Genomic DNA, 144,179 nt, shown 5'->3' with positions numbered 1-144,179 from the left:
CCTGGGATCACGCACTGAATAATGGTAATGGCCGCGCGCCTTCAGCGGCCCTGTCCAGTAAAGTCTACTTTATGCAATAGCCATGATCGACCCTCTTTAACGGCGGGCCACCTTTGGTGGCCCACTAGAATAAAGTGGACTTTACGTAATGGCCCATGACCCTCTTAACCGGAGGGCTGCCTTTGGCGAACCACTCCGATAAAGTTTACTTTATACAATGTCCATGGACATGAGTTGTCTATGGAAATGAAGTTAAAAATTGCCTTACAGTCCTCCTAATTAACAGACGTTTCAATGGATGTGGCTGAGAAGTTTGTGCACTGGCATCGAATAAAGTGCGCCGCGTACCGGAGTTCAAATCCAAACCATGCGGGTAAATTTGACATATGGGTTTTGGTTATATTTCAGGGGGGGGGGGTCATCAATTTTTTTCGTCTGACAAAGGGGGGGTCATCTTTTTTTCACAAAAAATGCAGGGGGGGGTCTATATTTTTTTGAACACCGGCGACAAGATTTTGCCGGCCCCCCCCCCAGGCCGTAAAAACTGAACGCTCCCTAAGTGTTCACAGTTATTCCAAATAAATGTAGGGGGAGCATACGTTGACAAGTTAGCCTCAGTGAGCCTAACTCGCGAATTTAATGAAAGGACTGTATAATATGACCATGCAATGCAAAATACGTGTACACAGTTTTGCATATAAATGAAATGTGAAAAATTATGAACAATATTCCTGTGCTGAAGTACCTAAAGTTCCCATCTCAATAGTATCACAAACCCCCGTTGAGGGCGTTGTTAGAGGTAGCTCGGAATCTTTCTATCCAGCCTGACTGGGCGTCCCATCCTGCCGTTCAATAACATCCCTTCCTCTTTCTTTACAAAATTTAGTCTATACATTAAAAAGTGTGAAAACCTGGATTTGTGGTCATAGTTATGTATTTACCATTGCATAAAAGCATCCCCTATCTGATCACTGGTTCACTTTTCATCAGTGTAAAATACCAAACAAACAGCAACATCTGACTGTTGACGCTTCGATACGCTGTTCTCCCTAAAGAATTTCTAGCGTTGATTACTTTTCAAATGATGAGAATGAACACCTTGACATTTATTGCAAGACTGCATGCCAAGAAAATCCAGTATTGTGAGAGTAAAAATCAACGTGAACATTGTTAGAATGGAAATTTGTCAACAAGGTGGTATGGGGGAATTTTGCATGCCTATTATATTCGAAATTATTTTCTCTTTGTTTTTGGAAAGCAGATAAAAAGTACATCAAATCATTGTATACATGTTGAGTTGCTTTATCGGGTTTGTTGGCAAAGTTGTTTTCAGTCACAGTGTTTTCCATACAATGACGAAAAGTTACGGGAGTGAAAGGATTGGGTAGCCTATTAAATGTTGTCAAATTCATAGTCATGTGTTTTCTGAAAATCCGCTTAGGCTGCGCCTACGTACCCCATAGACGTGTGTATATGCGCCTGAGAAGAACCTTCTCCTCAGGCATATGTACACACGTCTATGGGGTACGTAGGCGCAGAGCGGATTAATAGAAAACACGTGACTGTTGTCAATATGTTAGCCGAGTTGCGGTTACAGTCAACAAGTCGGTTTTCGGAACTTCGATAAGAGGTTGATATGGCAACCATATCATTAAATAATTGACAAGCAAATTGGTCATAGCATTTTGGCTCATGCTTCCAGGAGAATCGGGGAAGATAAAATTAAGGAATTAATGATTTCTAGAGTTTCTGTATCTTTGTGGAGATCTTTGCATTTATTTGCCTGCGCCTAATATCATGGCAAAGTTTCAATCATGTCTGAACACAGGGGCCTCGGGTGTATTACAAAATGAACAGAAAAAAAAACATAAAAGAGACAATCATCAAACGAACAAGTGAGCAAACAAACAAGTATACTGACTGGTTTATATGACAAATATGTATAGTAGATCAGTTGTAATCAACAGGTAATCAACAGGTAATCAACGTACGTAAGCATCCTGCAACGATCTCCTTACTCTGACTAAACCAGAGAGGGCGACCAAGAATTGCGATGCTGATATTCATTCTGCGTATTTTTAGACACGAATCGATTAATCATTAATTTCATTTCAATATTGCTCTTCATAAAGCAATGAGCTGGTGGATTATGGCACACCCCTTCAGCATCCCTTCAACATTTCAGCGAAATTTCCAAGAGAAGTAAATCAGTGTCTCAAGTTTCATTACGTGATCACAAATCGTACCAGTTGAAGGTGTTTTAATAAAAAACATTTTAAAGTTTGTTTCTTTTTTTTCTTCAATTTGTTATAATGTTAAAAAGGTAGATGCACATCTCTAATGGACGATGACACGCCGGGTATGATTACGTCATTGAATGTATCTGATTTAAATGGACTCTAACACTGATAGACTTCTTTTACCAATACCATAATATCTGAATTAGTAATAATACAACATACTACACATAAATAAATGAGATACCTTGTCCGTTTCATCTAATCCATCCATCATTAGCATACTCAGTTGTGTGAACCAAATGTTATTTACCATTCGAGAAGCCTTACATACAGCTTTAAGATCAATGACCAATATTTCTACAATCGAACGATGTTGGAAGTTTGTTACTTTGCTTTTGCCAATTTGTAGTGATCATGCAATGCTAAAAATGTCTTCTCGACAATCACCTTTCTTATGCATATCTCTCAATAATTTGGAAACCAACTCACTATCGGCAAATCTCGCCTTGTTGCTTTTTATGATGAAAACAAGAGATATCCTTGCACACCTTCTTATCATGGAGGCTTTGGCTTCGCTTTTGCCGGGTGATTTGAAGTGTTGTGATCTATTCTATTCTACCGTGTTTGGAACTTGAATTTCACACACCTTTGACTCTTAAACAATGGTCAATTGGCATTTCAAGGAGTAGCAGGTATATTTTAACCAGGCATGTACCGCATCTAGTAGTGTAATAAGAAAAACATTTTGCAGAGTGAAAGACGCACTTCTCTTCTTCAGATTTAGGGATTGTCAGTTTCTTCAGCCGGGGATGTGTTATTTTTTGCCGACCTCAAAAAGTGGCTGACCCTATTCCAACTTGAGAAAAAAGGGTGACCCCTGTTTCAAATTTTGAAAAAAGGGTGACCCCCTGCGCGCGACAAATGTAAAACAAAAATATTAAACGAAAAATATTAAACATACAGATATCTCTGATATATACATGGCCGATATATCACAGTCACCCGCCCGAAGGGGGCGCTGAAAATGTGTCTGATCATTAAAGTTACGTACCCGAAGGGCGCGCCGAAAAACGCAACTGAATGAGGAGATTCGTGGCAGGCACAATACGTTTTGGTTTAGTATGAGCCCGTGTCGAAATTCAAAAACACACTGACACCCCTCCCCCAATTGGGCCCTGTTTTGGAAGTATTCGTTCCTTTTTCTAAACAGTCACAAACGCTTCACTGCTGACTTTGCCAATTTATGCGGCCTCCCGTAAGCTAAGCTAGGGACTCCCCTGATCGATGCAAATATAGACTAACATTTATCTATATCCCATTCACCGCCTTCTGGTTCATGTTACCAATTAAAGCGCGCATGCTCGAGCCTCCAGTTGTTAGACCATACCCATCTCCGTGAGAACGACAACTATAATAAACCTTTCTACTGTTTAGAAAAATTAAAGGCTCAACATTTCACATTGGGTAATCCTCGTATATATATTTCAACAATGATTTATCTGTTATGAATACTTGCTCTTAAGTCACCTGTCAATTCAAAAGGAGAAAAAACAGGACGGAGATTTCAACGCCCGATGAAGATTTCCTTTAACTCACATTCCAATTTAGCAAATTTACACTTTATTAAGGGAGCGGCCGGGGGGTGGAAGAGAAAACATTTCATCGACTTTTTTTAGAGCTCCCCCCCCCCCCCCCACGATGTTAGCCAACATTTTCAGAGGCTCCGTCTGTTGTCAAGGAAATTATGGTGCTCCCTCCCGCCAATATAAAAGTGCGGGACCCACCGAAACCAATGTATCTCAAAAGTTCCGATTGTCATATTTTGTGTATGTCATGGTGTGTGTATATCTTAATCTTTCTATGAACATATATATGTAGAGAGAGAGAGAGAGAGAGAGAGAGAGAGGAGAGAGAGAGAGAGAGAGAGAGAGAGAGAGAGAGATGGATGGATGGATGGATGGATGGATGGATGTACTACACAGATACACATCTACTTACTAGAATATAGTGATTGAAAGCAATTATGTTCAAGAAATTGGTTTTTGAATTTCTCATTACCATACTTTGACAGTCAGCATTACAGTGTTCACAAGCACAAACTCCAAATGATCATCATTCATTGAAACACAGCTTTTTCATTGGATAACCGCAGAAAACTGGTTTGTGAAAGATTTGTTTTTCTCCCTGTACAGAGTGATTTATCGGCACACAGTCCATGTAGCCGACAATTAGATGCAAATAATATGCAGTTAAGGTCTCCTCAACTAACTTTCAGCTGGTTGTTCACTTTCTACTATTTTTATAGTATTTTATACAAAGACACAGACTTATTCTACCTGCAACTTAAAACTGATAGTGATTTTGTAGCTCATTTTTTACCATTTTTCATAGTTTTCGGTAGCCGGTAACAGACACTTCGTGTTCGTGTCGGCTACATGGACGATCTGCCGATTTATCGGTATGATTTGCATTGATTGAAAAGTTGGAGCCCCTTAAGGTACTCTGGGATTTTAAAGACCCCCTTGAACTCCCTGTTTTTTGTACTCCCCTCATTTTCTCTTCCGCCCCTCCTCTGCAGTTAACATAATGCTTGTTCCTTGTTCTGTCAGCACTACACTTTGAAAAGGGAATCGCCACGACGTAACGAACAGCTATAGCAACATACATGGTGTCGGTGGTTACTTTTGAATAAGCAATACGCAGCCCTTTCATTACGTCATAGTATCGATATTTTATAATATTTCCAAAATAAGCAATAACTGTCTACATTTCGAGAATTTTATCTAAAAGCTAATTATGCCACAACATTTCTGTCATGTTTTGAGCGTATTTCAATGCAAACATTGTAATCTTACGATCGTGAAGATTTCAATATGTTCAGACTTATACTTATGTTGAAAATGTTTCTAGTAACATCAACGTTTATTTATCGTGTACGATAACGGTATGTCTGCCCTATCATACAGTTCAACATTGACATGCGATTTCATGGGCGTCCGCTACTTAATACAGGCCTACCCCCTTATTTCTTCATAAAGCATTCCCAATCAACCACGAAAAGATTTTCCTCACAAAACACTCTGAATTGAATAAACCACGAGAAGAAATATTGAATGGCTTATGCTTTGCTCTATCAGAGCATGTCAGCTGAAATGTAACTCTTAACAGTTTTTTCAATATTCTATTCAGTTTAATTATTGTCAACCACAGTACACTTCCTTGTTTTCTCCCCACAGCATACTGAGTATTCGCACTGTTAACACATACCACATGTCCGTTAGATACACATTCTTTGTTGACCAAGTTGAAATTTTGTCCGTGTTTTAGTTCAGTTATAAACATGAACTGTGAACTCCACAGATATGCATTGTGTTGACAATTATAGCTCTCGGTGTCTCGACGATAATTTATGGTGTTCTCCATGAACATGTAATTGATTCAAGAAATAAATTTCATTTGTCAATGTTACTCGGACTTTCAGCCCAATCAAGCAATACTTCGATGTACTTAACCAAACATGGAGACATTTTCGAATTCTTTTGCATATTTCGTCACAGGGTCATTGGTTAAACTGAAACTCAACATGCTCCGCACTATATAAATACCATAACCTGAATAACATATCTTATTTGTTTATCACATTGTAAATGATGAAACCAAATATTGAAATCGCTACGGTGTGGTCTTGGTTTTATTTTGATGGTAACAGACGATTCCAGTTGGCTGCCTTGGTTCCTGAATGTACATTATATATCTGATACACTTACTCAGTATTGAATTTGTATTTGTTGTCAAAAGTCATGCTTGTCCGTTAAGCATTGAAATATTGTACAGGCATAAATTTTTAACTCTATGTTTACGTTTCCGTATGTTTTAAAGAACACGGAACAGGTGTTTCGGCTTTGAGTATTGTACAATAATTATTGCTGGTAGTCTTTATCTTCCGTAATCCTAAACTCTGTAATGACACATCAGACATTAGATCTTGATCGAAGCTTATCAGGATATTACCGCTTAGGTTCCAGGGTAAGTTATGCTGTTTTTCTATTATCCTGCTGTGTTTGTGTCCAACTCGAAAACAATAGATGCATTCATTTAACTCTGGTGTAATTTTGAAAGCAACTATTCCGTCTAAACTTTACACTTTCAAAATTAAAGCCGGTAGTCTATAGCGTTCGTATTTCCATATAGTCGACATGTAGGTAGCTTATGTTTGTTCATGGTCAGACTTTGTAAGCTAGATCATTGCATTTATATAGTATATTGCTAGGCCATTAGTATAGTGCATTGCCGTTTTAAGGCATTACAATATCAAATAATTTCATGACACACAAGTGATATTTTCCATGAACGCATTGATTTATTCTCATATGTATCACTGTAGTGATGCATATTGTTGTAAAAAGAAAGAGGAGGGGGAGACATCTGTCTTGAGGCGTCTTCAGGGAAATTTTACTCACTTGGCTACGCCCGAGGTACGTGGAAACGTGGGCTGGATTATCTTGGGAAGAGGTAATCCAACGGACACAATATATACGGTTGCCATGGACTTTAATTATAATGGTGAGACACGTGGAAGTCTGTAACTATACTAGGAACTAGAAAACTAATGAACTACTCTAACTGCCGAAGCTATTCTCGATCTCCACGCCAGCATGGTGTCCCTCGGAATGACTGTATTTTGCCTAAATTCTCTCCTTTTTTACCAGTGTGTGAATGTTTTAGCAAGGAGATGGGACAGTAATTTGAATTGCGATCATTGGCTTCTGGTCGAGGGAATGCATCATATCGGGGCGTCAGTCCCTCATCAGCCTCATGCTGGTATCATGTTAGCGGGTTAGGTGTCGATATGATGTTAATAGTATGCCTCTCAAAAGAGAAAGACTTAAACTTTTGCTCAAACTTTCCTGAATGAAACTTTCAACTATTCTCTTACCACATCAACAATAAAAATCGGGTGTCACCCTGCAAAGTTTGGGAATAGCGAAACAAATTACCCAACATTTTGCGATACTTGAAATTCAAAATGGCCGCCATCCGTGTGTTAACTCTATGGGGGAAAATTAGATTTGGGATTTTCGAAAAAATTAGCGGGTGAAAGTTATTCTTTCTCCAAGAGCTTTAAAATGAGGCCCACAAGTGGTAGATAAGGAAATAATCGTAGTAATTTGAGAGTCCGACTATCTGTCCCCGAGGCGCTTTCTACGTTAAGTAAGGGAAATGCGTGACTTTTAAAGTTTGTAGATTTTTCGGTATGTCGAAATAGGAGAAAAATGAAAATGGATTCATACCGGCCATCAACATATACTTCAGTGATACCACAATGATTCGTTCCGATAATAGTAGCTACCCTTTTGATGGACGTATCAATTTTTAAACCAACACAACTGAAAATGAAAGATATTTAATACCTCCGCTCTGTAGGGGTAATTACGCCTAACAGTTCACGAAACTGATACGTTCATGGTGTGTATCTAAGCGATGCAAAAACCGTGAAACAGACAAGCAATTATACAAATATTTCATGTATCATTGATATGGGTCACTCTTTTACTTTTCATAAATGAAAGACGTGCAGCTGCTTGCTAGTAAAGAACCAAATACTCGTCATATTCGACTTACATAAACAGGACAAACATGATGGGAGCGCGACATTCAATATATTAATTTTTGGACATCCTATGTAAACTGAGTAGAAACGACTGACGACGAGTACATCACCCAATGCAGAAATTAATATAATATTTGCCGGTACCATTAGCAGCATACACTATGACTGCCAGGTTTCTCTGAGTTCTATCAATTTAATCCAGTACTGTGTCAGTATGTACTTCACTTGAACTTCACCAGGAAAGTAACGGTATACAAATACCTGCTGTATTTTTGGTCTGTATGTAAAGGCCTGTAGTATGTAGTTTAAGGTACATAGCATTTGTGATATGTGACCGCAACGTCGAGGCAAAACTTTGTTCTGAAAAATTATCACATTTAAGTTGCCCTATGGACTATTTGAGTTGCCCTGTAGACTATAATAATATTCCAGTCGCCCAAAAGAACAGTATATAGCCAGTGTATGAAGGTGCAAAGAGAGATTCTCAATTATATATGTATTTTGTTAGTATTGGTTTTTAGGGAGCGTTCACGTATTACTGCCAGGGATGGTCTAGCAAAACTAGGGGAGGGTTTCACGTTGTTTTTTCACACAGTAGAAAGGGGATACTTGATTTTCAAAAATGTCAACTTAGTCCAAAAACCTTCCAACATTTACAAGTATTCTAGTGAAATAAACGTGATTTTCTGATATTTTGTTCCCCGAATGTGGACTGAATTCAGGATTTATGTGTCTTATTTACATAGAGTTTGCCAACAAAGCGCAGACGTAGGGTTACTGTTAGGCTTGGACGGGGAGAGGCGTCCTGGTAGCTTTTGGCTGAGGGGAGGGTCCCTGTTAGGCTTTGGCTGGAGGAGAGTTCCTGTTAGGCTTTGGCTGAGGGGAGGGTTCATGGTTGACTTTGGCAGAGGGGATCCGGAGGGTTTCTGGTGTGTAGAAGGACTGTGCTTGTATGTAGGTTTTGGCTGAGGTACTGCAAGACGGAGGGAGTAAGGTAAATGTTTAGAATACTTGGCCTTTGTCTGAAGATGTGTGCAATTACACGCAGCTGTACTCTTGATATCGAAACGTTTTTACAAATGATGCTCAAAATTATCTCAGGTAATGTAAAAGGAAAGTGAATGTGAATGAAAAGTATCTTTGATCGTCAATTCGCCAATTCTTTAGTGCTAACATCTGTAACATTGGAATAAGATGAGTAAAAATATGTGCAGTTCATATGCACTGCACGTCTTTATACCTTATCTCTTTAAAATAGATTTTAAAATACATAAATATATTGTAAAATGTATTTTATGTCGTATAACAGTGCAGCAATTTAAGTGTGGGCTCACTGAAGGTGGTTGATACGTGGACATTTTAACAACATTGTGTTCCGGAGCAAAGAACAAAGAGCAAAGAAAATGCAAATTTTTGCATGAACATGAAAATTCAGTACAGAATTCAATTAACACACAAGGAACCTGCCGACCAAAGGAAAAGTGAGGAAAAAATAAAGCAATTACATGTGATGTACTCAAAAAAAGAAAAGTTTGGAAACAGAGAAAAACGTTTACATCCTTTCGAAAGTGTCACAATCAATGACCATTACAAATTCGAGTCGGAGACACCCTGCATGATGAAGATCATGATGTTATCGTGATACATGAAATTGATATACGAACGCAAGAAATGAAGACTTAACGTTTTTGACATTCTGAGACACAGTGCGCTGTATATTATAGATCGGGAAGACTGCAGGGTCTTCGTTTTATTTTTCTAATTACGTTATTATCAACATAAATTATTTAAATGTACCGGTAATGGCTATTGTTGAAATATTTAAACTGCCGCTCAAAATTTCCTCCATGAAACCCTCAAACAGGTGTCACCGTTCAAAGTCATGTGCTAGAAAAAAAATTACCTAACATTTACCGACACTTGAAATTCGAATTTGATGGGGAAAAAAAATTTTAATATCTATCCCCGAGGCGCAATCTCTCTCTCTCTCTCTCTCTCTCTCTCTCTCTCTCTCTCTCTCTCTCTCTCTCTCTCTCACACACACACACAGAGCAAATTATATAGATGTCCTCGTGGGAAATTACAGTGTCAGATGCTTAGAGCAGAGCGTTTAATAATAATACATGTCAAATTACGTCAAGTATGGAGTAATAATACCTGCTACTTGAGTTTCACTCATCTCTAAGATGCATGGAACTTAAGTAACAGAAATGATTACTTTTTGTTTGAAGTAATTATATATATATATATATATATATATTATATATATATATATATATATATATATATATATATATATATATATATATATATATATATATATACACACACAGAACGGTGATAGTAACCTTAATACTGCTTGCTGCGATACAATTGTGAGTAACATCTGAAAACGATTGCAAATCACCAAAATTTACTCTTGCAATGGACTTGCTGGGAGAGGGTATTCCATCATGAAATAGCTATCATCGTCTAACGGGTCATCATTTTTCAGTAAGTTAGGGCGGTACACTAATTTTGACAGAGATGGGAGACGAATCGGCCTGTCTAACTCCTATCCTGTTCACGCACCCTTACACCACCATCGGGGTGCGCACACACTTACAGACACAGATATTTCAACATTTCGTGAGTGCTTCACGAACTCTACAACGTGTGGAGCGGTCTCAGTCAGAAAAAAATGTAACAACTTAGCCGGCTATTGAACCACTCTTTTTTGGGAGTGGAGATTTAGCCGAGCGGTTCTCTCTGTGGCCTCTCCGCTAGGCGACTGATGCCGTATGTTGTGGGCTCGAACCCGATTGAAAACTAGCCGTATTGTCAGGTCAATGCACTTTTGTAACACTTGGTGCGAGCATATACTGGCAGTTTTGTGAACAAACCGTGGTTGGACAATAAATGATTTTTTTAGATCCACCGGCAGCGTGTTTTCTATGTTTCTTCATCACTTTAATCAACTACCTTTGATAAAAGCATGCTATAGATAAAAATTATACATGTCAAAACTGTCAATGAAATAAAATACAAAATATTAAAGTAGGAAAGTTTTTTTTCATATTTCGTTTTCAGTCAAAAATTTTGACATTTCCAATATTGAAATGTTATTCAAAACACGCGCATGACAACAACACATTGAGCTTGACCTCAAAGCCCCTTCCCCTCAGGCAAACGAATATGCGAAGATCCGACGGCGATGAAATTATGATCGAAACTTCCTCCAAACACACGATACGTTACTTTGTTAAAATAGGTATTTGTGATTTGAAGTGCTGACAGGTTCTTCAATGACAATCTAGATGGTGTTTGAGTACCATAGCATACGGATACAGTGTCTATGAGGAAACCTTGGTATGCAGTGCGAATTTGCGCTCGATAATTGAAACAGTGTTGACCCCCTCTCTGAACTAGACGAGTTTCGCTTTTGATTATTCATGGTTCTCTGCCGGAATCAGGAGATCGAGATGCACCTTGGATAACCATATTCAACCAATCTGATTGAAATCACATCTAGAGATGGCAACGTTTCCACTTTGCTTGTCCCGTTCTCGTCACCTGGTAGTCGCAGGGAGGCGAATATTAGTCGACGAGACCAGCAAAGGACAAGCAAAGTGGAAACGCCGCTATCTCTGCATTTGATTTCAGTCAGATTGAAGATTTTCCAAGCTAGATTGCTTAGCAATAATTCAATAAGTGTATTCTTCATTCTATACGTAAAGTACAATATGTTCATCTAAGGAAAGTTAGTTACTCGGCCGCGCTCATCTTACACTGATTTCTTTTCTCGACAGAAACGATGATTAGGAGGAGAACAAAGACACTGGTATTCATATCAGTGTCTGTGGTTGTCCTTAATTCGCTGTACTTTTTATGGACACACAAGTTGATCAGCTTTACAAAGACCTTTGAAGAAAGAAATGTGATTGTAAGTCCTCCAACAGGAGTACAGGCAGATGGAATTGATGGTAACGATAATCACCCACTGCGGAAATCAACAGAGTCTCCAGCACATCACAATGGAAAACCAATGAACGACGCATCGAATAAAGGCGAGAAAGAATCCCGTATTTTACTCTTTGCAGACTATCGGACCGGTTCTACCTTTGTTGGACAGCTTCTCAATCAAAACAAAGACGTCTTTTATTTTTTCGAGCCACTGAGACCAGTTTCTGATATGATAAAACGAAATACCATTTCCTTGGATCACAGCAACTCTACAAAATTGGAAATTTTGAAAGATTTGTATAATTGTCGTTTTCCAACTTATTACTTATATCATATCCAGCACTGGGGTTTAGCGCCGAGTGGAAGCAAAGCGCTGAGGGCGTTGTGCCGTGCACACGGTGGTTGTAATAACGTCACGGTTAACCATCTAGTCGATCATTGTAAAGGCTACCGCCATATCGGAATGAAGGTCATTCGTCTGGAATCACTTGATCAGTTAGAATCTTTGGTGACCGAGGACAAACTTGATCTTAAAATTTTACATCTGATTCGTGATCCAAGAGGGGTCGCTAGCTCCAGGAAATTCATCTCGCAAAAATTCTTAATTTCGAGAAAGAACAAGACGATATCTAAAGTCGGATTGACTCCAAGAATGCAGTATTACTGCAAACGTTCAAGTGAGACGATTTTGTACAGCAAACGTTTGCCGTTTTGGTTGAAAGACCGATATAAAATCATCAGATACGAAGATATAGCGATGGACCCCTTTGGTCTTGTGCAAGAGATGTACAATTACTCCGGACTTGTCAGTTCTGAGGATGTGTCTAAGTGGATTACAGTGAACACACAGAGTAAAAAGAACGGAGTCAGTAATATGAGTACACGCAAAAACTCTTCAGAAGTTGTACAGTCGTGGAGGAACAAACTACTGTTTGAAGATGTCACAATAATACAGTCTTTTTGTGCAGAATTAATGAGCCTCATGAATTACACCATGTTAATGACGGAAAATCAAATGAAAGATATGAATTACAAAACATTTTAAAATCACGGTGACATCGTCATGTAAAGTTTCTAAACACTGTGACGTAAAGATTCAGGACAGCTACCGAGTCCACGAAACGTTCGAAAACGTCTCTTTAATTCTTGTACAGCAGCATATAATCAAACGCATTATTCTCTAAATCTTGATTTGTAAAGCAGTTCCATGGTTCCAGGGTGATTTTCATTTATTTAAAGATTCATTGTGCTCGATCTAAAGATTAAGTTATGTTGCCATAATTCCTTGATATGGGGAATAACCTCATGCTTCCACGACAACGGTATGTGTGTGTGGGGGGGGGGGAGGGGGGGGGGTGAAATAATTGTTTGCCATCCTTTGCAATGAGACAGAAGTGAGGTATATCTGATCTATTTTACTGTAGAATTTGTATAGCCCATGGTATCTTCTTAGGCACTTGTCAAGCGGTTTTCAGGGAAACTAGCCTAGCACAACATGTTATTTCCTTTAAATTACGTGTTGTGTCCAGAACGCTGTTAACATATTGAAGCTACGTTCGCTGTAAAGGTTAATGCATTTTCAAAAATATTCCAGAATATATGCTTTTGCTTGTCGAAAGGTTTCTTACCCTACTTATAAAACCATGCTTAGTTTTCAACTTGTCACAGCGTTTTACATGTACAATGTCCAATTATTATTCAGTCACTGTGTCGCCTAGCATCCATTTGTTAGCAGGAACATTACACATTGTACACAGTCTACCAGAATATCCTGTACTTGTAATTTTTTAACCCTGTTTTTAAAAATGATACGATATGTAATTGGCAAGACTGAAGGATGCAGAGCCTATGCTTAGCTTTAGTATAATTTAATATGTTAGTATTCAACCAACTTGAAAGGGTCTTGCTCTCATACAAGGAGTGATACCATTTATCATGAAAGGTAATCTGGTACAGGCACTGATACTTTTTACTTAGTGCTATAGCTGAATGATAGAATTGTGCAACTAGTGCTAACTCTGTGTAATTAGACCAGAATACAGTCATATCTTGCTGAGAACATCGTGGTAGACTGTTGATTCCTCGGTGACGTATGTTCAGCAATAGTCACTTGTTGAAGTATCCAGAGTGCTGTAAGTGGTTGAGCTTCAATAGAGGGGGCTGTTGCTCTGATCGTTATGGGTCCATGTCATCTGCAAAAGCGACTTTGCAATGTCTCCGGTGTCATGCCCAACCCTGAACAACCCTCGGCTTATAGTGTCGATGGGAAGTGGAGACTAGAGTCAATAGAACCCCCTTGAAAACAAGACAATGAAGATTCAGCAGTCCAGTCGTGAAGTCAAGCTTAGTTTTCATTTGAATGTACAAATATTTAGTGTTAGTAAAGAAACATGTCTCAAAATTTCTTTGATGTACTTACTTGTCACGAACATTTGATTTATTAGATACTTCTGTCGTCGTTGAAATGTACTTGTCAAGTGAAACTATATAGGTGAGTCTTACTTGACAGTTTTTTCGACTAAAAATGCGGAGTTATTTGTGTTCATATTCAGTCCTCGGGTGTTTGGTTTGTAACAAAGTTTGTCTCACATCCAAATGCCAGGAATTTACATTTCTATCGTTGAATGTTAATGTAATCTGGTTTCCTCAGTTTCTGCAAATGTCGATGGAATCGGATAGGAACGATAGAATATAATTGTAATGTTTGGCTACGATTTCTCCTCCCCGTCAGTTAACATAAAAACACTGATATATGAAGGTCTGCAAGTCCTTTAAGTAAGAAGGTGATCTTTCTGTATACATCCCTGTGAGACAGAGAAAATGCCAATATGACATTTTCTTTTCACTTTGAAAGATACACTTACAACTGTTTACAATTGAATTCCACAAATTCAAAAAATCTCAGCGGAAATGGTATGTAGGCTTTTCATTTGACTGTCCCTGGTCGTTTGGCTTTTCTCGGACGCACGGTGCAGTTACTATTGACTAGTGAAGTTGCGTTCACCTCAAGATCTACGCGACAATCTGCCAGAGTGTAGTGCATTAATTGACTGTTTTGATATTTATATACCCAGAAAGTTAGGGCTAGTCTAGCTTTCCATGTTCTTGGATGGCTTATAGAATGTTTGTTTACAATACAATATCCTCTTATAACAATACAACTTGATGTCCCAAGTTTCGAGGAGAAGTGATCCAACGATCGAAAATTGACTAAGACGAACTCGGCGTCTGTCTTTTCAGACTCAATTTTCACGAGATAACTGATTCACAGCGTACTTATTTTATGTAAAAGTAACTTTTCAAGAACCCTGCTGTCATAATGCATACTTATTTCTTTGAAAAAGGTGTAGGTTAATTATGATATCATGCCAGAATTACATGTTTCTTTTCAACTGCTCTACACTTATTTGGGTATATGACAGCTGATAGTGGGACAGTGTCGAACTTTGACCTCTCTGATTTGAGAGCTTGGTGTTGCCTGCTTGATAAATTCAGCACATCCATTGTTTTGCCAATTGTTGTAATTTCAATGGAGAATGGGCTCTGTATGACGTGTATGTAATTAACTCATGTTTAAATGTATTTCATATACACAAACATATTGAGTCGCAGGTCGTGCTTGCTTTTCAAAATAAAAAGAAATGTCAGAATTTATTAGGAACCCTAATATACAAATATTTCTTATACTTTGATTCCAAGGGCTACGGTTCCTCGCCAAAAATAAATATTATTGTGCGCAATATCGTTCTAAAAATGATGTCAATAATATTAATGTCCATTTATCAATATCAATGGAAGTAAAATGTGATATAATTTGTGTAGGTGAAACCGTTTTGAAAAAGTAAAATGTCATGTACACTCACTCCCTGTAGAGTGAAAAATAAATGTGAATCCAAAAGACTTTATAGCCTTGCAACAAAATGACGATGAGATCAACATTTCATTTCCTGGTGCTTCATATAATTTATTACAATGTAAGACAACTATTATTTCACCAAAATTACTTGCAACGGTTCTGAGATGAAACACGACCAAATGTCCAAAATATGCCTTTTATGTATACAACCCCCGCCAAGACTATTCGTTTTTTGTATTGACAAGATATCATCAAGATGGTCCAATTTATGAATATCTATCATTCACAATATCAAAAACAACTGTGTTTGGGCATGGTCCTAGTCTGACCGTTTCATTTAATCTTCTTGTACCCGCCGTAAGAGTATCTTTCTCATTGTTTATAAGATTAATCGAAGCAAAGTGATGTTAGCATGTAAACAATTTACTATTTATACGAGCAATTCTCACATAGAATCCCATGGAATTTTTCTCTGTTTGACGTCGTCCCGTCACCGTATACAAGTGTTTTTCGCGGAGCCGCACAACTTCGAATCAAAGACGAGAAATTTATAAACACGAGTATACGATGACGTCAAACAATGAAAAAGTCAGTGCACGTGGGATTATATATTTATCACATGAACAGTCTTCTTACTTTTCGTTTGACGTGGATTGATCAACATTATTGTTAAAGACTGCAAAAATGATGTCGCGGTATTTTCTGTTCAGAAACGACAAAGTTGGCTTGTGCATATGATAAAGCCATTTATATAGACAACTACAGCCGTGGTTTCTAAACTGTTCACGTTAATTTAAAGCAAACTACATCCTTGGTAAGACAGGCTAGGCTAAATAAAAATATAAGGTGAGAGCTGATATACAGTAAATATTCAGGGGAAACGAGAGACTAATCTACTGCACTACAAAATAATTGTGCCTGAATTTATACATTTCGGAAATGGACCTGTGGAGTAACCGAAAGAGAAAATATCCCGAGGGTATAGTAGAGATCATGTCTCTTCTACTTGTTTAAGAATGTTGTCGAACTTTGACCTGTCTGGTTTGAGAGCTGCTATGACACATGTTTGAGAAATTAACATATCCATTGTTTTGGGTACGAATGAATTAACTCATGTACATTTCATTTACACAAACAAGTTGAGTCGCAGGTAATGCTTGCTTTACAAATGAGTTTGAAGATTCTGAGAATTTATTGAGGAAACCAAATACACATATATTTCTTATAACTTTGATTCCAAGGGCTAAGATTAGAAACTGAAAAACAAATATCATTTCAAAAATTATCAAATAATTATATCAATATTATCTATATCCATATAGCCTAAATGGAAAAAACCGTGATAGCACGTGTGAAGTGAAGACCGTTTCGAGAAAAATGAAAATGTCTTTGCATCCGTAGTCAGTCTTTCCAAGTGGAGAGCTTTGAATTGAAGCTGGAAAGATACCCCCTCTCAACCGTTGATGACTTTCCCTTAAAAGTGACCTGTTCAAACTTTCTCTCCAAAACCCCTTTCACTGGTCAAATCGACGTCAATTTTGACCGTTGGAGCAAAAGAGGCTTGGATACAGGTTTTCTTCTCCTTGCACTGAATTTAAAGCCCTTATAAAGGCAGATACACCACAAGTGCCTTCAACTTAATTTAATTTATGACCCTGATGACTTTGGAATGATCTTTATTGGTCTTGTGACGAGAAATTGGTGAAAATTGGTGATAATTTTCAAAATATTGACGCGTAACTGTTGGGGTTGGTGGCGCCCTTTCGGCTGCCGGGCGATAAGGCACTGAACAGTGTTTCAATACGGGAGGGTGTCTGAAAGAAAATGCAAAAGTGTGCTATAAACGTGTGGTTTTGCGGTCTTGATGAGCTATCAAAGTTGTTGGATGAGAAAATAAAATTTACCCACCCTTCTTTAAATTTTCCCTATAAATGTGACATGCGTCCTTTCGTTGTTTTTATAATTGTATTTGATTTGATAATGTTCATTTTACTTTGTGTCGCTTCTCATTCAACAATGCTTCAAGTCATACCAACGCCAGTGCAGTTGTATCGATAATAATGTCCGATGTCTTTCATTGTTGTGATTTTTACTTTTTACAGAAGAGAGTTTGTTTCGTCGTTTATGTTATTGTTTAGTATGGAATTTCATTCAGAAGACTGTGCGTTGATGCTCTGGAGTATCAGTCACAGCAGTTCTGGTCACTTATTAAAAAAATCCTTGGCATCATATCGTTGTTAAAGTTTCAATTGAGTTTGATTTAGCTATCGCAATACGGTATCTCATTGTATACTATTCCCGAAGGAAGACTTCGATCTGGAAGCAAATTTCGAAGTATTTATATCAACAGGTTTCGAAAAGTTCATCAAAATTCTACAGTGTAACGAAATTTTGAATCACTATCCTGATATCGTTTAAAGAAATAATAAAGTTCTATACAGCCCGTGGTTTCTAAACTGTTCTCGTTAATTTATAGCAAGCCACATCCTTGGTAAGACAGGCTAGGCTATATAAAAATATAAGGTGAGAGCTGATATACGGTAAATATTCAGGGAAACGAGAGACTTATCTGCTGCACTACAAAATAATTGTGCCTGAATTTATACATTTCGGAAATGGACTTTTTGGAGTAACCGAAAGAGAAAATATCCTGAAGGTATAGTAGAGATCTTGTCTCGTCTACTTGTTTAGGGACATTGTCGAACTTTGACCTGTCTGGTTTGAGAGCTGCTATGACACATGTTTGAGAAATTAACATATCCATTGTTTTGGGTACGAATTAATTAACTCATGTACATTTCATTTGCACAAACAAGTTAAGTCGCAGGTAATGCTTGCTTGAAAAATGAGTTTGAAGATTCTGAGAATTTATTGGGGCAACCAAATACATATATATTTCTTATAACTTTGATTCCAAGGGCTAAGATTGTTGGCTGAAAATAAATATCATTTCAAAAATTATCAAATAATTATATCAATAATATCTATATCCATACATCGATATAAATGGAAATAAAACCGTGATAGCATGTGTGAAGTGAAGACCGTTTCGAAAAGTGAAAATGTCTTTGCATCCGTAGTCAGTCTTTCCAAGTGGAGAGCTTTGAATTGAAGCTGGAAAGATACCCCCTCTCAACCGTTGATGACTTTCCCTTAAAAGTGACCTGTTCAAACTTTCTCTCCAAAACCCCTTTCACTGGTCAAATCGACGTCAATTTTGACCGTTGGAGCAAAAGAGGCTTGGATACAGGTTTTCTTCTCCTTGCACTGAATTTAAAGCCCTTATAAAGGCCGATACACCACAAGTGCCTTTACTAAATTTAATTTATAACCCTGATGACTTTGGAATGATTCTGTTGGTCTTGTGACGAAAAATTGGTGAAAATTGGTGATAATTTTCAAAATATTGACGCGTGACTGCTGGCGTTGGTGGCGCCCTTTCGGCTGCCGGGCGATAAGGCACTGAACAGTGTTTCAATAGGGAGGGTGTCTGAAAGAAAATGCAAAAGTGTGCTATAAACGTGTTGTTTTGCGGTCTTGATGAGCTATCAAAGTTGTTAAATGAGAAAATGAAGAAATTTACCCACCCGTTCTTTAAATTTTCCCTATAAATGTGACATGCGTCCTTTCGTTGTTTTATATTTGTAATTTGATTTGATAATGTTCATTTATCTTTGTGTTCCTTCTCATTCAAGAAGGCTTCAAGTTATACCAACGCCAGTGCAGTTGTTGCGATAATAATATCCGATGTCTTTCATTGTTGTGGTTTTTACTTTTTACAGAAGAGAGTTTGTTTCGTCGTTTATGTTATTGTTTAGTATGGAATTTCATTCAGAAGACTTTGCGTTGATGTTCTGGAGTCAAAGCAGTTCTGGTCACTTGTGAAAAAATTCCTTGGCACGTTGTTAAAGTTTTAATTGAGTTTGATTTAGCTATCGCCGTACGGTATCTTATTGTATACTATTCCCGAAGGAAGACTTCGATCTGGAAGCAAATTTCGAAGTATTTATATCAACTGGTTTCGAAAAAATCTTCAAAATTCTGCAATGTGACGAAATTTGAATCACTACCCTGATATCTTTGAAAGAAAGCACCTTTTTTACTACTCATATCAGTCTAGTCTCCTTTTGTTTTCCTTTAAATAAGAGATTTCCAACATTCAAAATAAGCGGCGATCATAAGCTCTCCGAGTACAGGAACCAACACAGTAGTAAGCGTACGACTGATGCTGACAACAACGACGGTTCAACAAATTAAAGAGGTCAGAACACTTGGTCGATGTCATTATCATAGTTCAATCTACCTATATTGTAAACGTAATTGTCATCTAGTCCGTGTAGAAATTTTTGTAAATTGCGATATATTTCCGTCATTTTCTCTCTTGTCGGTGAGAGATGAGATTTCCTTGGCAGACAATCTAGACTGTCGTCTAGATTATGTGCCAAACAGACAGACAGGGAAAGTAGAGCTGTTGGTAACTGCCCTCCTACTGGCATATGACGGAATATATGCCCTCTCATTCTGCGGTCCTTACACTTAATTTACAGGCCTCAGAAAGGCAGTACACCACAAATGCCTTGAATTTTATTCAATGTACAAACCTGGCTACTTTTGAGCGGCCTCAGGTGGGCTTGTGAGGAGATATTAGTAAAATTCGATGATAATATTAAAACATTTGACGCGTAATTGCTGACATTGTTGGCGCCATTTGGGCTGCTTGAGATAAGGCACTGACCAGTGATTCAATAAGGGAGGGCGCCTGAAAGTAAATGCGAAAGTAGGCCGCAAATGCACGATTTTGTGGTCTCCATTAGTTATCAAAATTAATAATCGAATCGGAAGATGAGAAATTGCTCGCCCGTTCTTTAAATTTTCCTCATAATATCAAGGCGAGAAGAAATATTGGCTCAACCTCCCAGGGCTCGAATGTAAGCACGCTTTATAACAAAAGCAATTTTATTACGGCCTCTGCTAAAATGTTATACATTTATTCATTAGTTACTTTTCAAGTGTGGAAGTGCTTGTTCGGACAATTAGATGACGCCTTGCATATTTCTTGAGGGTCTGTGTTTTAAAAAAGTTCTGTACAGCCCGTGGTTTCTAAACTGTTCTCGTTAATTTATAGCAAGCTATATCCTTGGTAAGACAGGCTAGGCTATATAAAAATATAAGGCGAGAGCTGATATACAGTAAATATTCAGGGGAAACGAGAGACTAATCTACTGCACTACAAAATAATTGTGCCTGAATTTATACATTTCGGAAATGGACCTGTGGAGTAACCGAAAGAGAAAATATCCCGAGGGTATAGTAGAGATCATGTCTCATCTACTTGTTAAGGGACGTTGTCGAACTTTGACCTGTCCAGTTTGAGCACTGCTTAGTCTGGTTCCCTGACCCATTTCCCGTTAGAGGGCGTGAGGAAATATAGGGTCAGGTACCGGCTAATGTAAACATGGACGCTATTGGGTTAAATTAAAACAAGCTGTGATTGGATGAAAGTAACAGTTGTAACTTTTTCTCATCTTTCTTTGGTTTCGCACTTTCAGGCTCACTTGACACCAACTTCTTGTTTGTACCACAAAGCCGTGGAGGTAGAAAGAAAGACTTTCTAACTCCATGATTTAGCCACTGTGATTTAGCACACCTCTTAATACTTTTAGAACGTCGACAGGATGCCTGGCATTTTTCACGAAATTTGGACACCATTCTATCCATCGAAATCAATCGTCGTTCACAGTTCCAACAAAGTTTGCTTTCAATTAGCTGTGATATCGCAGCAGTACTGTAGCGTGTATCGAACGTGCTCGGGTCATTGGGGTCACGCCACAGTCGGCGATGACCTCAGTGACCCTAGCGCGTTCGATACACACAGCAAGTACTGCTGCGATATCACCGCCAGCCTTCAATCACCTCTATTTCCCCGTACTTCTGGATTAATCCTTTCAGTTTATGTTTCCCGTCTCGTGTGCCAATGTTTTTTGTTCGGATACCAGTGTTCGAACATAATTCTGATCCAGTCGAATTTTGACCGGCGTTTTCATGGTAGCAGCCATATTTGTTGTAGCATGTTCTGTCAGGTGACTAACCTCCGCCATCTTGAACAAAATTCTGTTCAAGATGGCTACCCGGTACCTGACCCTATATTTCCCCACGCCCTCTACCGGGGAAATGGGTCAGGGAACCAGACTAGAGCACTGCTATGACACATGTTTGAGAAATTAACATATCCTTTCTTTGGGTACGAATTAATTAACGCATGTACATTTCATTTACACAAACAAGTTGAGTCGCAGGTAATGCTTGACAAATGAGTTTGAAGATTCTGAGAATTTATTGGCGAAACCAAATACACATATATTTCTTATAACTTTGATTCCCAGGGCTAAGATTGTTGGCTGAAAATAAATATCATTTCAAAAATTATCAAATAATTATATCAATAATATCTATAATCATATAAATGGAAATAAAATCGTGATAGCACGTGTGAAGTGAAGACCGTTTCGAAAAATGAAAATGTCTTTGCATCCGTAGTCAGTCTTTCCAAGTGAGAGCTTTGAATTGAAGCTGGAAAGATACCCCCTCTCAACCGTTGATGACTTTCCTTATAGGTGACCTGTTAAAACTTTCTCTCCAAAACCCCTTCACTGGTCAAATCGACGTCAATTTTGACCGTTGGAGCAAAAAAGGCTTGGATACAGGTTTTCTTATCCTTGCACTGAATGTAAAGCCCTTATAACGACAGATACACCACAAATGCCTTCAACAAAATTTAATTTATGACCCTGATGACTTTGCAATGATCTCTGTTGGTCTTGTGACGAGAAATTGGTGAAAATTGGTGATAATTTTCAAATATTGACGCGTAACTGCTGGCGTTGGTGGCGCCCTTTCAGCTGCCGGGCGATAAGGCACTGAACAGTGTTTCAATACGGGAGGGTGTCTGAAAGAAAATGCAAAAGTGTGCTATAAACGTGTTGTTTTACGGTCTTGATGAGCTATCAAAGTTGTTAGATGAGATAATGAAAAAAATTTACCCACCCGTTCTTTAAATTTTCCCTATAAATGTGGCATGCGTCCTTTCGTTGTTTTATATTTGTTATATGATTTGATAATGTTCATTATTTATCTTTGTGTCGCTTCTCATTCAAGAATGCTTCAAGTTATACCAAAGCCGGTGCAGTTGTATCGATAATAATGTGCGATGTCTTTCATTGTTGTGATTTTTACTTTTTACAGAAGAGTGCTTGTTTCCTCGTTTATGTTATTGTTTAGTAAGGAATTTCATTCAGAAGACTGTGCGTTGCTGTTCTAGAGTCACAGCAGTACTGGTCACTTGTAAAAAAACTTCCTTGGCACGTCGTTAAAGGTTTAATTGAGTTTGATTTAGCTATCGCCGTACGGTATCTTATTGTATACTATTCCCAAAGGAAGATTTCGATCTGGAAGCAAATTTCGAAGTATTTATATCAACAGGTATCGAAAAAAATCTTCAAAATTCTGCAATGTGTCGAAATTTTGAATCACTATCCTGATATCTTTGAAAGAAAGCGCCCTTTTTACTACTCATATCAGTCTCCTTTTGTTTTCCTTTAAATAAGAGATTTCCAACATTCAAAATAAGTGGGGATCATAAGCTCTCCGAGTACAAGAACCCACACAGTAGTAAGCGTACGTCTGATGCTGACAACAACGACGGTTCAGGAAATTAAGAGCCTCAGGACAGAACACTTGGTTGATGTCATTATCATAGTTCAATCTACCTATATTGTAAATGTCCAGCTGGCCGAGCTCGTAACTAGCCGAGTTCTCGGAATTAGTGTCGGCTACATGGACGATCTGCCTGGAATTATCCCTCTGGCCGACCTCTCTTCTATTCAAAAATTTGCTATTGCCCCAAACCGTTAATAGTTTACCAGCGATTCACGGTCGATCAGTTGTCCAGGAACAGGCCATATCTTGAAGATCGTATATAATGGCGTTATCTAATGAGTTATTCGGCCGAAGGTAGTCAGAAAAGGTAGCTTTTCGTGCGCGGTCCAAATCAGGACCGCGTACCGATGTCGCTGTGTATTCCTATGAGGGTCGGCAGGGCTGTAGAGGGAGGCCGTATTTTACGCCGGGAACACACAGCATCGTACGCAGGGCTGGTCTCAAAGTCTGTCCGCGTGATTTCCGTTTGCACAGTTATTAATGAAAGGCATGTTTCAACCACAGGTGTCCGGAGTTGAAGGTGTACATGCATAGAGAGAGATTGGAAGGTGTGACACGGTTTTGCCCTCCGGAATTAAAATGACAATAAAAATCCATGTATATCAACACATGCAGTCAAAAAACTACCTTCCTCCGACAGATAAATACCTTTGACGTTTAATGTCCAACCCTGAGACGTGTTAATCATTATTTAGTATCTCTTTTGGCCCTGAATTCCTGGTCACGTACATCTCAGGGTGTTACGTACGTCAGCCATTTTGAACGAGACAAATTACCCATGGTTCAGCGCGCAAAAGTGATGAACTCGTGACCTTTGCACGATCAAAACAAACGTGATCGCGGGGTCTATGCAGATGTGTCAAAATCTTGCGATGGAGACCAAAATACGCAATGCTGTCGACCAGTGCCACAACATTTTTTATTCTTGGCCAGGCAGGGACCGGCAAAACGCGCCTCATTAAATTTAGCGGTTGCAGGGTCACGGGTTCATGTGGAATGCAAATGAACCCGCACTGCATTATGGGAAAGAATGTAGTTATACAAATGGCTGCCGTACGTAATGTCAGCCTGATGAACGGGGCTACCAGAGAGTTTTTGGCCGATATCGAGACTAAATGCTAGTTTTCATTCTTGAAACTTGAGCGTTAAAGGCATGAGGTATTTCGATATCGGTGTAGACCTTTTATTTGACTGTAAACCTCGTATTTTATTGTCATTTTCATTCCGGAGGGCAAAACCGTGTCACACCTTCCAATCTCTCTCTATGCATGTACGCCGGCAACTCCGGACACCTGTGGTTTCAACATTAAAATTACAGACAGGCGATTTTCAAATTCGCCCGCGCCAGTGTTTACAACTGGGTGGATGGCTTGGTTACACATTTTGATTTTCGTGATATGCATGCCAGCGCTTGCGAGTCATACCTATTGTTTTCTGTAAGGCGCCTTCTGATAGGTCGGCTGTTCTGGCCAGAGCGCGAGATTTGAACGCGACCTTCTATGGGAGTTGGTCAGATGTAGTCAGTGTATTGACACAATAGATTACATCAATGAGTGTGAACGGCAACTCAGCGACACACAATACTATACAAAACTGCTAGCGGACGACACACCACGAACTATCGAACAAGTAACAGTCTGACAGCAGAAATGTATGATAAAAAACATATAGATTATCATACGTTCAAATATCTTGATCCGTCTAACTTCAAAATACGGACACCACGATGGTATCTATTACCTAAGATACATAAACCGTCGCCACCAAAGACGAAATTCGCAGGTCGCCCTATCATAAGCGGGTGCTCAAGCCCAACATTCCACATGTTAGAATTCGTCGATCATTTCCTTAAACAAGTCGTCGTAAAACAATCAACATTCATCGAAGACACCACTGAATTTATCCGGAAAATCGAAACTATCAAAATTCCGGATAATGCAATTTTAGTCACATAAGATGTGGTGTCTATGTACACCAACACACAACACGACGAAGCCACTCAACTTATAGGCGAAGCATTAGACGCAGAACGATCCCAAAACAGCAACCACGCAACAACATGAAAATACCACCAACAGAATACCTGTTAGCCATGCTAACACTTATTCTCAAAAACAACACATTCGAATTCGATAACGAATTCTATAAACAGATCCTGGGAGTAGCCATGGGTTCTCCGTCGTCACCGAATGTGGCTGATATCACATTTCATCAAACGGAAATGAAAATAATACGTGAATACAAATCGAAAATATTACTCTGGCTTAGATTCAGAGACGATGTTTTCATGATTTTCATAGGAACAGAACACGAACTGAACGAATTCACATCAGGCATCAACACAAATGCACCCTACTTTCAAATTTTCGTTTGAAAGCTCGACACATGAGATAACATACCTCGATCTTGTGGTATACAAAGGTCAACGACATAACAGTGAGAAAATACTGGACATAAGAACGCACACGAAAACCACAGATACGTTTCAATTCCTACATAGAACATCATGCCATCCAAAATCTACCTTTAAAGGCCTGATCAAAGGCGAAACACTAAGGTACATCAGAACTTGCAACAATGAGAATGACTTTAGTGCTAAAGTCAATTCATTCAATGCAAGATTAGTTGAACGTGGCTACAAACAGGATGAAATCTCTAGAATTACATCACAAACAAAGTTCGCCACCAGAATTACGCAATTACAACACCAGCGAACAAAAAAACAGAACGAAAAACACACTTGTGTTCACAACAAGATATAACCCATACATAAAGACACAAGCTATCAAACTAGCTCTGTGTGAAAACTGGGATCACACAGAAAAGGACGAAACATTAAGGAATTTATTTCCTAAACAACCGATCATCGCTTACAAAAGAAATACGAACATCAGCGACACACTGATTAAGACTAAAGTCCATTGCATTAGAAACAAATCAATGAACGAACGAACACATTGCGATCCAAACATAAGCATTCTGGCTTCACTGCTATAGAACTACAGGAGATCAACAATATCGACATGACATAAAACAAAAAAGATATACACATATCTTAGCGACAGAGGAAGAGACCGCGCTGGTTTCGAAACGTGGGGATAAAAAAAGAGTCACCGCTATCAAGGACACATCTGACTACGCCCACGTCTCGCCATGGCTATTTGAAAATAACGACTCGCTTGTTAATTCCACACTAACAGCCAAAATACAACTCAGACACTAACACACCAAAGCACATACAAGATGAGATGGCTGATGTGTGAAGCCACTTTCCCTTTATTACACTATAATTTTGTACATAAAATTGATGTCTTTCAACCTGGCGGTCATTTTGTACTGTATCATGATGAAAAATCATGTGGAGATGAACATCATAATACATTGGCTCAACAGTGCAAAGTTTGAACAAAATTGGCGGAAGCATGTGAGAGTTAGGGCTCCAAATCAATCTGATAAAAATCAGATATCAACATCAACTGTCAATAAGGAGTTATGTAATTCGTATGTGACACCATTAAGTTAAAGTACAGGTTAAAGTCCAATACCTATTGTTCTTTATCGGGTTCTCCTGATAAACATCAATCCTTTGGATTTAGCCATTGATACGTATTGTATTAACAGTAATACACAGTATTAAAGGTCTGGTGAAATGGTCCCGTTCATGTGACTGAATATCTTCCAGGGGGGCAATACTATTACACTCGCAACAGAATTGCAACCTAAAAGTACGCGCGAGTGTTAATTTTTTTGATATTTCTGTGCGCGGCTTTCATGGGGTCATTTTGCGACACTCAGGTCACGCCCGCAGCGGGGATCATGGTTGGCCGTCTGTGACGTCACAGGTGTGTTCATTTACATCGAATAGCGGTCCCACGCCGCCTTATCTCTGCCCGGTATCCGCTAACAAAACAGCCTCAGTGTTCGCGCTGCCCATTTGCCACGTTCGCCAATGCGAATCGAAATCCGAAGTGGCGAAAAAAATCGATCCTAATTCGCCACAGTGGCGAAACTGATTTTTGTTTAAAAAATATGGTAAAATAAAGAAAAAATAGCGTCAATGACACTGTAGCTCCCATCCTGGACTATTTAGTGTTTGTTCTCTGGTCAGATATTTGAACATGTGTGAAAGGGATAAAGTGCATGAAGTGAAAATACTTAAATGAAATGTACTGGAGACAGTGAAATATGTTTAATGTAATTATTCAGAATATAAAATGGAAAAAATACAGAATTAGATATATCGAATACTGTGATACAACCATTAAATCAACAAGTCATTTACAATGACATAGTCCCCACTTGTAATAGGAGTATTAGTCTTGATGGGGCAGGAAAATGTGGTCATTAAGAAGTATCACTGGAGTGTATATGTTGAGATCTATGGGCACATAGGTCTATGTCGTTGTTCCCAATTTGAAACACATGAGGCATGTCTAAGTTATGGTTCTAAATCGGGAAAAAAGATCAGACCTCTAGCAGTATTGGCCAGCCAAGAAATACATATGCGCATTATAAATGAGGTACAAGATGTGACATCTTAAGGTCTAATACCCTATCAAAATTGGAGGGTATAGAACTTGTGGTTACTGAGATATGCATATATATGTATAATCAAGGTCAAAGGTCATCGAGGTCACATGACATTTAAAAAAAAAATTATATTGCTAATTAATCCCTATATGCCAAAAAATCAGATCTCTAGCTCTATTCGCTTGCCCAGAATTAGATGTGTACATAATTAATGACGTAAAGCATGTGTTGTCATAAGGTCTCCCATCCTACTAAATACAAAGGACATAGCACTTGTGGTTACTTGTTTATTGACATAAACATATATTTTAGGTAAAAGGTCATCGAGGTCACATGACATTTGGTCAAAAAAATTTCTCTCCTATAGTTATCCCTATATACCAAAAATCAGACATCCAGCTCTATTGGCTTGCTCAGAATGAGATATGCACATAATTAATGAGGTACAATATGTGGCGTCATAAGGTGTCCCATCATACCATACATGAAGGGTGTAGCACTTGTGGTTACTGAGTTATGGACAAATATGTATATTTGAGGTCAAAGGTCACCGAGGTCACGTGACATTTTGTCAAAAAAATTGTATTGCTAAGTTATCCCTATATACCAAAAATCAGACCTCTAGCTCTATTGGCTCGCTCAAAATTAGATATGTGCATAATTAATGAGGTACAATATGTGACGTCATAAGGTGTCCCATCATACCATATATGAAGGGTGTACCACTTGTGGTTACTGAGTAATGGACAAATATGTATATTTCAGGTCAAAGGTCACTAAGGTCACGTGACATTTTGTCAAAATATCCGAGATATCTGCATGAACGGATGGACTCACGGATGGACGAACAGACGGACATGACCCAATCTATAAGCCCACTGGACTTCATCCACGGGGACTAAAAATTGTGTCACTACATCCTTTTTGCAATATGAGAAACTAAATTTTTATTTTTCGTGGCCTTATACATGGGAGTCTATGGAGATCCGCCTTATACATGGGAGTCTACGGACGTGTAAATTAAAAATACGCAAATTTCAACACGATTTGCCCAATTTGGGAAAGGTCACTCCTATGCACTTCCATACCAAGTTTCAAATCAATCAGACTTGTGGTTTCAGAGAAGAAGATTTTTTGACCAAAAATGGGAGAAAATTACAAAAAAATTCATGAAAAATAGCAAGTCCAAGATACTGACCCAAGATTTGCACAATCATTTCATGTCAGCCCAAAGTACTTACATGCTAATTTTTCATGTAATCTGCTCAGTGGTTATTGAGTTTTTTCAATTTTGACTATTTTTACATTTTTTCACTTAATTTGCATATTTTTGGCAATGACAACTTCATTTGAACAAAATCTCATCTACAGCCCATCATCCATGTACAAACCAAATATCAAGATGAAATGTACAGCGTTTTGGAGTTTTTGATGTTGACGGACAGACATACAGACATACAGACATACAGACATACAGACATACAGACATACAGACATTTCCCTAGCCTATAAGAATAGCTTCCATTGCCATATATACATATGGCTATGGGAGCTAAAAACGTGGGTTTTTTAGTCTTTTGTTGATCTGCGCTTCTCTCAGCGATTCGCAAAATCTGTATCTACTTCCGTATTATTGCGTTCTTTCCGTCGTACGCATTTGCAATCAAGCCAAGTCTCGCGAGAGACTTGACGTCATTTAGCCTGTGTACAGCAGGCGTAACTGGCTCTCGCGAGAATTGAAACTTAGGCACACGCAATCGAGCCCTCGCAATAAATTTGATGTCATTTTGTCCAGTGTACAGCGGGTATAGGAACTGGGTATAGGAACGCTCGCTCGCGAGAATTGAAACTTTTGCTATACATAGCAGACATAGGCATTTAAATCGAGTCCACAAGGTTCGGTGTTGCAGTTGATTTGCATTGCGGTCTAGATGCTTCCATGTTGCGGTCGATTTGCATGGCGGTCCTCGTGGTCAGGTATTCCCCGTTGTTCTTCATTTTAATCGCCGTCCCAACGACTCGTTCCGTGTTGCTGTCGATTAGTATCATGGAGGACTCAACCTCCATGATCTGCCGATTTGTATCGCGATCTCTACGTTCCGTATTGTTGTTCGTTTTAATGGTAGTCTCAACGTTCAGTGTTGGTGTTCATGCAGTGGTTTGCATCGCGGTCCCAACCAACCTTCTGTGTAGCGAGTAGCGAGGCACGCGCGCTCAGCCGATCGTTAGAACCAGAAGAGACAAGCATATCACGGTTCAAACACTCAAAACACTTGACGGGAACTTGAAAAGGTTTACAGTTGAGCCGTTCACGTTCTTGCCGCTGTCACAGCCACCAAAAGAACAACGTCTTCCCATAGTGAAGGAGGACACTATCCTGATCATTAAGCGGAAATCCTAGAAGTTACCCCACGCGGGGAGCTTACGGAGGTGTGAAATACTTTACTTCCCGTTATGAGATACAGCGTCGGGCAAACTTCGGAAAGCCGAAACGACTGGAGAGGCTCTGGGGACACGCCCACATTGCATTTTTCTTTTGCCATATTTCATAATCACGTGCGCTGAACGAAAAAAAGAAATGAAGTTGACTGTTTTATAGACCATTAACTGTATTTTTGTGAATTTGCAACATGGGCATTTCACCAGACCTTTAACAGATATAAACAGTAGATACAGTAGGTAACAGTAATTCACGGGTATATACATATTATATAACAGTAATTAACAGTATTAACAGTTATGAACAGTAGGTACAGTGGATAACAGTAATTCACGGGTATATACATATTATCACTGATGATAACAGTAATTGACAGTATTAACAGCTATGAACAGTAGATACAGTAGTAGCTGCAAAATTGTAGCTCTACGGTGAGGCGGTCGGTGAGTTTTGGTTTTTGCGACCTCGCTCACCAGTAGAGCTACAATGCCGAAGGCCCTGTAGCATACAAAATAAGCGCGCCGCACATGGCGCGGCATTTTGATGTAAAATCCCACATATTTACTGCATTTGGTCGTACTGATTTATCACTACTGAAGACTAAACACTATACTACACTAACCTTGTCGTTTATGGGGTTTGGTATTAGCACAGACACGTCGATCGCGTTCCATAAACATTGAACGTGTTTCTGGGAGCCGCCATTACCGGAAGTTGGTAATGGCGGCTCCAAGAAATGTTTTTGGAACGCGATCGACGTATTTGAACAAATACCAAACCCCATACACGACAAGGTTAGTGTAGTATAGTGTTTAATCTTCAGTAGTGATAAATTAGTATAACCAAATGCAGTAAATATATGGTATTTACATCAAAATGCCGTGCCATGTGCAGCGTGCTTATTTTGTATGCTTCAGGGCCTTCGGCATTGTAGCTCTACTGGTGAGCGAGGTCGCAAAAACCAAAACTCACCGACCGCCTCACCGTAGAGCTACAATTTTGCAGCTAATACAGTAGGTAACAGTAATTCACGGGTATATACATATTATCACTCATAATAACAGCAATTAACAGTATTAACAGCTATGAACAGTAGATACAGTAGGTAACAGTAATCTATGCGTATATACATATTATCACTCATAATAACAGTAATTAACAGTATTAACAGCTATGAACAGTAGATACAGTAGGTAACAGTAATTCACGGGTATATACATATTATCACTCATAATAACAGTAATTAACAGTATTAACAGCTATGAAAAGTAGATACAGTAGGTAACAGTGATTCTAGGGTATATACATATTATCACTCATAGTAACAGTAATTAACAGTATTAACAGCCATGAACAGTAGATACAGTAGGTAACAGTAATTCACGGGTATATACATATTATCACTCATAATAACAGTAATTAACAGTATTAACAGCTATGAAATGTAGATACAGTAGGTAACAGTTATTCATGGTTATACCACTCTTCGCCTCGTGCCCATTGTTCTAACCATGCTCTCTAATTTCCATAACCGAATATTTATATAATTACTACCTGGCTTTCTTTTGTTTAAAAAGTGTCCGATTTACAGTTCTTTTGTTTAAAAAGTGTCCGATTTACTAGTAAATCGGACAGTTCTTTTGTTAAAAACTGTCCGGTTTACTGGTAAATCGGACACTTTTAAACAAAAGAACTTGTAAAATGGACACTTTTTAAACAAAAGGAAGTCACGTGGCGACGAGTAAAAAAAAACAAATGCGAGACATTATACCAGAAGAAATTTATTTTACCATTAAGTACAGAGGAAAGACACTTTAAAAGAATCACCGGACTGAATTAATTTTGCACGACTGTACATCTCAAAATCAATTACAGGTCACCGTGAAATAACGGTATTGATTGCAAATATCACTTCTGTGTTAAGGTTATTGTTATCACGATCATTCGAAGCTGAAATTTAAGACTTCAAAGTCAGTTATCAACACTGAATGTAGAGGTTTCAGTCGCCTTAGGTAAAGTTAAATCTAGCTACAGGCAAACAGACATGCAGTACCACAGTCATTGTAGATCTAGACATATTGTTTTTTTGTACTTGCAGTTTCTGTTGCGCCTTTCTCTGACGTGTAGCATGGTCTTCCGATTGTGGCCGTTAGCACTGGCATGACAGGGGGACTTTTCTTTTCCATCTTTGGCTTTGGTAGTTGAAGTGCACCGGATACAGCTTCCATTTGTACTTCATCCGCCATATCGATATACGTAGAGCGACTCGGCAATTGCGTGTATGCTGCTCAAAGTTTTCGACCCAAATGAGCAAAACGTGACTCAAACGAACGTCGATCTGCAAACACCTTTTCACTTCATTCAACCAACCAATCAACCAGACATAATTCATACAATTCAAATCAAACCAGGTGCTCAACCACGTCATCGCACTACAATAGCAACACATGTCAACTTTGTTTTATCCAATCATGCGTTATTTTTTTTATACTTTCGTTCAACAAGGTGTCAAAACGCGTCAATGTTTTCCTGCAAAAGTTTCAACTTGCACTGCACTAAAATTACAAATAAAAACATACGGCGTGCAAACAAGGCTCTAAAACTCGGCAAATTCGTGGTATAACACGGTCAGCGAACTCGTAGTCGGCGGTTTACGGAATTTAACGGTACAGTTTGCCATAAAACTCCTCGGTCCTGCGGGCCTCGGAGTTTTACTGGCAAACTGTACCGTTAAATTCCGTAAACCGCCTCCTACTCGTCCGCTTACCTATAGGTATATAAATATTATCACTCATAATAACAGTTATTAACAGTATTAACAGCTATGAACAGAAGATACAGTAGATAACAGTAATTCACGGGTATATACATATTATCACTGATAATAACAGTAATTAACAGTATTAACAGCTATGAACAGTAAATACAGTGAGTAACAGTAATTCACGAGTATATACATATTATCACTGATAATAACAGTAATTAACAGTATTAACAGCTATGAACAGTAGATACACTAGGTAACAGTAATTCACGGGTATAGACATATTATCACTGACAATAACAGTAATTAACAGTATTAACAGCTATGAACAGTAAATACAGTGAGTAACAGTAATTCATGGGTATATACATATTATCACTGATAATAACAGTAATTAACAGTATTAACAGCTATGAACAGTAGATACACTAGGTAACAGTAATTCACGGGTATAGACATATTATCACTCATAATAACAGTTATTACCAGTATTAACAGCTATGAACAGTAGATACAGTAGGTAACAGTTATTCACGGGTATATACATATTATCACTGATAATAACAGAAATTAACAGCATAAACAGCTATGAACAGCAGATACACTAGGTAACAGTAATTCAAGGGTATATACATATCATCACTCATAATAACAGTAATTACCAGTATTAACAGCTATGAACAGTAGATACAGTAGGTAACAGTTATTCACGGGTATATACATATTATCACTCATAATAACAGTAATCAACAGTATTAACAGCTATGAACAGTCCAAACGGTAGGTAATAGTAATTCACGGTATAGACATATTATCACTGATAATAACAGTAATTAACAGTATTAACAGCTATGAACAGTAGATACAGTAGGTAACAGTATTCACGGGTATATACATATTATCACTGATAATAACAGTAATTAACAGCATAAACAGCTATGAACAGCAGATACAGTAGATAACAGTTATTCTCGGGTATATACATATTATCACTGATAATAACAGTAATTAACAGTATTAACACCTATGAACAGTAGATACACTAGGTAACAGTAATTCAAGGGTATATACATATCATCACTCATAATAACAGTAATTACCAGTATTAACAGCTATGAACAGTAGATACAGTAGGTAACAGTTATTCACGGGTATATACATATTATCACTCATAATAACAGTAATCAACAGTATTAACAGCTATGAACAGTCGATACAGTAGGTAATAGTAATTCACGGGTATATACATAATATCACTCATAATAACAGTAATTAACAGTATTAACAGCTATGAACAGTAGATACAGTAGGTAACAGTAATTCACGGGTATATACATATTATCACTCATAATAACAGTAATTAACAGTATTAACAGCTATGAACAGTAGATACAGTGAGTAACAGTAATTATTACATATGTACTGCAGATTATTCTATTGTGCCCCACCACATAAAGTTGGTATTGAATCTCAGTAATGTGCATATGAGAAAAGTAGTTTCTTTTCAAAATTCAGTTTTTGGCAGGATAAATTGCATATCATATTGACCACACAGTTGCTTCCTACACTTTATTAATTTTATCATAATAATACAAAATGTTAACAATAAACTCCTTGTCAAACAGCTATAAACGTACTTACAGATTGAGGGAGAATGTCGCAAGCCATCAAATAACTATGCAAATTAGTCACCTGCCCATTCAATAATTTTTCGGTATTTTCACGCTAAATTATGCAAATGAGTATCAAATTTGGCGGACTACTTTATACTTTCAAATTGGTAAAAATTGTCGTCTACTGTATATTGAAACCCGCTCGATGGAGGACCGGCATTACGACTGGCAAAATTGCGAATATGTTGATCATTTCGAAAGTGAATTTTATTACGGAGACACAATGTGACACTTGAGAAACAAGTATTTTCAAGGATAATGCGACGGTAGCGTCGTTGACAGTGCCGTCTGGGACTGCACAGGGAGATGTGCCCGTGTCAACACAGCTGACATGTCGAAAGTTGCATCGCAGAAAACCAAAACACGGGAATGAAAACAAGACGCGAAGCGGCACTTTTCAAGGAATGGCTTCACACCATGACAGAAGAAACTTGCGAAGTTCTGAACATTCCACCACCTGAGTTAGATCAATTGCTAGCCCGTTTTTTTTTCTGAGCGACGGGACTCACTGACAGCGCTCGTCTGGTAGAGCCTGCGTACAACGACTGCTCGATGCCGGCGTTCCACCAACTGTGGCTTCACAACTAAGCTAAGCGGGCACAAAAATCCAATATTACTCAACCGCTATTCTATGGCCAGTGTAGACCAGCAACGTCAGATGAGCAACATACTCGCCGGTATACAACCTGCATTTGATCCACAATCGACCGCGACCGGAAGTACAAGCCTGATGCCGGCCGAACATACACCGCGACCGGTGGCCGGTCCTTCGTATGCTATTCGAGGTCCCTTGTCGTCAATGCATCAAAATGCCCTCCATCAGTTTCCGCAACTACCAGGGATGTTCTCAAATGCACAAATCAGTGGTGGATCGTTCAACTTTACCTTCAACATCACCGGAAATAATTCCCTATCTCAACAGTCTTCGCCTGTATATCACGCGACGTCGTTGCATCGCCGACCTTCAGTGATCTACTCCGATTCCGACTCAGATTGAGTGATTCAACCGATAACATAATTAGACTTTCTCGTTTTGAAGTTTTACTCATTGTTCTTGTTCCAGTGTAGGCCTACATGAATTTCGATTATAATGACATAAAATACGAACGGTTTCACTTGAAAACATTTTGCAGTGTCATGTGTGTGTGAGTGACGTTGTTTTAGTGTACCAGCTGAGGGGCGAATAACTCTATAGGTTAAGTAATATCCATCCGCCGACCAAATAATTTACTTGCTCGACGAAGTTACTGGACCAACATGTGTAATTTGGGAATATATGTAATAATAACAGAACTCCATGACCTTGCCCTGACGTTTGTGTGGTACGGAAGTTATTTTCACGAGTGATGCGGTGTATCCTGCGGCCGTATTTTCACGAGCGAAGCGAGTGAAAATACAGCAAGGATAGCCTACACCCGCATCACGAGTTTTACGAGAAACTAACGTCGCCGCAGCATTCTGTAAAGACTGTAGTCGAGCAAGTTGTCCTCTAGGGATACCAAACAAAAGACTGTTACAATAGTCAAAGTGGGAAGTCACAAATGCATGGACTAGTTTTTCAGTTGTAGATCTGTCAGAAGTTTACGAATCTTACTTATTCTATGCAAAGAGAAAAAACCATTTCTGCACAACATTTTGATATGGTCAGACATGCTACCGTCCTGACTTAAAGTAATGCCAAGATTTCTGACTGAAATTGAAGGGATTATGTCGCATTGACCAATTCTCAGACTGTCTAGCTTCGTCACGTCAGATTTTAAACGTGATGAGAAGTGAATAACTTCAGTTTTGTTGTCGTTCAGTACAAGCATATTAGATTTCATCCAGCTGCGGACGTCGTCGACACAGAGTTCAATGTTATTACGAATATCGTCAGGTCTATTGCAGATGACATAAATTTGCGTATCGTCCGCGTATATCATGCAATCAATCCCATGGAGTACGAAGATGTCTTCAAGAGGTGCAGTGTAGAGTGTAAACAAGAGGAGGGCCGAGAACAGATCCTTGCGGAACACCGTATTTCATGCGAGAAAATGGGGATGATGCAGATCCAACCTTGACGCATTGCTGGCGATCAACGAGGTACGAACGAAACCAAGATAGACATTTGCCCGTTATACCGAAACGAAATTGTTGTCTCTGAAGCATAATTTCATGATCAATTGTGTCGAACGCTGCTGATAGATCTAACATAATGAGAATCACATCATGTTTGTTATGCAAGGCAAGCATGTCATTGTGAACACGGAGGAGAGCAGTTTCTGTGCTGTGGTTAGCCCGGTAAGCGCTTTGAAACTTTGTGAAAAGACTAAATTTAGTGAGGTGGTGGTTCAGTTGCTGAACAACAGCCCGCTCGAGGACTTTCGATAAGAAAGGGAGGTTTGAAACCGGCCTGTAGTTCTTCAGAATGTTCTGATCAAGATCTACTTTCTTTATTAATGGACGAATGATCGCAGTTGTAAATGACTCGGAACGATGCCAGTTGTGAACGAATTGTTGAATAGATCTGCAAGGAAAGGTGCCAAGATGTGTACACATTTCTTCAACACTCCATGTGGTAGAATGTCGAGTTCACAAGATTTCGGTGATGACTGTTTCACTAACGCAATTATATCCCCAGGTGACACCGGGTCAAATTCAGCTAAAGTATGGGTCGGCATTACATCATTAATCTCACAGCTGTGCGGTTGTGGACCAATCCTGTCAGGAAGTTGCGACACCTTGTTTTCAAAATAATTCATGAATGCTGATGGAATCTCTTTCATTGGGATGTTGTTTGCATGGTTTAATACGAACATTTGACGATCGATTTCTAACTGTGATTTGCGCCAATTTATTTCCAGTCGACGAACCTCTCTTCTCAGAGTCAGTAGATCCTCAGAGAACCATGGTGCACGCACTTTATTTAAGACCGATTTGCTTTTGACAGGGGCGACTGTATCGAGAGCATCGGTAACAACGTCATGGAAATAAAGATACAAATCCTCTGGGTTGGTATTGCATGGATGACCGATCATTTTGGATGAAATAATATCAATAATCTGTCAATGTTCATCGTACGAAAGTGACGTTGTGAGATTTTAACCTTGGTGTTGGTGATCGTTGAACATTCAGCCCAAAATATAATAAGCTATGATCAGAGTTAAGGGAGTCGTCAGATTTGATGGAGTGAAGCAATTGCTCTGATGATCGCGTTATAAGTAAATCCAATGTGTGGCCTTTGCTGTGTGTTGATATCTTGACATGCTGTTGTAGGCCGACTGAATGAAGAAGGTCGATTAGCTTACTTGTGTCGGAAGAATCTGTGTTCTCAAATGGAAAATTAAAATCTCCAGCAATTAAGAGATGGCCGAGGAAGGTACGGCTGTTTCCAAAAGAGTGGAAAACTGGGAGATAAAGCCACTTACTGTCGCCTTATTCTTCTTTGATTTTGGAGGACGGTAAACAGCGATAATACGTAGAAACTGACTTGCAGATTTAAATGTCACGTCTAACGATTCGAAGGACTGGAACATCTTTGATCTTTTTTTCCACAAGTCGTAGGTTAGAACGAGCCAAGACAGCTACCCTCCTCCTCTTCGCTGAGAGCGGGATTGATGGTAAAAGTTATACCCGCTAATTGCAGAATTAAGTTCAGCAATGACAGGATCAAATTGATTCTTTAGCCAGGTCTCGGTGATAATCATGATGTCCAATTTCCCTTTGAGCAAAGTAGATGCAATAGCACCGATTTTGCCGTTCAGAGAACGGGCGTTCCACAGAGCAGCGTTCAGATTGAGTTTGTTGAAGCAGGAAGACGTTCTTGGAATTTTGACAAGTGTGGAGGTTCGTTGTATCCAGGTGTTTGTGTATAGGTTTCAATTGCATGCTCGTTGAGTGCATTATTTTGTGAAGAGACAGGAATCAGACGAAGTACTCTTGTACGTGAATTTTTGTGTCTAATCTGTGGAGCACGGTGATTGGTTAATAATCGTTTGGATCCCATACCTTGGCTTTGGATGCTTGCATCCCGCCTTGCGTCCACGTGGTCGAAAAAATAACTTGGTAGGCATAGCTGAACAAAGGGGACATCTTCGTCGCCATATTGAAAGAATTTCTGCTTGCACCCAGGCACTGCCGTACATTGATATTTGAACGAATACTGCTTCCAAGTATGGTAGAGTTCGAGATTTTGTGACGAATCCAAGGCAGCAAATGTTTAAAAACCAGAAGGTATAAAAACTTCGCGGAAATTCACTGGTAAAAAGCGGTAAAACGTTAAAAACTTAGAGAGTGAAGAAAGGCTGCCGATCAACAGCGCCACCATACACCAAACCACATTATCCGCAACTTTCACAAGCAAAGAAGATGCAGTGGTATCCTACATTAAACACCTTGAATAGTTAAAACTGATAAAAGACAAGCGACAAAAACATATGCAACAGGTGGAAAAGTGTATATCAATTATCAAATGTACATAAATGCAAAGATATTGTCAGTTTTATATTGGAAAAAAATTGTGCATAGTTCTCTCATAGACTACCATGTACAGTAAATCAACTTTTCAGTGAAATTCCAAAATCAAATTTTTTGCACAACCATGGACTTATAACCACTCTAGTTTAATCAAAAACATTAATATAAATAATCAAGCGCACATAAATGCACAGATTTACCTAGTTTTGTATTGGAAAAAAATATTCATAGTTTCATCATAGACCGCCATGCATAGTGAATCAACATTTCGGTGAAATTCCAAAATCAAATTTCTTGCACAACCATGGACTTGTAACCACTCTAGTCTAATCAAGAACAATAATGTAAATAATCAAGCATACATTAATGTACAGATTTATCTAGTTTTGTACTGAAAAAAAAATTATTCATAGTTTCATCATAAACGCCATGCATAGTGAAGAGGCATTTCGGTGAAATTCCAAAAATCAAATTTCTTAGACAACCATAGACTTGTAATCACTCTAGTCAAATCAAGAACATTAATATCAATAATCAAGAGTACACAAATGCTAAAATTTACCTATTTTTGTATTGGAAAATTCATAGTTTCATCATAGACACCATGGATAGTGAACTAACTTTTTAGATGAAATTCATAAATCAATTCTTGTACACAAATGCACATTTTACTTCCAAATTCAAGCAAAGTACATTTAAATACATCATCAAACATATATAATATACAGATATAGCATTTGGGGGGATTGTCAATAATTTGCCTGATAGACTCCATGTATTATGATTTGATATAATTTTGGATGAGGTACTAAATCAGCCACATCTTGCCTTCTAATAGTTGCACAAAATATGGTGACCCTGCCTCAAATGTATGAAATACCATATCTCTTCAAAAATTCTTGCATGATAAATTGCGAATATCCCCCCAAAAACACCAGCCCTCCCCTCTGTAATTTGTGTCTAATTGATTCAATTGTTATGTAAATTAGCTGATACTGTTTCAGTTATTCCTGTGGAGAATACCACAGTGGTGGGGGGGGAGGGTCAAGTTTTAGAATGTCGGACAAGGGGGAGGGTCACATTTTAGACAGGAGGATAGGGGAGGGTCACATTTTACGGTACAGGTGTGCGCGAAATTCCCCGTGCCCACCCCCTGTAATTACTGAAGGCTCCCTAAGTTAAATCTCCAAAATTTTGGGAGTGCTTCTTTAAACAAACTGGTAGGTTCCAACATAGTTGTTCAGGATATAGAATGTAGAATATAGAATGTGTATATAGGTACAGATGATGCTAAAATTGCTTTGTAGCAAAAATGAAAGTGACAGGCACACATTACATTTATCTTTGACCAGAATGTCAATTTAAACTTTTCAAGACTTCCGCTATTGTAACTAATCCTTATTTTTCGTTTCAGGGCATGAGTCTAACTCTTTTAGAGCGTTTTTGAAACTTTGAACTTCTGGTGCCGATTTAAGCTTCTTAACTATATTTGAAAGATTCCTAAACAAATTGAAAGTGTACTTGTAATTGGCTGAGATAACATCACTTATCTTTTCCCTGACCATGTTCACATCTTTTTCTCGAGATACATCCCCATTCCCAACGTCTGGTAATACAAATTGTGAAAACTCATGGGTTATATTGTATACCCTAAGGAATTGTGCAAGTCCTGAGTCAGCTGGAATAAGTATGGGAATTCCCGCTGCTATTGCTTCAAAAGCCGTAAAACCAAATGACTCTGTCAGTGATGGTGGCAAGAAAAGATGACTTATTTCAACATCACTGATGATAGCCTTTCGTGACCTATATTTAGAAAGATAGGCAATCAAATATTTCCCATTCGCAGCTTTGATTTGCTGATCGAGATAGTCTTTCATGTCAGCATAACTTTTATCTGATACACTGTATATTCGCCAGAATATTGTTTCCTTAAATCTGCGATGGAAGGAGCAAGAAAAGTTGCCAAGTGCAGCAACGATTATGTCAAATCCATTGAGATCCTCCGTAGAGGAGAAGTGACCAACTGTTAAAATTTTAACTTGATCTTCTTCAGGAAATGGGCTACGATCAACGTCAAATAAGTCATCTTGCGGAAAAGGAACAAACTGTCTGTGATCAATACCGAGTCTTTGAAACAGAGTCTTTAGATATCTGAAAACCACAGGACCAACTGAAAAAATTATATCAGCCTTTGTGGATTGTTCTACGATCTCGTCCTGTGTATTGTCAGAATGTACAGCACTTCCGTATGTCCTCTTAGGAAAGTCATGCACAATCAGAAACACCTGCGATTTGGGGAACCTTTCTTCTCTAATGTCCACAGCACCCTTCCCTGTTGTTGGTGCATGCCCAAGAATAACACAAACGTCACGTGCCTCATTTTCCAAATCAGGGAAGTTTTCTCTGTGATATACATTTACACAGTCTAAATTATCGTCACATTTGTATTTCGGCGTGATAACGTTGAACCCGTTTCGCTTAGCACTGTGTACATCTTTATCCTCTGCTTTAGTTAGTAGCAAAAGTACGTTCCAGCCCATACTTTTAGCTTGTGAAGCCATGTTGTTAATTGTTGCAGATATCTCACTAGTTGGATTATCCCATTGATCGTTAATCACGACTAAGGATCTGAAAATAAAAATAAGATTCGAGTATTTTACTATGAGGTCAGATATATCGGATTCATTGCTTTGAGAATGGTAGCATTGTGTAAAGTGAAATTAAATGTGTGAGAAATATATGAAATAAACGTCGAATAACCATGCTGGTCTGCAACATGATTGTCATTAAAAGATTCCTTTGAAAATTAAATTTGGTTTACAAAACGAATTCAAGCAAGAACATCAATATGATAAATAAGATAACTTTACAATAGCTTCATATCTTTTGCGTAGCCTCGCTTACTCCATACCTCTGTTTTCCTGCTACCGACGCATGCATTTGATTCGGTCCAGTTGAACAAATCTTGTATTGAAAGGCAATTAAACCTGTAGACACAAGAGAATCCAGCAGATTATGTTGATGTTTTTGATTGAGAGGTTGATTCCAAGAGAGCTATTAGTCATAGAGTTCGCAAGAAACCAACCCCCCCCAATGGCGGCGCCCTATACTTCCTCGGGTTTTTACGGTCATGTGGGATTCTGAATGAGACTTCCGACGCGTCTGCACTGAGCTCTATAAACACGCATACGTTGTTGCGACGTCTGAATTTTGCAAATCACGACAAAACTGGGTTAATTTTTGGCTGAAATTTGTCAGTTTGTCAACGTTAGTACACCATGATGACTATTAATTTGATCGCCAGCATTCGACGTGATGGCCAACAGTTAGTTCGAAAGACACTGTTCAGTGTTATGTTGAGAAATTTAGTGTTGAATTCAATAACCAGTATCAGTGTATCTTGTCTGAGATATTTCGGGTTAGCCTAAAAGGGGAAAAGATTCTTTTGCCTTGTCTGCACCCCGACAAAAAGTCCGAGGGACCTTTGGCCTAAAAAAAAATTTAAAAAATATTTCGCTCGCTGCTCCTTAACTTTGTACAAAAATCCTATGAACAATATTTCCTCCTCTGGCCTAAATAGAAAATTGTGTACTTCCTCACTATATAAAATTTACTTACTTAGGTTATCCTAAGAGACCCGAAAGAAAAATATCAAACCTGTCTTATCAGCGATCTTGAAGATAAAAATAATTGACCAAAAATTACAAAAATACATACATACATACATACATACATACATACATACATACATACATACATACATGTACATACACAAACACACATTTACATACATACATACATACATACATACATACACACACACACACACACACATACATACATACATACATACATACATACATACATACATACGTACGTACGTACGTACGTACTAACATACATACATACATACATACATTCATACGCACGCACGCACGCACGCACACGCACACACACACACACACACACACACATACCGGTACATTCATTCAGACCTAGTCTGTGGGCTGGAGGGGCCTACCGCTCACCCCCATAAACCTACTACATTGGTATTTTTTGTTTTTTGGGGGGATCTGCTGAACTAGGAAAAAAGATGTTTACATTGGATATTTTGGAATGCACTACCTGTCTGCACTGGTTTTGATTTGCATGTACACGAAATATGGCGAAAAATGGTTGGGGTAGGGGGTACTATATCCTCCCCTACATTAAGTAACCTAGCATGAAATAGCACAAACCTTACATTTTTGGAAAGCTCAGATACAGCTCGTTCTAAGAAACACCAATTTAAGCACAATAAATTTGTGTACATAGAATATAATATTAGCCGCCTCTGATGACTACATTTTGTCGTCTGCCAGTGCTGAGAAACAGCCTGTCGACCGAAACTAGGTTCCGTTTGGTAAAAATGTTTCAAATTTGATATGCAAGAAAATGTACAGTTCAGATTTATATCACTGATATCATCTTCTTCCGAGTCAAGGTATTTTTGCCATATTCAGTTTCAAAATGTTGAAATCCTGTCAATGTCCATTGACACTGTATTGTATTGCATTGTCAACTCGAGTCGGCCATCCGTGCAGTACAGTGCGCTCTTAGCAAGGCAAAGATGTGTTGTACTTAGGTGTGCAGACCGCGATTATCCAGAGTGTTTCCGAGATCAAATAATGTTTTTTTTTAAAGTCAAATTTACACTAAAAATAGGGTTAATCTGTGTGCGACCAGAATTGTCACAGACGATCGATACATCGATTATCAATGGGTAAGAATGCCGAAGCACGCTCTCGATAGTTTTCCCAACGGCTATACTAGTCACCTATGCGAATTCTGGTGGAATCAGCAAACTTTCTTTTTCGTTTTTTGCCGGATCAGTAAGACTCGGCTTTCTCCCACGGTCCATAACCGATCACCGACGCGAGTGATACTATGGCGTACAGCAGCGTCAGCGTAGACTCGTACTCCCCAGCTCAGTTGACAATGGCCCTAGTGCCGAACGTTCGATGTTCGGAAGCTGAATTTAGGTGGTCCACCGGAATTCAAACTTTTACTTTTTTGAGGACATGTTTTTATCGATATCTCGCGATCCGCGAGCTGTCGCCACGTCAGTTATCGACCATTGGCATTAAAAAAATGTTTTAAAATGTTACCAAGTTGGAGTGCCACTTTAAAATGATATGTTGCAATATGTAATATCTTCTATAGTTTTCATGAAATTTGACCAAAACTTACCCTATACAAGAAGGTTTATGTCGCAAATTACCGTCAAAACTAATCTCAAATTCTACCAATTATTTTCCTAGACACATTACTAAAGGCAATGCTTTGTATAAAATCTATTTTATTTGCTACAGGACATGTCAAAAATATAAGTTAGACTTTTAACAGACAAAATATTTGGATTGAATGACTGTTAGGCCAAAAAAAAAAATGTGCTGTTCCGATTACATGGTTTTCAAATTTAGGGTAGGTAGGTAGGGAAATTTTTTTTTTTCAATTTTTTTTTATTTCTCAATGTGCATTTTGTACTCGTTCAAACAAACTACCAGTGAACAATTCCTCATGAAACGCACTCAAATTGAATACCAATATATTAAAATAAAATATTCATCAGTAGAATTGAAGTGTGTGGTTTATTAGACTGCCAAGGAAATTGATATGGCTGAATAACAATTCTTTGACAGGAAACTGAACTGTTTATCCACAGGTAAATCCTCAGCTTTTTGCAGTCACTCGCAAGAAAAACGCACATACTTTACGTTGAAGTTGTTTGTAGCCTCGCCAACCTGTATATTTGTCTGCTGTACTTCCAACCACGGCCCAGCAGCATCACTGGCACATTCAACTCGAATAGAGTACATTTTACATTCAGAAAAACCTGGATGGTGTTCCTCCAAAATTTCTTCGAATGTTCGGTTCTGTCTAACAGAAGACAAAATCGACCTTCTTCGCCATGATCGCATTTGCGAAACAAAATTGATTACACGTTATGTCAATCGCGAGTCACCATTTTGTTTGAGACGTGGCCTGCTATAAGTAGGGATACCAGGCCCTTTTTGTTCTTGGTTAAACTTACTTGAATTGTATGTTTTCTTAAAGATCTTGTCTCAGGATTCAAAAAACTGTTTGAATGATGGTTCTATCTTGTCTACTTCCAGGGTTATGATTTTTTAGCATTAAAATATGCTCGATTTTTTGACAAATGGTCAAAAAATTTCAACATATGGCTATTAAGAGTCATTTTGTGGGTATCCTATGAAAAAATATAGTTGTATAATAACATTAATTCTCTAACTAATCTGCTTTAAAATACTTTTTGTGCAATATATTGTAAGAGTACGGTATAAGGAGCTTTTGTTTTCTTTACACAGAGACTTGAAAATGCCAAAAATTTTGTGAGACAGAGTTGAAAATTGGACGGCACCGTGTATACTACCAGTCAAAAAGCTATTTTTCGCCATTTTCAAACTACTGTAACTTTCAGAGTTTTAAGCTAGTTCTGTCAAATTTGGACAGTTAAACTTGAGTAATAACAAAAAAGAATAAATAGATTTTAGATCTGTAAAATTTCTTAAATGTTACATTTGAGAAATTCTGATATTCAAAAAACCAAAAATCATAGGAATATGAATAAAATAAGTCATTGTTCATCTGATCAACTCACAGTACAGAATAATCCCTCTGAAGCTGTCCTTTTTTACACAAGAATATTACTCCCCCCTAAAAAGCTGTCATCTTGTTGTACTCAGTTTTCCTTTAGCATTGAAATCTAGAGTCAGGGTTATGATTTTTTCCTTTCCTTTCCTTAGATTTTTATTCTCTCTTCATTTGCCCGTCTTTCAACTTGTCTTGTTTATCAATTCCTGATTCCTGCACTACCCCTGTCTGTCATTTTCCCAAGTTTACGATAATGCTGTTTAAAAAATAAAGGTTGTTTACATACATTTATTATAATAATAACCATGGCATGCTGACTTTTTACCATACATCATTGAAAGAGTATTCATTTCTGTTGTCAAATATCATTTTGTAAATTTTGTGTAACATCAACAGATGACAAATGAACACAGTTTAATGTTCGCAAAACTACCAGGGTTAACGTTTGAAAACAGCTGATTGTAGCGTAGGCAGTTAGGGGCTGTTCAACGAAGTACGTACGTAGGGCAAAATTCACGGTAAATTCCGAACGCACAGATTTTGAAACTACTCAGAACTGACCTTAACACACAGTTTTTGATGTACGGGTTTAAATTTTAATGATAGAATGACTATAAAAAGTAAAATTGACCAAAATTTTGCTCGATTCACTATAACAAAACACTTCCGGGTTTTCACTTGGCCTGCATAATATGGCTGCACTGTGCATGGTGCGGTTTGGAAATGACAGCAAGAATGTAAATAAAAGATTACATCAAAAAACGGCCATGAAAATGCGTCAAACTTTCCACAAATTTAATAGTTGCTGTTTGGTATACTAACTCCGATCACTGAAAATTGTCCCTGCATTTTAGCGAAAACCTACCTACAAAACGCCGTTTAGGCACTGAACAACATACTGTAACGAGCCATTCCATTCTAACATAGGAAGTAGTGGCCTGAGAAATGTGCGTGCCGCGCGCAGTACGGCACGCTGTATTGGCGAAAAATAATGCTTGATTTTGAGCGCTAAAATGACACGATATTTTTTTCTTTATTTTCAAAAAAAAATCCCATGGTAGAATGAGCAGTTGAATTGGAATTTTTTTTATCGAAAATTTTATTGAATTAGACCTAATACTTTTTGAGATACAGCAGTTTGAAAACCGGAAACCGTTCAGTGTGCAACAACTGTCAGTGTCATGTCGCAAGTTTTCATGAGCGTCTGGCATCACTTCTATAAGAATGACGTATTAGTTCTCGCGTGATTCGCGCGATTTGTCATAGTTCTCGCGTGATTTCATGCGTTTCACGTTTTTTCATATCGTTATTTTTACTTCCGGGTTACGAGGCTCTAAAAAGTCTAGGGTCGGGGGGTTAAATTGGGGTAGGTCGGGTAATCGGAACAGCACATTTTTTTTTTTGGCCTTACTGGCATGTTTTGAAGGGTACCGTAGAGTCACAGTACTACCGACTCGCATATGTGTTAAATGTGTCGTTACCTGCTTAATGATACTAGCCCACTTGCCACGTTATGTTAAAAATAAGCTCAGCAGATGACTTACAAGAAGACAGGTTTAACAAAAACGAATGCGAGTCGGTAATACTGTGATTTTGCGGTACCCTTCAAAATATGACTGTTACAGCTACAGCATCCCAATATTTTTTCTGTCAAAAGTTTATTTCAAGTTTCTAACATGTACCTGTAGCAAATAAAACAAATTTAATACACAGCATTGCCCTTTGTATTATGTCTAGGTAAATAATTGGTAGAATTTAGATTAGTTTTGACAGTAATTTGCGACATAAAACTTTGGGGTATGGGGTAAATTTTGGTCCTATTTCATAAAACTATAGAAGATATTGCATATTGCAATATACCATTTTCAAGAAGAATAAATCACCTTTCTAATGATACCCCATAAGCTAGGTCATGTTAAACAGTAATCCTAGGGATCTCAAGGCTTCTGAAAAATACAGGTTTGTTATCCTGTGGGGTAGAGGGGAGGTGCACATAGATGCCCCTCTAGCCCACGGCCTAATAGATTGATAGTGATACTTGCTGTGTAAGTAAGACAAGGAGACATAGACAATTTTACAAATACGTCTTATCAAAATTATTTTAAAGAAAATATTTAAAAAGTAAAATATAAAAATAGGCAGTCATCAACAATTTATTTACTTTGAGGAGAAAATGGCAATATGACTATATGGGCACGTTTTAAAGTCTTCTTTTTAAAGCTATGTGCATTAGTTCATTGCATAAAATGCCCATTCACGATGTACCAATGTAGCAAAACTTGCAAGTTTAGTTACTAGAGACATTACTGCATGGAAAATACCCAATTTTGATATTTACTTTCTTCTCCAGCACATTGCAATTAGTACATAATATCCATTAATCTGTTTGATTTGCTTGATTGAAAGGAAACCATAGTTATCGTATTTTCTTCCGGTTAAAAATACTGAGTTACCAGAAGAAATCGATTTAACGTTATCCAATTCCATGACGTTATATTTTTTACTAAAACCTTGTGCATTTTAGAAATACCAGTATCTAAGCTTTCTAAAACTATAAGGTATATGGCATTTCAAGCCAATTTACTTCATCAATGGAAAGAATGTTGTACCCCACCCCAGCTTTTGCACACTCCATACAAAAATACACGCAATTCAAAATTGGCTCCAGAGAAGTAGTGTACATTTAAATATCTAATGTTGACACTTTTTCTTGTTTAATATGTTGGAGTAAATAACTTAAACACAAAAAGCTGTCAAAATTTTGGTTAATAAAACATTTCAAAATTGTCAAAAAAAATTTAAAGTCGTCCTATTCTATGTACACAAATTTATTTTGCTAAAATTGGTGTTTCTTATAGAACGAGCAGTATCTGAGCTTTCCAAAAATGTAAGGTTTGTGCTATTTCATGCTAGGTTACTTAATGTAGGGGAGGATACAGTACCCCTACCCATTTTTCGCCATTTTTCGCGATACATGCACAAAAACCAGTGCAGACAGGTAGTGTATCCCAAAATATCCAATGTTAACATCTTTTTCTAGTTCAGCAGATCTCAAAGAACAAAAAAATACCCATGTAGTAGGTTTATGGGGGGGTGCACAGTTTGCCCCTCCAGCCCACGGACTAACTGACAGACAGAGAGACAACGAACACCGGAGGGATACCCATCCAATAGCTTCTATGGACTGTAGTTTATGGTAGCTAACAAAAGTAAAACTAGGACATAACAACATTCCAAAATTTGCATTGATACACATTGCGTACGTGTGACGATGCATTACCTACACTAGTGCAGCGTTGTCGTGCGGGGCAGTTTTTTGATAAATCGCACTATCAGACAGACGGGTTTAGGTAGGTAGGCAAAAAGAGGTACAGCCATCTGTACTCAACTGTATCATATAGCTGAAAATAAATATGGCGTGCAGGACCTCTCTATCGTTTTCTTTATGTATACCTACCTAGAAGAAACGCTGCAGCTGCCAGAATGTAAATCAACCTTAATGGCGTGAGACCTTGCAAATGCCAAGTCTAGGTGTATAAACAAAGGAATGGTTGTCACCTTTGAAGAGTTAAGAATACATACATACATCCTCTCCCATCATATGTTATTATTCGGTACGGCTACACACTACGTACACTTTGATGTAAACGTCCGATAATCACCACAATATATGGCGTTTGAATTAAGGAAACTCCAGTTTTCAACTTGAAGTTAAGAGACACATGTTCATACAGCTCTCTACCATCAACAGATCTTTTAAGGCTGCGTTCACACACACACACACACACACATACACACAAACAGAGGGAAGGGGGGACTTGAAAGTTTTGTTCTGTCGATCGGGAGGACCTAAAATGTTTTGGTTCCGTTTATTTTTTATAATTCCAAAGTTTGGTGGGTAAATCAATGAAAATTTAATAACATTTTGATGTCATCGAATTGTTCTAATGTTATTGATAATTAAACAAGACCCAGAACCAATTTTTTGCATTTCATTTCTTTTGTCTCAAAAAAACACTGAATTTTCGTAAAAATACAAACAAAACAAGCCTAGTATCGGGGCAGAAGCTGCAACTGTTGATACTTTTTTCCAATATTTCATGCGTTATATCGAATACAGTTACTTTCTGTCTCTCTACAGTATGCTGAAACATACAATATTCAGTTTGTCGACACAAGCCTGCATATATGAATATTCGTATTAAAATGTTTCCCTGAAACTGCTTCTTGGTAGCATAATCCCTGCCACATTTTGTCCCTATGACCCGAAAATTTTTCTCTTCCTTTTTCGTTCATATTTTCACATAGGAGCGATGATTGATGCTCTAAAAGGACGTGATCACAATCTCTCATGACTTTTAAGTTGTGCAGACATCGGACAAAATGGGTGAGAGAAGTAGTGGCATCAACGACGGAGTCCTTTCAGGACAAACGAGCACCAAATGGTTTTTCTTGCAATGTACGGACAAAGACTCCATAAATTACATATTTACCGGTAGTTTATAATACTTTAAGGAGAAATCAAATTAAAGTGTTTCCAATAGACATAAATATTTCGAATAACGGAGGCAAATATCATTCCTTGAGAAATATTTGAAAATGAATAAGGTGAAAACAAACATTACATTATTAAAACGCCAGTCAATGATTTTGAGTCACGTAAATTTTCATTTTCAGATATTAATAAAATTTGAAAATCGATATTTACTGTGCGTCTCTTTTGATCCACGATAACTAGTGAAGTTTCTTTTGTGCAGTATATGCATTTCAGACTCCCAATATTATCTCGCTTGTAATGATTTTATCATACGGCTACTTACGTTCGCTCTTTCTCTAGTGGGTCTTTCACCCAGCGATATTGTCGCCGATTGATTTTTATCTTTTGTTTCTACATGGTTACGTTTCTGTGCGGAGTTTGGAGCTTCTATCCCAGTCTCTTTTTGTAATGGCTTCGTATTGTCTTTATCGTCAGCCTGCTCCTGTAATTTGTTCGTATTTTGTGGAAGTATCGTCAGATTTTACAATAAGAACAGTATTATACATCAATATTTTGCTTTTATTGTTTTATTTTAAGGCTACTTACATTCAATATTCCTTTGGTGAGTCCTTCATCCAGCGATATTTGGGCCGATTCATTTTTGTTACATCTCTGTGTGGAGTTGTGAGCTTGAGCCCCTCTTTTTTTCAAGGACTTCGTGTTGTCTTTATCGTAAGCCTGCTTCTGTGATGTGTTGGCACTTTGTGCAAGTATCGTCGTATCTTTGGCACGCTGTAAAGCATTTTGGCCAGCCTCTGGTCTTGGTGGTGTAAGTGATGATGATGGTTCGTCGTTAGTAATGAATGATTTATGTTGTGATGACTCAGCGTTCTGTGAAAATTGGAGCAAATGAATAATTATTTATTGCAGTTAATTGGTGCGACATGACACATGCTTTGTGAGGGAGGGATTGGGTTTCGAGAAACCACACCTTTCCTACTCAAACACGACGTTGCATGGTGGTAAGAAGACATTTAAGCCATTTATTTACCATGATTCTTATATTTGTTATTGCGGTAGTATGTATTTTAGTAACGGTCTACAGAAAGGTCAATAATATGGACTATGTAAAGAATACTAATGGTGTTAGCCATTTATCCGTTTCGAAAAAGCAAACTCTCGTGCTCTATTTACAATGCACTTGAAATAATACCAACTGAAGGACTGGTCCATTTCATCGGTAAGACCATAACAAAATATACATATTACCGCTAGGTTTCAATAGTTTGATAGTTATTACAATATTTGCACCTTTGAATAAATCACAAAATATAAATCAAAGACCACATCTATTTAGAATTTGGAAGCGAAATCCTGTACACTTATGATGATTTTGAAGAATTGTAAAATCTTATCAACAGTTCTATGTATCGACAAGTGACATTCAACTCATCATCCAGCATGCCAAAAGCTTCTCAATTACAGCTATACAAAAAACAAACACAAAGTTCAAAAGTTTTGTTCGAAATAAATGAGGGAGTTACCGTTAACCCTCAATTTATGCCTTCGAAGGTATTGGCTGACTTGATTTTTTTGCATATTCATCATTAACAACTATACACCAGGTCAGACCAGATCAGATCCGTGTGAAAGGATTTGTGTAAGATGATAAGCGTCAGAATAACATCCATGACGGTTCCTCAATAATTACAGTCAAATAAGGATTTGTTTCAGAAAATTCATTGTTTTGCCATAGTATTTTAACAGACCATGACTGACATGTTATGACAACTGTTACTTTCAATATAAAAAACCTCTTAACTCTCTGTTGTTCGCCTAAAACCATCCTGTCTGTTAAATTTGGATATTGCAGAAAGGCATTCTAAACATACTCTGTTTTGGTGTGAAACTACATTGATATGACTGACTTTTTGTGCATCTTTATCCAGAAAGTAAAAGATTCTAAAACTCGAGTTGATGCATTTTTTATATCTTCTTTTGATCACACGATCGTCCCATGACACCTAAAGAAAATATATTAAAGTCGTGAACTAAAGCGTCAATCGATTAGTTTAACAGCTGTTAGTCACAAAGGATACTGGTCCATAAGTCAATAATATATCAAATACAACTCTTCGTAATGACCAAAATATCGATGATCGAATATTCATTTATGATCACTATGTATAATTATCATTTCACTGGTGATCCGCTCCATTTCACCAGTCCATGATTCAGTAAATTTAACAACAACCTTAGAATAAATCCTCATTGTGTTTTTCTTCAGAACAGGCAAAGCACCAAGGTCAAAACAAAATAAACTTGCTAAAATGTTAGATTGAACCATTGCTGACACATAAGACCAGCCCTATAGAGGCCCACAGAAGTGTGTATCAACAATTGCGTACGGAACCCTTGTCAATGGATCAACCGGTCACGTTCCGATGCGACAAAAAAGATCGATACCCTTTTTGTAAACCAAAATGCGTAATTATGTCAATTATAAAAGTGCATTGGAACCAGATAAATATTTACATATTAGTCTTAGTTTCAAATTTCTTCGAATATTGGCATGTTTTCGGTGTGGCTGTGCACTGAACATTGAAGAAGGTAGACGCACAGGTATCACTTCTACTGAAACACATTGTAAAGTTTGTATTTAAAACAAAGTTTAGGATGAGTTCCACTTCTGTTAGAATGCCCTGCTTACAAAGACCTTCGTCTTAAAATATTCCAAATGAATATTCTATCGATCCGAATCAGTGTAAATTTAACAATTTGCTACAGTATTCAAATGGTGTAATTTTGCGAAAACTCTGTATATTTCTTTACAAGGCATTTAATTTAAGAAAACATTGTGTTTCTCAATAATTATTTGCTGTATTGTAGAGCGTACTCCATACCGCTTTAAAATTGTACATGATTCTGAAATGTCACTCCTTAAAATGGGGCCGGAGGCCTATAAATTCAATAAATATATGAGACAAATCAACGTATACAGATGTCCTCGTGGGAAATTACAGTGCTCGATGCGGAGAGCAGACGTTACAAATAATAACACAAATTACTTCAACTACAAAGTAATAATATCTGTTACTTAAGTTTCATGCATCCTGCAATCTTCAGACAGAAGTGAAAGGATTCTCATTTATGTTTTGGACGTACCATTCTATTTGGAGGTGGTGTTAAAATTTGATAAATAATGTATGTTTTGGAACCAACTCAGAGCGTTTGTTTAACAGTGTAGATTAGTAAGCATTGATAATGTGCAGCTTTTCTGATATACTAAGATTACATCGCTTGCTTGTGTTAGAGTAGTTCGATGCTTTGTCAATAAATAACCACGACATGTCGAGCTCAGTTGGTAGAGCATCCGAAATAAATTCGGGGGATGGGGGTGAGTCCTGCATGGGTCACTTTTCATCCCCCCCCCTCTCTCTCTCACATCAAATATTTAGCGTTCACATAAAATAAAACAAAATCGTCGGATCGTTGGCCGGATAACACAAAGGTCAAATGATATGATATATTTCAATCTGTGACTAACACAAATGGAACTATTTTTGGGATAATTGGATGATGAATAATGTCAGTTTAATCTAAAAATGTCGGTTTAATCTGCAAATGTAAGCTCATTTGCTTTTCTTTTTAAGTTAAACACTTGTTTTTTATGTGTAATTTGTAATATTGCCACATTCAGCTATAGGGCACCAAACAATTTTGAGAAATTAGAAAAATATGAAGATCCAATTATCCCAAATGAGTTCCAATCTTCCTACCATATACCAGAACAGGCCGTGAGTACGTCTGCAGCTGGCGTGGCATTCTGCACGTCCGCGTGTTAATATTTGTACAAAACCAAAATCAAGGGGTGATGGCATGTCCAGGCGTCGCGGCGGCCTTTCCCGTGAAGCCAGTCGCAGATTTGAATGACATCAAGGGAGGACAGCGTGTTACCAAGGGCTGCTTACTGCCACTGCAGGGATGCACGGCGTCATGGCGGCCTGGAAGGCGACACGGACCCCTTACGGGATCATGCCGCGCCTTGGGCAACGTGGTACCAAGGTCTCTCCAGATCTGCGACAGCAACCCCCAAATTAAGACCAAACAGGTGGGCTTGCTGTCACGGCGGGGATGCATGGCGGCCTGGAAGGCGACACAGACCCCTTCACAGGATCATGTCACGTATTGGGCAACGTGGTACCGTGGTCCCTCAGGATCTCGATAGCAACACCCCTTCAATTATGAGCAACCAGAGGCACTAGTGACCGAAGAATTGCATCATCATTGGTCGTTGTTGATGCTGTTATTGTCTGCAGTCGCCACAGAGTGAGTACAGTCATGTTGCAGTTGTCCAGTATCTTATCATAGTCTGAGATCTTGCAATTAGTCATCCTCTGTGTCTGTCTGGGGAGGTCAGGTCAAAGGCTACTCTCAGACCAGTGCCCCCACTGGCTCGTCACTGCACTATGTACCACAGTCGCTGTTGTTGTCAACTAGTAGTCGCCGATTGTTGTTGTTATGCGTGGGATCATCGGAGGTCTTGGTTGGAAGTCAATGTTATGCACGGCCAGAATGCCACCTTGCGATCATATAGTGGCACGCTTTGACCATATTGCTGTGGTCGTTGTCACCAAGTAACTATAAACTCTGGTAATGTAATCACAAGTAGCACTTGTGATAGTCATTATCTCGTCAGTCATCTCCTGCGATCTCGTCGATTCTTGTCGACGTCTAACCTCGAGCATGATGACTTAATTCCTGCATAGCTTACATGGGAACTTAGATGCTGAGCTGAGTCTTATCACAGTCATTGAGGTGCATCGACCAGGTGTTCCGTTCAGAGATGGGCGTGAGGGCGACAGCTTACCCGCAGTCAGCAAAATAGAAGACAGTAGGGCATTCATTTAATAATGTCTGCTAATGAACGGTAAAAGCAGGTGATTGGCGATACTGCCGCCACTACGTTGTCCGTGGGTCAAGCGTGGGGAAGGGATGCAAGGACGTTCAGTCGAAACCGCCATGTTGGGCCTGCTGTGGATGGGCGCAGCCATGTTAGCCGTGTTGTTTTGAGGTACGCCGCCTACGGTAGAGGATCCAGGAAGTGATGTGCGCCGTCAGTGGCCACAAGTTCCGTCGCCGTTTTGTACGGTCAATGGGTCATGGTCACGTTGATGGATAGCTAACTGGCCATTGTGTACTGCTATGGACACAGGATGACAGACTTAATATGGTTGGCAGTTGTCGGATCGATGTATGAAGGTGAGCAGCTAAAGCCGATGAAGTGGACAGTGCAGCTCTGTTGTTGGGCTGATGGTACCATCTTTTTCATGACTGATGAGTGTACTGTGTAGTAGTGTAGCAGTACAGTGTGCCGACCCGATCCCTCCACAGTGCAAAGGAGATCTGGTCAGTCGCCCGGCGCCCCGTCTATGATCGGCTGGTGTACGGTGTCAGTACTTGATGCAGCAGAAATCAGGATGGACGGCCCACACCTAGCTCCTCTATGGATGGCCTGAGTGTGCAAGCGGCTTAAAGGGGAAATTTACCCAGACTTTCTTAGGTAATCAGGTCGTTATTTAGTGAAAAATTAACAAAATAGCGTTGGTTTCATTCACTTTCACTTGCGCGTATTAGCGCAGTGGCCACAAGCTGAACGCACGGAAACCGGAAGTGACGTATCAAACTTGCTAGTCACAGCGGGTTCAAAGCGAGGTCACTTATAACAAAGCTTCTACGCCAAGTGGAGTACGCGTACGCGGTACGCAAACCTCAGCGCTCGACTGAAAATCATAATGGCGAAGATAATCGGTAATAACTTCAAACCTGAACGAGCATTATCGATGATCCAAGACTAACATCGTCAGAAAGTTACAGCGACTCGAGTTCGGAAAGTGACTATTCTAGCTCCGATGACGAAGTTCAAATTACTCTCGGCGATCAATCATGCCTGTCATTGTCAACCAATCGCTGTGGAATCATGCCGACACGGAAGTAATGCCAATGCTCTAAAGAGATCGACATTAATTCTAAAAGTGCAAGGATTTTAATGTGTTACAGAACACCCTGATGTAGCCATGATTAGTCTAGAACTAGTGGTCCTGTCTTCAGCGCGTTCCGTTTCTAGTGCCTGAGCGTTCGCATAGTCCCACATGTGCAAGCAAAGCACTTGGGGTGGATATGCCCCATGGGGATATGTCCCGGGCAGTTTTTTTTTGCCTTGTAGTTCAGTAGTTGGACTTGACACTTTCGCTAAAAGCAGCCCTTCTCGAAGTTGCATTCGCAGAAAACTTTATTTCTGCTCGACTTAAACATCGACACCGAGTGCTTGGCCCCTATATTCTGTAGCCATTCTATACACTGTAAGTGGAAAAGCTTACAGTTGCACACGTCGACTGCTTCAATGACCAAGTTTAGGACGTCACTTCTGGTATTTTAGTACACCGCTGTTCGTTAGCCAGTGAGTGAAAGTGAATAAAATCGACTCGAAAGCCTTTCAATGACCATATCAGTTTAATATTCCAAAATTAATTTTCAGGGTAAATTTCCCTTTAAAGCTGCATGTAGATCCCCGTCCTTGGAACAGAGACAGTCGAAGGACGCCGGCTCACCAAGATTTTAGCGATGATCGGCAGGCCATATGCGTCCTGGTGGTCTTTTGATGCCAGTGTCGAATTTTTGATGTGAACGTCAGTGTGGAGTAAGTTGAAATGGCTACAACATGGCAATGAGCATGCGGATGTTAGCACTGGTGGCTGATGGGGAATGATCCAATTAGGTACCAGATTGGGTGTCATGCAAGAATGAATGGCATGCTTATGAGATAGTGATAACGAGTATCAGGTGGATCTGACTTTCATCAGTGTACAGTGTTGACGTGTTGCTATAGTACAGGGGTGATATGAGTCCACTGTGAATTCGCTTGCACAGATTAGAAGATGTGGTCAAGGTCTCCGTGCCCTTACTCAGCATTAACCAAGATTTTAGCAGAGTTATAATCATCCATTTATTTGCAAGAAAATAATTTTTCACTGTCCAAAAATACTTGAACAATAGACATTCCTTGTATCTTTCAATTAAATGTAAATTTAATTGCAACTGTAATTTTTTGTTTCATTTCTCTGGGGTTTTTTCTTCGTACCCTTTGACGTAAGTTTTGGCAAACTCTTTCAGATACCTCTCAGAAGATACCATTATCAATGCAAAGGATCTAGAAAAAAATTGAGGCGTGTGAATTCACCTTTTATTATCACAGAAATATACATTTTAATTGACTTCCGTTCAATAACCATTTTGACATTAAACCAAACCCATCCAAGTTAAACAATACTGTATGGTTGGATACTGGCTGTAGGATGAGTTTTATATCAATAATTTCTTGTGACTTTGAATTTCATTTTGTTGGTTTCACCTTTTTCATCCATCATGAGGCAACTGATGGTAATCTCCCAGGGTAAAACGGGATTTGAAAGGTCTTTACTATTGCTGTATCCGAAACTTATACAAATGCATTTAGGGGCCGTCGATAATAAAAGCTGACGCACAAGTAACGTAATTCCTTCGTTTTACTTGAAACCCCCTCCCTCCCCCCTCAAAACAGTGCAGCTGACAATATGAGTGTGCGCAATTGAGTCTCCGTGCGCGTGAACGTTCAGTCTGGAACTTCTTCGTCTCGTGCGTGTCGTTGAGCTTTTAAAATGATGTGCAAGTTGGCAGAAACTAGAATTACTGCAGAGAATACTTTTCAGGACAACATATGTTAGTCTCTAAGGTAACAAGTAGGACGTTTTAGGAAATCCTTTCAGAAAGCTCACGCGCCTGTGGCCTTTTTTTTTAGTATAAGATACGTACCTAGAGCGTTTACTGTATTTCTACTGTACATATTGCCGGAGAATATGCGATGGAATTTTGCGTTTCACGTCGTTCAGTCATTATGATGGAAACGCCGCCCTTCTCTAAACTTTGAAAAAACAGGATGACAGACTTTGGAATGCTAACTCTTGTATAACAATGACGTAATTTAATGAGAAAACATTTGTACTCGAGTACTCAAGCATGGCCACAGTTTTTGATTCGAGAACTCTCATCATTGCCGATTCACTGAAACAGCAATCGAGACGGTGAGTGGAACTCTTTCCTATGGATAATGTCCATGTAGCACTTGTACAACAAGTCATTGACAATGACATAGTCCCCACTTGTAATAGGAGTATTAGTCTTTATTGGGCAGGGAAATATGGTCATTAAGATGTATCACTGGAGAGTGGCGTTCAGATCTATGGACACATAGGTCTATATCATTGTTCCCAATTTGAAACAAGAGGCATGTCTAAGTTATGGTTCTAAATCAGGAAAAAAGATCAGACCTCCAGCTGTATTGGCCAGCCAAGAAATACATATGCGCATAATAAATGAGGTACAAGATGTGACATCTTAAGGTCTATTATCCTATCAAAATTGAAGCATAAAGAACTTGTGGTTACTGAGTTATGCATATATAAGTATAATCAAGGTCAAAGGTCATCAAGGTCATGTGACATATCGAAAAAAAATTGTATTGCTAATTAATCCCTATATGCAAAAATCGAGACCTCTAGCTCTATTGGCTTGCCAAGAATTATATATGCGCATAATTAATGAGGTAAACCATGTGTTGTCATAAGGTCTCCCATCCTACTAAATATAAAGGACATAGCACTTGTGGTTACTTATTTATTGACATAAACATGTATTTTAGGTAAAAGGTTATCGAGGTCTAATGAAATTTTGTCAAAAAATTTCTATCCTATAATTATCCCTATATACCAAAAATCAGACATCTAGCTCTATTGGCTCGCTCAAAGTTAGATATGTGCATAATTAATGAGGTACAATATGTGGCGTCATAAGGTGTCCCATCATACCAAATATGAAGGGTGTAGCACTTGTGGTTACTGAGTTATGGACAAATATGTATATTTGAGGTCAAAGGTCATTGAGGTCACGTGACATTTCTCAAAAATATTGTATCGCTAAGTTATCCCTATATACCAAAAATCAGACCTCTAGCTCTATTGGCTCACTCAAAATTAGATATGCACATAATTAATGAGGTACAATATGTGGCATCATAAGGTGTCCCATCATACCAAATATGAAGAGTGTAGCACTTGTGGTTACTGAGTTATGGACAAATATGTATATTTGAGGTCAAAGGTTATTGAGGTCACGTGACATTTTGTCAAAAAAATTGTATTGCTAAGTTATCCCTATATATCAAAACTCAGACCTCTAGCTCTATTGGCTCGCTCAAAATTAGATATGTGCATAATTAATGAGGTACAATATGTGGCGTCATAAGGTGTCCCATCATACTATATATGAAAGGTTTAGCACTTGTGGTTACTGAGTTATGGACAAATATGTATATTTGAGGTCAAAGGTCACCAAGGTCCAGTGACATTTTGTCAAAGCGTCTGAGATATCTGCGTGAACGGATGGACTCACGGACAGACATGACCCAATCTATAAGCCCCCTGAACTTTATCTGTGGGGACTAAAAACTGTGTCACTGCATCCTTTTTGCAATATGAATACGATTAGAAACTAAATTTTATTTTTTTTGGCCTTATCTTATACCGGTACATCGGAGTCTATGGAGAACAGCCTTATACATGGGAGTCTATGGAGGCGTAAACTAAAAGTCCTCTAACGCGGCCAAATTTGATCGCATCGTGAAACAATTGACGTGCATCTGTATGAGGTAGGGTACTATCCTTGCACCAAGCTCCAGGCGTCTCTGAGATATCTGCGTGAACGGACGGACGGACGGATGGACGCACACACACACGCACGGACATGACCAAACCTGTAAGTCCCCCCCCCCCCGGACGGTGTCACTGGGGACTAAAAAGAATTGGCACAGGAATATCTCAGATATCTGCATTCATAAGCCCCTGTGCATGGACACAGCATTAATATTAATTTCATCCTGGGGACCCTGTGGATCATACCTGGGGACCCTGTGGATGGATATCAAAGACAGGAAAGAAAATGGCCGTCACACAGCCATTTATGATTGAATCATTACAAAAATCGGCGTGCAATATATGTGATAGAGATTAATATAGGTATTAACTTTCAATGCAATCCCACCCGGCATCGCTGAGAAATTTACGTGAACGCCCGCACAGTCGTAAAATATAGGAAACAAAATGGCCGCCACATAGCCATTTTAGACCAGATCAGAACAAAAATCAACGTGCATATGTATAACATATAGAGTAATATACTTACCAAGTTTGAATGGAATCGCTTCTAGTATCACTGAGAAATTTGCGTGAACATACGTACTGACATCAAATACAGGAAACAAAATGGCCGCCACACGGCCATATTGGATAAGATCACAAAACAAATCAACCTGCATATGTATGGCATAGGTAATAATCCTTGTACAAAGTTTGAATGAAATCGCTCTGGGCATCTTTGAAATATCTGCGTGAACGGACAGACGCACGCACGGACGGACACACGGACGCACGCACGCACGCACGCATGCACAGACATGACCAAACCTATAAGTCCCCCCTGACGGTGTCCGTGGGGACTAAAAATAAGCGAATCCACAGGCCTTTGGCGAATCAATAAATGCGTTTTTTCACCAAGCTGAAAGGTGGAAAGATTAATTATTTTTGTCGCATGTCAATAGTTTGATATGACTATCGCCTTTTACAATAATACTGGCTATTCCATTGTGCTATAGGCCCCAGGTTGATACACATGTGTAGAGATTTTTATAGAAACTATTCCATAGCTATTTACATTTCTTTATCACTTTTTTGCGGTTTTGCAGTTTCCTGTTTTTGTTAGCCGATTAGCCGGCACACGCCAAAACGACTAGTCTTTGCGGTTTTCTATAAGTGAGTTGGCACACGCCAAAACGATTAGTCTATTGCGCTCGTATTTCTGGGCACTTTTAGTCTCACTGTTTACCTCTGGTTGGTTAGCAACCGCAGTTTAATTGACAGCTGATTCTTTATATTTAGGGTAAATTGTTGCAATAAGTGTTTCCTACGACGTTCGCACAAGTGAGAAATAGGGCAAAATTCATTGAGAGTTGGTGTTAGTTTAATTTTATTTACAAGTAGGGCTGTATTAAACACGAAACATTTAACTTGTAATATTTCCTCCTTGTCTTGGCCTGCTGGGTTTAAAAAAGTGTTTAAAGGTATACAGGCACCATGTTCAAATTTAGCTACCATGGAAAGGGGAGATCTGATCATAGAGTTTATGGGGTCAAGCCAGGTCACACAAATAATAATGCACCACTACATGGTCATAATTTTACTTAAGTTAAACAATCAGAAATAATTTGTCTTCATTATTCTTCCTGGAATGAGGCAAAGAAATCAACATTAATTATTTTATCAATACGTCGTTAATTATAAATCCATAAAATAAATAAGTACCAGTGAATCATGTTTTAAATAAAAAAAACTGTGCGCTACTGTTACTGCTTGTGATAAATAATGGTACATTGGGTGCTAAGGGGAATTGGGTTCATAAATTAATTTGAGATAGTAGTAGAAAATTGAAAATTGAAAATGCTTGAAAAATTATTTCTGGTCTATATAAAATTAATTCTAACACACTAAAATTAATGGAAAACATAATTTTGACCAGAATGGCCCCAATTTACATTATCTTTATTATTCTTCCTAGCTGGAGGCAAAGAAATTACAATTATTATTATTATAGAACAAATGTTAAAAGTTGTTACTTAGAAATCAATAAAATAAATAAAAAACTGAATTATGTTTTAAATAAAAAAAACTGTGGTTACCAAAATGGTTACCATGGCAACATAAAACAAAAATGAACATGGAGTTCATGCTCTGATAAATACACTTAGGAGAGCATTTGCATAGTAACTGGGATTACTTTTAATGGAATTTGTTGAAATTTTAAAACGCAAATACGTTACTATGAAACCAAGGCAGTAAAAATGGATATCATATTTTGTCTTTCTAAGCCAAAATAACCCTTTGGTATAATATTCTGTGGATTACTGGATTTTTACACTGGATATTTGGTCTTTCTAACCCAAAATATCCCTTTGATATAACACATTCTGTTGATCACTGGATTTTAGGTGGAATCTTTGAAAAACTGGTAATTTTTACTCCTGAATGGTTGCCATGGAAACATCTCACATTAAAATGAGTGTGATTTTTTTGTGTGCTAACCAGAAAAACCCTTATGATCAATTTTTTACATCAATCAATAGTTCTTTAATAGGAATTAGGAAAAAAGTAACATTTTCAATCCCAAAATAGTTACCATGGCAACTTGAAACATTAAAATAAGTCTGGTTTTTGTGTTCTCTGACCCGAACTCCCCCACTAGATAATTTTCATATCAATCAAAGTAATTTTTCATGGGATATTAGAAAAACTGAAATTTTCAACCCCTAAAATGGTTACCATGGAAACATGGGGCAGTGAAATCGATATCATATTTGGTCTTTTCGACCCAAAATACCCTTATATAGTGAAATTTTACGGAAATTTAACCTATTATTATTTGGGTTATTTTTTCTATTGTTCATGTTATATTTCTATATAATACTTAATTATACTTATAATACTTATTATTATTATTATTATTATTATTCGCGTTATACTTATATTAATTATTATTATTATTATTACAAGCTTAGGGGCTATAAGTATTATATAGAAATCTAATAACAGTTCATTGAAGCTGTGGGAATTCTGAAAAAGAGGTGTTGTTTATTTTAATTTTGTCAATAGGGGTGACTTCTAATTGTCATACGTATATTCTCTCCGCCAAGTTAGGTGTTCCTTTTGACATCACTACCCTTATGAATATTCATATACTTCCAAAAGCTGGCAGCGCGTGCTCACAGCTGTTGAGTGTCGTGTTCTGATATACACCGCCCTCTATCAGTAGAGAAAGTTTACTGTTCACCAGAGGTTCATGGGTAATTGTAACTGTAACAATGGCGGGAGTCAATAAATCACCATTGTGTTGTAAAGTTTAATCTGGTCTGTGGAGTTAAATCTGAGCCATCCAGGCGACATATTACATTGGCGACAAGGAGTATCACCGAAAGAACTTTTCAAGATGAGTGAGAAAGGGAAAAACGTCATTCAATCTTTGATTGTGCTGGAGATGCAGCGACGGTAGGTCAACGATGGAAAGATGGTTGGCTTCCTTCGAACTTTTTGCAGACGCCAAAGATTTGATTTTAGACCCGGACAAGCCAAATATTGCCAGACAGAGGCAGGCAAAGTTGTTACACTTAGCTGGACCCGACGTACAGGATGTTTTCAGTACACTGGATGATACAGTACGCCAACTGAGTATAGCAAGGCCGTTGATGCTTTGAACTCTCACTTTGTGCCAGTAGCAAACTCAACATACGCGAGGCGAAGTTTTCGATCCCTTACCCACAAAAAGGGGGAAACGGTTCAGCAATTTGTAACTAGATTACGACGCGCAGCAAAAGACTGTGAGTTTGGTGCTGATGCGGACAACCAAATCCGTGATGAGGTCATTGCAAAGTGTAATTCTGATTACATACGCAGAAAATTATTTGAAGAGGGTTCGATGCTAACACTTGCAAACACATTGACAGTAGCAAGACAGTGTGAAGAAGTTGAAAACCAAATGGCGACCTTGACAACAAGTAAGCCAGAAACAGTCGTTACCATCAACCGTGTTGACAAACGTAAGCCTAAACAAAGGGTGAAAGGCAAACGCAGCAGCCACAGCAGCAATGCATGCTACCGATGTGGGCAGAGTGGACACTATGGCAAAGACCCAAATTGCCCTGCGAGAGGAAAAAAATGTTTGAAATGCAATGGTGCCGATCATTTTGCAGCAGTCTGTAAAACAAAACAGAAGAAGGTGAATTGCGTGAACTCTGAGCAAAACCCAAGCAGTGTCAGTGGTGGGCACACAGTCCATGTAGCCGACAATGAGATGCAAATGATATGCGGTCAAGGTCTCCTCAACTAACTTTCAGCTGGTTCTTCACTTTCTACTATTTTTTTAGTATTTTTTACAAAGGCACAGACTTATTCTACCTGCAACTTAAACTGATAGTGATTTTGTAGCTCATTCTTTACTATTTTTCATAGTTTTTGGTAGCCGGTAACACACACTTCGTGTTCGTGTCGGCTACATGGACGATCTGCCCAGTGGTGATTATGCATTTCACATCAAAGATCAAGCCTCAAGTGGTGTGATCACCACTGTGATCGGTGGTGTTAAGCTGAACATGTTGGTGGATTCAGGAGCTACCACCAACATTGTGGATGAGGACACATGGAAAACTCTAAAAACAAAGAAAATCCAGTGTGCATCGTACAAGCAAAACACCAAGTTATACCCATACGCATCTGACAAGCCCTTGACTGTTACTGGTGGATTCTCCTGTGACATCAAAGTGGGCAAACAGAAAACAGTTGCCAAGTTCACTGTTGTGAAAGGGAGTGGTGTACCACTGCTCGGTAAAACTACAGCTACCGAACTTGGAGCACTGAAGGTTGGAGTAGATGTTGTGAACTCTATCTCTGATCAAAAAGGTGAGATGCTACGCCAATACCCAGAAATGTTTAGGGGAGTTGGAAAACTGAACACTAAACAAGTCACAATACATGTTGATGATCGGGTTAAACCAGTAGCAGCCACTGAGGCGTACACCCTTCAACTTAAGAAGTAAGGTGGAACAGAAAATCCAAGAGTTGGTGGAAAACGACATCATTGAACCAGCTGAAGGCCCAAGCAGGTGGGTTAATCCAGTGGTTGTCGTTCCCAAAGCCAATGGGGACATGCGACTATGTCTTGACATGAGGAGAGCCAATGAAGCCATCCATTATTAGAGGCAGATACCCAATTCCCACTGTAGATGAGATACTTCAAACTATGAATGGATCCACAGTATTCAGTAAGTTAGATCTGAAGTGGGGCTACCATCAGCTGGAGCTGGACCCTGAGTCAAGAGACATCTGCACATTTGTGACACACTGTGGTCTATACAGGTACAAGAGACTCCTGTTTGGTGTAAATTCGGCCAGTGAGCTGTACCAACACGAAATCTCTTCGGCATTGGCCGGAATACCAGGGGTAGGCAACATTTATGATGACATGATTGTGCATGCCCCTTAAAACCATGCGATGCATGACAAGCGAGTTCATCAAGTCATGAACAGACTTAAGCTGTGTGGACTAACCTTGAACATTGATTCTCCATGAGTAAGCTCGAGTTCGTGGGAATGCTGCTTTCTGAGAAGGGAGTCGGCCCTACTGAGTCACGAGTAAAAGCCGTCCTTGAAGCTAGGGAATCCCAAAATGCAGCCGAAGTGCGGAGCTTCCTGGGATTAGTCAACTTCAGTTGTCGATTTATCCCACACTGTTCAACGATCTGTGAACCACTGTCTGAACTTAGACGTGAAGGTGTGAAGTTTAAATTGGGCAGCGTCAATGCAATGCATTTAACGAATTGAAACGACGAATGGCAGACGCTACCACACTTGCATATTTCAGTAAGACAGCACGCACAGTTGTCCTTGCAGATGCAAGTCCGGTCGGATTGGGTGCTGTGTGGCCCAGGAACAACCAGATGGCAGTTTAAGACCAGTAAGGGACTGGTCAGTTTCTTCGGCCTGGGGGGGGGGGGCCGGTGGATTCATGGGGGGGGGTCACCATGTTTTTGACTTTGGTGATAGGGGGGTCACCATGTTTTTGAAATGCCCAATAGGGGGGCGTCGTGTTTTTTGAATTTCGACACAGGCTCATCATTGCCTAAAATGCATGATGTCAGCCACAAATTTCATCCAGTTGCATTTTTCGGTGCGCCCTTCGGGCGCGTAACTTTAATAATCAGACATATTTTTCAGCACGCCCAACTTTAACATATCAGGCATACATATATCAGAGATATATGTATGTTCAATATTTTTCAGCATGCTCTTCAAGCGCATTACTTTAATATATCAGACATTTTTCAGCACATCCTTCCTGTGCATTACTTTAATATACAAGACATATATATCAGAGATATCAGGATGTTTCATATTTTTCTCCGCGCCCTTCGGGCGCCACACTTTAATAAATTAGAGATATATGCCAGAGATATCTTGATGTTTGCTAAGTGAAAGTGTACTATTATGAAATCTGCATTTCATATGAAAAGCATGACAAATTCCTGATACCTTTCTGTTCTCTCTATGAGAATTCAGTATGAGAAAGCAACATGCACAAATATCAATGTTACAAGAAAAGGTCATCTCAGACTCTGCACACATCAGATTTGGCTAAAATGCCTCTCTATGTTCCTCAGGAGATTTAATTGGATGGCTGGCAATTGTCTTAAACACCCATCAAAGTTTTTGATTTACTGCTTTTTCCTGTTTGATATTAATGATTGACATCCATTTCTGTACAACAGTTCAGGACATCTGGTTAAGCATAGAAAGTGTGAAATACATTCACAGCCCATTCAAAATGTACTGTATTCAAACTTTAAGATTGACACTTTGAAATTCCTATCTTACAACTGACATGCCAACAATTTCATTAAAACACAGAATGACTTAAAATATAAATGTATGTAAAATATAACATATATATTTACATATATATATATATATATATATATATATATATATATATATATATATATTACAGTATTGTATTATTACATATTACAGTTGTCGCGTGCGGGGGGGGGGGGGGGGGAGGGTCACCTGTTTTCAAAATTTGGAATAGGGGGGTCACCCTGTTTTCAAAATTTGGCATAGGGGGGGTCAGCCACTTTTTGACGTCGGCAAAAAATAATCCACCACCCCCCCCCAGGCCGAAGAACTGACCAGTCCCTAAGTTATGCCAGCAGATCTCTGACTGACATCAAGCGGCGATATTCTCAGACTGAGAAAGAGGCACTTGCTCTGGTATGGAGTTGCGAGAAGTTCCATCCATATATCTATGCCATGAAGTTCGTCCTTATGACCGATCACAAACATCCCTCGAGGTGATATACGGGCGTCATTCTAAACTGAGTGCAAGGATTGAAAGGTGGTTTCTTCCCATGCAGCCATACGACTTCAATGTGGTACACATACCAGGCAAGCAGATGGTGGCTGACCCTCTCTCTCGACTTCTGAAACCTGGCGGTAAAGTTGAGTGCCATGATCACGGAGCTGATGACTATGTGAGATTTGTGGCAGTACATACAACTTCTCAAGCCCTGACAACCCGTGAAGTTGAGGAGGCTTCTGCTACCGACCCAGAGTTTACAGAGTTGAGAATGGCGATCAACTCTGACCATTTTGAAAGCTGTAAACAATATCAACATGTGGCTGGAGAGTTGTGTATGATTGGGCAGCTGATACTACGAGGAACCCGTATTGTACTACCCATGAAGCTGAGGCAACAAGCCTTAACTCTAGCCCATGAAGGACATCTTGTGTGTAGTTGGCACCAAACAGAACTTGCGTACCAAAGTTTGGTGGCCAGGTTCCGTGACAGAGCAGCAGAAAGACTCGTCCGATCATGTTTGGTTGTCAACTTGTAGCCAGACCAGACCCAGCTGAACCAATGAGGTCTACAGTGTTACCGGATGGTCCTTGGCAAGACTTGGCCAAAGTCAATCAATCAATCAATCAATCTTTTATTACTCAACACACACTGACAGAGAGTGTGGTATGGTACATTTCAGATGAAAGAACAACATGTCCAAAACTGAACACCATCAAATGGATATTAAAATCCAAGTAAATTGAATTGAAGTACAATTTATAACTCTGACTGTAAACAGCTAACTGTAGGTAGCTACTGGAGGGGTCAGCAAACACCAGAATTCCTTATAAATATAGCAAGGTTTAGAAAATTCTGTTCCATAATCTTTTTCATCTCTTCTACTTTTTCTTTGACACTCATAGTGATAGAAAAATCTGTTCCGCTTTTCTGGCACAAAATCAATCTCTCAGAAATATGACACTTGCATGTGAATAAAAGTGAAACTCATCATCTATTACATTACTATCACATCTCATGCAAATTCTTTCATTTAAAGGTAAATGAGGTTTACATTTCCTACAACACGCAAATTATGATCACTCAGTCTATATTTTGTTAAACTTCTACGTAACCTGAAATCTGAAATATCTCTTAAATATTTTTCAAAACCAAACTTGGTCTTGAAGATTCTATAAGTGCGCAGTTTGTTACCACTTCCATTCTTCCTTGAATCATTGAAAAGGGTTCTCTTCCAAGTTTCTAAGTATTGATTTTCATACTCATGTTTTAACTTCTTACATAACTGAGAATAAGAATTTACTCTAAATTCACTGAAAACACGACTGTGATTGTAACTTCCCAAAACATGATGAACAAATTTTGCCCATGGAGAATTGATTTGTATATTTTCTCTAAGTGCATTTTTCAAAATATGGTCTCCTGGTAAATTATTTAATCTACACCAATATCTTATCACAGACATATTGAGCTTAATTTTACAAGGAAATCTACCTAGCTCAGATCTAATACCCTCAAAAGGGGTGCGTTTACTTACTCCTAAAATAAACCTGAGATATGATATACAAAGACTTTCAAGGCAGTTATCAACACTTGTAATTTCTGTCCCCCATATTTCAGAACAATATGAAAGAATTGGGACAATCAAACATTCAAAAAAGTTTTAAACACAGCTTTGGATTCAGCATTTTTTCACACAATATAGACTTTTTAATGCTGAATAAAGCTTTCATATCCTTATTTTTAAGATTAATCATATTTCGTTTGAACTTTCCATTAGGTGTAAAAACAACACCAACATATGTGTACTGATTAACTGCTTCAATCACACTTTTCTCAATAAAAAATTGCCAGTTCTTTATGAAACAGTTACCTCTATTAAATATCATTGTTTTTGTCTTATTGATATTGATTGAAAGGCCCCATATTTTACTGTAAGCATGCAACTTATCTATACAATTTGTAAACCATCAGCTGATTTTGACATAAGTATCAAATCATCTGCATATAATATACAATTTAACTTCTGATCTCCAATTTCGATAGGAGAATCAGAAATACCACCAAACTCGTGTGGAAGATCATTTAAGAAAATATTAAATAATGTTGGTGACATATTGCAACCTTGTTTCACACCACATGAGGAAATAAACCCATCTGAAATACCACTGGACAGTTTCATTTTGTACTGAGTATCATCATACATAGACTTAACAACATTGTAAAAGCTACCAGATATACCTAACCTCTGCATTTTTAAAAAGAGGCCTTTTCTCCAAACACTATCAAATGCTTTTCTAAAGTCTACAAATGCCACATTAAGGATATTGTTTGATGAATTTTTCAATCTTTTCATGGAGAACATCTTATCAATAGCAGTCTTTAACAGAAAAACACAGTCTGATGTACGTCTGTTTTTTCGAAAACCAAACTGGAAGTTAGAAAAAAGATTATTTTCCTCAAGATACTTAGTCGATCTGCTTGGACCCCTCCCGTCCGGTCATTCTTTGTTAGTGCTGGTGGACTACTACAGTCGGAACTACGAGGTTGACATCCTGACATCCACCACTGTAGACAAGGTAATTGACTGTCTGGAGGAACACTTCAGTCGACATGGTATTCCCGTGACGATGCGGTCTGACAATGGACCCCAATTCAAGTCGGAAGAGTATATGAAGTTTTGTGAGCTCAATGGCATCAAAGCTGTCAAGACTACTCCACAAACGGGCAATGGAGAGGTGGAGTGCCAGAACTCGTCCTTGTTGAAACCTCTCCAAATTGCTTAAGCCGATAAGCAAGACTAGAAGAGAGAGATACGGAAATATCTAGCATCATACAGAGCACTCACCCACCCTACAACTGGACGTATGCAGCCCGGCCGAGCTACTGTTTGGACGCACATTACGGGGCAAATTACCAGATCTGCCGACACATCACCAGGAGGATACCGAAGTTCAAGACCATCATCCGGAGTTGAAAGCGAAATCGAAGCTGATTTGAGACGCGGTGCGAAACCATCAACAATTAGTGTAGGAGACGAAGTCCTGATTCAACAGGAAAGGAAGAATAAGTTGACGACTAACTTCAATGACACTCGATCCACATACTGTTGTGCGTAAAGATGGTAACCAGGTAACCGTTCAATCACCTGAAGGTGTTGATTACAAGCGAAACACATCTCATGTGAAGCTGTAAATCCTGAACCTAACTTTGTAAATCCTGGAACTAACACTGCAACAGAACCATGTGTTAAAACATTTCTTGATAATCCAAGTGAGTCTAGCATGTCGCAAACTCCTAGTAGCAACTCGCACTAGGAAACTACCAGCGAAGTATGATGACTTTGTCATGGAATGACACTGTCATGGGGCTGAATAATCCCCAAGTAACAGGCACATAATGGGTAGTCCACCCCAGCCTGTGAGTTAAATTGTTCCCAAAAAATTGAGTTTTTGAATTGTTAGTTCAGTGGTTAATTCATTGCTGTATTCAGCTTTTGTTTAAAACTGCTCATTGTCGAAATGCAATTAAGAACTGACTGAGACACTTGTATACACTCTGAGTACAGACTTTGAACAATTCACTTCATCTTGAAGAAAAAGAGGGATGTCGTGTTCATGATATACACCGCCCTCTATCAGTAGAGAAAGTTTACTGTTCACCAGAGGTTCATGGGTAATTGTAACTGCAACAATGGCGGGAGTCAATAAATCACTGTTGTGTTGTACAGTTTAATCTGGTCTGTGGAGTTAAATCTGAGCCATCCAGGCGACATATTACACTGAGCTGCACAGCGTAGCCTTCGAATGCAGGCCTATCGTGGCAGTCGTGGGCATGCACAAAACAAGGCACAGCGACTGTGGAGAGTCTATGCCAGTGTAATTGGCCTTGTAAACGTATCTTCAGCGTGGCATTGTAGTTGTGGCGAAAACCATAAACCTTCTCTCTATGCTGACGTTGTTGGTTTTATTTTGTTCATGTGCATTATGTAAGCAATCAAGGAAGTTTTGGGTTGGAAATAGAGCAAAGGCTTGAGTTTCCGCGAGATCTGTGCTACAAATATAACTTTACGCATGCGCACTCTTTTGCCAGTGTAGTCTGCCAATATGAGCGTGTGCAATTGAGTTGAATGTGCTTGTGAATGTGTAGTCTGTACACTACGTCTCGTGCTATAATCATGTCGTTCAGCTTTGCATGTTGACAGAAACTGGAATTATTGCAGAGAATACTTTTCAGGACATCACATGTGAGTCTCTAAGGTAACAAGTAGGACGTTTAGGAAAGGAGAGGGCTCCCTAGTAGCTAATACAGTGGTGAAAATGGATATGGAGTTAGGGGTCACCAGTCTTTTTTGTTGATACCATAAGGGTGGAGGGTATTAAGTTTGGATATGATTTTCAGTTCGAGTGATTTTCTTATTTTATCTTGTTTCGAGTAAACTTTGCAAATACCGATGAAAGTGAAATGATTGATGTTGTGATCTGGGCTATTGAAATGTTGGGCGATTAGGGTGGGTTATTTGAACGTATGCTGTACAGGTGTTCATAGATTCTTTTCTGGAGTTCGCGTTTTGTTTCTCCAACATACAGAAGGTGACATTTGGAGCATTGTATTGTGTAGATGACATTCCGGGTGCTGCATGATAATTGGCCGGTTATTTTGTATGAGTTACCAGTGGTGTGGTTGATGATGACATCATGGTCCTGAATTAACATAAATTTGCATTGATTGCATTGTGTGCATGGCTGGCATTTTCCTGGGGTTGGGGTGTTAATAGTGGTGTGTAATTTTGATCTCACAAGTGTTTGTCTGAGATTAGGCGGTTGGCGATAGGCTACAACGGGAAGAGTTGGGAAGGCTTCTTTGGTTATTTTGTTTGACTGAATGATGGGCCAATGTTTTCTTATGATGCTTGATATTTTTGGTAGCGCTGGGTTGTAAGTGGTGATGAATGGTATGCGATTTGGGCCGGATTTTGTAGGTTTGGAACATGTGATGAGATTTGGGCGTTTTATGTTTTTGGCTTCTTTAATGGCGGTGTTGATTAGAGGAGCTTTGTAATTTCTGTTGAGGAGTGTTTTTTTCAGGTTTATGACTTCGGAATCATAAAGATGATCTGTGGAACAAATTCTCCTGTATCTTAGGGCCTGGCTCCAGGGGATTGAACGAAAGATATGGTGTGGATGGCAGGAGGTGGTTAGAAGATACATATGTTTATCTGTGGGTTGTTGTATATAGTGGTTTCAATTTTGTTACCTTGCAAGATCATAAGTGTGTCCAGAAATGGTAATTGGGATGATCTATGCTCTATTGTAAACTTCAGGGTGGGATGGACCGTGTTACTGTACTGGTGAAATTCAATGAGCTTTTCCAGCCCGTGTGACCAAATAAAATGGATGTTGTCTATGAAACGTTTCCAGTGGGCTGGTTTAGGGTTATAGTTGGCTAGAATGTCATCTTCAAGTCTACCCATGGTGATATTGGCATATGATGGAGCAACTGTATTCCCCATTGCGGTGCCATGTGTTTGGAGATAGTATTTGTCATTGTATTTTAACATGTCTATTATAAGATCAGGGTGAGTGGAATTATGTGCGTAATTATCTAGGGCTTGTTTAACAGATGCGATACCATATTCGTGTGGGATATTTGTGTATAGGGAAACTACATCCATAGTGACAATGGGGGAGTCGTTTGTTAACTTGATTTGGTCAAGGTCTGCAGATGATGTGTGGTGTCTTTGAGATAGAAGGGGAGAGATTTAACTATTGGTTGGAGATGATGGTCAACAAATTTTGCTAGAGGTGTAGTTAGAGAATTGCATTGTAGGACAATTGGTCTAAGTGGCGTGTCTTGTTTATGGATCTTGGGAAGGCCGTAAAAGTAACCTGGGGTGGGTTTTTGGGAATAAGGTGAATGGCTGTTTCATGTGTTATCCACTTTTTAGTTTCCCATTTTCTTACCAGTTTCTCTAGTTCTTTTATATATTCAGTGGTAGGGTCATATTTGAGAGGGGTGTAGTATGTAGAGTCATTCAATTGTTCCTCGCATTTGTTTATGTACCAGCTAGTGTCCATGACAACTACGCCGCTCCCCTTATCTGATGGCTTGATGGTAATTTCGTTGTCGTTCTGTAGTTCTGTGATGGCGCTTCTCGCGTCTCCAATTGTTTGTGTCTAGGATGTCATCTTTGATGTTTTCTAGAAATGCTTCTAAAGCTGGCTGGTTGCTTCTTGGTGGGTTATATCCAGACTTTTCCTTTTTGAACGGTCCTACGTTGGTGTCATAATTCTCAGTATCATCTGATTCGGTGTCTCTGAACATAAATTGGAGGCGACACCTTCGTTTGAATTCTTGGATATCGGTTTGTAGTTCCATCTTGTTGATGTCGTGTGGTTTGGGGCAAAATGAGAGGCCTCTTGATAGGACTGAAATTTGTGTTGGTGTAAGGGTTTTCTGCGAGAGATTTGTGACTGTGGTGTCATTATGATAATGTTCTTTGTTTTTTTGGTTTCTTGGGTGTTCTTCTTTTTGTTACTGGTTGATTTTCTTTTGACGAAATGGCGATCTTTCCTTTGTTTCTTACGGAACGCAGTGATTTTGTCAACCCATTCGCGATCTTTGTTCTCAAATAGCGTGATTCAGTTGTAGTTAATTTGTCTCTTGTTTCTTCATAGATCTTAACTCGAAACAAGATAAAATAAGAAAATCACTCGAACTGAAAATCATATCCAAATTAATACCCTCCACCTTATGGTATCAACAAAAAAGACTGGTGACCCCCTAACTCCATATCCATTTCACCATTGTATTAGCTACTAGGGAGCCCTCTCATTCACACTCTGTTCCACCTAGAATCTGAGCCACACACTACCGGCTCTACGCTCCTACAATGTAAGTTTCACCACTGTAAATAGTGTATTTCCTTATCACTTCATCTTCTTTATTTTTTTGCAACTATTATATTGCATATTGTATCCATTAATTTAGCAACCACTATACTGTATTCATTTTTACCACTTCTGTACGGCTTTCACAAATAGCTCTGTTATCGTTGTATTTACGCTTTGAATATGGTTTCTTTCATTTGTTTAGTGCCCTGAAGAAGGACCCCCGTGTGGGTTCGAAACGTCGGCTTTAGAAATAAAAGGAGTCAATGTACAACCAGAGACTGAGAGTGACTTGTTTATTTAACAAACTCGATAATAATAATGTTCATTGCGCGACAACACACTTAAGAAGTGTGGTAAGGCAAAGGTAAGGCAAAAATACCTTTACAATTCGGATAGGTGGCGGGGTTGACCTTTGACCCGCATAGCGACGCACGCTACCCCCGCCAACAGATAGCTGCGTTTCCACAGCTAAGTCAAACCAAGCTTGGCACATAATGTGACTTTGTTCTGGAAATTACGAAGACGACCGGCCGTGCGGTGGAACTTTGCAACAAAGTTTCAATATCTGAACTGACGTACTTGAATGACAGGCACAGGAAACGATGGCCAATAAAAACCCGGTCTCGTTGCTTTTTGATAATAATGTATCAATCACAATGACACAGAAGTTATGCCTCCTCCCGGCAGAAGGGCCATGGCCAATTTGTAGCCCTGCGACAGTATGTCTCAGTGCTGTAAAGGCCATATCGTTGTAATGTTGTCATGGCGACTTTTAAAATTTGCATACAACTCTGAGAGTGAAACGGGTTGTTAATAGGTCACAAAACTTTTGAGTCCCACTGTCGTCCATTATACCTGTTTCCTTTGGTATTAAAGGTGTGCAAGTATACACATCAAAAGACTAGAAAATTCACTTCATGGGCAGAATCTCGTAAAATAGCCTTTTCTTGTCTGGTTAACGAAAAAAGATACCCCTGATCTAAAATATGCATGGTTTTAAATAAAAAAAACTGTGGTTACCTAAATGGTTACCATGGCAACATGAACATGGAGTTCATGCTGTGATAAATACACTTAGGAGAGTATTTGCATAGTTACTGGGATTACTTTTAATGGAATGTGGAAAAACTGTGAAATTTTAAAAAGCAAATAGGTTACTATGGAAACAGGGCAGTAAAAAATGGATACCATGTTTTGTCTTTTTACCCAAAATAACCCTTTGGTATAATATTTCTGTTATTTACTGAATTTATTTTTACACTGGATATTTGGTCTTTCTAGCCCAAAATATCCCTTTGATATAACATATTCTGTTGGTTACTGGATTTTAGGCGGAATGTTTGAAAAACTGGTAGTTTTTACTCCTGAATGGTTACCATGGAAACATCTCACATTAAAATGAGTGATTTTTTGGAGTGCTAACAAGAAAAACCCTTTTATCAATTTTTTACATCAATCAATGGTTCTTTACTAGGAATTAGGGAAAAAGTAACATTTTCAATCCCAAAAAAGTTACCATGGCAACTCGAAACATTAAGATAAGTCTTGTTTTGTGTTCTCTGACCCGAATTCCCCCACTAGGTAATTTTCATATCAATCAAAGTAACTTTTCATGGCATATTGGAAAAACTGAAATTTTCAACCCCTAAAATGGTTACCATGGAAACATGGGGCAGTAAAATCGATATCGTATTTGGTCTTTTCCACCCAAAATACACTTATGGTGAAATTTTCACGGAAATTGAACCTATTATTATTCGCATTATTATTTCTATATAATACTTAATATTATTATTATTATTATTATTATTAATTTATTATAAGTATTATATAGATATCTAATAACAATTCATATAGAAATCTAATAACAATTCATTGAAGCTGTGGGAATTCTGAAAAAACGGTGTTGTTTATTTTAATTTTGTCAATAGGGGTGATTTCTAATTGTCGTACGTATATTCTCTCCGCCCAGTTAGATAGGTGTTTCTTCTGACATCACTACCCTTATGAATATTCATATACTTGCATAAACCAACAGTCGTTGTGTCTGGCAGCGCGTGCGTGCTCACAGCTGCTGAGCTGCACAGCGTAGCCTTTGATTGCAGGCCCATCGTGGCTGTCGTGGGCACCCACAAACAAGGAAGGCGACTGTGGAGAGTCTATGCCAGTGGAATGTTATTGTAACTTCAGCGTGGCATATGTAGTTGTGGCAAAAACCATAAACCCTCTCCCTGTGCTGACGTTGTTGGGTTTTATTTTGTCATGTGTATTTACTGTAAGCAATCGAGGGAGTTTTGGGATGGAAATAGAGCAAAAGCACGAGTTTTTCCGTGAAATCTGTGCTGCAAATATAACTTCACGCATGCACACTCGTTTGCCAGTGTAGTCTGCCAATATGAGCATGCGCAATAGAGTCTACTTGCGTGAATGTGTTGTCTGTACACTACCTGTGCTATAATCCTGTCGTTGAGCTTTGCATGTTGACAGAAACTGGAATTACTGCAGAATACCTTTCAGGACATCACATGTGAGTCTCTAAGGTAACAAGTAGGACGTTTAGGAAATCCTTTTAGAAAGTTCACGCCGCCTGTGGCCATTTTGTGGAGTATAAGGTTATAGGCCTACGTACCAGGAGCGCATACAGTATTTATACTGTACATATTGCCGGATTGTATGCGATGGAATTTTGCGTTTCACGTCGTTCAATCGTTCAGATGGAAATGCCGCCCTTCTCCAAACTTTGAAAAATTAGGGTGACAGACTTTGGAATGCTTACTCTTGTATAACAATGACGTAATTTAATGAAAAGACATTTGTATTCGAGCACGGCAACAGTTTTTGATTTGAGAACTCTCATCATGTCGGATTCACTGAAACAGTGAGTATTCAACAACTTTTTCCTATGTCCGTGTAGCACTTGTGCAAAAATAAGCGAATCCACAGGCCTTCGGCGAATCAATATAAATGCGTTTTTCACCAAGCTGAAAGGTTGAAGATGCGTCCGTCACTTTGGGACGAGCTAGATAAATGCAGTCAAACCCAGCTGGGCATAGAAATTTGCCATAGTATGACTTTGTTCTGGAGACGACCGGCCGTGCCGTGGAACTTTGCAACAAAGTTTCAATATCTAAACTGACGTACTGAATGACAGGCACAGGAAACGATGGCCAATAAAAACGCATTCTCGTTGAATTTTGATAATAATGTATCAATTACAATGACACGGAAATTATGCCTTATACAAACAGAAGGGCCATGGTCTATTTTTAGCCCTGCTACAGTATGTCTTAGTGCTGATGAAAAGGCCATATTGTTTTCATGTTGTCATGGCGACTTTTAAAATTTGCCCAACTGGACTACCAGGGAAAATAAGTTGATTTTGAGCCCTGGGCAGCATTAAACATGAAACATTTAACTTGAAATATTTCCCCCTTGTCTTGGCCTGCTGGGTTTAAAAATAATGTTTAAAGGTATACAGGGACCATATTCAAATTAAGCCATTGCTACCATAGAAAGGGGAGGTCCAGCAAATCATAGAGTTTATTGGGTCATGCCAGGTCACACAAAAAGTAATGTACCATTACATGGCCATAATTTTACTTTAGTTAAACAATCAGAAATAATTTGTCTTCATTATTCTTCCTGGAATGAGGCAAAGAAATCAAAATAAATCATAATAAAATGAACATTAATACGTCGTTAATTATAAATCCATAAAATAAACAAGTATCAGTGAATTATGTTTTTAAAAAAAACAAAAAAACTGTGGGCTACTGTTCCTGCTTGTGATTAATAATGGTACATTGGGTGATAAGGGGAATTGGGTTGGGATAATAGTAGAATTAATTTAGCACATCAAATTAATTTGAAGGCATAAACTTAGTACTATACTATTAACACTTATTTGGGATGGCTGCATGAAACAAAATTAAAAATGCTTGAAAAATTATTTCTGGTCTATATAAAATTAATTCAACACACTGAAATTAATGGAAAACAATTTTGACCTGAATGGCCCCGATATACATTATCTTTATTATTCTTCCTAGAATGAAGGCAAAGAAATTAAAATTATTATATTATTATAGAACAAATGCTAAACGTTGTTACTTAGAAATCCATAAAATAAATAAATAACAGTAAATTATAATTATAAATTATAATTATAGTAATTATTTTCATGGAAATTGAACCTATTATTATTCGTGATATTATTTCTATATAATACTTATATTAATTATTATTATATTAATTATTATTATATTGAAGAGGCCAAGACTCCTAAAACGGCTTCCATTTTGAAATTAGCTTTCCAAAAGCTCAATTTCAAAACGTACATTAAAATCGACATTCAAGGCCGCACACACACCGAGACGGTAACTTGAACACTCAAGCCTATATCCGTACCGATTCAAGGCAACTCGCATAGATCTAAATATTGAACGATCTAAAACTTTGAATAAATTAAGCTCTTCACACACAGAATCTAAAACGAGAACATTCAAGGCAGTGTAATTTGTGTATTAGTCTTGAACATTTTGAGAATTTTGAGATTTGGAGCATTCAAGAAAGACTGTTCACACACATGGAAATTCACACATTAAGATCTGCGGCTTGACAATTCAAGGCTCTTCAGACATCAAGATCCGAGGCTTGAACATTCAAGGCTATTCACACATCAACATCTTGAGGCTTGAAATTCAAGGCACTTCAGACATCAAGATCTTGAGGCTTGAAAATTCAAGGCACTTTAGACATCAAGATCTAGAGGCTTGAAAATTCAAGGCACTTCAGACATCAAGATCTTGAGGCTTGAAAATTCAAGGCACTTCAGACATCAAGATCTAGAGGCTTGAAAATTCAAGGCACTTTAGACATCGAGATCTAGAGGCTTGAAAATTCAAGGCACTTCAGACATCAAGATCTTGAGGCTTGAAAATTCAAGGCACTTCAGACATCAAGATCTTGAGGCTTGAAAATTCAAGGCACTTCAGACATCGAGATCTGAGGTTTGACAATTCAAGGCACTTCAGACATCGAGATCTCAGGTTTGTCAATTCAAGGCTCTTTAGAAATCAAGATCTGGGGCTTGGACATTCAAGGCTATTCACACATAAAGGTCTTAGGCTTGTACCATAGACAGTAGAGATTCTCTACTGTCTATTATTGAACATTCAAGACTGTCAACTCATGAAGATAGGTCAATCTTGCTCAATCACAGCAGTTATTGACGGCATGTGATAAAACATAAAATGGAATGGAACCATTCCGTTTCGGAATGGTTCCAAATTGGAGTGGAATGGTTCCAAATTGGAATGATTCCAAATTGGAAATTCCAAATTGGAATTTCCAGTACAGGTATCACAATTGAAAAAGGGGGCTTCTCCAAAATTTGTACAATTTTGAAAAGTAGATTTGTTGTTTGCAAAGCTATTGCTTGATCCGCATTTACAGTTAATTCATCTTGACAGGCTTTTTAAGGGGCAGAGTGGTCATTGGTACTGTTTAGGTAAGAACCATTTGGTTTGGAGGTGGGGATTCAGATAATGAAAATGTTTTAATCACTCAAAGAGCAAACATTTATTGATTTTGCATATTTTAAACCTTAAAGATCCAGCAGTTGAATATTACATCAAGAAAACAGGCTGACTAAGACTTTGGAAACACAAAACTACCATGATTGGGAAAAAAACTTGTTCACATCATATTTCCTCCCTACCCTTCTGCAAATTACATGGTTCTCCCCTTTGAATAGTTCTCTGTGTGTGTGGTATCTTTGTTAGGGATACACTATTTGATATCCTTGGGGGAGGGCTTGGAAGATTTGGGGAAAAATTATCACGAGAGGTTGCGTTTAAAAAAAATTCCTACCAAGAATTGCAGAAAAATAAAATAGATTGCTAGCAGATACGAAGGAAAAAATTATGCACATACAGTTACTTTAAGTCTCAAGTTTCTGCGTAAAATATTTGGCACAGCATTTTATAATATTTGTAATTTTTGGCATTCCTTGGGTGCACCAATTTTATAGTATCTTTCAATGTCCATATGCCATGACATGCTTTTAGCCTGCTACCCGGAACAAACCTTATTACTAACAGCAGGTTGTAGTTTTCTTACAGATTGAGACCTCGGTGACTTTTTATTATCTCCCTCAGTAATTTTGCTGTGTTAAAGGATGCTTCTGTTTTCTTTCCAACTTTCCAGCATTCTGAAGCAGATGCTGTTTGCCTATATTTCCATGTAAACTTTGTGCTGGTTAAAGTTCTCTCCCAGTACTTTTTTCATGTCATATGAAGAACAACATCTTAACAGAAAGAATAGCAAATATTGGCACTTTAAATCGCCCATGAGCACAAGACAAAAAAAAATTCCTGGTTAAGCAGGGACAAAAAATAAATATCCCAGGGTCAATGTCCCAAGGCACAACGGAATATCAAATGGTCCAACCATTAGTATAGTAACGTATCTTATGACAATAAGCACTTGTAACAGTTTTGTGTGAGTGATAATTCTTAAAGAGTAACTGATACAAATCTTTAGTACAAACGTCTGTTAATCACGAAATCAGTGTTTTTCAACCTGTCTAAATCTGTAATATGCACTTGTATATACTGAAATAATTAAATGATAGCATGTCTAATTACATAGTTTAGAAAAGATACATTACAAAATAAAACGTATCTTATATGTTTAATGATCTGACTCAGAAAGATTAAAATGGAGATCATTGCTCCACTCTAAGCAGATATGTTTAATTCATTTCCTGCAGAGTAAAGTCTGAACTATAACATTTTGTAAGGTACCTTTTCTAAATTATGCAGACTTGCTTATGCATTTCATCGAGATAAAGTAGTGACCATCTTCCTTCAAAAAGTATTTTTGCATGATATTCTGATCTACAGTGCGGGACTTCTTATTTTACAATCATGAGTAATTTAAGTCTTTATCATCTATTGTGTAATACGACATGGTGATGATAAGACCACCATCTGATAAATGTGCATGTGTCAAGGATTGTTGATAGCCAGGATCGCAGAGAGTTCAATTTATTGAATATTTCCTATCTCTAACATAACATTTAATAAATGTTCAAGAAAGTACCTTGCTACCAATCACTCACTGAATTGTTGCAAGTCAATCAGCATTATGTGATGATGTGATAATTTTAACCCACCAGTTACACTTGTACAGGGTGATTCTATCAAGAATCACTATTGTGTGCCCTGATTGTATATGGAGAGCCAAGGAGATGTTTGTGTCAGTATCAGTTTATCATCCAATCAATTACTGCTACCCAGGGAGGATCGTCTGGAAAAACTCTGTGTGTAAAGTAGCTTTCCTATTTGGATAGACTGCCATCGTCATAGCAACAGGATGGACTTTAGACTGCAACATTAGACTATATGAATGTAAGCGAAGCGTGGGACCCCAGACAACAGGCATTACATAATTTAATCAATTACAAGAACTTAAGTATAGTGGATGAACTGTATTGTGCACCTGGAAATTCTATCAGTTTTATCAGGAACTGTGACCAGAGATGGGTAGAAGAAACTATCACAGGATTTAAGACAGGGTTCAGAGAGGTGAAAATAGATATTGCCTATGCCACCAATTTGTTCTTGGCCATCCCTGAAATACTTTCTTTTAGTCCTTCCAACAATAACAAGATTTCTAGGAGCTGATGATTTCATCAAAATAAAGGAAAATTAAGGAAAATGAGTGCAACTTCACACATCGTTTTCTACCTTGGTTAATGATGTGGTATATTGAATCGATCAAAGTGGTTTTGTGATGATAGGACTGCCATTTGATAAATTTGCAGGTGTCAAGGATTGTTGATTTCCTGTCTCTAACATAAGTGTCAATACTTGTAAATGTCCAAGAAAGTATCTTGCTACCAATCACCAATTTTAGCCATAATATTGAGCAGATCAGAAGACACATAATATAGTTTTACTTTGTCATAAGTATTTTCTAAACTTTGTTTAGAACCGATTGAGATTAGAGATACTATCAGTTAATTATTGCAGTATATACAGGTGCATATTAACAGATATAGGCAGGTGCAAATTAAACACTGGTTTCGTGATCAACACAAAGTTTGTACTAAAAATTTACAAATTACTTATTTTTTTGAGAATTGTATGTCTCATGCGACTATTTCAAGAGCTATTAGGTACCGTTCAGTTTTTACGGCGGGGGGGGGGGGGGGGGGGCGGCAAAATCCAGGGGGGGGGTCATCATAATTTTGGAATCCGCATAGGGGGGGTCATCGCTTTTTCACTGGTAGGAAAGGGGGGTCACCACATTTTCAAAACATAATACCAACAATAAAGTTCACTTTATGCCATGGCCATGATCGACCCTTTTACCAGCGGCCCACTACAATAAAATACATTATGTATTACCCATGACCCTCTTAATGGGCAGACGCCTTGGCGGCCCACTGCAATTAGGTTTACTTCATGCAATGGCCATGATTGACCCTCTTTACCGGCGGGCTGCCTGCAGCGGCCCACTACAATAAATTGACTTTATGTAATACCCCACGGCAAACTTACCGTAAAATTCCCAATTGAAGCCGCGGCTTGTATTAGAAACATTTTTGAGGGACCCCTGGGATCACGCACTGAATAATGGTAATGGCCGCGTGCCTTCAGCGGCCCTGTCCAGTAAAGTCTACTTATGCAATAGCCATGATCGACCCTCTTTACCGGCGTGCCACCTTTGGTGGCCCACTAGAATAAAGTTGACTTTACGTAATGGCCCATGACCCTCTTAACCGGAGGGCTGCCTTTGGCAAACCACTCCAATAAAGTTTACTTTATACAATGTCCATGGACATGAGTTGTCTATGGAATGAAGTTAAAATTGCCTTACAGTCGTCCTAATTAACAGACGTTTCAATGGATGTGGCTGAGAAGTTTGTGCACTGGCATCGAATAAAGTGCGCCGCGTACCGGAGTTCAAATCCAAACCATGCGGGTAAATTTGACATATGGGTTTTGGTTATTTTTCAGGGGGGGGGTCATCAATTTTTTTCGTCTGACAAAGGGGGGGTCATCTTTTTTTCACAAAAAATGCAGGGGGGGGTCTATATTTTTTTGAACACCGGCGACAAGATTTTGCCGCCCCCCCCCCCCAGGCTGTAAAAAACTGAACGCCTCCCTTAGTCGTAAGATAATTTACTTACAAAGACGCAACATCCATATAATTTTACCACTTGGGGAGAACCATGTGATCTATGGAAGGGGTGGAAATAGCAATACACTATAGTAGACCATCAGGGCTATGGAAGGCAAGGATACTGTAAAGGGAATACAAGGACTCAGCGAATTTGCGCGATTGAACTACAACTTGGTCAAGTTATTAAATGATAGCATCTCTAACCTTTATCGGTTCTAAACTTTACAAAGTTTACAAAATGTATGTTACAAGTTAAAACTACCCTTTAGATAGACGTCTTCTTGTCTGTATTTGATTTGACAAGAGTACAATGGCGACTATTGCTCCATTCTAAGCGGAAATATTCATGTCATTTCCTGCAGAATATGTACACTAGGTGCAGCGTGAAGTCTGAATTATAACATTTTGTAAGGTGCATTTTCAGTATCGCTAGATATTTCATTTAAGATTTAAACTTAGGATGGTTCTGTAGTTTATCTAAGTCCAAGCATATGATTACAGGGTCCAGGTTTAGAGGCTAGGGAATGAGACAGGTGGCTTAAACTACAAAGTATTAAGATTGTGTTAATCGTAAAATCAGTGTTATTCAGTGTTCTACATGCGTTGATCTCTGTAGAGTGCAATTATGAGCAATAATAGCATCTGGTAATCTAAATCTGTTCGACATGTTCATAGCGTAGAGAAGGTTTCAGGAAAGAGATTTCTCAATCAAAAAGTAAAACTACAGTGTAAATGTGTCTCCTTGTCTGTTCTGTGGCATTGTAGTTCAAGAAGAAATGAAATAGTCAAAGCTCTTCTACAAACAAGTGTGTGGAAATCCCAAATTCGTTATCTGTATGATATGTGTTATCGACAGGTGCATTGCTGTTTTTTTATCTGTTTAATTAGGCATGAACTTCTGAATTTCAAAGAAATTCTACCCAAGTTCTTATATGCCGAAGAGTGCATTGTTCAGTGTTTTCATCTTTTGTCTAATATGCATGATATGATAACAAGGTGGTGATAAGACGATGGCGGGATAATTTGCAGGGCGTCTAGGGTGGTAGATTGGAAAATCAACATACATTCTGAAGGTAATCCACACTGCACGCAGATTCGGTTGGTCTCGCATCAACTTATAAGCATGTATAAGAAAAAAATGATGAAAACATATGCTGAAGCGCTTAAAGGCTCTGTGCCTGCGACTTTAACAGCACAAGGGATAGCAGACAAGGAAGATGTAAGCAACCAAGACCACCAAGTTACTCTGAACTAGCAAACTTCAATTTACCCAAAGGTAGAGGCAAAAAGCCACACAAGAGTACGCAAGTCAGGAAAGGGGCATCAAACGTATCCACACCTGCAGTCCTAGAATACGTTACTGCTGCTACATCTGACAAGATGACAGATCAAGCCAGCAAAAGGTCATGTTTACCAAATCCATGTGATGGGAATTATGTTGTGCATTTACTCGAAGACTGTGACAAACGAGTAGAAACATGTTATGGCTGTAAAGGAAACTTAAAAGAGGGGGATGGAAAGATACCATCAGCTCCTAGAAATCTTATCATTGTTGGAAGAACTAAAGAAAGTATTTCAGGGATGGCCAAGAACAAATTGGTGGCATGGGCAATGTCTATTTTCACCTCTCTGAACCCTGTCTTAAATCATGTGACAGTTTCTTCTCACCATCCCTGGTCACAGTTCCTGATGAAACGTACCAAAAATTGCAGTTAATTCATATTGATGTGCTTAAGCAAGCCAACATATTGCAATGCCTATGTTGTACTTTCTGTGACTGTAACATGCGGTAACTTCCATTGTCTTACATTTACCCAGTATTGTAATGTGTTGTAAAGAGGAAGGGGTGTTGTGGAAACAATAAATATTTCATATTAATGACACATCAAACATGAGGAATGTTTTTTTTCTTTATTTAATATAAAATAATATTGTGTTGAACAGTCCCTCAGCAATGGTTCTCTGAGCTTCCTCACCTTTGGCCCTCAGCGTGCACATTCTTTGTAATTAAATTTGTTACCAGTAGAGATATGTGAATGAAGATTCTCGATATAGTTACATAACCTGCAATCAGGATGTAGGCCAGCTGGCCAATGGTGCAGATGCTGTCTAATTCATTGGCAGATCGTCCATGTAGCCGACACGAACACGAAGTGTCTGTTACCGGCTACCGAAAACTATGATAAATAGTAAAGAATGAGCCATGGACTGTGTGCCAATTCATTAGCCTCAGACACAAAGCTAGTGAACCATGGACCCTGCAATCACATCGTCACACTATGCTGATTGACTGGCAAAAACTCAGTGAGTGATTGGTAGCAAGATATTTTCTTGGACATTTATTGGCAGTTATGTTAGAGACAGGAATATTCAATGAATTGAACTCTCTGCAATCCTGGATATCAACAATTCTTGACACCTGCACATTTATCAGATGATGGTCTTATCATCACCAAGCCAAATTACACAAGAGATGAAAAAGATTTAAATGACAATTGCGAAATGAGAAGTCCTGCGCTGCAGAGCAGAATATCATAAATTGCTTTTTGAAGGAAGATGGTCACTACTTTATCTCAATGAAATGCATAAGCAAGTTTGCATTGATTTAGAAAGAGTACCTTGCAAAATGTTATAATTCAGACTTTACTCTGCAACTGATGATAACACACGTTCTGCAGGAAATGAAATGAATATTTCCGCTTAGTATTGAGCAATGGTCGCCATTTTCCTTTTTCTAAATCACATTATTAATAAGATGAGAAGACGTCTAAAGGACAGGTTTACTTTATAATGTATATTTTCTAAACTTTGTTAAGTTTAGAACCGATAAAGATTAGAGATGCTATCATTTAATTATTTCAGTATATATTACCAGTGCATGTTCCAGATTTAGACAGGTGGAAAAAACGCTCACTTTGTGATTAACACAAGGTTTGTACTAAAGATTTGGATCAGTTACTCTTTAAGAATTATCGGTCACAAAGAGCTAATCGTCATAAGATAATTTCCTAAGGGTTGGACCATTTGATATTCTGAGGGGGCCTTGGAAGATTGACCGTGGGACGCTTTTTTGTCCCTGCTTCACCAGGAATTATTTATTTTCGACTGTGTCTGTGTGCATTTGCACATCTTTTTTTCACTCTGCCATTCAAAAGAATTTTTCTTGTGCACATGGGCGCTCTAAAATGCCAATATTTGCCATTCTGTTTGTGTAAGATGCTTTTCTTCATATGACATGGCAAAAACAGTCCAGGGAAAGAAATTTAAACCAGCACAAAATGTGCATGGAACTTAAGGCAAACAGCATCTGCCAGGTTTAGCCAATTGAGCTATTCATTGAAAAAGCTATCCCAGGAGCAATAGTTTGAGGTGAGGGAAAGATTAAATTTTGCTTGGGTAGGGTAGGGGACATATTTTTGCTCGCAGGGAGCAGATTTTAGTTTTTTGTCAGGCAGAGCAGATATTAGTTGATTGGCCTTGGGACCGGATAATGCTTTTACAGAGCAGGGGAGCTTTAAAAATTCACAATGGGGAGGGGAAACAGACAAAAATGTGTGGGGAGTAACTCCCCACACATTTTGTTCGTATACATGAAGTTTGAGTATGGGAGGGTAAGGCAAAAAATTTCACTTGGGGGCAAACTATGAAAAGCTAGTTAATTACCTCATGGACTTAAAATTAGTCAGTTCACAATATTTGTCCTGAACAATATCTCTTATCATAATAAGGACCCCTTTAAAAGTGCAATGTTCGTTGGCCGCACCTGATCTGCTTCAGAAAGTTGGAAAGTTGGAAAGAAAATAGAAGCATCCTTTACTACAACAAAATTACTGATGGAGACAAATTAGAACTCATGGATGGCTCAATCTGTAAGAAAACCACTATCTGCTGTTAGTGATTAAGTTTGTTCCAGGTATTAGGATAAAAGCATGTCATGGCTTATCGACATTTAAAGATATTATAAAGTTGATGTGCCCAGAGCATGCCAAAAATTATAGAAGTTTCAAATTTGATGCCCAGAGGTGTGCCAAAAATTTTAAGCAGAGACTTAAAGTAACTATATGTGCATTATTTTTTCCTTCATATCTGCGGGCAATCATTTTATTTTTTCTGCCATCCTTGGCAGTAATTTTTTTCAAAGGCAGCCTCTTTGAATAATCCCCCCCAAATTTTCAAAGCCCTCTCCCCAGGATATCAAATGGTTCACCCCTAACAAAAAAAGCACACACAGAGCTTTTAAAAGGGGGTGAACCATGTGATTTGTGGAAGGGGTGGGAGGAAATATTGTGTGAACAAGTTTTTCCTCCATCATGTTCCAAAGTCTAAGTCAGTCTGTTTTCTTAATGTAAAATCATCACACTGGAACTTTCAGTTTCAGACTAAGCAAAATTGATAATTTTTTGCTCCTTGAGTGATTAACAAATTTTCATTCTTTGAATCACCCATCCTAAAATCAAATGGTACTTACGTAAACAGTACGAATGAACCCTGTGCCCCTAAGAAACCTTGTCAGCTTGAATTAAATGTATATGCCTATGGAGCAATAACTTTGCAACAACAACATCTACTTTTCAAATTTCTTCAAATTTCGGAGAAGCCCCCTTTTTCAATTGTGACATATGTACTGGAAATTCCAATTTGGAATTTCCAATTTGGAATTTCCAATTTGGAATCATTCCAATTTGGAACCATTCCATTCCAATTTGGAACCATTCCAAAATGGAATGGTTCCATTCCATTCCATTCCAGGTATTATCACATGCCGTTATTGACATATTAGACTTCAACGTTCAAGATATTAACAAAGTGAGATATGAGACCTGAATATTCAAGGCTATGTGCTCTTGAAGATCACAGACTTGACCATAAACGCATGGAGATCTGACTTTCATATACAGGGCAGTATGTCATAGAGATCTAACACTTGAACATTCAACGCAGTACGCTCAGAGAGATCTGCCGTGATCTGAACAATCAAGACACTTATATGAAGAAGTGAGACTTGAAAAATTCAATGCAGTAAAATATCATGAAAGTGATTTTAAATAAAAAATATACAACAAAATTTTAGTATTGACAAAACGATAAAACTTTTGAAATAATTTTATCTAGGCGACATTGGTCATTGCAAAGATCTGCATTTGTGCAGAACAGTATTTGTTCAGGATATTTAATGTTTCTTTTTTGTATAGCAATTGCTTGTGATCTCAGCTTGAACATAAAAAGCAGCAGCCATGCTCATTATTAAGCATTATGCAAAGGCAGACAAGCTGAAAATATTTTATGAAGATTTTATTTTTATCTTCTTTCCGGAAATTGCACAAATGCTAGATCTTTTCCACATGACCAAAATCTGCTGCAACACAAAAGTATTCTAGAGCTGATCTTTCTGCTACATTCAGGTTTCATTACAGCCCTTCATTCTAATATAAGATGTAGTTTATGTTTGAATCTACTTTTTTCCTGTTTATATTAACTTTAAATTACAGCAACAATATATATAAGAACACAAGCTATAAAAGCAGCAATGTGCGAAAACTGGGAACAAATAGACAAGGACGAAACACTAAGCCTGAATGAAATATTTCCACAACAACCGAACATTAGCGATATACTGATACAGGCCAAAGTCCACGGCATTTTTGTATTAGGAACAAGTCAATGAACGAACGAACACATGACGATCCAAACATCATATTCTGGCTTCATTGCTAGAAGAACAGAAGATCAACAATATTGACGTGACAAAAACAAAAAAGTATACATATATCTTAGGCGACTGAGGAAGAGACGGCTCTGGTTTCGAAACGTTGGGATAAAAAAAAGAGTCAAGGTTGTCAAAGACACATCTGACTACGCCCACGTCTCGCCATGGCTTATTTAAAATTAACGATTCGTTTGTTAATTTCCACACTAACAGCCAAAAAACATACAAGACGAGATGAGTGATGTGTGAAGCCACTTTCCCTTTATTACACTGCAATTTCTCAACTTATTCTTGCCTAGCAAGTTTAAGACGAAAGAGGGCATGCACGAGAATACCCTGCATGTGCATGGGTATCCATCAACCATCAAACAAAAAGTGGACATAATCACCGTCCCTCCATCCACGGGGGACGATGACACAATAAAACACCGAGCTGTACACACTCGGCCGTGGCACTACAGAATAATCCATATTATCACGTATGGAGACATCACTTCCTCGAAGCTTTTATATGCGACACGAGGATCGTACGACAGCCCAAACGAGCTGAAGTCAACAACAAAATAACCAATCACAAACGCTCAATATCAACCAATCAGAAGGCAAGTAAAACAGACAAGTCGACCAATGAAAATGACGCGAAGTCAAACACAATCGACTTAACACAAGATAAATAGTCTTCAAACACAAGCAATTTCAATATCTCACCACGAGCGACACAAAAGCTATGTCCTCAAAAGCTATGTTCGAGGCCTTCTTGATCGACATTGGCATTCAATCGGGATAACCAGACGAGACCGACACCGATCTGACGCTCTAGTCAAGTGCTGTCAGTCCGACAGTTGTCAAGATCCCACAACACGAAAGACAGCCAAATGCCTCCAGAGCCGATATAATTTATTGGCCAAACGAAAGGCTATACACATCCCAAAACACAAACGTCCAGAGGGACGAACAGTAACGGGTCTGTCTTTGAAACCCATAGCAGACGGCCTTTTTCAAGGCCATCTAATTCTCCAAACAAGAACTACCGTAACACAAATGCAAAATACAAATTTACACAATACTGTGTCACCAAACACAGAAACAGGAAAGACAAAAAAATTGCCAGAAAAAGACGGTACAAGAGGAGACGCCATATTATCTCAAACACAATGAAACTCCGTACAAATGCCGAACATAGCATAAACATAAATAACAACACGAATCTTAGAATTCATCAAAATCTATCATTACACAAGTTAGTTACAACAGCAAAAATCAATGCACTGGGTAAGGGTTGAAATTCATCCCAACACCAAATCGTCCTCACAGAGTTCATCTCATACAAGACGCAAACATTAGGAGAAGGAAAATCCAATACATTATGCGACACAAATTGACCAAAAAAAGACAAATTCAAACACAAGTCTCGATGGACTCCACATACAACTAAAGAACACAAATCGACAGATTTGAATTCTTACAAGCAAGACATCAGGCCACCTGAAATCTACGCTTTAAAAGCATGATCAAAGGCGAAACACTAAAGGGTGAACCATTTTATTTCTGGGGGATGGAGGAAATGGGTGGGGCAACAATTTTTTTTCCCATGACTGTGACAGCAAATTTCTTTTTCTATTGTTAGTCCTGCATCAAATTATTTTTTCTGTTTGCAGTGGCAAAGCAAATTTTTTTTTCTCGCTTGCCAATTTTTAAAACAATATGCTATACATACACGTTATTGGTTCACAACCGGATGTTTTAATAACTTGTTGTGTTCATGGTTCTGCTATTAAATTTTATGTACAACAAATAACTAGTGAAAAACCAGACTGACAAACTTGACCAGCTGTACTCAAGCTGTATAGCAGACGTGGAAAAACTCAACAAGAAATCTGCGTCTTACCAAGAAAGTATGGTTTTCTACCAGTCTCTACAAGCCAAGGTCAAGGCAGTTGTGCAAATGGTAAATGAGAAAATGGCCACCATATCAGCTGTGCATGAGAAATACAAAGAACTGTACGGAGCTAGCCAGCAGGCAGCAGCCAATAACAGGAGAGCTGCTAACGAAAAAAGAAAGAAGAAGAAAAGAGCTGCGATATCAGCATCACTCAATACCAATCCACATGTCAAGGCAAAGTGCCGAAGAGAGATGGCAAAGGACATCCACTCAACTGACATTGTCACTTTATTCAACAGACAAGAAAGGGGAGACAAAGGTAGTCATATCAGCTGATTATTTTGAGTGATGACTTTGTTTATGTTGGAGTAATATAAAAATGCGTATAAAATCACCAATATTAACGCTTTTGTCCCTTTCCAAAGTGAGAAACCTTTTAATCAAACACAAAACTACTGCAGACAATTTTTTAAAAAAATAACAATTTTCCTTTCTTTCAATTTTCCTTTCTTACAGGTGCTCAGCAGGTACCTGCATGTACCGAACCAAAAAGATATGGGATCTGCCTACTGTCATCCATGAAGCCACTGCCATAGTCTCCAGTAGAGTAATAGTAGCCTGGTTAAACCAGACGGCTGATCTGTTCCATCCACTGAACAGATCAGCCGTCTGGTTAAACCAGGCTGATAGTGACTAGTATAGAAGTGTAGAGATCATACAGTTGTGAAAGCCAGTACTATAGCTGTGTTTTATATAAAATCAGTACTGTCAACTTCTCAGGAAAGAAGTCATGTTTTACAAAAGTTGTGTTTGTATTTCATTATTTGTTATTGTATTTTCATTGCAAGGAAAGACATATATTTTGAGAATAATATTTTGTTTTAAATTTTCAGTAGATACAGATCACAGCAAGTCCAATGGTTCCCCTTTTAATACTGACTGTGTCAATGCTTTATTGCAACATATTTAAAACACTGTCATCACAATGAAACTTTGAACATTGTGTAGTATCGAAGTTTATTTATATGCCAGATTTTTTACATCAGGATTCACTCTAAAATATTGGAAATATTAGTGCCGCCGTAGGGGCCGCCCTCCAGCGTTTTTTTAAAATCAGTCCCAAACTTTGGTGGTTTTAGCACATGGCGACAAATTTTTTTCTCTCCTGTCTGTTGGAACAATTTTTTTTTCTCAAGCCATTGTTGGATCAATTTTTTTCCTGTTCTTCACCTGCCGACAATTTTTTTTCCCCAGATCCTCCTTCCCATCCCCCCAGAAATCAAATGGTTCTCCCCTAAGATACATCAGAACTTGCAACACAAAAACAAGATATGAACTGTAAATGCTCACGTGTTTCATTATATATTGAAGTTATATGAAATTTGAACCTTTGCCACATGTTTGCAACTTCATTGAAAGTATTATGATCAACATAATGAACAATATTCACCACAGATTAACTTTATATAAGTCATTAAGTATTCAAATATGCAATTAGCTGAAATAGAAATAGTTAATTTCTTTGACTGCTGTCATTGTATCACCACTTTATATAGCAAGTGTAATTGCCTTTGGTCAAGTCCTTCAATTATATACTAAACTATATATTCCAAACTTTGAAAGCTCATTAGCTATGCAAACTATAAATTAGCTGACACGAAAACTTAAGTGCGAAATGACTTTCAATATTGGTGTAACCTGGTATAATTATCAATGTGCATAGCATGTTATGCCAACTTTGATCAAATAAATCCAAGTAGATATCCCTAATCAGGAAAGTTCATTAAATACACAAATTCGGAATGGACTGAAATGTTCTCATTAAATATGCAAATTATGAATAGGCTGAAGTAAAAATGTTAAATGACTTTCAATAATGTCGTAATATAGTATCTTTAATGTACAAAGTAGTTCATCAACTTTGGTCTAGTCAAGACAGATAAATATCCTTAATTAGGAAAAATCATTAAATTTGCAAATACGGAATCGGCTAAAGTGCTGTATCATAGTATCTTTAATATACATAGCAAGTTTTTGTCAAATTTGGTCTAGTCAATACAGATATATATATCCCTAATTAGGAAAGTTCATTATATATGCAAATTAGGAATTGGCTGAAGTAAAAAAGTTTAATAACTTTCAAAATGTTGTTTTATAGTATCTTCAATATATGTTGCAAGATTCATCAACTTCGGTCGAATAAATTCAGATATATATCCCTAATTAGTGAAGTTCATTAAATATGGAAATAAGGAATTGGCTGAAGTAAAACTGCTTAATGACTTTCAAAAATGTTATATCATAGTATCTTCAATGTACACAGCAAGTTTCATCAATTTTGGTAAGGTCCATTCAGATTTATATACCTAACTAGGAAAGTTCATTAACTATGTAAATAAGGAATCGGCTGAAGTAAAACTGCTTAATGACTTTCAAAAATGTTATATCATAGTATCTTCAATGTACATAGCAAGTTTCATCAATTTTGGTCAAGTCAATTCAAATAAATATCCCTAATTTCAAAAGTTCATTAATATGCAAATTAAGAGTTTGATGAAGTAAAAATGCTTAAGACTTTCAATAATATTAAATCATAGTATCTTCAATATACATACCGAGTTTTGTCAATTTTGATCAAGTCAAATCAGATATATATCCCTAATTAGGAAAGTTTATTAAATATGCAAATTATCCATTATCTTTTATGTCACCCCTTAATATCTTTCACAGCTGATATATCTTGGTAAGATCAACATTTGTAGCAAATCTCATCAAATTGTGTGCAGTCTTTGTCAATATATATCCGTATTTTTCTAAAATCATTAATTATGCAAATGAGCTAAAAGTAAGCAAGCCACACCTACCAAAAACTAATCAGTTCTTGCCATTTGCAAAATGAATCTATGTATCAGATTTGATTCTGATCTGATGAGCTGTTTTTGAGATATTGAGCACACAGACAGACAGACACACAGACAGACAGACACACAGACACACAGACACAAAGACACACAGACACACAGACAGACAGACATCGCTGCGACATATGCTCACGTGTGTCAACACGTGAGCAAATGACTTTGTTTCAAAGGTCAATACACTTTATGCAAGATTAATCGAATGTGGCTAAAACAACAGGAAATGTCCAGTCACATCGCAAGCACAGTTCGCCGCACGAATTACGCAACTAGAACACAAGCGAACAAACAAGAAACAAAGAAAACACTAGTCTTCACAACGAAAATTATAGCAACAATATATATAAGAACACAAGCTATAAAAAGCAGCAATGTGCGAAAACTGGGAACACATAGACAAGGACGAAACACTAAGCCTGAATGAAATATTTCCACAACAACCGATCATCGCATACAAAAGAAATCCAAACATTAGCGATATACTGATACAGGCCAAAGTCCACGGCATTTTTGTATTAGGAACAAGTCAATGAACGAACGAACACATGACGATCCAAACATAAATATTCTGGCTTCTTTGCTGGAAGAACAAGAGATCAACAATATTGACGTGACATAAAACAAAAAAGATATACATCTAGGCGACTGAGGAAGAGACGGCTCTGGTTTCGAAACGTGGGGATAAAAAAGAGTCAAGGTTGCAAGAGACACATGTGACTACGCCCATGTCTTGCCATGGCTTATTTTAAAATTAACGATTCGTTTGTTAATTTTCACACTTACAGCCGAAACATTTAGGACTCTGAACACACCAAAACACATACAAGACGAGATGAGTGATGTGTGAAGCCCTTTCCCTTTATTACACTGCAAACGATACGGGAGGTTATTAGAGGATAAGCTATTGAGTCTCACTGCAAACAACTCACTCGTAGAAATTATTGCAAGAAAATAACGTGAACACTACTATACGCTACTCCTGTAAAACAACTTAAACAATATAGAGGCAATGAAATCCGTATACTCGTACCACACTTTGTAGAATTCCGATCGTATAGTGTCACTCCCGGAAGCGTTATGCACGAACAAAACTTTTTCGTACAGTCCTGCCGACAAAATAAGATGACAACTCTTTTGAATTTTTTTCACAGGTCACCAAACAAGTTCTCTATCTTGGTAACTAAAATTGTACTGCCAGTGCAGAATAAGACAAAAAACAAACACTTGCGGCAGACAGAAACCAGTCAGATTGAATATGTCATTACTAATATAAGCTGAGAGAAACAATTTGAAGGCTCTTAGAGTGTGAACACCATCAGAAAAGAATCGGTCTTAGATGAACTGTGACAATGAAAGACAATACCGTACATGTGTGATTGTACAAAACTCCACGATAGATATTTATTCTCTTAATCAACGGCAATCATGACTTTCTTCATTTGTAAACTTTACAAAATTGTGCCTTCGAGTATTGCAATGTTTATTTCTCATAAGTGAACATATAACATGCTGACACTGACAGACATTGTTAAATATTCAGTTGCTGTGATATTGCTCTGTATCCATGTGTGTCAAGACTTGCGACAGTCGATTTCAAAATTTGAGTATGCAAAGTTTACAAGCTGTCCACATGAAATGCAGAACAAGGGGAGTGGAGAGAGATCGGAAGAAGATTGTAAACCTGCTTTTTTTACTTACTATAGTGAGATAGAAACATCACTAAGGACTGATAGGGACATTACGCTGCGTTCAAAAATAACGGTGGGGGAGGGGGCTGAGGCATCGGGATGGAAAATCTTATTTGTTTCCATATCCCTCGGTGCGCTCAAAAGTCCCCCCGTCTATATAGTCAAAAAATCCAAGTCTCCCCAATTATCACATAACGGCATAATTAGTAGGGATTCACGGAAAATAAAAACAAACATGCGTTGCGCAGTTCTGCTCGCAGATGTTCGTTACTGCGTGTTATTAGCAGTTGTAGAGCAAACGCATCAGTGGACTTTTTGAATTTATCAGTCTGAGTCAATTTGAGTTAATCCAACTCTGGCCAGGTCAATGGCACCTGTGGAAGCGCGCACATAATGACGATCATGACAGAGTATGCTGATTGTGAATTTCTGGCAACATTTTGCCAAATTGTGAAAACCTATAATAGTTAACCATCTTAAAAATGTATGTTTTTTCAAAAGTGCAAGACATATATGACATAGATGTTGCTCAAAATTGACAAATTACTGCATACAATAAACGTTTAATCTCTGAAATTTTGGGCAAAATAAGCAAATTTTGTCCAAAAAAAATCCTGTAAGTCGCATATTTTTTCATTTAAATAGAGTCTTAAATGTTTTCAGTTTTACCTTTGTGGTATTTTACTACAAGAATGTTAAAATTTAGAAAATCAAGTAAGGTAACCCCATCTTTTCTTAATAGTATTTGATTATTCTTATATGCCAGAATCCTGATATTTTCAAAGGAAGTCTCCCGGTCTTCCATATAATGTGTTGCTCTCTGGTCAATCTGATTAAAAATCAGATGTAGAGTACGGCGACGTCTTCTTATGCGTACGCGGTATTCTCTCGCTGTCGCCTCTCACTACTACTAGTGAGAGGTGACAGCAAGAGAATACCGCGTACGCATAAGAAGACGTCGCCGTACTCTACATCTGATTTTAATCAGATTGCTCTCTGGTATGATGTTATGTACAAGTATATTTCACTCTCATGAGCGTCATTTAAACCCAAACTCTTCTTCAACTACATCAGAGTCAGAGCTATCTCTGTCACTGCCAGTATGCAGTGACAGTGACACTGTAGTAGAAGGGCAGCTGTATTAACCTTGAAAATTTTGTCAATGTTTTTTTTCAGTTTATACAACTGTGTTCTTGTTCTACTCCCCACAGCATGTTTAACTGTCAAGCATTCAGCTTGCCAACACAGCCTGTGTAAGCCTACTGTGCATTAGTATCAATTACAATTAAATAACTTTCAGTCTGGACTTCCATTGCATTGTCACCTAAATACATGTATTTATATATAAAGGCTTTGTCGACGAACTAAATTATAGCATGTTCTGGGGAGCAATAGAAATATTGTAAAAAATTACATGTATCAACAGTTTCAGCTTCTGTCCCGTAATGTTTTTTACGAAAAATCTTACAGTCATGTTTAGATTTTTCCGAGATGATGAAACTCATAAAATGTGACAAAATTAATCTTGATTTCGTTAATTATTACTAACATTACAACAATTTGATGACATTAAGATATTATGCAGTTTTCATTGCATTTTACCTCGGAATTGTAAAATGTAAAAAGTAAGACGAAATCCAAAACTTTTCGGGTCCACCTATAGGTAGATCAAAACTTTCTCGTCTCCCCTTCACTATCACCAAAATTTTCGAATTCCTCCAGCCACCACTCACACCTTTTTGCCCCAATCACCTTAGCTATCTTAACATGTTGTTGTTGGCTGTGAAAAAAAATTGAATGAGATCGGAATATCTAATCGGAAGCGTGACCTTTATGTACTGCTGATGTAAATTGTAAATAAGTTTAAAGTAGAAAGTGTGCTGGACTGATTGTTAGAGTTTAATCACAGTGCATTTTTACTGCCATAAGTGTTCCCATATCTTGAAGAAATAATCACGATTGCTAGTTTGATAGAGGGTATAACATAGTTGCATCTATGATTACTTTCGTCAGTAGAACGTAAACATTCAAGCACACTTTCTTCAAAAAGATACATAGACATGTTTACTTACACTTATCGACTGAGTAATCGCGAGTGAAAATTTCTTATCAACACATGATGAACTTGCATAGAAAACACACTGATCAATTTATTGGATATAAGACGACGGTAGACCTAATTCGATTTAATACTGTTCAAAACTTTAGAAGTAGCTAAAATTTTGAACAATCCTAGTCGACAGAAATATAGTTCGCAACAATTATTCAGATATAAATAGCGTGATCAACAATCGATCCCACCTTTAATCATTAGCTCGTAGAACGTTGATAATTGCATTGTTATTGTTACCGATACAGGTGGTAATAATTTTCTGTCATACGACCTATGGTGATTTCTGTCACGGTTTATCCTTAATTCAGCTCAGACAAATTACAATCGCACTGTTATGCAATCAGAAAATCAGCTTGTATAAAGACGAAACCGATCCTACCAATTAAGTGTTTTAAATGAGACCTCACGATTGGCATCCTGTGTCCAAGATTGAGACACAAGATACTACTTCCATTCATTTAACCAGATATGAACTGTAAATGCTGACGTGTTTCATTATATATTGAAGTTATGTGTAATTTGAACCGTTGCCACATGTTTGCAACTTCATTAAAATTATTATGATCAACATAATGAACAATAATCACCGCCGATTAATTCTAAAAGGTCATGAAGTATACAAATATGTAATTAGCTGAAATAAAAATATTAAAGTTATTTGACTGCTCTTATTGTATCACCACTTTATATAGCAAGTGTAATTACCGTTGGCCAAGTCCTTCAAGCCATATATGCCGAGCTGTGAAAGCTCATTAGATATGCAAATTATAAATTAGCTGACATGAAAATGTGAAATGACTTTTGATATTGTTTTAACCTAGTACCTGGTATAATCATCAATGTAAATTGCATGTTTTGCCAACTTTGATCAAGTATATATCCCTAATAAGTAAAGTTCATTAAATATGTAAATGAAGAATTGGCTAAAGTAAACATGCTTAATGATTGTCAATAATGTTGTATCATGGTATCTGCAATATGTGTAGCAAATTTTGTCAACTTTGGTCAAGTCAATTCAGATATATATCTCTAATTAGGAAAGATCATTAAATATGCAAATTAGGAATTGGCTGAAGAGAAAATGCTTAATGACTTTCAACAATATTGCATTGTGTCTTTAATGTACATAGCAAGTTACATCAATTTTGATCAAGTCAATTCAGATAAATATCCCTAATTATGAAAATTCATTTAATATTCAAATTAGTTTTTGGCTGAAGTAAAAATGTCTTTTGACTTTCAATAATGTTATATCACAGTTGTATCTTTGATGTATATAGCAAGTTTCAACAACTACCATCAAGTTAATTCAGATATATATCCCTAATTTGGAAAGTTCATTAAATATGCAAATTCGGAATTGGCTGAAGTAAAAATGCTTAATGACTTTCAAAAATGTTGTATCATAGTAGCTTCAATACATGTAGCAAGTTTCATCAACTTTGGTCCAGTCATTTCAAATATATATCCCTAATTAACAAAGTTCATGAAATATGCAAATTAGGAATTGGCTGAAGTTAAAACGCTTAATGACTTTCAATAATGTTAGATCATAGTATCTTTAATGTACATACCAAGTTTGGTTAATTTTGATCGAGTCAAATCAGACATATATCCCTAGTAAGGAAAGTTCATTAAATATGCAAATTAGCATCTATCTTTCATGTCACCCTTAATGGTTCCCACTGCTGATATACCTTGGTGTGATCAACATTTGTAGCAAATCTCATCAAATTGTGTGCAGTCGTTTTTAATGTATATCCGTTTTTTCTAAAATCATTAATTATGCAAATGAGCAAAAAGTATGCAAGCCACACCCACCAAAAACTAATCAGTTCTTGCCATTTGCTAACTGAATATATGTACCAGATTTGATTCTGATCTGATAAGCCGTTTTTGAGATATTGGACCAACAGACAGACAGACAGACACACAGACGGACAGACAGACAGACAGACAGACAGACATCGCTGCGACATATGCTCACGTGTGTAACACGTGAGCAAAAACTCTACTCGACTTTGTTTATTGAAGCGATAACATTTGTAATGGTATCCGACTACATCACACAAACGTATGTATGCAATACAGACAGTTGGTCAGGGGGAATCAAAATCAGCTGCACTGGTTTTCATAAACCGAAAGAGACATTGTTATGGGAAGAAAATACAAAATAAATGTTGGGTCTACGCACATTTTTTCCCGGTGGGTAATATGTAGATACAATGACAGATTGTCTGAACAAGATAGCTGAAAATGGACCAGTGTTATGCAACGTAATGTTATCTCAATCTTGAACACAGAGTGCCGATCGGAAACTCTCGTCAGCCCTCGGATGAGCTGATTTTGCCTTGGTACAAACAAAATTCCAACGAGTGGGCTTAATCAACAGTTGAGGGCTGGGACCACACCTTAGAATAGGCTGACTGGCCTTACTGAAAATTACTTACAGTTACATAACGCTTTCCGCTATCTGGTAAGATCGTATCTCATCCGGTCGGCATGATGCCACAGGTCAGAGAACTTTGCGTTTGAATAACGTAGGTCAAAGCCCTTGTACGTCTTTTGCAACTTGAAGTTGATCCAAGCGACATGAAGCGACATCACGGATCGAAAGGCGTCTCCTCGCCAATTCGCAAATCAAAATTGACGAAGACGATCAAACGAACATTTAAAAAACAACGTAACAAAACCCAAAAGCATCACCATTCTATCACAATGCTAATAAACACTAGGTACTTATACACTGTAAATCGAAATCAATTCCTCTACATATCAGTGAAATTTGTTAATTCGTCATTACTCACCGTCATAACTGATAATTTTTGCGCCATTTTCTCATACCATGGGTTTGTATTCTCTCCCATCACGTCATAAAAGAGCATAAATTATCTAGATGTGTTATCAAATCGGCAAGCTTCCTTGAGTGTCCACACGATAATTCACATTTAATGTTTTATCATCCGAGTCTCCCTGTCGTAAATAGGGTGACGTATACCGTGAAATTTGCTAGTAATTGACCTCTGCAGAGAATTATTGGCTGATGATTGTCTCCGTGATCTAGAATCATCCTCCGGTTAAGAATAATCCTATTACTGCTGACGTGTACTACTACAAGTACCCATGGAGGTATAAATACCATATGCGTCGTCGTCGTCAGCGAGAATGTTAATCAATTAAAGTATCGTACATCTGGATAGTTCGGTTTTAAGAGCCACATGCCCCTTTGCAAAAAGCCCAAACTCTCGGGTCGTTTTAAAGTCCGTCTCTTTGTAGCCTAGATTCTTTCCGTCCGCTTGCCTCCGCACCTCCGTGGGGACGGAGGTACGGAGGCAAGCGGACGGAAAGAATCTAGGCTAGTCTCTTTGCTGCAAAGAAATCGTTTCCAGTAGATTCGATCTCATCAATGTTATCTGGCTCAAGTGAAACTTCCATTCATTGTTCAAGTTCAATCTGATCTCTGTCCTCGGTAGGGCACGACAAGCCTTACCGTTGAGCGGCGAACGAAATACATACCGATAAAAACGATGGTATTTTACAGCGAAGGTTTCTGGCTTGCGGGGATCCTGTTACAGTTGTTGGCAGTGGAGACTAATTTTGTTCGGCACGACTGTAAACGGCTGTAAACCGGCTGCACCTCCCGCCAAAGCCTTGTCACTCCAACCAATGTAATTGCAGATAGTACCGGTTTCTCGCACCGTTGCCTGGATACCAATTTGAAGGCCGTTGCTTTATCTGCTACAAAGGTTTGACCTTTGATCGACTTGGACTACCAAGAAAACGATTGGAACTAATTTGGGATAATTGGATGTTGAAGTAATGCCGATTTAACCTACAAATATAATCTCATCTGCCTTTCTTTTAAGATTACACACTTGTTTTTATGAGTAATTTGCAATATTGTAACGTTCAGCTATACGGCACCTAACACTTTTGAGAAATTTGAAAAATATGAAAATCCAATTATCCCAAGTTAGTTCCAATCGTGTTGAAGGCAACAATTTACGCGCGCGAGGACCTTCAGCACATAGAATAAAGAAAATTTTATAAATAGAAGGGTTCAGTCTGACTCAATAAAATTTGCCGTTGTTGATCGGCAAGCTACGAATACGCTCACTATGAACATGTTTAGGGAGCCGTCATTATTTATGGCCTGGGGGTTGGAGGAATGTGAGGGGGTCACTCAAAAAATCGAAAGCTACAAGGGGGGTTGCTCAAAGTGGAGAACAAGAAAGGGGGGGCTACTCAATTTTGTTGACATGTATTGAAGCATTTAGTGGAGTTACGAATTAATACAACAATAATAGTAAAGTATGTATATTCATACCCGGTATTTGTGTACACACACACACATAATATATATATATATAATATATATATATATATAATATATATATATATATATATATATATATATATATATATATATATATATAATCATAATACAGGTGGTTTCAAGTAGAAACTAAAATCTCATTACACTATGTGTTTCACGTTATTGTGATCTTCAGACGAGAATGATCAGCTATTCGACGTGGCAAGCCTTATGTTAGAGGCTAGTACTGAGTACATTTTTCAGTATTTCCTGATTAAAGATTGATATACTTGCCTGATCATTAATGAGAAACGTCTGCTTTCTATATTCTACATTGTATAGGTTACCGATAGGGGAAAATGTGTAAAGCAAGCTTATTCTGATGCTGCTATAAAGTTTAAAACCAGTTGAATGCCTTGACAACAAACCCATCTTTTATTGCAGGAAAATAATAATAAATAATAAATGTGAATAAATGTATGTCTGTCGCTATTTTTTTTCGGTTTCAAAAAATATAGTTGAAATCAGTGAACGAAATATAAGTTTGGAATACTATCTCAGATTTATATTCCTTTGAGTTTTTTATACGAAAAAATACTCCCCAAGTGCCACCAAATAACACCATTTTAACCTCTATTTTTCAAAAGCTCCAATGGCAGGAGGGGGATACCCCCCTCCTGACCTCCTCCCCGCAACCGCTAATGTGGTCTCTTGTGGTGCTTTCGCACCACATCTTCCCCTCTTGAAAAAAAATCCTACAGAATAACTGCATGTCACCAAAGCACTGGATACAGACCTGTACATCAGCCCTGCCACAGCAATTGGAACCTCCTTCCGACAAAGACCTATACCACAGGGTGTAATCAGGGTCTGTACAGGGCCTGTCGCAGCAGCAATCCATTTTAACTGTATATATATTTAACTTTCCCAATTTTTTTGGGGGCGAGGGGGGTCACTCAAATTTTCTGTAGCAGAGAGGGGGGTTACTCAAACACGTCATGGTTGGCAGGGGGGGTTACTCGAAATTTTGGAGTTTCGAAAGCAATTCCTCTGACCCCCCCAGGCCGTAAATAATGACGGCTCCCTTAGGTTAGCAAAATCTCTCTAGTTCACCAATCCGCCAAAGCGCCTTCCCTATTTTAAAATGTGTAAAATCGTGCTTGGATTGAAATTTCTCCGTAGATCGTATATTCAAAGTTCCTCTGGTGGGATTGTCATTTTGTTTTCTGAGGGAAAGATTGAGGTTGAGATAAACACAACAGTAGCATACAACCTCAATTATCATATCTTGTGGGTTGCATAACTCTGGGCCATATATGGTGTTCCTATTCAAATCAACGTTATGAGCGCCAAAATCCGTTGGTGATGCAGCGAACGACCATAGTAAGACATTTGACCCTTGACTACATTTCGTCAACATCGTAACAGAATCTGCCAGTTTTTCGCCCAGGAAAAAGAAATATATGGGCTGCAATGAAACTCCGAACTTGAATATAGAAAACATATTTGGACAATGTGCTGTCATGCAAACGGATCATTGGAATCGCGTATTATTTCCGGTGAAAATTAACCAGTCCACGTAATCAGAACGAAGTATTTCGTCAGTTCAGCAGTATGTGCCCAAAAATATCTCAAGCAGCAGAATGTGACTCGGACCCTGCTAAAAGATAACAGGTAAGTTAATTTCCTTAGACATTCGTAGCTTGAAATGTACATTGACTAGAAAGAAATTTTAAGTCTTCCGTATTTATCCTATTTGAAATCTGGCCTCTTTCGAAATAATTTCTCTATTTGCACTTGTTGTTACTTCTCAAGTGAGTTCTTCGATATCCATAGGAAAAATTCAGATTCCAAGTACAGACGAGGTGTTTTTCAATCGTATAAACCCGACAAAATGCTTGTCTCAGCCTTTTCACTGTCAAATGAGATTGCCAACTGTTATAACTGCTCTAACGAAAATCGTCACAGACGTCACTAAACGTGGAGTCGACGACCTTCAACATCACATTGCATAGCAATATGTTAGCTGTGAAAGAGTTGTTTTTATAAAACACTGGAGTTGTATATATTTTACGGTAGATGGCTATCGTTTGTAACATAAGTAATCAAGCATTACTCAAATCGTTTTCTGTCATAATCTCAAACACCTTTGTAACCGCACAGGTCTAATCATGATCTCATGGACATATCGCCTATCACTTCAGACTGCCACGGACAACGTGAGCCCCACATATTACACTTATTTCAAGACATTAGAAATCTAATTTGTTTCGGTAAATGCAAGTCAACAAAATCAACACCAGTGTGATATGAAGGAAATCAATTAAGGGACAGTCGAAATGAACCTTACCTCGGTTCTAGCTCAGCTCTGCGTGGCAGGGCTATGTGTTACAGGCGTTAGGCTTACACGCTTCCCACTTCAAAATTTGAGAATCTAGAAGCATGTTCAACTTCCCCGTTAAAAATCACGACATTAACGAAGCACGCATGATCCCCAAAAATAGCAGAGTCGTTCAAACCTGCAGGTGACTGCAATGCTATCAGTGACGTTCTCCGGGATGTTATCCGATGAGTGATTGCCTAATCATGGAATTTAACATGGTACCAGATATGAACTGTAAATGCTCACGTGTTTCATTATATATTGAAGTTATGTGTAAATTTGAACCGTTGCCACATGTTTGCAACTTCATTGAAATTATTATGATCAACATAATGAACAATATCACGCGATTAATTCTAAAAGGTCATGAAGTATACAAATATGTATTTAGCTGAAATAAAAATATTAAAGTTATTTGACTGCTCTTATTGTATCACCACTTTATATAGCAAGTGTAATTACCGTTGGCCAAGTCCTTCAAGCCATATATGCCGAGCTGTGAAAGCTCATTAGATATGCAAATTATAAATAAGCTGACATGAAAATGTGAAATGACTTTCGATATTGTTTTAACCTAGTACCTGGTATAATCATCAATGTACATAGCATGTTTTGCCAACTTTGATCAAGTAAATCCCGGTATATATCCCTAATAAGCAAAGTTAATTAAATATGTAAATGAGGAAGTGGCTTTAGTAAAAATGCTTAGTGATTGTCAGTAATGTTGTATCATGGTATCCGCAATATGTGTAGCAAATTTTGTCAACTTTGGTCAAGTCAATTCAGACATATATCTCTAATTAGGAAAGTTCATTAAATATGCAAATTAGGAATTGGCTGAAGAGAAAATGCTTGATGACTTTCAATAATGTTGAATTATAGAGTCTTTAATATACATGGTAAGTTTTATCAATTTTGATCAAGTCCATTGAGATAAATATACCTAATTATGAAAATTCATTAATATTAAATTAGGTTTTGGCTGAAGTAAAAATGTCTTTTGACTTTCAATAATGTTATATCACAGTATCTTTGATGTATATAGTAAGTTTCAACAACTACAATCAAGTTAATTCAGATTTATATCCCTAATTGGGAAAGTTCATTAAATATGCAAATTCGGATTGGCTGAAGTAACAATGTTTAATGACTTTCAAAAATGTTGTATCATAGTGGCTTCAATACATGTAGCAAGTTTCATCAACTTTGGTCCAGTCATTTCAATATATATTCCTAATTAACAAAGTTCATGAAATATGCAAATTAGGAATTGGCTGAAATTAAAACGCTTAATGACTTTCAATAATGTTAAATCATAGTATCTTTAATATACATACCAAGTTTGGTTAATTTTGATCAAGTCAAATCAGACATATATCCCTAGTTAGGAAAGTTCATTAAATATGCAAATTAGCATTTATCTTTCATGTCATCCCTTAATGGTTCCCACTGCTGATATATCTTGGTGTGATCAACATTTGTAGCAAATCTCATCAAATTGTGTGCAGTCGTTTTTAATATATATCCATTTTTTCTAAAATCATTAATTATGCAAATGAGCAAAAAGTATGCAAGCCACACCCACCAAAAACTAATCAGTTCTTGCCATTTGCTAACTGAATATATGTACCAGATTTGATTCTGATCTGATAAGCCGTTTTTGAGATATTGGACCAACAGACAGACAGACAGACACACAGACACAGACAGACAGACATCGCTGCGACATATGCCCACGTGTGTAAACACGTGAGCAAACCAGATATGAACTGAAAATGCTCACGTGTTTCATTATATATTGCATTTATGTGCAAGTTTGAACCTTTGCTACATGCTTTGCTACATTTAAAGTGTTATGATCAACACAATGAATTTCACCACAGATCAATTCTAAAGGTCATTAAGTATTCAAATATGTAATTAGCTGAAATAAAAATAATTAATTCTTTGAGTACTGTCATTGTATCACAATATAGCATGTGTAATTACCTTTGGTCAAGTCCTTCAAGCTCTATATGCCGCCAAACCGTGAAAGCTTGTTAGCTATTTATGCAAATTATGAATTAGCTGACATGAAAATGCAAAATGACTTTCAATACTGTTATAACCTGGTATAATGATCAATGTACACAGCATGTTTCGCCAAATTTTATCAAGTAAATGCCAGTATATATCCCTAATTTGGAAGGTTCATTAAATATGCATATTGGGAATTGGCTGAAAAAAATGTCAAATGACTTTCAATAATCTTGTATCATAGTATCTTTAATGTACATAGCAAGTTTTGCCAACTTTGGTCAAGTCAAAACAGATAAATATCGCTAATAAATGCGGGATATCGGACCGCAGGCGGGCGAAGATTGCATTATAAGCGCGCCAACCCAAACTCACTGCATGGACATCACATTTACGAAATCGAAGTCCAAAGTCAACTACGTCATTGTTAGAATAAGAGAGGTTTTCCATCACACGGGAGCATACCACCACAAATTTTGCACAGATGGCGTTGCACTGGCATTGAAAAAGGGTGCATGGGAGCATGGGAACGCGGCAGTTTCCCTCGCTATGGGTAGGAAATGCATTGAGCAAGACACACTTCCGGGTTCGCAAAAAAACGAGGATCCCATTTACGGGGCGCTCAAATATAACTATTTGCTGTGATACATAGCAGAGGCGTATATGTTTGTGATGCTGAGAATAACATCAGTAAATAATGACGGGTTTTAAAAGTTGACGTTTTTTCGATGAAACAGACTTCTGAAGGTAGCTCGCTTGGGGAACACGTCATCCCGGCCGCTGTCCGCTTTGACCCCAGTAATTCACACTGGTTTTGGTCGGCCCCAGGTACCCAAGTCACTTCGACCCGTCACACTTTTGCCTACATGTCCACGGAGACGATTCAACATGTTCCACAACAAAGCCAAGACAAAAATTAAAATATCAATAAAATGGCTTCACAAAGGCTGAAATACACGATACTCGATGAAGTATGAAGTTTATGAAATGAAATCAAAATTGACAACACAAGTGTTTGTCTCGGGTAATACCACTTGAAGTTGAACTATTCTACAGACTGTTTTTTTCCATACAGTGCAGTATTTGTCAGTGACAAATTAATTTTGCAATAATTTTTTTGCGATGAGCTGGAAATTTGATTAATATCGAGTTAATGTACATAAATATTCCGTTATTTACTGGGACACGTTTATTTTCTCGATCCGCTATCTGCGGACTACGTGCTGAAGTACATTGACTGTTCATGTCAACGATCGTTTCTCCCTCTGCAGAGTTTCTGTATCCCGTTCAACAACGCTGTACCTCGATCACACGATAGTGACGCTATGTAGCTGTGCAGTATTGAAACTTATCATAAAATGGCCACCTCGTCTAACAGTAACACGTATTGTCGGGATTATCGTACGGAAAAAAAGACTGCAAAAGTAAGACTTATGAATCTTCATCAGAATTGAACACATCATGATTGTACACGAGTATCAACCGTGAATGCACGTTGAGCTCAGGCAGTTACACAAGCATGGTACGCTACACGCATAGCCCTACGAGTATGGCGACAGTGTCCGGCTTTGGCTACGCCGCCTAGGGAGGCGGCGTAGCCAAAGCCGGACACTCTCGTCATACTCGTAGGGCTAGCTACATGCACTGCCGCGATGCCGATCGTATGCATTCCAAGGCCTATCCCGGAATTTGTTTCACAAACAACCTCAAAGGAGAGCAAACATACTTCTATGGACAATGACGAACACGTTCTTGGCGAAGCAAAATCAAAACAGTGCAGAAGTACATGAAGTAGGTCATGGCCTTGGACTCTGTGCACGAACCGATTGGACACTTCAATACCTTTGACCCAAAGTTATTATTCATCAGCACTTCCATGCCATGAGGCTAGGTAGAGAACGTATGTACTCATTTCTGGCGATCGAGCAGCGAGGGAAACAATCAATTACCAAGGATAAAGCTAATTTGCTAAACGATATTTTATCTTGAATAGTGAGTTGAATGAGTAATAAAATATCATATTTTTAATGTTCAATACGAGGTTGAAACACGGAGGGACCGTGGTTGAAACCAGAGCTATCCAGCTGTAGCCAACCTGGACAAGCACATTTCACAGCGCCCTCAAACAGTCGATTGTTTTCACTTGTCATACGCGGCGTAACAGAAAAATTAAAACTTTCATAACTTCATTAATATCCAAGCCACGCCCACCAAAACCTTTTCAGTTCTAGCCATTTGAATTCTGAAGATGTCTACCAAATTTGACTGAAATACGTTCAGCCGTTTTTGAGAAAATGGACCAACAGACAGACAGACAGACACACAGACAGACAGACATCGCTGCGACATATGCTCACGTGTTCACACGTGAGCAAAAAATGCATGCCACGGCAGCCGCTGTGTATCGACCCAACGTGTAACCGTGCATACGATGCATGTGTACAATGATAGCTTCGACAGATGGCTGGCCTTGACTCGTAATACTAGTGTCAGACAAAGTCACTGGAACTGACATCGACAAACATTAAAACCATCGAAATGTAACAAAAATAACCGTATGTATCCTCTGCCCAATCTCATTAAATGCAGTGTATTTGTCAAGTATTTTCTTTGATTCAACGTCTGAGAACTTCACCAATAGTTAATCACTGTCCTTTCTCCGGATTTTCTGAGACGTGTTTATAAGAATTTTGTCAAAATTGGCCAATCTGTGATCTGATTTTAGTATTAATTAATATATTTCGCATGAAAATGCAAGTTTTATTTGATTCCTGAGAGGGTTTGCTCGGCGTTGATTCCATCGTTCAAAGTTCTCTCCATATCAATCATTTATGATGTCCACCTTAAAACTTAAGAAGAACAATAACAACGTGAACAATAGCCACTTGCCATTCCCTCACACCCGTTCACGCATTTACATAAAGAGATGGTACTTCCTTTGAGTATGCATGGCAAACAATTTTTCGTGAGTATAAAGTGATGTAAGACAATGGCAGTGATTTGTTCAAATTCATTGCATGTATAGGACCGTAGTAGTAACTGCATGTCATTTTGTTTGCATGATTTCATTCAAAATGAATGACTGACAGTAAAAATCAGATCGATTGGACACCCCTGTTGATTCTACAATCCAATTTCTTCGAAAAAAATAATTGAAATGGTTTCTATTATAGCTCTAACTTCCGACTGATATTGCATCGAAAATTCTCCGATTTCAATCTACTCGACCGGATAAAGAGACAATCATAAATATGTATACTTTAGTTCGTAAACATATTTCGATATATCGGAAAGTGTATGCGGTCGAAAAACCAACCATACGCTTACGAAGAACCACACTCAATTTTAGACAAAAGGCAGGTGTAGGCTTTAAAGAATGTAAATAAGAAGGTAAACTTTCTGATTGTATAAACTAACCTACCTTATTATGTTCATACCTTGTCGATTGAAATGGTCTGACTCAGCCTCCGTCTTTGTCGATCGATCTACCAAACACATTTAGTACAATCAACCATAGAATTTCCATGTGATTTTTTAGTATCATACACATTGTATTATACTGTCTTTCATAGGTTTACTAAGGAAAATTGCAGTGTCCTGATGAAGTACAGATTATGGTCAGACGGGAATATTCCCTCTTGGAACCCAGAGGGTGGTTTGGAGTTATTCAAAAGGGACCAGCTGGGGAAATCATGGTGCCATCCGGCAGTCCAGGATTTGTGAAGCCAGTATTTGACTGGAAGAAATGGAATTATTACAAAAGAGCATTGAGGAATCAAGCCAATATTTGACAACTACTCAACAATTGTCCTGGGAACAGCTTCTGATGAAATTGAAAGATCCACATGCGTACAACCAGGTGATATGCCTATATGGCGATTTGTAGTACTTCAGAAATATCAGCAAGTGGAACAAGAATCACCTGCAACAACAGATGAAGAAATGGCTGCTATGGCAGACCTGCTACAGAAAGAGAGGATGTGTTCTGAGGTAATTTTAACAAGTCATAATGTGACAGAGCACATTCAGATACTACTAATTCACAACTTTTGAACCGTGTTTGTCAATAAAGTAATCATTACAAATCAGCCAGTTTGAATTAAACCTATCAAGTAAAATGATAATTGTAAGGTGACCCATGTTTTATGAATGTACAAATTTAATATAAATCGTCAGTGATTTTGTTTCCACTTTGTCTCATACAATTACGTGTGGTATATACACAATAAATTTTCGTCAGCAATTTTTTCAACAGAAAAGATTGAGCACCAAATTTATCAAACACACACAGAGGCCTGGAACAAAATCCATCATAGCTGCTATGCCTGTGAAAACAGTAAATGCACTAGGCCGCTTTATTTCATTTTTATACTTGCCCAGAGGAATAACGTGGTCGTGCCTCTTGTCAGTTTGACTTCCCATAGTGACTCAAATATACTTAACAGAGTTCTCCAAAAGTGATAAGGGCAAAGTGCCATGATGTCAGTTTTTGTAGACTTTTGATCGGATTCAAGCTCAAAGTAAAGCAGCCAGTAACCTAGCGAAGACATCATAGTCACAACCCCTCCCCCTCATTAATTAATGATAATTGCTAATATTAAGATATATTTATTATTATTCTGCCTTAATTGACACTCATTAAACGGCAAGCATTTGGAAAAATTTTATTCACAGGGAAATACTCAAGGAAATACAAAATAAACACAAAAGACAACAGACAAGATTTCCAACTGAACATCGATGTCATGGTTGCAGCATTTGTCAAAAGGAAGCTAGTTGTTGGGAAGGTTCAGGTTCTTCAAGGAGCAGATATCACATATACGTCATATATTGATCAACTGCATGGAATATGGAAACAACATGGAGATGTGTGTACTTTGCCTATTGTACATGTCATTTCTACATTTAACTTTACAAAATGTGGCAGAATACCATCGTACGCTTAAGAAGAAATAAAACGAACAATATCTCACTGACATGTCAACGCTGATTAACCTTAGGAGATCATTATCTGATGTGTCTATTATATTATTATGTAATATGCTGTTCAAAACTGCTAACATCGTAACAAATTTTGCAATGTTCTGGTGGCGTTCAGAATGAATTGTTTAAGTACTTCAACACATGTCGCCAAATATTTCTGATATAATACACATACCAAAGTCCCTTTCAAGTGCCTTGACAAGTAAGAAGGGAATTACTCAACCAATATCATGACCTCACGTAATGAATAAGGGTGACCTCTTCCTTCCGATCGCATCATTTTTGGACGTACCAGCGTATGATATCGCGAACGAGACAATACGGTACGTCTACTACAAACACTGGAAAACGGATGCATGTCTTCTTATAGCATTTGCTGGAAGATACACCTCGGGTAAGAGGCTGAGTTGTGATGAAATTAAATAGATGTTCAAAGATGCAAACAATCGATTTTGTGTTCTCCATATTATATGACTTGTTTCGTCAAATAATCTCTTTTCAAAAGCCTTTTATTTGCTGTTGTTAAATTCAGCCAGACCCTATTCCAGTATTTTAGGCAACAATTTCATTTGACAGATTATTTCAAATGAAATAAGTTAATTACATTGGTTACATCATTGTTGTACAAGTAGCTCGTTTTTACTCACATTTGGTATACCAATGTGAGGTTATCGTATAAGCTGAATTGATTTGCATGTCTGTATATTTGTGGGTATGTGCGGATGTATGTCCGTCACACACAAAGGCTCCCATACCGCCAAAGCTACCGTCTCAGTATTTGGTGTACAGGTAGATGTAAGGGTTGAGATGTGAATTTGTTCAAATGAACACATCAGTGTCAAAAATGTGCAAATGAGGTAAGAAAAAGGGAAATTCTGCAAATGTTCATGAGTGGTCGCATACCAATGGCTGAAACAGGATACTCCACTGACCTGTAGTCATTTCCTGTCATTGTTTATGAACTGTTACATATTAACAGACCTGCTCAAACTAAGGGACGGACCATTAGATCTTGGGAGGGGGTGGTCACAATGAAATTGTGAACATTTTTTTTTACAACTGTAAATTTCTAAAAAAAATTTCCAAATGAGAAAAGCTGTGCTAATATTTTTTACTAAGTAAATTTTCAGATTTATAATTTTTTTTAGTTAGACGCTGTCTGAGATACAATGTACATCCATATCACTAGCGCAAATAAGATTGCGTGCTGTAACTACTTATGGCCCAGTGATTTATATTGCTGATAGATTTCGCGAAATGTTGCAGATCATCTTTTGACAAGCTGAGAAGCTGTTTGCAAAAAATGTGGTGAAATTTCAATATTTGTGTTTTTAGGACAATATTTGCCCTTTTTTGATCAAAACATCAATTTCTCTGTAGCAGTATGTCAAACTTCTGTCATTCTTGTTGTTTTTCTGGTTGTGCTGTGCAGAAATCATTGTCATAACATCAACGTAGAATTTTCCTGCACTGAACAGATAGAAACAACATTTATTGTTGATCTTGGTACCCATACTGTAGTATCATGGTATGTACCAATTTTGATCAAATGTGAGCGACACCGTATAATTGCGGTATTTTTTAAGATTTTAATGTTATTGAATATATTATATCTACTAAAGATGTGTAATTGTACTTAGAACGTGAACATTTGTTTTATTGATAAAAAAGAGGAGTCCCTTCATTTCATATAGATGGCGATACAAATCTCGGTAGTTGTTTTTTACAGGCAAAGATAATCTTTTTGTAGACTTTTTTATAGTCTCTAATCAAAATTAATTCTGATCACCAGAATGTTGAAGACTCAGATCTCTATGAGTATTGCCATGAAGATAGTGGCTTTAATTTTATAGCATTAAATCTAATGAGTATAATTAATTGAACTTGGATTTTAAAGTCGCTCTTCAATGTTCAGACTTGAAAGTTTAAGCCTCCGACCCCACAGAGTGGACTGTACTTACTTTAATGTCAATGTATCTCAATACATACATTCACTTGAATGTTCAAGCTAACTCACTGAGTGGACTGTACTTACTTGAATTTTAAAGCCATATATCTCAATACATACATTCGCTTGAATGTTCAAGCCAACTCAGAGAGTGGACTGTACTTACTTGAATTTCAAAGCCACATATCACGACACATGCATTCGCTTGAATGTTCAAGCCAGTCATCCCCATGTGTATGGAGACTGAATACTTGTCAGTGAATATTCAAACCTCTGACCTCATAGAATGAAATATAATTGCCCGATTTGCAAGTCACAAATATAAATGTGTGCAACTGCTTTCCGCACACAACAGAATTGATCAATACACTTCAAATACATCGTCTGTTTAAAAAAATCGCCAAAACAATAAAAAGGCTCAATCTCGACTGGAAAGGCTCAAATTAAAATGGAAACAGTTCTAAGCATTTTGGTCCTATAGTATGAAGTAACACTTTCAGGTTATGGGAACATATTTCTACCTGTTGGGGGAGTAAGGTAGAAATGCACAGGATCTAGAACAAAATTGAGGCGTGTGAATTCACCTTTTATTATCACAGAAATATATATTTTAATTGACTTAAGTTCAATAACCATTTTGAAATTAACCATACCCGTCCAAATTAAACAATACTGTATGGTTCGATACTGGTTATCGGGTGAACCTTTATATCTATATTGTTATGTAGGTCATTTCCCCCCACACTCATCATGACCTGAGTTCAATTAGTCTAGAACATTCTCAAGGTCACTGCCCTTAATGACCTCACAACCTTGAATTCAATTAGTCATGTTTGGAATGTTCTGGAAAGTTGATTAGTTGTGTAAGAGAGATAATTTTAGAACAGTAATTAGCATGTCAATAAAAGTTCTAGATTGTTCTTATATGCCTTTATAAAAGGGACGTGCTCAGCTTCCAGTCAGACTTTTGGGATCGTGTCTCTTGTGTGTTACTAAACTCCAGCAGTAGTCATTCTCAAGACTTTTCAAGACCTTCACTGCCAACGCTGGATTTATACTGTGGACTTTGTGCAACTACAAGCCTGCAAGCCGAAGGACTGTTCATTCATCCGACTGACTGTTACAACTCTGAGACTGGAGCTTTGCCGTCCCAGCTGAGATAAGTAGTCTGTACACTTTTAAAGCTTGTACTCTATCCCTGACTTAGCAATTAGTTTTATTTTTGTAATAAATTTTGTTTAAACGTTAACTGCTGAGTTCACCCTTTTGTTCGTTTTCTCTGCACGTAACAAATTGGGGGCTCGTCCGGGAGACGAATATTTTGAGCCGTTTGACAACATTTTGCCTACCTTTTCAAAACTACTTTACACTGTGAACTCAGCGAAATTCAATCATGGCGGAATTCAAGCCAGACGAATTTATGGATGACCTTGATCAGGACACATTTAATTCCCTCAGAAAAGACAACCTCATAGCACTGGCAAATTTCCTTAAAGTAGATGTCAAAAGATCTATGCGCAAGCGGCAATACAGTTCAAGATTGCAAAACATTTAGTTAATTCTGGCCATTTTGAGGAGTCTGCCTTAAAAGATTATGAGCCTGAGTCTTCCTTTGAACTCAAAAAATTAGAATTAGAAATACAGGCAGATTTGGAGCTTAAGAAATTGGAATTAGAAAAGGAAATGAAAGAAAAAGAATTGCAAATGAAGAAAGACAGAAAGAAAAAGAAAGGCAGGAAAGATTAGAAATGGAAGAAAGACAGAGAGAAAAAGAATTGCGATTAGAAGAACAGCGATTACAGGTAGAAATAAAACGTTTAGAGCTTGGACAGTCAGGAAAATTCTTCCCTTCAGACAAGTTTGACATCACTAAGCATTTCAGGTTAGTTCCCCCTTTCCAAGAAAAGGATGTTGACAAATATTTTCTCCATTTTGAGAAAATTGCTCAGAGTCTGAATTGGCCTAAGGAGTCCTGGTCTATGCTTTTGCAGAGTGCTTTGGTGGGTAAAGCCAGAGAAATTTACATTCAGTTGTCAGTAGAGCAGGCTTCAAATTATGATTCTGTGAAGGAATTAATTCTCAAGGGTTATGAGTTGGTGCCTGAAGCGTACCGTCAGAAATTTAGGGATTGTGAGAAGGTGAAAGATCAAACTTATGTTGAATTTGCTCGAACAAAAGAACAACTGTTTGATCGTTGGTGTTCTTCTGAAAAGGTCAGTCAGAATTATGACAAATTACGACAACTTGTTTTGATTGAGGAATTTAAAAGGTGCATCCGGAGTGACATCAAGACGTTTATCAATGAACAAAAGGCAGATACATTGGAGGTTGCTGCACGTTTGGCCGATGATTATTCATTGACCCACAAATCTTCATTTCTCAGCAAACCATCCCAGTTCTTTCCTACAGAAACAATGCAGGTAAATTTAACTCCTCCTTTTCATCCAAGAATTTTTCAAAGGAGAGTAGGAAATCAAATGACAACAGTTCACAAATTCAAGTAACACTCCCACATCATCAGATCCCAAGTCTCAATCTCCTTCTGACAAACAGTTTGGTACACTTTCTTGTAATTATTGTAAGAAAGACGGCCATTTAATGTCAGAGTGTTTCAAATTGAGAAGAAAACGTGAAGGTCAAAGTGGTCAAAGTGGATCTAAGCCCACCGGCTTTATTTCTTCATCAACTCAATTAGAGTCTAATAATGTGTGAACACATTTTCTGAGGTTAAACCCCTCTTATCCCCAATTAATGAGGTCAAGGTCAATTCTTCTCAAGATAGCATTATGGGTATTTTCAAACCAATTATTCATGATGGTTTTATATCACTTTCTAGTGATTTTTCTTCCACTACCCCTGTCAAAATTTTAAGAGATACCGGGCTTCCCAGTCTCTTTTGTTGGCAGATACCCTGCCGTTTTCTGAAAAGTCATTTTCAGGTTCTAAAGTTCTTATTAAGGGGGTAGATTGTAATGACTACATTCCTGTTCCTCTCCATAATGTCTATTTGTCTTCGGACTTTGTTTCTGGACCTGTGACTTTAGGTATTAGGCCTTTTTTGCCTTTCGAAGGGATTCACCTTCTTCTTGGAAACGACCTTGCTGGGGACAAGGTCATCACTAATCCACTTGTGACTGATATCCTAGTTTAGATCAGGATCCAGAGCCAATTGAACAAGAGATACCCGATTTATTTCCTTCATGTGCTATTACTCGAGCCATGTCAAAGAAAACTTCCGAGAATCAAAATACTCTCAAAAATAATGTCACAGATGTTGACTTAAATGACACCTTTCTCAGTCAGGTGTTTGACACGGATCATTCCGTTATCCCTCGTGGATTTGAAACTTCCAGTAAAACTTCTGCTGACCAAAGTCAGACATTTTCTAGATCAAATCTCATTGCAGAACAACACAAAGACCCAGATATTTTGTCTTTGTTTGACAGGTTAGATGATGAAGGTAAAACTTCAGATAGCTCTGTTTCCTATTATACAAAGTCTGGTATTCTCATGCGTAAATGGAGACCTCCAGACGTTTTGGTTGATGACGATTGGGCTATAAAACATCAAATTGTGGTTCCAAAGCCCTACCGTGCTGAAATATTGCGCCTGGCCCATGAAACTCCCTGGGCTGGTCACTTAGGAGTCAGGAAAACTTATCATAAAATTCTCAGTCACTTTATTGGCCTAATCTCAGGCAGGATGTAGCACATTTCTGTAAAACTTGTCACACATGTCAAATGGTAGGAAAGCCGAATCAAACCATTCCAAAGGCCCCTTTACAGCCAATTCCTGCATTTCAAGAACCATTTAGTAGGATACTAATAGACTGTGTTGGGCCCCTACCAAAAACAAGATCAGGAAATGAGTACATGCTGACAATAATGTGTACATCAACTCGGTTCCCAGAAGCCATACCACTGAGAAATATAAAGACAAAGACTATAGTGAAAGCTTTAGTCAAATTTTTCACTTTATTTGGCCTCCCTAAATGTGTCCAGTCCGATCAAGGCTCCAACTTTATGTCTGGTATTTTTCAACAAGCAATGGATCAGCTAGGCATTAAACAGTATAGGTCATCCGCCTATCATCCAGAAAGTCAGGGTGCTCTTGAGCGATTTCATCAAACTTTGAAAAACATGATTAGGACCTACTGTTTTGACACAGAGAAGCAGTGGGATGAAGGAATTCATTTTCTGCTCTTTGCTGTTAGAGAGTCAATTCAAGAGTCTCTTGGTTTTAGCCCATTTGAGCTTGTATTTGGACATACAGTCCGTGGCCCACTTAAGCTCGTTAAAGAGAAATTCCTATCAGACGATGATGATTGTCTGAATATTTTGCAATATGTGTCAGATTTTCGTACGAAACTCTCTAAAGCATGTGAATTAGCCAGAGTAAATCTTGAGTCATCTCAGCAGTCAATGAAAACCAAATATGATAAAGCACCTCAAAACGGAAGTTTGAACCAGGTCAAAAAGTTCTTGTTCTACTTCCAATTCCTGGCAAACCACTCCATGCTCGTTACTTTGGGCCATACCTAATTGATAAGAAATTGAGTGATTTAAATACATCATAATAACACCTGACAGGCGAAAACAAAAACAGCTATGTCACATAAATATGCTTAAGCCATATTTGGATAGGGATAATCCTACTATAACTCAGCCTGTCAGTGCAGTCAGTCAGTTCAAACCATTATGAAGATAGTGATACTGAAACTGACTTGAGTGAAAATACTCTAAACTCAAAGCTGGGCTCGGTCAAGCTTCAGAACTCAGAAATCCTGGAGAAGCTGGAGTCTACAAAGTTGGCACACCTCCAGCCAGAACAACAACAACAGGTGAAAGAACTGCTCCATGAATATAAACACCTGTTTCAAGATGTTCCAACGAGGACAAACGTCATCTATCACGACGTTGATGTTGGGGACAGTAAGCCTGTAAAACAACATCCATACAGACTGAATCCAACAAAAGCAAAATATCTCCAGGAAGAAGTCAAATACCTGCTGGACAATGACTTTATTGAACCCAGTAAAAGTAACTGGAGTTCGCCGTGCATACTTGTTCCCAAATCAGATCACAGTTATCGTATGTGCACAGACTTTAGAAAGGTCAACACTTTAACAAAGACAGACACTTTCCCAATCCCGAGGATTGATGACTGCATCGACCGAGTGGGAAAAGCCAAGTATGTGACGAATTTGACCTACTGAAGGGATTTTGGCAAGTCCCTCTGACGGATCGTGCTCGTGAAATATCCGCCTTTGTTACACCAGACGGATTGTTCCAGTACAAGGTGATGCCATTCGGAATGAAGAACTCTCCGGCAACGTTCCAACGGATGATCAACGACGTCATATCCGGGCTAGATGGGTGTGCAGCCTACGTTGACGATGTCGTCCTGTATACTGACACCTGGGAGGAACACATCAAGCTCATGCGGAAGTTCTTTGAGAGACTAAGTAAAGCAATGTTGACTGTCAACCTTGCCAAATCTGAGTTTGGTTGGGCGAGGGTGACTTACCTCGGACATACTGTAGGACAGGGTGAGGTAAAACCTGTTGATGCCAAAATCAGTGCCATTTCAAGTTTTCCCATACCAAACTGCAAACGACAACTGATGCGCTTTCTCGGTATGGCTGGTTACTACAGAAAATTCTGTCCAAATTTCTCCGCAATTACTGAGCCTTTGACTAACTTACTTAAAAGAAAGTAAAGTTTGTTTGGTCAGAGCAATGCCAACAGGCATTTGATACACTTAAAGCCATACTGCAAAGTGCTCCAGTGTTGTCTGCACCAGATTTCACTTTGCCATTCAAATTAGCTGTGGATGCTAGTGATACGGCTGCTGGTGCTGTTTTATTGCAAGAGGATAGTCATGGTGTAGATCATCCTGTTTGCTATTTTTCACGCAAATTTAACAAATCCCAGAGAAACTACTCTACAATTGAAAAAGAGTGTTTATCTTTGATATTAGCTTTACAGCATTTTGAAGTTTATGTTACTTCTTCAAATCAGCCAATAGTGGTTTATATTGATCACAACCCTCTTGTATTTCTACAGAAATTAAAGGCAAAAATCAGAGATTGCTAAGATGGAGTTTAATGTTACAGGAGTTTAATCTTGACATTAGACATATCAAAGGCAGAGACAATTTAATTGCAGACTGTCTCTCTCGTATTTAGAGTTTATTGTTGTTCACTTTCAAGAAATTTTACTTTAGAGTAAAACAAAATTTGAGTACTTAAATCCTCTTTAAGATTACATTTGTAAAAGAAAGATTTTTCTTTGAAAAATTTTCTTTTTTTGAAGAGGGGGTGTGTTATGTAGGTCATTTCCCCCACACTCATCATGACCTGAGTTCAATTAGTCTAGAACATTCTCAAGGTCACTGCCCTTAATGACCTCACAACCTTGAATTCAATTAGTCATGTTTGGAATGTTCTGGAAAGTTGATTAGTTGTGTAAGAGAGATAATTTTAGAACAGTAATTAGCATGTCAAAAAGTTCTAGATTGTTCTTATATGCCTTTATAAAAGGGACGTGCTCAGCTTCCAGTCAGACTTTTGGGATCGTGTCTCTTGTGTGTTACTAAACTCCAGCAGTAGTCATTCTCAAGACTTTTCAAGACCTTCACTGCCAACGCTGGATTTATACTGTGGACTTTGTGCAACTACAAGCCTGCAAGCCGAAGGACTGTTCATTCATCCGACTGACTGTTACAACTCTGAGACTGGAGCTTTGCCGTCCCAGCTGAGATAAGTAGTCTGTACAATTTTAAAGCTTGTACTCTATCCCTGACTTGCAATTAGTTTTATTTTTGTAATAAATTTTGTTTAAACGTTAACTGCTGAGTTCACCCTTTTGTTCGTTTTCTCTGCACGTATCTATGTTTTGATTTGACTTGGTTTCCAGTGTTTTCTCTGAACTGCCGCAATTGCGCAAATTGCGCATCTCGAGCCATCGAATGCATAATGGCCCATTGTCTGCCCTGAAAATAAATTACTGACAGCGCGGAAATCGCGCACTTAAGCACAGCAAGCAAAGACTTCCATACGATGTTGACCAAAGTGCATAGTATAGTGACCTGTGAGTTTGTCGTTGTTTCTTATCATAATGCTCCCCGGAAAAGACAAAATATCGCCTGTCATTCAACTTTGTTGACGTCTATAGTGTGGAGTATACGCATCGAAAAGAACAGCCAACGACGTAGTTGTGGTTTAGTCTCCATGGATAATACTGCACTTCTATGTTAATGTTTTGGTAGTGGTAAAGTTTGAAAGCACAGCTGGAGAATTATGTAGACACGCTGCAGTGACGATGGATCTCGATCGCAATGAAAAGTAATCGTTTGATCACCGCATATTTTCATGGATTTGAACCCCAAAAGTCGGACAAAATCGTGCCCAAGGGAACAAATACGTCAAATTCTGAGTCGGGGAAACCTGTAGGTGACAAATCGACAGAGGATGGAGAGCAGCCGAGCACATCACAAGCTGACAAACATCATTATGTCGATGATAGTAAGGGTGCTGTATGCGACATACTATGATACACGACGCAGTTGAACTTAACTTGGTGACGATTGTAATGATATTGGGGAATACAGCACTTCCTGGGAAGGCAAAATCAACGTTAACACTGGCCCCTAAAATGTTAAGTCTGCCCCCTAATTTTAATGAATGGAGTGCAAAGTGCCCCTTTCAATGAACATGCAGAAGAAACGCTGGGTTTCATCTTTCTCAGCCGCCATGAGACAAATGATGGTAATCTGGTGGGTAAGACGAGTTTGAAAGGTCTTTACAATAACTGTGTCCGTAAATGATACAAATATATTTATTGATATTATTTTTTCCAAATTAAGGTGAGTTCGGTCAAAATTACTGCGTCAGAGAGGGGTACTAAAATTAATTCTGGTTGGCTTGGGGGTTACTCGAAATGTCGGAGTTTCTAATGTAATTCCTTCGACCCAAAGACCGTAAATAATGACGGCTCCCTTATTGGTACAATATTGAAGAGGCCAAGACTCCTGAACATTTTGGTCCTATAGTGTGAAGTCGTATATGGGATATTATTCTGCCTGTTGGGGGAGTATGGTGGAAATGTCTATCTGCCACGCTTATGGGTTACAGCGCCCTCAGAAACATGTGCACCATTCTCTCATTTTCCCCGATTATGCATTGCTAATCTCACACCCTCTTCCAATGGTGAACCAGAGCAAAAGAATGCTGCTCTACACTCGTCGGGTCAAAATCGCACATTAGAGTTACAAGAAATCTATGATTTCCCAGAAGATTTAAACACTAAATCACTGATCAGTTCAGATGTTATTCAATCACACAACTCTCATCTGTATAAAACCACATCGAACATTGAACGTGTTGACTGGACTGTGAGGCAAAGCTCTCTACAACATGCACACAAGACTTTACACCAAGAACAGAATTAGAAATCAATATCATGCTTGTATGGTTTGATTGGGAGGCTACTTACGGTTGATCCCGCTTTGGTGAGTCCTTCACCCACCGATATTTGGGCCGATTCATTTTTGTTGCATCTCTGTGTGGAGTTGTGAGCTTGTATCTCTCCTTTGTTTAATAACTTCGTATTGTCTTTATCGTCAGCCTGCTTCTGTAATGTGTTGGCACTTTGTGGAAGTATCGTCGTATCTTTGGCACGCTGTAAAGCATTTTGGCCAGCCTCTGGTCTTGGTGGTGTAAGTGATGATGGTTCGTCGTTAGTAATGAAGGATTTATGTGGTGATGACTCAGCGTTCTGTGAAAATTGGAGCAAATGAATATTATTTATTACAGTTAATTGGTGCAACATGGCATACGTTAATTGGTGACACATGCTTCGTGAGGGAGGGCCAGGGTTTCCAAAAAACTTTGCCTTACAGTCCATCAAACATTTCAAGACACATTGAATGTAACAAATGTGTGTCTTTTTGTTGACATTTGCGATTATTTATCGAAATAGGAAACAATATTTGGTGGCAACACTTACTGATAGTCGGTCCTCCTTCCACTTCTGAGTTTTGACGGTCGTCTCCTGCTTTTCTTCAGGTTCAACCCCTTCACAACGTAACTGTTGTACTTTTTTGTGCTCTTCGCTGGTTGTGTCAGCGTTCACTGTCTGAAGATGGCTCACGTTTCCTTTTGTCTCTTTTCCAACTGCTGCATAAATTTCATCCATCCTTGCCCTGTTCAGATCTGTTGTAGTGTGCACGGATGTTTTCAATTTATCAGTGACAGTAAGCCTAGGACTCTTTAATGTTTCAATCAGTCTTTCACTTCGTTTCCTTTGGTTTTTCTTCACTTGTGTGTGAACATTCTTTTTTTTCTTTTTCACGTCTCCCACTTGTGAACTTGTTCCGTTTTCGCGTACTGTTGTTTTGCTTTGTTGTTCAATTTCATTCACACAGTTTTGAAGTTTAGATATAACTTGTTTAAGTTCTTTTTCAATTTCTTTATATTTTTCAAGCTCTTTCCTTTGAGACTCTATAGTGTTGTTTGCGACTTGAAGACTTTTCTCTATTCTTTCGGTTTTTTTTCTACTTGTCTTCAAATCGTCTTCACATAATTCCAGAACTTTGCTGCACTTAGCTTTTGTTTCCCGTGCTTGCTTCTTTCGAACAGCATTTAACTGTACCTTTTGGCGTTCCTGTGTCTCCTTTATCGTATCATGTGCTTTCATCAGTTCCCTTTCCTTCTCAATAGTTGCATTTTGTGCCTTCTGCAGTTCTTTCTTCCATCTCTCTGCATCTTTCTTGTGTCGAGCATTGTGCATGTTTAGGTTCCTTATTTCTTGTTGCTGTTCATTTATCTTAAATTTGTTTTTCTTCAATTTACTTTCATACTCTTGGCAATCGGTAGACAATTTATGATTGTCATTTCCCATCCGCTCGTTTTCATCTTTGAACTTTTTGTTTTCTCTTTCTAACTCATCACATCGTTTACAGATGGATGTTTCTGATTTTTCTTTATTTTTCGGTGTGACCAGCTGCTTAAATTTTGCTCGTAAGCCTGTGCCTTTTTCCCCCTCTCCTGCTGCTTTTGCAAGTTTTGGCGGCATTGTTATGCCAGATGAAAGTAAACAGCGATGATGTATCAAACAAGTTCTATCTTCTTAATGATGACTGGACATGTACGTGAAAACGATATTAATACTTTTAACTTCTATCATGACCCCTTTCCGCAAATCTTTGACTCGGACGTGTTGATGGGATTTTGAATTTCCAACATTTGTATCTTCCACATGAATAATCGAAGTCTCTTCCTGAAAATGTGACAATCATCAATCAATTAAAAATACAGCAATCTCTGTCTCTCTGTCTCTGGTTGTCTTCAATTATGTGATCAAATGTTAATGATGTAAGGTTTCAAAAAGGGCACTACATATACGTCACAGGAAAACGATCGAAGAACAACAGCAGTTCGAGAAACTAAACACATAGCAATCCGAGTAAATAATGAACTGCAACATTACAAAAGGTCAAAAGAAGTACTTGTTAAAATGATAGGTTTTCAACCAACGTTTAAAGATTCAAGATTTCTTGCAGTACAGATATCTGGTGGCAATGAGTTCCACACAAATGGCGCACACACAGAAAAGGCCCCTCAGCTACGGTCATTTACAACGGGGTCGAATCATGCGAATACTTTCTGCTGAATGGAAATTTTTAGCCGGGAAATACTGCTCAATCATGTCCTCAAATACACTGATCGAGGAGTATTATTCGCCCCGCAGCAGCGCGAATAAGGAATCTAAATTTCTTATTCGCCTCGCAGCAGTGTGGATTAGGGAGCGTTCAGTTATTATAGCCGTGGGTGGGCCGGCAAATTCTTCCAGCGCATCAGTCAAAATAAGTGAACCCCTACCCATTGTACAAAAAAATATGAACACCCCCCTTTTAAGATGACAAAAATGTCATGACCCCCCCCCACACACACACACACATATTGATTGATTAAAGCTGCAAACACAAACACCTGGGGGGATATGGAGGGATAGAATCCAAAAAAAAAGATCTTAGATTTTTTTCAAATGACCTTCCATACAAACTCACAAGATGTCAATGCTCATATTTCCCCTTCTGACTTGCTATAATTTGAAATTACCCTTCAAAGGGTTGGACAGAATTACAAGTGGATCGCAATATTTTTGTGCAAGCGTGTGTACAAAATTTGATATTTGAATTTAATTGAAAATCAGCTGTTGATAATGTTGATTCACTATACATGGTAATCTATGAGAAAATATGTAATACTTTTTCAGTGCAAAACTATGTCTATGCATTTATAGATATTTGATAATTTACATAAATGTACTTAAATGAAATAAGGTTGTTACAACTGGTATGTGGACAAAAAGTTTGACTTCAAAATTTCACCAAAAATGTCCATCCCACTATACATAGGAGTCGATAAAATTGTGAATCTTTTTTTTTCAATGAAAAACTTGCTATACTTGTGCATATACAGACGTTCAATAATTAACATAATAGTACTTGATTAGAATATGATGGTTCAAGGTGCATATTATGTGTACAAGAAATCTGATTATGGAATTTCACTGAAAATGTTCATCCACTATACATGGGAGTCTATGAGGAAAGTATGAATATTTTTTTTCAAAACAAAAATAGGTAAACCTGTGTATTTATGTACTCTCGATTATTAATATTAATGTACTTGATTAGACTAGGGTGGTAAGAAATGGATGTGTTCGCCAGAAATTGGATTTTGGAATTTTACCAAAATTTAGATTCACTGTACATGGATGTCTATGAGGAAACTATGAATATTTTTTTCCAATACAAACTATCAAAATCTATGTATTTATAGACATTTGATAATTCATTTTAAAGTACTTAGTTAAAGGTTAAAGGTTATATGTGTGCTAGAAATTGGATTTTGGAATTTCACCGAAATGTTGATTCACTATACATTGGAGTCTATGAGAAAACTGAGAATAATTTCTTTACAATGCTAAACTAAATTGATTTGTGCTTTTATAGGTGTTTGATAATTGATACAAATGTACTTGATTCAAATAGGTATTTGAAAGTTCAGATGTGGACAACAATTATGATATTGGAATTTCACATTAAAGTATTATTTAACTTTTCAAGGTTCTAGTAGTCTCAGTACAGGTAACTGTTAAATAATTTCCCTGACAAAACTTGCTATATCTCTAATATGTAAGTAATAGGAATTGTTCATTGCCCTCAGTGAGCTCGATTTACAATAAGACAAGCCTCAGAGTTACCAAGTCAAGATGTTCATGTGGCAAATTATTATACTTTTGTTCAGATTTACAGTGAGTAACTTCAGAGAATGAAATCATGCAACTCATCATTTTTATTTCCCAGAATATTTCTGAACACTGAAACTGCTTTTTGACGGGACGGATACTTATGAAAACAAGTAATCGTTGATGACACAGTCCCCACTTGTTAATGGGTACTTTCATTACAAGTCCTTAGAGAGGATACAGTCATCTTCATTAATTAGGTCTGTGATAAAAATACTGCCAAACAGATGGGGCTCAATGGCCAAGAATGAGTTCCATGGTGGTGAAAACACATAACCAATGTAGGCCGTCATCCTAATTACAACACGTCATTGACAATGACACAGTCCCCGCTTGTACTTTAAATACAAGTCCTCTGAGAGGAAAGAGTCCTCTTCATTAATTAGGTCTGTGATTTAAAATACTGCGATACAGATGGGGCTTAATGGTCAAAAATGAGTTCCATGGTGGTGAAAACACCAGATATGAACTGTAAATGCTCACGTGTTTCATTATATATTGCAGTTATGTGTAAATTTGAACCTTTGCCACATGTTTGCAACTTCATTGAAATAATTATGATCAACATAATAAACAATATTCACCACAGATTCAAATATGTAATTAGCTGAAATAAAAATAATTAATTTCTTTGACTGCTATCATTGTATCACCACTTTATATAGCAAGTGTAATTGCCTTTGTTCAAGTCCTTCAAACTATATATTCCAAACGTTGAAAGCTCATTAGATATGCAAACTATAAATTAGCTGACATGAAAACTTAAGTGCGAAATGACTTCCAATATTGGTATAACCTGGTATAATCATCAATGTACATAGCATGTTATGCCAACTTTGATCAAATAAATCCAAGTATGTATCCCTAATTAGGAAAGTTAATTAAATACACACATTAGGAATTGGCTAAAGCAAAAATGCTTAATGCCTTTCAATAATGTTAGCCTACATAACAGTATCTTTAATGTACATAGCAAGTTTCATCAATTTTGGTCATGTAAATTCAAATATATATCCTAATTTCAAAAATTCATTAAATATGCAAATTAGGAGCTGGATGAAGTAAAAATGCTTAATGACTTTCAATAATGTCGTATCGTAGCATCTATAATGTACATACCAAGTTTTGTCAATTTTGGTTTCGTCAATACAGATAAATATCCCTGATTATGACAGTTCATTAAATATGCAAATAAGGAATTGGCTAAAGTTTAAATGCTTAGTGACTTTCAATAATGTTCTATCATAGTATCTTTAATGTACATAGCCAGTTTCATCGTCAATTCAGATAAATACCCCTAATTAGGAAAGTTCATAAAATATGCAAATTAGGAATCGGCTGAAGTAAAAATGCTGAATGACATTTAATAATGTTCTATCATAGTATCTTTAATGTACATAGCAAGTTTCATCAATTTTGGTCATGTAACTTCAAATATATATCCTTAATTTCAAAATTCATTAAATATCCAAATTAGGATTTGGATGAAGTAAAAATGCTTAATGACTTTCAATAAGGTTAAATCATAGTATCTTCAATATGCATACCAAGTTTCGTCAATTTTGATTTAGTAAATTCAGATATATACTCCTAATTAGGAAATTTCATTAAACATGCAATTAGTAATTATCTTTTACGGCACCCCTAATATCTTTCAAAGCTGATATATCTTGGTGTGATCAACATTTGTAGCGAATCTCATCAAATTGTTTGCAGTCGTTGTCAATATATATCAGTTTTTTCTAAAATATATTCAATTATGCAAATGAGCAAAAAGTAAGCAAGCCACACCCACCAAAAACTAATCAGTTCTTGCCATTTGCAAACTGAATCTATGTACCAGATTTGATTCTGATCTGATGAGCCGTTTTTGAGATATTGAGCACACAGACAGACAGACAGACAGACAGACATACAGACAGACAGACATCGCTGCGACATATGCTCACGTGTGTCAACACGTGAGCAAATAAAACAAATGTAAGCCGCCGTACTAATTACAAAAGGTCATTAAAATGAATCAATTAGTACTTAATCGACAGGATGCTGCAAAACATTTTTGCATCCTATCCTAACACTGACAGATTATCACCGGTACCATATATCATAAAGTTTGATGCAGTACTTTGGACACTTAACCCTTTAAACAAAAATCACTTATGTAAATGCAAACTAGCAAGTAATTTATATATATAAATGATACCACTTAAGTGTCATTGATTTGTATTTAAAACACTATGAGATCGAAATCTGTACCAAGTTTCATCAAATTTAACGCAGTATTCGTGGATTATCACTCTAATTAGGAAAGTTCATTACATATGCAATTACACATTAATTGACTTAACACTAATAAATGTCCTTTTCACTGTTAACGTAATGTGAGCTTAACATCTGTACCAAGTTTCATGAAATTTGATGCAGTATTTCTTGACATATCAGACTAATTACGAAATTCAATAATTGACATGATACTGCTACATGTGCCGTTAAACAAATTGATGTGCATATGTATGACATAGATCAATGTCCTTGTGCCAACTTTGAATGATTCTAGTGGAAATATGTCAATATAGGTCAATATAGGTCAATGTCCTTGTACAAACTTTGAATAAAATCGGTTGGAACATGCCTGAGTTATGGCTCTATACATTGAAAATAGAAACAAAATGGCCGCCATGCGGCCGTATTGGATAATATCGTGAAACAAATTGAAGTGATATCTATGATATAGGTTAATGTCCTTGTACTAACTTTGAATAAAATTGGTTGAGATGTGCCCGAGTTATGGCTCCGTACATGAAAAAATCGTAACAAAATGGCTGCACTACGGCCATATTTGATTGTATCACAAAACAAATCGATGTGGATATGCATGACATAGGTTAATGTCCTTGTACAAACTTTGAATAAAATCGGTTGAAACATGCCTGAGTTATGGCTCTATACATTGAAAATAGTAACAAAATGGCCGCCATGCGGCCGTATTGGATCATATCGTGAAACAAATTGAAGTGAATATCTATGATATAGGTCAATGTCCTTGTACCAACTTTAAATAAAATCGGTTGAGATGTGCCTGAGTTATGGCTCCGTACATGAAAAATCATAACAAAATGGCTGCCATCCGGCCATATTGGATAGTATCACAAAACAAATCAATGTTCATACGCATGACATAGGTCAATGTCCTTGTACCAACTTTGAATAAAATCGGTTGAAACTATCCTTGTGCAAAGTTTGAAAGAAATTGACCATGGCATGTCTGAGATATCTGCGTGAACGGATGGACTCAAGGATGGACGGACGGACGGACATGACCCAATCTATAAGCCCCTAGACTTTATCCGTTGGGACTAAAAACTATGTCACTACATCCTTTTTGCAATATCAATACGATGAAAAACTAAATTTTTTTTTCTTGGCCTTATACATGGGAGTCTATGGAGAACTGCCTTATACATTGAAGTCTATGGAGAACTGCCTTATACATGGGAGTCTAAGGAGGTGTAAACTAAAACGTCTTATAACACGACCAAATTGATCGCATTGTGAAACAAATCGATGTGTATATGTATAGGGAAGGGTAATATCCTTGTGGAAAGTTTGAAAGAAATTGACTAGGGCATGTCTGAGATATCTGCGTGAACGGACGCACGCACGACGCACGGACAGACGGACGGACATGACCCAATCTATAAGTCCCCCCCCGGACTTCGTCCGTGGAGACTAAAAAGGTCATTAAAGAGTCAATTAGTAATTAATCGACAGGGTTTGCCAAACATTTTTGCATACTATCCTAACACTGACAGATTATCACCGGTACCATATTTCACAAAGTTTGATGCAGTATTTACAACAATATGAGATCAACATCTGTACCAAGTTTCATCAAATTTGACGCAGAATTTGTGGATATATCACTCTAATTAGGAAAGTTCATTACAAATGCAATTACAAATTAATTAACATGACACTGATAAATGTCTTTTTCACTATTAAAGCAATGTGAGCTTAACATCTCTACCAACTTTCATGAAATTTGATGCAGTATTTCTTGACATATTAGCCTAATTATGAAACTTCAATAATTCACATAATACTGCTATATGCCGTGAAACAAATTGACGTGCATATGTATACATAGGTCAATGTCCTTGTACCAACTTTGAATGATACTGGTGGAAATATGTCTGAGATATGGCTCTGTGCATGAAAAATCGTAACAAAGTGGCTAATACGCAGCCATATTTGATCTTACTGTCTAAAAAAATCAACATGTGCATTCGTACGCGTGTTTCGTAAAAATTATAATTGCTTGTCATGATTTGTCTGTATCTTTTACCATTCTCTGTATCTTTTACCTTTCTCATGAGAATTAAAATATATGTCTAATTTCATCTGTGAATTCAGTTCAAATATTTCTGTAAGATTATCACAAGTGACTTTATAAAAATGTCACTGGTTTGAGACTCAAGAAACATACATTTTCTTCACAGACTGAACAGTGAGTCAATTTACTGACACTTACTAGATGTTTAGACATTGCCATGTACACTGTAAAATGCTTTGTACCAATTGTACAACAAGTACGGTGACTATTAGTGATCTCAACTCATCAGACAAATAGAGTTTCTTTCAGGTTGAATTAAGCCCTCGAATACGAGCTGAAACGGCCGTCTTTTCAAACCCATACCAAAAGGTCTTCTCCAACAAGAGAACCAGTGTTTTGCCCAGGAATTGTAAAGGTGGGACACAGTGTCCCATGATTGTTAAAATAGGGGGACACTGAGTTACAATAGGGGTCAATGTGTGAGCGAAGAACGCAAAGCAAAGTCAAGTAACCAAGGCAGAAAGGTATTGTAAACATGTAGGGCTGTTGTTTTCCATCGAAAATTTGATATCATGAATACATACATTCATTTTAAAATTAAGATTGCTGGACGTCTCCTACAATGGTTTGTGACAAAGTCATTTTAACTGGTTGTATTTACAGCTTTGAATTGTAAAACAAGACATCATCATGATAAAATCAATTTCATGCGCATTTTTCTTTTATGGGGATTCTTGCCAGTGACTGCATTACATGTGTTTAACAGAAATAAAGAAGATGTTTCATTACACTATGACTCCAGAACTAGAAGTGGTTGAAGACAATAGTTTGATGCACATTGTAACCTGTTTTTTTTATTACTGCTATAAAGTTCTCTTCTTTTTTATAATTGCTCCAATGACTGACAATTTTCCCTGAAAATTGCAAAAAGATAGTTTAAAAACACAAATATCTGACAGAACTCCTTGATCCTCATGGTAACACATTGCCATAAAGCTGTTTTGACAAGCTAGGTGGTTCTTGTTAAGATCAGCTACAATCGAGCTAGGGGGTCTTGACTATATAAGGAATTCAGCATGGTGACCTCGATCTCTATGGCTTGCAGACGATCGGAGAGTTGTATGAGATTCCTTCTGGGGAAATTTGAGGCAAATTACTACTTTGAAAGTCAGGGATATAGTGTTTCAACAAAATTGTGGGGTTGATGATATTTTTAGGTGAAGTCATGAGCTTCCAGTACACCAAAATACACGTACCGGTACAGTCAATTCAGTTTGATGCCATGTGCCCGGGCTAGTATAGACTAGTGACTGAAAATTTGATTCTTCGTACTTCACTGTACTAGCATATATTTACAAGTAAACGTTTCATTCAAAGTTGGTGGTCAATAAAATTTGCTTTGTGAAAAGTTTGTTGTTCTTTTTACAAGCCTTCCGTTTCCGAAATCTTTGTCTGGTTATCGGGATCGTACGTGGCCTGGTATTTAAGTCTGTCCCCAAGGCTGCAGGGCCCAGTGGACGCACATCGCCTTGCTCATACCACGAATCGTAGACTGTAACAGACTAACTGATTTTCCAATAGTGTTTACATTGTGACGAAAAAAATAGACTAATTTTAAATGTTTCATTGTCTCAATAGAGAAGCAATAACTGTACGGGCTATCAAGTATGTAATTTGGTAGCTAAAAAGTAGTCTCTCTGTGGACGCTGGACTTACAATTCTAGCCCTGATTTTAGTGCGTCCCTGTGACCCATGTCCGGTATTTTTGCGGGACATTGTTGCTAATTTTGCAAAACACTGGAGAACTACCGTAATACAATGGCAATATACTTTACTTTACTTTACTTTACTTTATTGCTCAACAACACACTCAAGAAGTGCGGTAAGGCAAAAATTACAAAACTCAGCGAACACTGGATGAAGCTGCTGCTGGGGGGAGGAACTAACGTACAAGAAATAAATTTGGCAAGAGGTAGTTTATCTTTGTGAGTAAAGATATACATGAACTTTTCTCTATCATTCAAATCAAGAAAGCCAGGATTATACAAATTTACACAAAATTGTGTCACCAAACACAGAAACAGGAAATACAACAAACACAAAAACGCCAGAAAAACACGGTACAAAAGGAGACACCATAAGATCTCAAACACAATGAAACGCTGTAAAATGCCGAACATAGCATAAACATAAATAACAACACGAATCTTAGATTCACCAAGAATCTATCATCAATCTATCATCACACAAGTTAACAACGGGAGAAATCAATACACGTACGTTGCAAAGGGTTGAAATTCATCCCAACACTAAATTGTCCTCACAGAGTTCATCTCGTACAGGACGAAAACACATTGATTAGGAGATTGAATGAGAATCCAATACATAATGCGACACGAACAAAAAAGACAATATCAAACACAATTCTCGATGGACTCCACATACAACTAAAAATACAAATCGACACATTTGAATTCCTACATACAAAATCATGGCACACGTAATCTACACTTAAAAGCCTGATCAAAGGCGAAACACTAAGATACAATAAGAACTTGCAACACTATAAAAATAACTTTGTTTCAAAGGTCAATACACTTAACAAGATTAATCGAACGTTGCTAAAAACAAAGGGTAATCTCTAGTCACATCGCAAACCACGCGTCACTCGTGATCGCAAACACAGTTCGCCACACGAATTACGCAACTAGAACACCAGTGAACAAACGAAAAATCAAAGAACACACCAGTGTCCCCAACACACATGCAACAAACAATTTAGCCCGTATATAAGAACACAAGTCATAAAACAGCAATGTGCGAAAACTTGGAACACATAGAAAAGGACAAAACTTAAAGGGACATTATTTGTATCTTTTGACTTTTTTTTCATTTTTTCGATGACTGAAATCCCTGGTCAAATCAATAGGAGACCTAAATTGTGACTATGGACGGCTTCAAGGATATGTAAAACCACCTTCTGCTGTTTACGGCAAGGTTCAATGTTGGTAAGGGCGTCCGCGCGATTTGAACCAACCGCCATTATTGAACCCAAGCACATGACCAATATTACTACGCATACGTCAACCATCAAAGTACAGCTGGAACGTGAACGGCCTGTGACTACACACCAACTTCAGCACAATGGATATCGAGAAGCACACGCGCGTAAACAAATGCACGTCTTACAATCTACTGTCAAATAGTGAAACTAAGCAGGTCATTTGCTTGTAAGTTTAATTTTAGTATCCATGACACGGACTGTGAAACAAATAAAACCATAGACGCAATAGGGTCAATGGTTAAACTAAAACGATGTCAGATTGCTGTGGTGATAGTGAAACAGGTACAGACTAATGCATTTTCTGTTGGCAAATCTTCGTCAACTTTCAAGATTTTTAGGGCATTTTCTTGCCATAACGTGGTTCGTTTTACAAATATGACATGATCACTTGTTGAACTTGGAAACATCGCACTCGGACTAGCATCGGTGACATGACATCGTGACACCGCGCCGGCGAGTGCTGTCATTGATGTACTGCTCGCGAGTGGAGTCACCTCTCGACACACAAGATATGTTCGAATGTTGTTATTCTCTATGCATCGTGTAATTATTTGTATCAGTCGATTCGCACTTCGAATCAAAAGTGAGTACATCGCAAGGACAGTTGCCTAGACCATATACGTCGCTTACGGCCTCCGTGCCTCAAACCCACTCCCAAAAGTAGGTTTTTCGTAAGTTTAGAAGCGCAGCTGAGCACATCGTGTACCTAGCCCTGCGTACAGGCCTGTGTGTTCCCGGCATTATAAAGCCTCCACGCCGTATAAGCCGGGAACACACAGACCTGTACGCATGGCTAATCATGTACCCAGGTGAGGCGGGTGTGATCGAAAACAAAACTCAATGCAAGCTTGGGATTAGGGATGGGTTGCTTTTGGTGGAGAAACTGCACGCCGCAACCGAGGTGCTGCCAGCGATTTTGCACAGCCCTGCCACGCAGACGGTGACATGATGTACGTGTCAGTCGTCAAAGTACATTGCTTCAATTTCGCGATCACCTCGACAATAACATGACTGTCTACCGAAGTTTATCCCTTCATTTTACTCTGTTTTCACATTTCTATGCCCACAGGCTTTGGGCAAGTCTACATATGCATGTGGAGAAACAAACGGGACGAAATAAATCTGCCACTATAGGCCTTGTCGTCGACTTCTTTCAGCTTGTAGGCTTAAGTTGAAATGCCCATTATAAAGTGTGCTCTCTAGCAGCAAAGAATAGTGTATCTAAGAGCAGGATTGGCCGTCAAGATCTCCATGAAAAACTGACCGTCAAAATGTAACTGAGCAAACGGCATAGGGAATCCTGAAACTGCAATACTGCGCTTTCGACTTTCACTTCGCGTAGTTTATTTTTTTTTACACGCGGATGCTTACAGCGGCCCAGATAGCAGTTAGCAGTGTGGTCTGATCACAGTTACTGGGTCACTTTGCCAACTCTGAGGTTAAAAGTAGCCCACCATTAACCCCTGACCCAAGGTTTTTCTATACAGTGTACGCAAACGGGATGGAAGTTGTCTATGCTCGACCGTTTTTTAGACATCTTTTAGTAAGTCAAACAACATTATCAACTGCTCGTTTGCAACAATATAAGGTCAAAAGATACAAATAATAGCGGATGATCGCATACAAAACAATCCAAACATAAGCGATATACTGATACAGGCCAAAGTCCACGGCATTTGGAACAAGGCAAGAAACAAAATACACAAACGATCCAAACATAATATTCTAGCGTCCCTGCTAGAAGAACAAGAGATTAAGGGAGCCTTCAGTAATTACAGGGGTGTGGGCCGGGGGAATGGGGGGAGGGTCACTTTTTAGAAAACAGTTCAATGGGGAGGGTCACTTTTTATAAACCTATCTTTTGGGAGGGTCACTTTTGACAAAAGCTGATATTATGGCCAAAACTTTGATTGTCCGTGTGATATTTCCTGAATAGGAAATCACCAACAAAATACGCACACACTTATAGACCGCCATGCATAGTGAATTGACATTTTGGTGAAATTCCAAAATCAAATTTCTTACACAACCATAGACTTGTAACCACTCTAGTCTAATCAAGAATAATAATCTAAATAATCAAGCATGCATAAATGCACAGATTTTTCTAATTTTGTACTGAAAAAAAATTATTCATAATTTCACCATAGAGCGCCAATGCATAGTGAATCACCATTTTGGTGAAATCTCAAAATCAAATTTCTTGCACAACCATGGACTTGTAACCATGCTAATCTAATCAAGAACAATAATATGAATAATCAAGCATACATAAATGCACAGATTTATCTAATTTTGTACTGAAAAAAAATATTCATAGTTTCATCATAGACCCCAATGCATAGTGTATTGACATTTTGGTGAAATTCCAAAATCATATTTCTTGCACAACCATAGACTTGTAACCACTCTAGTCTAATCAAGAACAATAATATAAATAATCAAGCATACATAAATGCACAGATTTATCTAATTTTGTACTGAAAAAAAATTATTCATAGTTTCACCATAGACTGCAATGCATAGTGAATCAACATTTCAGTGAAATTCCAAAATCAAATTTCTTACACAACCATAGACTTGTAACCACTCTAGTCTAATCAAGAAAATTAATATCAATAATCAAGAGTACACAAATGCAAAGATTTATCTATTTTTGTAGTGGAAAAAATAATTTCATCATAGTCATTATGGATAGTGAACCAAATTTTTTGATGAAATTCAGAAATCAATTTCTTGTACACAAATGTTCATTTTACTTCCCTATTCAAGCAAAGTACATTTAAATACATTATCAAACATATATAAAATACAGATATAGCATGTTTTGTGGGGGTAAATTGTCAATAATTTGCCTGATAGACTCCATGTATTATGATTAGATATTTTTGGATGAAGCACTAAATCAGCTACATCTTGCCTTCTTATAGTTGCACAAAATATTGTGACCCTCCCTAAAATGTATGAATATGAAATACCATATCTCTTCAAAAATTATTGCGTGATAAATTGCGACTGTCCCTCCAAAAACACCAGCCCTCCCCTCTGTAATTTGTCCCTAACATAACAATTGATTCTATTGTTATGTAAATTAGCTAATACTGTTTTAGCTGATACTATTGAGTTATTCCTGGGGAGAATAATGCAGTGGTGGGGGGAGGGTCAAGTTTTAGAATGTCGGACAAGGGGGAGGGTCACATTTTAGACAGGAGGATAGGGGGAGGGTCACATTTTACGGTACAGGTGTGCGCGAAATTCCTCCGGCCCACCCCCCGTGTAATTACTGAAGGCTCCCTAACAACATAATTTGACACACATATAAAAATAAGAAGAGATATAGCTTTAGGCAACGGAGGAAGAAAACCGAACTGGTTTCAAAACTTAGGTCAATAGGTCACGGTTGTTTTAGACACACTCGACCACGCCTGCGTCTCGCCATTTCTTATTTTAAAATTGACTACCTTTTTGTTAATTTTCGCACTAACAGCAAAAATACGCTTTAGACATAAAACACATAAAAGCACATACAAGACGAGATAGGCGATGTGTGAAGCCACTTTCCTTCATTACAATACGGTTCATAAGTGAGGTTGAACATCTTCGCAGGATATTGAGTGGTACCCCGATTATCCGTTTGTCGGTAAAAACTCAGCTTCTGCCAACTGGTATATTTCATCAATTTCGCAAAATCATCACAAACGTGTTTCGAATCGAAGGCTGATATAGTGATTTTAAGTATTTTGACCTTGACCTACATTTTGGAGGGGAAAGTTGAGCTGTTCGTAACTGCCCTCCCACTGGCATATCGGAAAATTGCCCTCCCACAGAAAGTATGATGCCCATGCCCTCCAGGATCTATGGCCTGCCCGCTCCCCCCAACAGTTTAAGCTCCCCACTCCCCTCCCCCACCATTGACCTTCCCCATTCCCAAAACTCACCCGTGTTTCAAAAATCTCACTCGTATACATTTTCCTTTATTTATTTATTTATTTATTAATTAACCTTTGAAACGGTTTAAAAAAGCAAAAACTGCTTAAAAAGCAGCGTCATTAAGTACAAAAAACCCCACACAAACAAGAAGACACCAGAGGAAAAAGAGTCCATCGTTAAACAAATATGTTGAGTCTTTAAGAGTAGTATTCCTCATATTCGTATGTCTTGGTCAATGATGAGACATTTCCTCCAAAGTTGTGGTTTATCTCCAACAAGGTCTTGCTAAATAAAATGTAGAACCTAAAGTTCAAGCTCCCAGAGTGAAAGTTATTTCTAACAGTAGTGTTACCAAATTCAGAAAGTACCTAATTTAAATGCAGGTAAAAAGATTTCTCTCATCAGTGAAGTAATTACATGTAAAAAAAGTGGTGGGTGTGTTCTATTTCATCACGACAATAAAATTTACATTGTCCATTACCTTTATAATTTGCCCAGTTGAATTTATATCCCTCAGGGTAAACATAGTTTGTTCTAATTTTAAAATAAAGAAACACCATGATGATCTTGAGGGTCATTCACATAATTTCTCGTGTATTATCTTTTTGACCTAGGAATAGGGTTGCAAAGATTTCATATTTTCAATGGTTTGTTTAAACGAAACCAAAACATTATGGTTATTGATAGTTCTGAAACTAGTCAGCTATCTTGTATTCATTGGAGGTTTTGATTTATAGAGATGATCTAATCCGTTGTCGATGAGAATATCATGACATACTTTGGCCAATTCCATACCAACTTATCATTACTTTGAAATGATTTATTAAGTGCAATAAAGACTACTTTGGTCCACCTATCACTGTCCATTTTTTGTAATCTATTTGGGTAATTTACACGTGATCTATCAAGCACATTGTTTATATCCATCCAGCCTAGATCACCTAAAACTGCAGAGCTGGCAACATTTTTACTTTCTTTAAAAGGAAATTTTCCAAATTGGTATTGTAAACTTCTCAATTTCCTAATGTCTTCCTTTAATACTTTGTAACAACCAACACATGCTTCCATAGTTGCTTGATGGCAGAACAATATTGGTCCATAGAACATCACCATATAGAAATCGGTGAAGTGATGTACAGTATACAATCAATTTCACTCCTTTCTTGTAAATCATATTAAATGTTCATGATCTTGTGATAGTCACGCCTAAGTAATTATATGAATTGGTTTCTTTCAATATTAAATCACCTAATTTCTTAACTCTGTCTTTTGTATGCAATTTCCTTCAAAAGTACATAATTTCTGACTTCTGTTGATTAAATGTTAGTTTCCATTTTTTGCCAAGTTATTAGCGATGTTTAGAAGAGTTTGTAAATTTTTGTGATTGTTTGCTATCAATGCAACATCATCAGCCCAAAATAGCCCTGATATAACTGTTTATTAATGTGAACACCTAGATTTGAATTATTCAGCATTCTTGCAAATTCATTAGTATAAATTGAAAAAAGTAAAAGGCTGAGAACACAGCTTTGTTTACTCGTTCAGTAGTTTCAAAGTAATCTGTTTCAATGTCATTCCAGAGATTCCCTCTTATACCTATTTTCCATAGAATCACAGTCAAACCATCACGCCATACCCGGTCAGACGCTTTGGAGAAGTCTATAAAAAGCTACGTATGTTGACTTATTCATTGACGTCCTCAAAGCAGCTATACCCTTCAAATAAAAATGTTATCCTCACAACGTTTAGTACTTCTAAAGCCTCCCTGGATTTCTCCAAGTATAATATTATTTTAAATAAAGCCTTTTAGTTTTGTTACAATAATTTTTGAATATATGCCACTGTAGTTATTCAAATCTTTCAAATCTCCCATTTGTGTATTGGTATAACTGTCCCTCGCTCCATTCATCAGAAATTTTACTCAATGTTTTACAGAGCATTAAAAAGGTAGGTCAACGACTGAGGCAAACTTTTACAACCCTTTTTTAGAACTCATTAGGTATGCCATCTGGGCCACAAGATTTGCGATTCTAGCATCAGGTGCCGCCAACTGGTAGATTTCATCAGTTTCGCAAAATCATCACAAAACATGTTTTGAAGGCTGATATACCGATTTTACTTTTTTTGACCTTGACCTAAAATTTGGAGGGGAAATTAGAGCTGTTCGTAACTGCCCTCCCACTAGCATACACGGGAAAAATGCCCTCCCACTGAATTTGCCCTCCAGTATCTATGGTCTGCCCGCTCCCCACTCCCACAACAATTCAAGCTCCCCACTGCCCTCTCCCACTACTGACATTCCCCATTGCCCACTTAATGTCCTCTAGGCAATCACAGACAGCGCAAAACCTTGAAAGCAGCTATTATCATATACCCATGCCCATATTGCTACATCCTAGTGACGTTAAACGTAAAATATCAGCCGTGATATTTCACGGTAAACGTCGAGATATGCACGATGAACGTCATCAGTTTTAGAGTTTTCCCGAACTACATTAGCAGTTTGTTGGTAAACAACGTAAACAACAAAATGGCTGCCGCTCCCCGCCTGCGAAGCGATATCGCCGACGTAAAAACTTGAAGGGCTTCGAGGAACACGGGTATTTCTGGTTGCAAAATACGGAAATATCACGTTGAGTCTTGAAATGTTTTCCCATGGTATTTTTTTGGTCCAGTTCTAGCAAACATTCTGCCGTTCGCACGGCGCCGGCACTGTGCACGGTCGCCACCGAACAGGTAGTGAGCGCGTGGCGTGACAGCGATGTCGCGCGCGCGACGACTGTTGACATGGCAACTTTAAAGGTAAACTAACAAAAGGCGTCCTCTCCGCGCGAGCTCCGTGCCGTACGACGATCGAAATCAGGATAGATTTAAAGCTGTGCAGTTTTGACAGTTGTAATAGTATATTGCACCTTAAAATGTTCCTTCTGTATGATGATTTTTGTATCCCGGAGTCTTTCTTCTTGGGTTTCATTGAGATATGGACGACTTGCAGCGATTGTCGCGCGTGATGTTGACATCTTCGTCGTATACTTCATGAATGAAGCCTGTTCACATCAACATTATGATATTTATGCGCAAGGCGTAATAAAGTAAAGCCTCAAAATAAAAGGTTTTTCGTTCTATTGGTAAAAATTCCCTAAAATTATGGGCATGGGTATATGATAAATCGGTATTACCCAATATCGCCTGTTCCTTGTGTCGTATCAGCATTCGTGTCATTTGTGCTGCGTCAGACACTCGACTTCGTCTCGTGTCTGACGCAGCACAAATGACACTCATGCTGATACGACACAGGAACAGGCGATATTGGGTAATAACCTCTAATTACTATACCTTAGAACATTGCAACATCAATTAAATTGTTTTTCCAATCTTCCCACAGTAAATTTGAAATAATTTTCATTTTCATCAATAGTCCAATCACCAAAAACATCACTGACTGATGCTTCAAACAGATCCCAGTCTGGGACATAATTAAGATTCCACCTTTCTTTTTATCTCAATAGGCTTCTGAATGGGATTTATATCTAAATTTAAAGATAAAGTAGAACATTATGATCACTCCCTAGATGATAATTCATGTCATCATCCACCATGAATTTATATTTTTTTGTTTGACTTTATAAGAGATTATAATATAATCGAGAACAGAGTGTTGGTTATTTCTAAACCACGTAAATGTGCCATGTGCACAGGGTAGGGTATTAGCTATATTAAGATCAGAGTAGTCACAGAAATTCAAAAGCATTTTTCATGATCATTTTTCACTGTATCTCCATTAACAATGTTTTCACCACTTTTTCCATTAAAATCACCCATGATGATAATGTTTGCATTCCTGATTTTCTAAAGTTAATACATTCACTATTAATTGGTGACACAAATCTTCAACTTATATCTTATTCTTACCATCAACAGAAAAATATATAACACTCAGGCAGATTTGGTCTCATTAAATCCACTTTTACCGATAATCTTTCCCAGTCATCCTTATGAGAATCAAGGCACTGATCATCAATAATAATCACTGATTTATGAAGAAAAATGCCCAAACCACCCCCCTTTCTGGTGGCACGTGGTTCCTGTAGAAAATTGCAATCGGATATGACTATCATACTGTTTTCTTTCGTAAATGTCTCACGTAAGCCAAAGATTCTAATATTTTCTTTATGCAAAAGGTTTGAGAGCTCCTGTTTCTTTGATTTAAGACAGACCTCTAATGTTGTTAAAACCAATTTTAATGGTTTTACCTGCATTTAAAGGGCTGTGATTTTTCAAGCATATGTTATTCAAATATTGTCTTTCTGTTTTGAACCATGTTTCGGAGGCACAATGTCATTATAATTGTTTTCTGTGTTGTATAAAAGTTTTACTCTCTTAATGCATATGGCACAGATGGTGCCAAATTTCAAACATTTGAGTTGTTAAACTACTCGCGGCACACTCTTCTTTGCCATCATCCTACATCGAACGCTGCATACAGAACTTGGCCTTGTGACCAACCTTGCGACAGTTGTGGCAGGAAAGTTTCCTTTCACAGCGACAAGTATGCACATTGTGACCGAGTTCTCCGCAGTTGTAGTAACCCTGAAATTGCCTATTCTGAAAAGTTGGCCTGCGATACTATTTGGCATACTTGCCTGGGTTGAACTTTACATGAGAGTGATGTCTATCACTACCCGTGTTCATCCGCTGTTAATCCCATTCATAATACCAAGCACATAGCTATGAAAATTATTTACACTCATTGCTGATCCGTGATTGTTCAAGTGAACATTATCGTAATAAAGTTAAGAATTGATCATAGATTGTGATATCTTAAAACATGGATCATTGTCAATCAAGGTTGACTCATTCTCTTTGGCCACTTGTTTAAGCTGGTTATTGATGAAACCAATCTCACCTTGTTTCCGTCAAGTCTTGGACAGATACTGCACTAGTACAGAAATTTGCGAGAAATTTGCGGGAAATGGACACTTTCTCGCTGTATTGCGATAAGTAAGCGAGAAAACATACTTCTTGCAATCAAGCTGCGAGAACTGTGTTTTCTCGCAGATGCAAAGCGAGAAAACAAATTTCTCGCCGACTGATTGCGAGAATTCAGTTTGTCGCAGATGATGAGCGAGAAAACACAGTTCTCGCCAGCTGATTGCGAGAAAATTAAATTCTCGCTGAGATATTGCGAGAAAGTTATGTATTCTCGCTTACTTCTCGCAAAAAGCGAGAAAGTGTCCATTTCTCGCAAATTTCTCGCAAATTTCTGTACTAGTGCTGGATATCAAACACATTTGTTTTGGGATTGATTCCTTAATAGCGTAGATTGTGTTGGTACACTCGTCAGCAATGATTGAAATACAAAATCCTTCACACCATTTGTGCCAGCACGAACTATTACATTATCACACTCTTTCATAAAGTCAGACATGTTTGGTATACAAGAATGATTTCCGGAAACATAGACCTTTCATTACAACTACTTCTGTTTTTTAAGTCTCCCTGGCTGAATTATTTGCACCACAGAATCACCAAAATTAAAGTTTTCTGGTCTGTACAGGCTTGAACATTGCTTCTACTGATGCTTTGGTAGTGTTTCCTCTCAAATGATTCATTTGAATGGGTTTTGCGGTGAGGTGTTAATTTCGATGAACTTCTATAATCGACCTTTGAAGGAGATGGAGGTTGTGATTATCCATCCTGTTGTTGATCCAACAGTACACTGTAGTAATTTTGTGTTGGAACTGCAGGATGAGTGTAATTTGTTTGATAATATCTTTCTTCTTTTTTTCATCATTACAATTCTAGATATGAGTGGGACCCCCGTCACTCGTGTGTTTGAACTCACTTGTGTGTATTTGGAAATCTCATCGTATGCGCATTCAATCTCAGTGATGTATGTCTGTGGTTTCACCTGTTGTGTAGCGAAGCTCACATATATGACGCGAAACTAAACTCACTGATGTGTTTGAGAAATCTCACCCGTGCACGTCGCAGTTTATACAACGCATGCACGATACATCTCCGCGATACATGTTCGTGTCAATCCTGTTTGACGCATGTGTAAATGATAATCACTTGAAGATCGCATACTAAACAGGTGACACGTAAGCTATTATTGTATCGACATAACGACGCCAATCGGTGACAAATTGCGTCCTCCCCTTCTGATGTCGGGATTCTTGATATATCATATTCTAAAACACTTGTTTTGACATTTCCAATTGAAATTTCGATGATCTAAGTCGTGACAATGCCCCAGTCCTCAAACGTTCACAGTGAATAAAACAGAAGGCAGATGCAAGACATCCTTCTATTTATATATATCAATACAACGGCACCAGACTTTAAATCAAATAATAAGTGAAAACATCGTTTTAGCGTGACCAATCACGTCCAGGTGATGTGTCATCTTTCAGGTGTTCTGGGCTATCATCGTGACAACTATATCATTGGGCACATTGCTTTTATTCCTTCTGGCCTATACAAATTTAATATTCAAAAAGGTCAACTCTTAATAGAACTGGGGCATTGTCACGACTTAGATCATCGAAATTTCAAATCGAAAATGTCAAAACGCGTGTTTAGAATATGATATATCAAGAATCACGACATCAGAAGGGGTGGACGCACTTTGTTACGGATTGTCGCCGGCGTTGACAGTGTACAGTATTTGTGCGGGTGTGTTTGCGTACAAGCTTGCTGCGTTGATATGTATCTGCTACAATGTTCAGAGCTGTCTGGCACAGATCAACTTGCGTGTACGTTACCGCGCATATTATTATCTACCCGTATATACAAACATGTATGTATGTATGTATGTATGTATGTATGTATGTATGTATGTATGTATGTATGAGACTCAGTGTGTGTGTGTGTGCGCGCTCGTACCCATGAATTTTACGTATGTATATATGTATCCATGGAGAGAGACTGTGATTTATGTGTGTGGGTGTAAATATATGCGCTATACGTTTTTAAATGTGGAAACTAATCATTCCATTCGGCACCTCATACTACGCTCCGGGAAGATGATCAGAGGCACAGTAAAATTGGCTAAGTTTTGAAGCAAAAGAAATCGGATTTTTAACGATTG

The 144,179-nt window shown here is 38.0% G+C and overlaps 3 protein-coding genes across 4 annotated transcripts in view; 2 read left to right on the top strand and 1 right to left on the bottom strand.

The window, feature by feature from the left end:
• Window positions 1-15,374, top strand: part of LOC139129121 (carbohydrate sulfotransferase 3-like) — a 90,554-nt gene extending 75,180 nt beyond the window's left edge. Inside the window, exons 1-2 of one of the 2 annotated variants that reach the window (XM_070694780.1) lie at window positions 6,194-6,266; window positions 11,640-15,374. In XM_070694780.1, coding sequence (XP_070550881.1) covers window positions 11,645-12,838 — 1,194 coding nt within the window. In that variant the 5' untranslated portion in view covers window positions 6,194-6,266; window positions 11,640-11,644 and the 3' untranslated portion in view covers window positions 12,839-15,374. Of the gene's footprint in view, window positions 1-6,193; window positions 6,267-11,639 lie in introns of those variants that run through there. The other variant, XM_070694779.1, reaches the window with a different exon arrangement.
• A 26,834-nt stretch (window positions 15,375-42,208) lies between these two features.
• On the bottom strand, window positions 42,209-123,518 carry LOC139129117 (DNA ligase 1-like). Its single transcript, XM_070694769.1, has 5 exons — window positions 122,451-123,518; window positions 121,938-122,219; window positions 50,965-51,249; window positions 50,702-50,860; window positions 42,209-42,214 (listed from the first exon to the last, which is right to left on the bottom strand). Exons 1-5 carry the CDS (start codon window positions 123,516-123,518, stop codon window positions 42,209-42,211), a joined length of 1,800 nt encoding a protein of 599 aa, XP_070550870.1.
• LOC139129116 (uncharacterized) lies at window positions 91,068-91,804 on the top strand. The gene is made up of 2 exons (XM_070694768.1): window positions 91,068-91,397; window positions 91,595-91,804. Exons 1-2 carry the CDS (start codon window positions 91,094-91,096, stop codon window positions 91,672-91,674), a joined length of 384 nt encoding a protein of 127 aa, XP_070550869.1. The 5' UTR covers window positions 91,068-91,093; the 3' UTR covers window positions 91,675-91,804.
• Window positions 123,519-144,179: the final 20,661 nt, after the last annotated feature.

Source organism: Ptychodera flava, unplaced genomic scaffold (genome assembly GCF_041260155.1).
Source record: "Ptychodera flava strain L36383 unplaced genomic scaffold, AS_Pfla_20210202 Scaffold_93__1_contigs__length_395732_pilon, whole genome shotgun sequence".
Taxonomy (NCBI): Eukaryota; Metazoa; Hemichordata; class Enteropneusta; family Ptychoderidae; genus Ptychodera; species Ptychodera flava.
The sequence above is the reverse complement of the archived record's forward strand: the minus strand, read 5'-3'. Positions and strand labels throughout refer to the sequence as shown.

Coding starts and splice junctions, on each gene's coding strand:
- LOC139129116 (XM_070694768.1), top strand. CDS start 91,094: ATGGTTTTCTACCAGTCTCTACAAGCCAAGGTCAAGGCAGTTGTGCAA. Junction 91,398..91,594: donor ACAAGAAAGGGGAGACAAAG/GTAGTCATATCA, acceptor CCTTTCTTACAG/GTGCTCAGCAGGTACCTGCA.
- LOC139129117 (XM_070694769.1), bottom strand. CDS start 123,518: ATGCCGCCAAAACTTGCAAAAGCAGCAGGAGAGGGGGAAAAAGGCACA. Junction 122,220..122,450: donor GGAAGGAGGACCGACTATCA/GTAAGTGTTGCC, acceptor CAATTTTCACAG/AACGCTGAGTCATCACCACA. Junction 50,861..50,964: donor TCACCAAAGGAATATTGAAT/GTAAGTAGCCTT, acceptor AACAAATTACAG/GAGCAGGCTGACGATAAAGA.